The sequence below is a fragment of the Talpa occidentalis genome, unplaced genomic scaffold (genome assembly GCF_014898055.3).
Source record: "Talpa occidentalis isolate TD23 unplaced genomic scaffold, MPIMG_talOcc4v2.1 talOcc4.7, whole genome shotgun sequence".
In the NCBI taxonomy this organism is placed as follows: Eukaryota; Metazoa; Chordata; class Mammalia; order Eulipotyphla; family Talpidae; genus Talpa; species Talpa occidentalis.
This window is the reverse complement of record NW_023605083.1, coordinates 132,659,072-132,768,225: the sequence shown is the minus strand read 5'-3', so window position 1 is coordinate 132,768,225 and position 109,154 is coordinate 132,659,072. Positions and strand designations below refer to the sequence as shown.

The window sequence follows — 109,154 nt, the reverse complement described above, 5'->3', positions numbered from 1 at the left end:
GGTCATTGCTTGTTAATTAAAAAATCATATGAAATCCTTAAAACAAGGCTGACTCAAATGAAACATTACTAAACCCTGTAATAATTAAAATATAGTAGTTAATAAAAAATGCGATTATATAGTTTAAAAACAAAACTAATGGTCTATCTACTTAGGAATGAGGCTGAGTCCAGATGTAGATCACCTCCCTGATGGTGATAGGCTGAGCCCATGAGCAAGCTGATTTCATTGATATTCATTGTCCCTGTGCTTTTGGAAAACATATATATACTGGTCACAAACTCAAAGAAAATTACACTCAGATTTTCACTCTTGAAGTGTGTCTGTCATTTCTTTCACCGACGCCCTGACCACCCTGCACGCTTCTCTCAACCCTGAGGTGGCCTCATCGTCTACTGCTGTGCTGGTCCGCGGCAGATAACCCTCACACTTAGGCATTAAGGCCAAGCTCATCTTTCACCAGCATGGACGTAAATTCATTTTCAGAGACTTCCTGGGATTTTCAAGCGTGTGGGGCTGACTTCTTGTTCAATGTGGCCACCAGATCATGCCTGCAGCCCTGGGGCTGAAGCACAGCAGCACTGGCTCTGCTGTTTGCCTCCAATCCTGGTGCTTGTCTCCTTTAGTTCTGGGGTTCTTGCCTGAAACCTTTGGTTGCTCATCAATTTGTGAGTCCACCTCACTGGAGAAAACCAGCAACCCCACACCCACTCAAGTCTCCATAGGCTGGGGGTGGGAGCTGTCACCCCACCTTCCCTCTTGGTACCCACTTTTGGACCTGACTTAGTTTGCACCCCCAGTGTCAACCCAAGGTGCAAACAGCAAAGCTAATGTCTCTTAGGATGAAAAACCTAAAGAGCCCTGAGCATTGACCCTGACCCAAGGTTACCCCACTTTAACCCATTCACCCCCTGGGCTCATTAGGCACCTCACAACAGCTCCTGAGGGAACAGTTATCACCCCAATTCCAGGCAAGTAATTTGCCTGAGGTCACCGAGAGTGACCTGGCTGGGCATTAAACCACAGGGGTTTGTGGGAGAATCAGTCTTCTCCAGCTGCCCCCACTGCCACAGGATGAAGTCCAGGCTCATCTTGTGGGTGTGCACACCCCTTGGGCTGTGGCTGCTGTCACTGGCAGCCCTCATCCTACAGGGGACTGTCCCTCTCCATCCCTCTTGGCTCTTGGAGCCCCCACCTCAGTAAGCACCCCCTTCTAAGGAGAAACAAGGGGGCTGTCAGGGGGTGGGTAGGACTCTCCAAAGCTGGCCTCTGACCTCAGTGGCACCCCACAGCCCTCTCCAGAAGCTGAAAGAAGCCAGCGAGTCTGAGTTTTCCTTGGGAGGTTTCTTCCCCTCCTGAAGCAGGGAGAAGCCAGCCAGGGCCAGCGAGAGGACTCCTGTGCCCCACCCTGAATGCAGTAAGACAGACTCAGGGCGGTGACTGTTTGCTATTTATTCCCGCACAGAGAAGGCACAGTCGCGCTCAGATACACCCAAGCAGTTTGCGCTGATTCCAAGAGCTGCTGAGCGCCCGCCTGCTGCAGGGCCCCGGGCTCAGGCGGGGAACAGCTAACGACTGTTTCCAGTTAGGTGGGAAACTGCACCATTAAAAAAATCAGTTGTTGGAACAGTCCAGTGAAGAGGTAATAAGGTGTTTATTAAAAACTCACCCAGAGGCAGATAAAATTTATAATTTAAAACCCAGCCCTCTGCAGAATAGGGGGGCGGGGAGGAAAACTGTGCAACACTGACGAGAGGACCGAGACAGGCGAGGCCCAGGCCGGGCCCCCTCCCCCAGGCCGGGAGCAGCAGTGGCGTGGAAGCCGGACCCCAGCCCCTGCCCAGGCCAGCGCGCGGGCCCCTCAGCGGGCCGGCCCTCGGTAGTGTGTGTCCACCGCGCGGCGCGGGTGCGGGCACGAATGCTCACTCTGCTGTGGAAAGAGATGACAGCAGCTCAGGGGCTCCTGGCCAGGAAGGGGGCCTCGATCACCCACCTTGAGCCCAAACATGGAGGGTTCCAGGACCACCTGGGGCCTGTGTCAGGGCTAGGATGAATCCAAGGACCCTGTCACAGGGCTCTGGAGAGGAGGCGGGGGGTGGGGGGCTCCTCCTACCCCTCCCAGGGGCGCGACCTCTTAGCCACCCCTGACAGTGCCCAGAGCACCTACCTCCTCCATTGCTCAGGCTGTACCCCGTGGTCGCTCTCGGAGAACGCCAGTCGCTACAGCTCCTGCATGCAAAGGACAGTTACCAACCACGGGACTCGGTCCACAGAAGGGAACCCTCATCCCAGAGCCCTCCTGGAGTCTTGCGGCCCGGGCAGCAACTCACCTGCGGTCCCCCTCCAGCGTGCTCTGGATTTCCTTCAGGACCCCTGTGGGCAGGAGTTGGGGACAGATGCCGGGTGAGGCTGGCAGGGGCCGGGCGGGACACAAGTCCTTCCCTTGCAGGGAAAGCACCCTCAGTTCCACCCGGCCTTGCTCCTCATGCCAGCCCCGCCACCCCATGCGACTCACTCTCGTCATTGAGCAGGGCGTGCTCCATCACAGGGCCGGGCCTCCGCTCTGGAAGGCAGAGACCAGGTCAGGGGCGCCCTGGGCCCTCCCCGGCCCCCGCCTCCTCCTTAGGGTGTTGGGCGCAGGGTGCTAGAGCCAGAGCCCGGGACTAGAAGGGCTGCTGCTTCTGTTCCCACACCTGCTCTCCCGGGGGCCTCCCACCCTCCCTCCCCCAGATTGGGCCTCGGTGTGCTCTAAGGTGTGCCTCAGTCCCCACGCGCCCCTGGCCCAGAGGGGCCTGCCTTACCCTCTCCATCACTCTGGCTCCCTGAGTTCCTGTGGGGGGAGAGAGAGTGAGGACAGGGGCCACTAGGCTTTCCACTGTGGCTTGGAAAACCCCAGTCGCATGGAGCGTCCTGGAACCCTCAGCTGACCTTGCCTGCCTGAGCAGGGGGACCCGGGAGGTAGCCCAAGCCCTTCCCACAACAGCAGCGTGCAGAGAGGGGGCCTCTGGGGAGCCCGCCCCCCCCTCCCCCATGGGCGCTTCAAGCAGGATGGGAAGGGGAGCGGCAGGGGCGGAGACCACCTATCCTTTACCCACCTGGTTCGGCCCAAGGCCTTCCCCGGACCTGAGCCGTTGCGTGGCCGGTTATGCTTCTTGGACTCTGAATCCACCAGACACCGGGGCTCAACCAGCCATTTGGTGGAGAGAGAAAAGCGCTCAAACTCCGAGGGGGAGATCAGGTAGAAACCTGGGGGTGGGGAGGAAGCAGGGGTCAGGCAGGTTGAGGCCAGCCAGGAGTCTCTGGCCCTGTGGCTGCCAACTCCCAGGGGGCAGTAAGGGCCAGATGCTCCTTATGTTCCCCTGGCATGGGCCACAACACCCTGACTCCCTCCTGGCAGTCCTGGCAGTGGGGGGGACCCCCACACCTGCCCTGCTGGCAGAGGCCCACGATGCACACCTTGGCCGTATTTGGTGAAGACGCAGGAGGCGATGCCGCTGACGTCCTCCCGGCGGATGCAGCTGTAACGCACCTGGGGCTTGAGCAGGGGCAGCGAGACCACCTGGACATCGCCCAGGTTGGTGAGGACCGCCAGGTGATGCTCCCCGTAGTCCTCGGCCCGACAGCTGCCGAAGTGGGCCACGCTGACCCGCCGTACCCGTGAGCCCTCCAAGGCAGTCAGCTTCAGCTTCAGCTTGGCACTCACCTTGGGCAGTGTGAACACCTGGGGCACAGGGCAGCAGTCAAGGCCACGTCATTTCCATCCAGCTCAGCAAGGACTCCTGGCCCCCTGCTCCGACCCGACAGCAAAGCTGCCTGGCAAAGCAGCTCAGTGCGGCTGCGCCTGCCAGGCTGGGGGCACTAACTCCATGCCGGCACTCTCCGTCCCTCCCACAGACCACATCAGTGCCCCCCTGGAGGCCAGGTACTCATCCAACCCCGCCAGGAGGTGCCTCTGCCACCTTCACACACCAACTACAGATACAACCATGAGGACCAGACCTATCGCTGTGCCTAGGGCCTGCGTCCCCCATGTGCCAGGGATTCCAGGGGACCCCCCCCCTCTACCCGTGTGGCACCTTGAACTGCTCCTCTGACACGACAAGCAGCTGGTGGCTTCCCTGCATGTCTGGGCTTTTCGACAGGTCATGTGCCACCTCCAGGGGCTCAGGGAGGGGCACACTGCGCCCATCCAGCACCAGGATGCCCACCACAGGCGCTCGGTGCATCAGCTGAATTTCCTTGGCTATGGGAAGGAGGCAGGGGGTGGGGCTGGTGGGCCAGCAAGGCTGGAGACCCCACCCTGCTGCCCCCAGCCCAGGCGGGCAGCACCCTCTGCTCTCCCCAGCCAGCACTCACCCTGCTCGGCCCGCACCGGCTCATCCATTCTCCGTTCAGCAGGGGGCACCCGCAGGGAGAAGGCGTAGACGGTGCCCCCGTTGGTGCCGGCCCATAGAGAGGGGCAGTGGCGGGAGCCTGCCAGGAGGCAAAGGTTCATACCTAAGCCCTGGCTCTGGGGTCAGGTGGTGCCAGGTGACTGGGACTGACACGTAATATGTGACTCCATCTTGGCAGCAAACCCCGTGAGTGTCAGCTTCCTCCTCTATAGAATGGAGCTGTTGGGGACCCACCTGTTTCCAGGTGTAGACAGGAAAGGCAGAGGCTCCCTGACAGTTGAGGGCCCTGAGCATCCCTGATCCCAGCTCAGGAGAGCTGAGCCCTGAGATACAGCAGCAGAAGTCCCCACCCCACTCTTGCCTTGGTGGGGATGGGCTGCAGGGGAGAACTGGCCAGGGGGGCTTCTCTAGGGCCCACCGGAGGCCAGGGGGTACTGGCATCAACAACCCTCTCTGCCACTCATGAAGGAAGATGCCCCCCGCTGCTTTACAAGGAAGAAGCTGAGGCTCTGAGATGTTTAAGTGACATGTCCAAGGTCCATCTCGAGAGTGGGGGAGCCTGGACATGAAATCAAGGCAACCTGCTCGGGGCTCAGGCACCAGAGCAGGTAGGCAGGCTGGGGCCTGGTCTCCCCTGATCACAAGGGGAAACCCTTCCCAGGAGCCCACGAGCCAGCAAGCAGCAGCCTCCAACATGACCTCAGACCAGGGGGTGCTTGCCAGGGTCCCCATCTGGGCTGGCCACTCACTGTCTCTCAGATAGGTGTCGGCAAAGTAGAGGGTCCGGACAAAGCCAGTGAAGGAGTCCTCTGCTGAGCGGGCCTCGATCTTGCGCTGCACGGGTGCCAGCTCCATGTTCTGCAGGCCCGTCCGTTCTGCCCTGGCACTCCCCTCTGGCACCTACAGTGGGTGGGGCTGGGCCTGAGGGTGGGCTCTGGCCTCCCCTCCCTGGGCGGCATCAGGTTGCTCAACAGTCCTTCCAGGATGACTGGCTACAGCCCCACTAACCACCCGCCCCTAACATGTGTTGAGGACGTGACCCTACCCGCTGTAACTACTGCCTTTAGTGCTGTGGGGGAGGCACAGGGCAGTGGGCAGTGGGGCAGGGCGGGCAGCTATGGGAGCAGCTGGAGCAAGCTGGGTAGGAGGGGTCGTCTGGCCCCATTGCTGCTGCCTTAAGCTCTCCCTGGGCCCGTGGCTGCCAGGGCCTCCCCCACCTCTCCTGAGGATCCAGCTGGTCGCCGCTTCCGGCTGGACACCCGGCTGCGTCGTATCCGGCGGAAGGACTGGCGCAGGGACTTCTTCAGGGACTTCACTCGGGACAGCGGACCCTCCAGGGCGAGCTGGTCACTGGGGTGCAGGGTGCACCTGGGGAGGGACAGCTGCCATCAGCACTGCAGGCCCGAGGGACCTCACTGGGCACCAAGCCGAGACGCTGGAGCTGGCCACCTCAGCGGGGCTACTCACTTGACAAAGACCTGCCGCCGTTGCTGGTGGTCAAAGAGGCCAAAGCCGTGGCTGGTGCCGAAGGCCACGAGCCGCCACTCGGAGTGCAGGGCCAGGGAGGTGACCACCGCTGGGGGCTGACACTGCACCAGCACGAAGGGCTGGAAGCCGGGCTCAAAGCGCACAGGGCCGGGGCGGGCACACAGGCGCTCATGCCCCTTCCAGCGGTAGCCCTCCTGGTCCCGCAGCAGGTCGGCCTCCACCTGCTCCACGGCGTGCTCTGCCTCCTCGTCATTCAGTTCCATCACCAGCACCTGAGGGTGGAGGCAGGTTGAGGAAACCCCGACACCCAGGGACAGCGGGACCCCAGGGCCCTTGATGGGCAGTGGGGGGGGCGACAACAAAGCTGTGACCCTCACCAAGGCCCAGGGCCAAGCAGAGCCAGAAAATCTCATTTTGGTTTCTGGAGGAGAAACTGCCACTCCCAAAGGCCTCCTGTTAACGGGTTCAAGTAATCTCTACCCACTGTGCAAAGCAGAGCCACAGTGTCAGGGTGCTCCTGCGGCCCCCTGACATCACATAGCCCTCCCAACACCCAGATTCCAGCCCCCGCACAGCCCACCACCTGCCCTGCATACCTGCCCTGCAGTGCCTGCCACAGCCAGGTAGCCACTGTATTTGCAGAGGAAAATCTTCTGGATACCCAGCCGGGGGTCGTCGCTGTAGGGGTCAAAGGAACCGACCTACAAGGGACAAGAGGTCCAGGAGGGGCCATAGGGCCCGCCCCAGCATGGCCGCATCCCCCCCGGTTCCCAGGCTTCTGTCCTCACCTTCCGGAGCGGGGGCCAGTCGTCCTCGCCCTGGGCGTTGAGGCTCTCGCCGGGGTCGGTGTCAGTGAGGAACACCCGCACCGTGCTGAGTTTGTAAAGCAGCCGCAAGCAGACCCCTGAAGCGTCCCAGAAGCGTACTGTGCCATCCTCGTGCCTGTGGGCAGGGGTGCCTGAGGCCTTGAGAGGGAGGCCGGGCCGGGTGCCCGGGGCTGCACGCACCCCTTGGAGCTCTGCTCCACCCACACAGCGCAAGGACAGCACCACCCAGGTCACCTACCCCGTGAGCAGCAGGTCCCTCTGGGGCGGGGCCGGGGCCAGGCTGGCGCCGCCATCAATGGGCCACTCCTAGGAAGAGAGACCGAGAGGTCCGCGGGGGGCTGTGCCCTGAGGTGGGGCCGGGGCTTGAGCGGCACCTACCATGGTGGAGAAGTGCATGTTCTGCCGGCTGCCGGCGGCGATGACCCGCTCCCACAGCTTCAGGGGGATGTTGGAGACGTGGTGGGAGCAAGTGATGGCCGAGCAGTGCAGGGAGGCCAGGTAGGGCGGCTGGACCGGCGGCCAGCCCGCCGTCTGCAGGTCAATCACCACCAGCTCCTCCTCGGCCAGCACCACCAGGGCGTAAGGGTCATCAAAGGCTGGGGAGGACAGGCCAAGGGTCAGGGGCGACGGGAGCCAGCGGGCAGCAGTTGGCCCCAGCCCACCCCTGAGGAACCTGAAGCTCTAGGGTCGGGCCGGGGAATCTGCATTTTAGGATTAAGCTCTAAATCCAATGACATACAGAAGTTATGTGCCACAACCGAGCGTGACTGGTCCCGGCATGCAGGGCACGAGCCGGGAAGGGCAAGGAGAGCGGGCAGCAGCCAGAGGTGTGGCCGGCTCGGCGCCCACCAAGGAGGGGTGCAGCGGGGCCGAGGGGCTCGGGGAGTGGCAGGTTTGAGAACACCTTTCGCCTTACTTGCAGACAGCCCACACCCCCCGGGCCCACCCCACAGCTGCCTACCAGCGGCGGGGTCCTCCTCGGAGAGCACAGTGAAGTCGATGACGCGGGAGGTGAAGTCGAAGGCAGTGTGCCGGCTGTCGTGCACCACCGAGATGCAGTGGCGGTCCCCGTAGCTGGCCCGGGGCATGCCGCCCTGGAAGATGGTGAAGGGCAACCTGGCCGGCACAGAAGAGCAGGGGATAGGCTGGGCAGCCATTTGGGGGTTTCTGGGACCAGGATCAGTGGCAGGGCTTGGGCGGGGGGGGGGGCTCCCGGGTGAGCGCTCACTCAATTCCCAAGGAGGGGCTGGGCGGACCCCATCTCTTCCCAGTCGCACATCCTGGGATAACTAGGGGGTTGGGGAGGTGGATGCAGGCTGATTCTGCAGTCACTCCTGCCTCTAGGGGAGCACCCAACCCCCCTTTCTGCTCAGATGTTGGGTTTCCCAGTACAATTTTGCTAGAAGAAATGGGTTTGCTATAGAGCTGCAGGGTTTGAAGCCTGCTGACCTTAGTCATCCTTCTCGGAGCGTGAAGGGAAAGGATGGGGGTGCTGTGTCAGGCACTGAGCCGTGACAGGGAGGAATGCCCTCTCCTTCCCCTGGAGCCCAAGACCCCCAACATGGAATGCAAAGGTGCAAAAGCATTCACCAGATGCATCTCCCCCAAACAGAGGCCTGAGGGGCCTGTCCTGCCCTCCCAGAAGGCTCTGCAAAGGGAAAAGGACAGAGCATGGGTAACCTACCCCTGCTTGGTGGTCAGCCAGAAGACTTTGGTAATAGCTTTGCAAGGAAAAGGACCTAAAAAGTAAAGGTATTTGCTTCAACAGGTCTTCCCGCCATCAGAGTCAAGGGCTACCCACAGGCCAGACCCCGGACATGCACGTCTCAAGGAGACCTGTGCTTTCCAGTCTTGCTCCGAGCACTTCCGAGCAGGCATCAGAAAGCCTGGGTGACTCTGGACAAGCCCAGACACAGGAGATGCACGGGGAGCAGAGAGCTCCGGCCCTGCACATGAAAGGCGGGCCCAGGGAGGACGGCGGGCCTCGGGACACTGACCGTAAGGCATGCAGCTGCGCAGGGGCTCCAGAGGCTGGGCGTCCCTGGACACAGGCCACTGGCAGTAGCTGCCGTCGGAATGGCAGCTGACAATCAGGCGGCCATCCCGCTGCCAGCTCACGCTCTCCAGCTGCTGTGGGAGTAGAGGGGTGTGTGGGCTGGGACCAGGGCATGGCTCCTCACCACACCCTGTCTCGGCACAGAAGCCATGTGGGATACTTGAGGTCCAGGAGAGCCACCTACCTGGCTGCTGAGGAAGTGGCAGAGCACGAGGCTGCCCTGCAGGTCCCAGACCACAATGAGGCCCCGGCTGTAGCCGATGAGGATCTGGTTGGGGTCCCGAGGGTGTTCCTGCAGAGCCTCCACCATCTCAAACACCCGCCGGTGGCGGGCCTCCTCGGGCAACCTGGGCGAGGGGCAGACAGTGAGCCCAGCGGGCGTGGCACCATGCAGCAGGGGGCCTGGGACTTGCCAGCAGTGGAAACATGGCCAGGGCGCAGCACCAAGGGCAGGAGGAGAAACGTGTAGTGTGAACCCGGAGATGCAAAACCCACACGGAGAAATGCAGGAGGTACAACTCCAAGGAAAGTGGATGTGGGGGTACCTCGGGGGAGAGATTCCTTGGGGGGAATGACAAACTTTGATCTCACACCTGGCTGGCTGCAGGGATTACAAGAATCCCCCCAATGCATGTTCATGCTTAGCGCACGACAGTAAAGAGGTGCTATTTCATGACAGAAATGTTTCAAGATGCACAAAGCAAAACTGTATTAGTAAACCCGGTCTTAAGCCTTGCTTGACTCCCTTTCTGCCTCCTTCTCTGGGCCTGGAATGCTGATGTGAAGTCTGGGGGCACTGCAGCCAGCGGAAGACCATGAGGTGGCAGGCATGGGCCCAAGACCTACCACCAGGGATGGAAACAGAACCAGCCCCTCACCTCCGGCCAGACCAAACCTGTCTGCACGAGCCCCCCACAGACCAAGATTATACCCACATACTGCAGCCACACCTCTCTGGAGTGAGACCGGAGAGCAGGAGGTCAAGGGGCCTTTAACCTGCCCTGGAAAGGTCTCCTTTTTAAACACCGTTCTATCACCGTCTACTACTTATATTATTGGAAATAAATTTCTTTTAATCACAAGTAAACAATGCAGGATAACACATCTTGGAAACATCCAGGCGCAGCAGGAAGAACAGCAGAGAGAAGTGTGGCAGGACAGCCACCCCGCGAATCCGCCCTCCAGGTGCTCCTCAGCGAGACTTGGGTTTGCTCGGCCACCTCCGTTCACTCACGCAACACTGGAATTGTCCTCTAGACGCCGTTTTACAATTTGCTTCCCTCCCCTGCCTGGCACCTAAACAGACCATGGCCGTTTGCCCCTACGTTTGAGTATCTTCAAAATAGTCTTAACACATGCAAGTGATGTCCTTACGGAGACAGGTGGCTAAACGATGAGGCGGTTTCAATTTTTTTGCCACTTAAAACAAACCCACGCATGCCTTTCCCCCTTAGGACGGAGGCCCCCAGACTTGCTAGACTGAAAGTTTGGATGTTCTAAAGTTTTTTAGACAAGTGCCAAAGTGAACGAGGACATGGATTGGTAGAAGGGGCTCCCAGAACACTGAGGCTGAGAGAGCCAAGTGAGGGGTTGCGAGAAACAGGGTGACCTTACAAAGAACGTCGGTCTAGGAGGTGTGACGTTACACAGTCCTTTGCGGCCACATCTTACCCCTGCGAGTGCTGTGATGCTAACACACTAGGGAGTGAGAGTCCCAATTTGGGGGTCAAGTGGGGGTCTGTGTCCCCACAGATTTCTCAGGAGAGAAACAACAAGCACAGGAGATATTCCTGGGGCCCAAGAGGAAACGGGCCACCCCAGCTGCGGGGGCCGGGCTCACCGCTGCAGCACTGAGTCCGAGCTGATGGCGCACTCCTCCAGCGTGTGGAAGGTGGGCAGCTGCACCACGAACACGTTGCCGCTCTCGGTGCCCAGGTAGAGCAGCTCTCGGGAGGAGTGTGGCAGGGCCACTGTGATCTGCGTGGCGCTGGGGGCAGCCCTGCGACGGGAGGGACAGCTGCCCATGAGCTGGCTTCTGCCCGGGCAGGGTGGACCCCATGGAGGGGATCCCTGACTCCTGGCTGCCAGCATCTGCCCCTGGGGAGGCCAGGCCCCGGGCAAGCAGGCCCCTGAGGTGCTCTGATGGGTCCCACGGGGTCTCGGGCCTGTACTGGTCAATCACTTTGTGCCAAGACAGGAGGCAGATGGCCGAGAGCTTGGGCGAGGGACATCCCAGCAGAGGCTGCGGGATGCAGGAGGAACGGGAGTCTGGCCAGGACCCACCCCCTCCGCCCAGAGCACCTGCGGGTGGAGGAACATCGGCTCCAAAACCTGCAGTGCTTCGGGCTCAGCAGACACTTCAAAGTGTGAGGTTGAGTGTTGGGTCCACTTCCGGGGAGGGGACCTTGGCATTGGGGGCACAGCCAGGCTGAATGGGAGAGGAAGGGACGGAATCCTCACCCGGGGGGGCCTCGCAGCGTGAAGCACTCGTCTTCCTGCAGCTCCGACACCCCACCTCGGACCTTCAGGCTCCACAGGTGCAGGCTGTTGTCATCCAGCAGCGTGATCAGCTGGCACTAGGGAGGGAGCGGGCACACAGGGGAGCTGTCTTCTTAGCCAGGGTGGCCAGCAGCCAACCCCAACACAGGGGCGGCCTGGCTCGGGAGTTCCAGAACCAAAAGTCCCCTGGCTGTTCTCAGGGTGGCTGGTGAACTAAGTGGGGTGGGAAGGTGATCACAGAGCCTCCCACTGGCACAAACCCAGGGTTACCAGATACCTGAGCCCCTTCTGGGAGCGAGAGAAGGCCAGGCGGCCCCTCACCTGGCCAGGCAGGAAGTAGATCTGCACCACGGCGTTGTTCTCCCGGTGCAGCCCCATGAACTCCACCCCCGGGGCGCCGTAGCTATGAGGGCGTTCAGGAAAGGCTGAAAAAGGCAGGACACTGCCCACCCCTTGCCCGCCTGGCCCCACACAAGGAGTGCAAACACCAGGCAGCAGACACGGGCCTGCCCTTCCCACCAGACCCTGGTCTGCAGCTGTGGAGAGCAGGGGAAGGCCTGGCCTGTGGGCTCCCACCAGTGAGCTGAGCTCCAAGGTTGGGGCCAGCCCCCCAGGGAGAGCTTCCCAACCAGACGGATGGGGCTGACTCCCCAAAGTGGTGAAGCCTCCTGGCAACTGCAGGCTGCTCACTGCACCCCCACCCACCTGAGCTGCATCAGTTACCACACGGTGGCACCTGTGAGAAACCACAGGCCACCCTGGGGGACGGAAGGGGTGGCCAGCAGCCATGACCCATGAGTCTTAGCACCAGGGATTGGTAACCAGGATATGGCCGCAGCCTGGCAATGATTAACTGGTCGAGGGAGGGCTGAGCCCTGGCGGGCCCTGGGCCCTCCTGTGTCTCCACTTCTCCAGCAGAGAGCAACGGAGTGAGTTACAGAGTGGCTGGAGGAGGGCTGGCTGGGCTCTCCAAGGGTGATCCCCATCTCCCAGTTCCCCTAGGTTTCACGCTGGGGTTCAGGGCAGATTCAAGGGCGGGTGGCTCCCACACTTGTCACCCAGTCCATGCAAGCTAGAGAACCAAGCAGTGACCTTCCAGCCTGGAACCTGGGGTGACCCGACCGGAACAGGCATTACCTCAGACCAGGGAAGGGGCATCCCTGCCAACTAGGGATTCACTGCACCCCTCTCTGGTGGTGGGGTATGCGCGTGGTGGGGCAGAACCTGGAGGAACAGCCACCCGAGCGCTGCTGCTCCTCCGCCCTGGACAGAGTCCTAGGCCAGTGCACTGACTTGCGGGAAAAAGGTTAAAAAAAAAAAAAAACTCGGGCCCATCCCCTGCCTCCGTGCACTACATTCAGGGCTGACTCTTGAGAGACTTTTTGGAACATCCCAGGGACAAGAGGGGCCATCTTGGTGAAGGTGAGGACCTTTCTGGAATCTTCTGAATGCCCAGGTGCACGCCCTCCAGGGCCCCAGGGTGGGAGCTGGGAGAACAGGAAGGATACAGTTTGACTGCTCCAGAGCGTGTGCCGATGGCCAGGAGGTGCAGCGTGGGGCTGTAGCCAAGGGCACTGGGCTGGTGCGGGAAGCCATGCTCTACTGTCTGTGGAGAAGCAGGAGGCCGGGCGTCAGGGTCTGCATGCGCTCCTCCACGGCTGGACAGAGGAGGTGCTGCGCAGCTTCCCCGGGGGGAGGAGGGTCCAGTCGTGTTCGGGTTCCTACACGGAAAATCCCAGACCCACAGGGCCCACCCTCAGCCCATCTCTGCCCTGTGCGATCCTTCTCCCTGACACCATGGTGGTCACTCGCCCTATAGGAACTGGGTCTCTCCACCACACACACACTGTGGGTGCCCCAGCCCAGGGGGCTCTGCACAGTGCGGACAGTGGTCACTCTGAAATCCTGTGGCACCATAGCTCCGGCTGGCCCCTGGGGTCTCACGGAACTCCCAGCAGCCCTGCCCAGGAGCTGTCCTTCGCCCTGCTTCCCTGAAAGTCAGCTTTCTTGTCACTGCATTCGCCACCATCCTCCTGGAGGGGAGTTTCTGGAATGTCGTTGAGGACACAGGCTTTTGCTCATGTTTTATTCCAGAAGTAATACACATTGTAGACAACTTGGAACATATAAAGGAGTTTGAAAAAGCCCCAAACAGCCTTTAAAGGTGTAAAGAGCCTCCCCATGTGGAGTGCGCTGGCCTCTACGGCTGAAGGCTGTGGGCTAGAGGATCCACGATTGCTCACTGCAAGGAGGAGCAGCCCTGGGGCTCCTGTCCCTGCCTGCGACTGAGTCTTTCTCCTCAGGCAGAAGTCCCTGGATGGGATGGAATTACAGGTTACAAAGGTATAGATTTAGACGAGCAACCTATCTTGGGGAAGGTTTTCGGTTGTTCCTTAATTCGAGAGCCCTAGCCCCATCTCCACCTCCCACCCCGGGATACTGAACCTACAGAGCTTGATCAGGGCCTGGCAAAGGCTGCCAGCCAGAGGCTGCAAATACTCTTTTTTAAAAAAACCAGGGAGGCTCTGCCTACAGGAAAAACTTGCACCAAAGAGGCTGCCCTGTTAGCCTGTTAGGCCGCTAAAGAGCTAAGTCCTGGTGAAATAACAAATTCTACTGCTCGTACCGTCCCGTCCTGACTGGTGATTCGTGGAAGGAGGCCATGCTGGGGTCAAGGCCAGCAGGGAGCACTCCAAAGAGTGCCTAAGCCAGGGACTTGGGGTCACACAGGTGGGGGCTCCCACCCCCACCCCAGGCTCTTTGCCAGGAACATGATCTGCCCCACAAATGACTGTACCTGGAACAGCTGGGAGGGCAGAAGCGGCCCTGCAGGACCCTCCTCCCTGCCAACCCCAACCCAGGTTCCCGATCAAGTATGTAAAAAATGCAGAGCGGGAGAAGCCCTGGAGAGATAGCAGAGTATCTGGAATGTAAACATTTTCCAGGAAAGGAGGCAGGGCTCCCGTGGGGGGTGTGAGACCAGCTTCCCCCAGGCTCTGCTGGACTCACCATTCCCAGGTTGCTGCGGCCTTAGGGCCTTAGGGAGTCGGCAGTCAGAGCTCAGAAAAGGTGACTGTGTCTTCCCGCCCCAGGAGCAGCTCAGGGCCAAGCCTCTAGAACTTACTGGGAAGTCCAACAGGAGCCGGGTGCGGTAGGGGGTACCAGCCCCCCACCCTCCACCCACTGCCCAGCACAACAGCTACCGGTCAGTAGATGCCAAGCACCTCCATATGGCTAATGGCACCAAGGAACAGAATGTTTAATTCTGTCTAATTCTAATCAGCTTACGGTAAAGAATGGGCGCTCAATTCAGTGACTGCAAGACAGTTCATGTATGTTCTTGGGTCCAAAGGAACAGAGACTAGAGTCAGGCAGGCCAAGCTTTGGACCTTCCTTTCCAGTCAACCTCCCAGACTCTAAATGCAGGCCACGCCCACCGAGTTGAGGTGGGCTGAGAGTGTGAAATACAGCCAGGATGTCAAAGGCTCAGTATGAAAACACAAACACAAACAAAAAACCCACGCCACTAAAATACCTCTTACACTGGAGCGCATGTCAAAATAATCATTAGAATATTTCTAATAATTACTAGAACATTTTAAATCACACGTGTGGCTGGTCCTAGACACCCGGCTTCAGGGCCTGGGTGGTCAAGTCAGAGGTGAAATCCTTTGTGAGGCCCCTACTGAGCCGCGGCGGGGGGACCTCCCTGTACCTCTTTCGCTCCTGTCCACCTCTATGGCCTGGCTTCCCAGAGAGTGACTCACCTCCTTAGGGTCCTGAGCACCCTGGGCCACCTCTCCTGGCCCCGCCGCCTCCTCCTCCACAGGCTGGTTTGTAAAGGGTCCAGGAAGCTTTAAACCCCTCCTGGCCCGGCACCAGCCCCTCTGAGCCTCCAGCCGCTATCAACTCCTGCACTGAGCAGGCGAATGCCCTGGCTCGAGCTCCCTGCGGCTCAAGGAGACCACCCGACGGGCTGGCCGGCTCGGCCGCCAGGGCCTTGTCCATAAGGTGTGGCTCCTTCTTAGGGTCTCCAGCATTCTCCTGCATCTCTTGGTATCCTCGCCTCTCTGGGGGGACCACGGCTCTCCCTCCAAGCAAAACAAAGGGCAGGGATTTCAGTTGACCCTACCTGGCCAAGGGCCAAGTGAGGGAGCTCAAATGTAAATTGTTAGGTGACAGGGGCTCCCCAGGTCTGAGCCTCCCCCTAAGAGGATGCATATGAGACCCAGAACTCCTTGAATGAAGCGGTGAGGTAAAGTGAGCGCTCTGGATACAGGCTGGACAAGGTGTGGGAGCCCCGGGTCAGACAGGGGACATCTTGCTGGAAACGGGGAAGGAAGGGATTTGGCCTAAGGACCCAGGTCAATTAAGGAGACAGGGAGGAGTTAGCCACCAAGGCCTGAGCAGCCCGGGGGAAGCGGGAAGGTTCCATGAGGCATCTCCGGCCAGTGCTTCCTGTGACCCTAACCTTTCCCTTTCCATTCCCTGGGAGTCCCCCCGCCCACCAACTGCTAAATGCCTTTCAAACTCCTGCTCTGGAGTATAAGGGGCAAGAGGGTGGGCTCAGGGGTGCCCTGCTGTGCAGCTTCCCAGGCACAAGGGACCCCCAGGCTGCCCTCTCAGCCTCGACCCCAGCCACCTCCAGCTCAGGTTCAAGCTACTGGGGTGACCACTGGGGCCATCCCGCCCTCCCTCCTGAGCTCAGCACCCAGTCTACCTGGCCCTGCCCCCACCCTGTTACCTGGCTCAGGTGACCTCTGCCAAGGGAGGAGAGAACAATGTGCTCTTTTGATGAGGAGTTGGGAAAGCAGAGCAGAGATGTGTTGGCGCCACCAAATTGCAATACTAGCCTGGTGTGGCAGAGAAAGCCCTGTCTGTCTCTGCTTGCTCCGGGACCCCATTTCTGGCTCCCAGAAGGGAGAGAGTGAGGCTGTCAGAGAGCACGGGGGCTCTTCAGCCTGCCCCACACAAGAGCAGGCCCCGTCCAAGCTCCAGGCATCCCTGGCACTAGTGGGGTGTGGGAGGACGGGCTGCCCAGGGTCCTGGGGGTGGGGGCCCAGCAGGGCTGGGTCGAGAGGCACTTCCCCATGTGGGGTGTGGTCAGCTCAGATTCCAGTTGGTGGCAGCAACCTGGTCCTCCCTGTGTGGCTGTCACCTGACACCAGGGGCCCCACCACTCAAAAGGCAAGACAAAGCCACTGGGCCTGCACGGGCAGCCAGTCAGGACACTGTTCAGGACCTGAGAGTGGGGAGAGTAGGGAGGGTGGGGGAGGTGGGCCCGGCAGGAAGGTCCAGACACTTCTGAGGCAGTGCGGGCTGCACAGGGTGCCCGGTCCATTTCACCAAGGGAGGATCAGGCCTCCAGGGATTTTCAAGGAAGAGCTTTCACTTTGGGGTAAGCTTGTGTCCCTTCCACAGTCACATCCTATGGGGTGGCCCAATGGGTCACACAGTCCCCTTGGGGGTTCTCAGTGTCCCTGTTGTGTGGCTAACTAGTCTGTGCGCCCCACAAGCTCCAGGACCCACCACACACAGCTGGTGAGTATTCCACAGGTAAAGAAACTGAGGCACTGGAGGTGAAGCACAAGCCATCACGGGTAGAACCCCAAGTCCTGGTTCCCAGCCTGGTTCCCTTCACCATGAGCTCCTGCAGATTGGGCCAACCCCTCTGGGAGGCATCCTGAGGACCAGGCACAGATGGAGTGCCTGGATGGAGTGACCAGCCCGGATGGAGACCCTGGTGACAGCCACTTTGCATGTGGGAAAACTGAGGAGCAGGGAGGCTGAGACACGTGTACAGCCGCTCAGGGAGCAAGCAGCACAGCGTGTATAGACATAGGCCTCTGACTCTGAATCCCCACCTCTGACCACTGCACCCCCAACCCTTGGCTTCTTGGCATGGAGCCCTTAGCGAATGGGGCGGGCAGTTCAGAGCATCCGTCCGCAGACACAGCTCCTTCCCAGGTACCAAAGCCAAAGAAACAGGCCGGGCTGCTCCCAGCCCCTAGGGCCCCATCCTGCTCTTTGAGGCACCCGCCTGGTGTGGGTGTTGAGGAGTTTGGCCAGAGGTGCTGGGGGAAGAGGCCCTGGCTTAGAAGCTGGTGTCTGGAAGCTGCTTGGGACAAGCCCGTGAGGGTGCCCAGTCCCGCCCCACAGAGCGCACTTCCGGGACAGAGCTCAAATAGGCCCGGCTCCCTGTCCCCAGCAGCCCCACGGGGCTGCATAAGCCACTGCCCCCAAGAGCCTCCTCGCCCGAGGGGCCCAAGGCTCCCCAAACTCAGCCTTAAGCCAGATAACGTCCACAGAGCTGTCACTGTGGCCACTTGCCGCGAAAGGCCTTTTGACTGATCCATGACGCCATTTTCTCCTTGCCCTGACTCCTGAGAGCATCTCAGAGACGCGGGGCTGGGCCAAAGTGACCAGCTGGTCATGCCAGGCAGTCAGGTGCCAGGGTGCCACACCAACCCCTGGACGAAAGCCCCCCTTAGTAAATGGAGACCGTCGTGATGCAGCTCTGTCCCCATCGAATCTCATGACTTTCCCTCATCGCCCCGGCTCCCCATCCCAGCACCCAGCACCATTACCCCCCAAGATGAGACCTCAGTCACTTGGACACTCACCTCCCCTCTGTGCCCTTCACTCCCAGGCTCTCATCCACCTCCCTCCCTAAGTGGTTCTCTGGCAGGTGGTCCCCCAGGGGCCAGAGATGCCGCCACCTGGTCAGGTCTCCTAAGGGCTCTGAGGTTACCTGCTTCATTTAAATAAATGAAACTTTAAATAAAAGGCCCAGGGCAGCCCTGGTGGTGCAGGGGTTAGTCTCAGCACTATGAAGCTATTGGCAGCCACTGCAGTGGCTGCCCAAGTTCGATCCCTGGCCGGCCACGGAGTTGACCCACAGGGCACGGCAGACCTCTCCTGTCTCCCCGCTGCTCCCCTCAGCAGTGTGTTTCCGTGGATCCGCCTGTTCTGTTCCCCACTGTCTCTGGTGAATCCTCTCACCCCCCACACCTCTGGCCTACACCCCAGCTTTTGTATGCATAAACGAATCTTTAAGAAAATAATAATAAAAAATAAAAGGCCAAGAGTTACCTTCTGTGAGTCCTCAGTCCCCTGCTGCAAACCCACCAGGGTCTGGCACGGCAGGCCCAGCCTCCCTTTACGCTACAGTTCTGGGGGAGGGAAGCCTGAGGCTGGGAGGCACTGGGAAGGGCGGGCCCACCCTTATCGATCAGGCCTCAGCCTCCAATTGTAACCCTCTGGCACTGTTTGCCCAGAGCCTAGGAGACTGACTTCCCTCCCCACCCCCTCAAGATGTTTTTCTGCCACCTCTCTACTCCCAGGAAATAGAATTTCAGACCCTCCCCCACCCACCACACCAGAAAAGTCCTGGAGGGCAAAGGTCTTATCACCTGAGGTTCCCACAGCCCCAGTGTAGTGGGCAGTGTAGACAGTAGGTGCTCAATGCATGTTACTTGCACGTGAATGGAAGGAGAAAGGATTATCCCAGGAGTCTCTCCTCCCCCTTCACCCCCAAATTTGGGGACCACCAGTTGGGGGGCATAGAGGTGGGGGACACACATTTCTCTACCTCAGCCCCACCCCAGTCTCACCCCACTACAGTCAGAACTTGGGGCGGGGGTTTGCTCCTCTTTGCTGAGCCTGTCTATCCGGTTTGCAGTGAAATTGGCCACCTTTTCAGGGTGTGAGATCCACATGTCTTGAGGGGCCGTGGAGGTGTACCAGGCTTACCCAGGTCCTGGGGCCTCCGTCCCCCCACCACCCCCAAGGATGCTGAGACCTGCACCCATCAACTTCGGTAGCAAGGGCGGCGGGCCCCAGGGGCTCTGAGATTCACCACTCCAGCATTTTCCGGGGCCCCAAGCCCTGCACACAGGTCCTCTGCAGTGGGGGTCAGCACTCGGGGCAGCTCAGATCCAGCAGAGCCCTGGCCTCCCCACAGGCCACCACACACAGGCCAAGAAAATCAAGAGGGAAACTGCCCGGGAACCTGGGGACTCCACCCACCTCAAAGAAGCTCTCTTTCTAGGGAGGCAGCCCCTCAAAGCAGCAGGGAACGTTCTCCGCATGTGAATGACCCAACTCCCTGTAATCCTCAGAAGCAGGTGTGGGAGAGTCACTCAGTTCCTGAGATGCAGAGCCAGGTTTGAACCCCACCATCCTGGAGGGGTCCCCTGACCCCCAGGGGAAGAACATCCTATTTCTCCCCACCCTGTGGCCCACTTGCAGGGCAGAAGGCAGCTGAGGCAAAGAGGCCAAGAGCCTAGATCAAAGCAGAGGTAAGAGGCTAATTACCCCAGAGGCCGCAGACTGCAGAGAGGCCGCAGATTGCCAGGTGGCCAGGGCTAGTGGTAACGCCCGCGCCCTCCCAGTCAGGCCTTCTCGGGCACTGGCCCCTGTGAGGAAGCCTGTGCAGCCTCTGTGCAGCCTCTGAGATCTTGGGGGGTGCCTCAGGGGCAGGTTTGGGGTTGGAGTGGTCAAATGCAAACCGGGGCCCATTCTCCCACTGCCACCGCTGCCCCCTCACACCTGAAACCCACCAGAGGGAAATCTGTCCTGCCTGTGGTCAAAGCCGCCTTTCCTCTGGGCACAAGGTGAGGCCCTCGCAGCCTCGGCTTGTGGCCCAGAGCGCCTGGCATTACAGAACATTACACCCCTGGGGTTCACCGTCCTTTCATCTTTCTATTCCCAGGTCTCAACAACCGCGTGAGGTGGGAAGCAGGCAGCTTGTTTTAGCCTCATGCCACAGGTGGGGAAACAGAGGCCTGGAGAGATGGGGTGACTGGCCGAGGGCCCAGAGCCAGAGAGAGACCTGGGGGAAGTCCCAGCTCCCGGGCATCCTGCTGCCCTTTCCCGGGAAAGCCCTCTAGCCAGACCCCAGCCCCGAGTCAGATTCCGGGGAGGCGTGGCCCGCAGGGGCCAGGGAACCCGAACCAGGTCCTGCTCCCAGTACCGCTGACCGGCCCAGTCGGCGCAGGCTTCCCTTACCTTGTTGAACTGGAAGAGGTCCCGCTTGAGCCGCTCCCGCACAGGGTCAAGTCCCGACCTCAGGAACCGCCTCATCTTGCTGGGTTTGCAGCCCCCTAGAGAAAGGGGCATGGCTGCTGAGCACCAGGGAGCCCCAAGACTGGCCAGTCTCACCGACCGCCCCCTGCATCTCGGCATCCCCAAGCTCCAGGAGAGCCCTGCGCACCTGGAGGCTCTGGCCAGCGTTGGCCTCAAAGGCCGCAGGAGAGGCTGGGGGCAGAAGCCATTTAACCTGGCTTTATAGGAACAAGAGGGCCAGGGGCTCTGAGGTTAATTAGCTTAATTGTTAACCTGTTTTCTGAAAAACCATAAAACTCTGGCTAAACAGAAAGGGAAACTTCACAGGGCTCCTGCAGGGCCAGTTGGAAGGTGGAGAAGCAAAGGCTTCCACCTGGGCTCCCACGTGGCTCCCGGATGGGGGCAGGGGAGAGGCGAGCAGTTCCAGCGCTCACTCGCTCACTGCAGGGAAGGCTGTCAAGGGGCGCCAGGCCTAGGCCACGCCCACCAGCCACAGCCGTCAGGAACCTGAGTGGGAGAGCTGCAGCCGGGGTGCCGGCCCATCCCACCCACACCTGGGGCCCACGGCAGACCTGGATCTGACCCCGCGAAGCTGCTGGGGCCTCTGCCACCACAGCTCTAGCCCCGGGCTTCCAGCTGGTCCCTGCCTCCCCCTCTGGCTATCCCAGTGCCAGCTCCCCTGAACTCTCATGGGGTGCACTCAGAGGTTCCCTTTCCCATGGCCCAAGTGGAATAAAATCAGAAGAAAGCTGCTCCCAATAAGGAAACCCGCTCAAGGCCCCCAAACCACCGCCCACCATAGAATACATTCCCAACCCAAGGGGAAACTATTTCTGGATCATCCTTGGGGGAGGGGAGGGCTCATCTATGCTTCGGCTTCCGGCTTCCAGTAGCACGGCCTCCCGCTGACCAATGGGTCCTGGAAGCCGGGCTCAGATCCAGGCCGCCCTGCGGGACTCACTCTGGGTAGGGGCAGGTAAAGGCAGGCCAGTGACAGGCCTGGAGCGGAGGGGGGCAGGGGCACTGGCCCACCTGGGGGAAGAAGGTGACTGCGCTGAGACCTGAAGGATGTCTGAGGTTTCTGGCATGTGAGTTGGGGTGTAGGGCTGGCCTTGCTGGAAGAGGTCACCCCACCGGGCAGACATCCTGGGGTGATCTTACCCTCTTCCAGGTGGGAAAAGGCAGGGACCAAACCTCAGCTCTGTCACCTTCTGCAGACACCAAAAGGGAGGGGATAGGGTGGATAGCGGCGGTTTGTGCCTTCACGCACGTTTTGGGGGAGTCAGAGCAAAGGGCCCCTCTTCCACACAAAACAGCGGGTAGTCATGGGAACTACCAGGCGGCCATTTGACCTGAGGCCCCGCCATTGGTTGAGGGAATGAACATGGTAAAGTGTGGAGGCTCCTGGGAATGAAAACAAACTCCCTGCAGCCGACCTGGGGGGTGGGGGGGCTCCCGCAACATTCCAGCTGTGGGGAAGGGCAGTGGGCACAAGCTCCAAATCAGCCAGTGGGCTCCTGATGTTCCCTTCCCGGCCTGGTCACTGGGTCAGAGGTCAGAGAAAGGGGGGAGGGGAGGGCAGTCCCAGAGGAGAGGAGATGCCCTGGGCTCTCCCCCCAAGACCTGAGCAGGCAGGGTGGCACAGGCCACCTGCCCTAGGACCCAGGCAGGCTCCAGGGCGACATCGCACAGCTGGGATGGGAGGAGACGGCTCCACTCGGGAGGGCGGGGTGGGCACCAAGCACCCCAGTGGCCCTCTGTGCAGCTCTGTGGCCCCAGCTCCAGCCCCTTGCATGGGATTTCTATTACTTCTAAAACATTTTGCCCAAGTAATCCACGCTCATGGTAGAGAAAGCAAACAACTGGGAGAAAATCCTCCCTAAATGCCGCCAGCTGGGGCAGGCCCGCCGGCATGCGTCCTGGCCCTCAGCTCATCTGCTCTTGCATATGTGCGTTTGGCACACCTAGACCTCATCCCGGGCATCTGTTCGCCTTCTAGAATCTTCCCTGGAAGATGAGTGGAAAATGCCATTCTTGGCGGACAAGGAAACAGAGGCTGGCAGCTCATCCAAGGTCAGCATGTAGGACCCAGGACTCAGATCTGAGTCCCAGGCTGGCAAACTCCCAGACCCAAGGGTTCTGGGAGGCAGCAAGGTATGGTTATGGCAGGACAGAGGGTGCCTGATCGCACCCCCGTAGCTAAAGGCTGGCCCCGTGCAGGCTCCCCTCACATATGCCTTCAGCTCAGAGTCAACCAAGCCTGGACACTGCTAGAGGGGTGCCGGTGAGGTCTGGCTGGGTAGGGCTGGTGGGCTTTGCATGAACCTGTGCTCATTCCCCAGCGGGAGAGGGGCTGAGACCCCGTGACGTGAGGTGACAGACGGTCCCTGCACCTGCTCTTCACTCTCGCGACTCCTCAGTATAGCTCCCCAAACAGAAATAACTGCCCAGGTCAAGCTGTAAAAAAGCACCACCCCTTCCTGAAGGCGGGTGGGGGGACAGGTCTAGCCAGGCTGGACTCACCTCCAGGCAAACCTTGGCCTCCAATCACCCACACCTGGAGGTGTGGAGGCGGCTCAGCCCACTCCCGAAGGAGCGCAGGGAGGCAGGGCATGTAAGGGAAGGAGCCTAGGGCTGGGTGCCAAGAGCCACCATACAGCCCCTTCATGCTGGGTGGCCATGACAGCCCCCAGCCCCACGAGCTGGTCTGTAAGGAGGGATGCACGCCTTCCCGAACAGGTCTATTGGGAGGCCTGGGAGCAGAGCCAAGTGCCGGGTGCCTGGCATGGAGCAGGCACTGGCCTAGTATTGGGGACAGCAGTGACAGACAGATAGGATCCCTATTCAGGACACTCTAATGGGGAGGCCAATGACTCACTGGGACGCAAGTCCGCCGGCAGGATGGTTTCAGACAGCGATCAGGGCCAGCCAGGAAATAAAGGAAGATGCTAAGATAAAGACCTGAGAAGGGGCCTCCCCAGTGGCGCAGACCTCTCCTGTCTCGCCTGCTGCTCCCCTCAGCAGTGCCCTCGGTCCATCTGCCTGTTCTGTTCCCCACTCTGTCTCTGGTGAATCCTCTCACCCTCCAATGCCTCTGGCCTGTACCCCAGCTCTTTTTTTTTTTTTGTAAATTGTGATCAAATTAGGACTTTTTAAAATTTTTTACTTTTTAAAGATTTATTTATTTATAAAAGAACTGAGGTATAGTCAGAGGCACGCTGTACCCACAGTTGTATAAAAATAAATCTTAAAAAAAAAAACAAAAAAAAAAACCTGTGTTTAAAAAAATAAAAAAGACCAGAGAATAAGGCTGGAAGGCTCGTGAACATTCGTCATGTCCCTTCTGCCCGAGATGCTTTTCCTACAGGTACTCACAGGCCTCCTTCACCTCCCGGGACATCCTCTCCTCCACTCCCCGCTTTGCTGTTCTCCTCACCTCGGTCACAATGGACTAGTGAATGGTTTACCGAGTCATCTTGCTTATTACCTGCACAACCCTCCCCAAAAATATGCTTTCTTCTAACTCAGGGGCTTTCTTCTCCCTTCCCACGGTGGAACCCCAAGTGCACAATGAATGAATGAATGGAGGCGGCAGCATCTTTAGCCAGGGACCTGAATGATAGGGACTGGTCAGACTTGGAAGCTCGGGGCAGGGCAAGTCAAGCAGGGAGGGGATGTGCATGTTCTGTGGGGGTGAAGACAGCGGAGGGGCCTTTGGAAGCTACAAGGAGATTTGAGGTGGACTAGAATGAGGGGGGCTTCAGTTTCATTCACTGGGAACCAGACAGCACTGAGCAGGCTCTGAAATACCTTCTTGCCTTGCAAGCATCACATCCAATGTCACCTACCAAAAAGCCATTTCAACCATCCCGCCGCTTTCACTGTCTTGCCTGGGCACCTACCCTCTTTTATGTTAAATGGCCCCTAAATCACCATGGCCAAGGGCACCTATCCAGGTCCTCCAAGGTTCTCCCCAGCCTTGCTATCCTGGTCACTAATGTGTTGGGAAAAATCAGATGCAACCTAAATGGCCAACAATGGGGTGTGGGGGGGTACCCCATGGAAGGTTCCAGAACTAATGGCCTGGAACCATATTTACCCTAGGGTGGGGGGGGGACCTATTAAAAACATTTACCTAAGTAGACAACACAGGGAAGGGTTATGGGATTAGTGGTGTTTTTCTTTTCTTTTGGTTTATCTCCCTCCCAGGTAGGGTAGATAAAAGGGTCAAATGGGGGAAGGGTTGAAGCCCCAGGCACTGGTCAGGAGGCCTGGGGCTCAAAGTAAACAGTCCTATGGAGGAATGGGGTTCCTCTCTAGCCACCTTGTCCTGAATAGGGGAGAACTCCCATCCCTCGATGGACACTATGGGATGCAAAGGCAGGGAGGAGTCGGGCAGGTGGAACCAGCTGTATGACTGTGGGCTTCAGGGCCATGACCTGGCAGGGCCAAGGTGAGGCTTCAGCGGGAGGGCCAGCGAGAGGGTCTGGCAAACTCAGGTGCTGGGTACTTCAATGCTGCTTCTGCTGGGTGGGACCAGGGGGAGGAGACAAATTCTGGGGCCCCACCAACTGAGAAGTCCCCCAAGTCTATGCCAAGAAGGGTCAGGGGCAAGGTCACTGGGGATATGGGGAGCTTTAAGGGTCCTGGCCTCCTGCACCCGGTCACCATCTAGCTACAGCAGGACTCCTGAGAGGGGGCCTCCTAAAAAGAAACATCTCCGGGGCCTCCCCTGGTGGCGCAGGTGGTTGAGCGCCGAGCTGTGAAGCTGTCTGCAGCCTCTGCAGCACTGGTTTGATCCCAGCCTGCCGGGCAGGCGTGGCAGACCTCTCCTGTTGCACCTGCTGCTCCCCTCAGCAGTGTATTTCGTCAGTCTGCCTGTTCTGTTCCCCGCTCTGTCTCTGGTGGATCCTCTTACCCTCCCACGCATCTGGCCTATACCCCGGTTCTTGTATAAATAAATAAATCTTTAAAATATAAATAAAAAGAAACATCTCCTTCACCGCCCCCCACAACTTCTAAAGATTGCCCAGCCTCAGTCTCCCTTTTTGCCCAGGACATCCTCTGTGGTCTGACCCAGCCCTGCTGTGTGTGCTCACGAGCGTGCAGAGCCGTGGTTTCCACACAGGTCCGCCTTGTGATGGGGGTGGGGGGAACCAGCCTCAGAGCTCCCTGTGGGCAGCTTATCAGCAAGATCCTTCCCTTCACCCTACCCCAATCATCCACTACACTGCCCATCAGCAAAGAAAGCTGCATTGAGGAACCATATCCCTATACCTCGATGCCCACATGGTTTGGCAACGGGCTAGCAAATTCACACACTGTCTTTCCTTCCCATTCTGCCCAGACCCTGTGCCCCCTGCATATCAAGAGACCAGTGGCAGAGGCAGAAAAAGAGTAACTGTTAGGGGTGGGCTTGTCCTGGCCCTGCCCCAGGCAGCAGCTCTGACTGCTCTTGGCATACCTGCACCGTCTGGGATGCCAGCACTAATGTGTCCCCATGAGGCCAAGGCTTGGCCACACTGATCCTGCCTATCCTGGCCCAGACCCCAGCATGGCCCTGAAGAGCGCAGGCATGTGCACAGATCTGCTGGGAGAGGCCACGCTCAGTGGCAGCACCCAGACTTCTCAGACCCAAGGGAGGCAGTCTGGAGCCACACCGGCCACAGTCCAGCCATGCTCATGTGCTCCAGGAGCCCACCCAGCAGAAAGCGAGTCCCAAGCTCCCTTCACCTTTCCTCTCAGCTCAGGCCCCCACAGCTAACTGCTGCTGAGAAGCTGCCCGCCCTTCCCCAACATCCTGTGTGAGGGCTGAATGTGGCTTTAGCCTCCTGCTGACGGCGAGTCGGCTTTTCTACTTCCTAGGCTTTTCTACTTCCTAGCGCGGGGAGTGGTGGGACAGAGCGCTAAGCCACCGGGGCAGCTGCTGACCCCTCGGGCATCTGTCCGTGCCAACTCAGATGCTCTTGGCTGCTTTGCGAGTGCCCACGTTGCCCTGGGAAACCCAATCTCCCAGAGGCACCAGACAGGCCCCTGCCAGCAGCTTGGCAACCAAACCTTGGCTAAAAGAGCACCTCCAGGGAGGGGGCTACAATAAAGAGGGGGTGGGTCCAGAGAAGCCTGTCCCTGCCCTCCACAGGTATGCCAAGGGACTGAGAGCGCCTGGTGCCGCTTTAGCTTCTCACGTGCGTGGTCTCATGTAATTCCTGCAACTACCTGGGAAGCACCGGGTTCCGGGAGCTATCAAGGCCATGCAGTTAGTAAGAATCCAGCTGACCCCCATCCTGAACCCCAACCTGACCACAGACCCTGCTGCTCATTCAGGCCTCGCTCCCAGGACCAAGGCCTCCTCGCTCACCTGGAAACTCAAAACTTGAATGGCTGTTCCAAGGAGCTTCAGGACAAAGGGCTGGGCCTGCCCCTTCCATGACCGTCTCCCCGGATGCATAGGGGGCACTCATGTTTCACTTAAAGAACCCCCTCACTGCCTGCAAGTCAGGGCTCAAATGTGACCTTGCCAGGCCCCACCCCCTGCCCTACCCGCCCACCACAGGGGTCTCAATCCCCCCCCATTAGTCCTTTGCTATAGTGCCTATGGCCTTTTAACACCTAACTTGTGGGGCCTCCCCTGGCGGCGCATTGGTTGAGCGCTGGGTCGTGAAGCTGCCCGCAGCCTCTGCAGCACCGGTTCGATCCCCAGCCCCTGCTAAGGGTCCCACATGGTGCACAGACCTCTCCTGCCGCCCACTGCTCCCCTCAGCAGTGTATTTCATCAGTCTGCCTGCTCTGCTCCCGGCTCTGGTGAATTCTCTCACCCTCCTGTGCTTCTGACTGTACCCAGTGCTTGCATAAATAAATAAATCTTTAAAAAAAAAAAAATTCTCCCATTTAAAACAAAACAAAACCCCTAAAACTTGTTACCTACACTTGTTTTTTGTGCCGCCCACGCCCCGTCCTGGAGAGCACAAGTCCTGCCATGGCAGAAGTCTGCTTGGGGTTAGGGTTATGCCCGCGCTACGCTGCGCTGGCAAAGAGGCACTGGTAATACTTGTTGAATGAACAGCTAGGACTGAACCGGGTTCAGTCTGATTCAACTGGGCTGAGGGCTTCTCCATTTGGGAACCACTGACCCGAAAGAGCACAGGGTTGCTGTCCCACATGGCCCCTCAGGGAACTTCCCCACCCTGTTAAAGTCTCTGGCCAATCAGGGCCATGAGGATGGCATACCTGGCCTCCTGCTGGGGACACCCCATGGGCCCTGCCTCAGGCTGGGGCTCTGGGACACCAGCTCCTTGGCAAGGAGAACCCAAGAACGTGACCATCCAGGCCCAGCTGTGCCACTTGTCAAACCCTGGGCCACTGAGTGAGGTGTCTGGAGAGAAGGCTCTGGTGTCGGCTGAATTCCTGAAGGGTAGAGTCAGGTACCTCACAGCTTCCCTGTCCCCACGCCCAGAGGAGCCTCTCCTAGCTCAAGAATTCAGTGTGGTTCCTGGGAAGGCGAAGCAGCGGGTGACTCTTCAAAGGACCAGTTTCCTGAGAGGTATGGGGGGAGAGGAGAGGCCCTAAAGGGAGCCATGCAGAACCCCAAGACAACAGGGTTCAGGGAGGGGTCTCTTGGGGATTCTGAGGGGGCCAGCGCTGAAGTAGGGCGAAAAGCACCAGCAGTCCCACTGGGGGGGGGGTTCCCATCTACTCCCTAGGGCCCTGCTTCTGCAAACCACTCCTGCCAACCAGACCTGCAGGCCTCAGCCTGGAGGAGCGTGGAAGTGACATCCTCATGAGCTGAGTGCTGAGGGTCAGTGGATCCAGGCAGCCAGTGCCTCCTGGGAGCAGGGAGACCACCCTGGCCCCTGATTCAGGCATCTCAACAGCTACCTGTGGCACATCTGGATGGACCAGGACGGCTGAGCAAGCCTTCAGGAAACGCTTGCTGCTCTTGGAGACGTGGGCCCAGGATGCTCACTGTCTCCAACAGGTAGAGAGAGGGCAGAGACTGATGACAGGGGCTCCAGGCACCGCTTTCTCTGGGGCGAGGGGGGTTCCTGGAACCAGGAAGTCCTAGCAAGAGAAAGGACACGCCTTCTCTAGGCCAGGTGGAGAAGCAGCACTACAGCGTTTGCAGAAAATCCCTAATGAGACAGAGAGCACCTGTGCTCCCTGCCCCAGTCCCCAGCAGGGCCCCTCCCCTGGCCAAGCCCCGCCCCCCCCAAAGCAGATTAGATTCTACACCCCACCCCCACCTTAGGGAATGGCCCCCAGCTGGGATCTGGCCTTCAGGTTTCACCCTTGGGAGGAGGTACCAAGGGCCACCAAGGCTTAGGGAGAGGTTGGGACAAGGCGCTGCCCCTGCCTCTGCCCCCCAACTCCCGGGAAGTGATGTGCCCATTTTCAAAGTTCTGACTTCCAGACACTTGAAATACAGTGACCCCTTGGCTAATTTCTGGGCAGACAAGCCAAATTCTCTCACCACCCATCAGGCACACCCAAAAGGTGTGAAAACCCTGCTGAGGGTGAGCATGATTACGCATCAAGCCAAGGTCAGGCAGCAAGAACACAGAAGCACAATTCCCAGCTCCACCTGACCGATGTCTGGAAAGGCAAAGAGCCTGGAGGACCACTTCAGACGAGGGAAGACCCAGGCAAGAGGGAGGATTCCCTCTTGCACTTTTTGAAACCCTATTTCTCCACCATGGGCTCCTCCTTCTGGTGCCTTATAACTTTTAATTTTAACCCAACAGGGCTCATCTGGGATTACAAGCTTTTAAAAACTGCCATTGTGTATTAAAAAGTTACTAAGTACTAAGTTACTAAGTAATTAAGATTATATTACTCTGCCTTCAAAGGGGCCACTCCATTGCCTCCAGGAGGGGCAGGAGGGATGCCCCAGACCCTGGAGGCCAGAGCTCCCAGAGACCGGGTTCTACTTTGGGGGACAGGAGGGAGTCCTAGCCAGAGTCCTCAGAACCGGTTTTGAGTCCAAGAAAAGTAAACCCAAGCTCCCTTTCCATAAAATAAAAAAGCTGGACACCTGTCTGGGGGCCCTTCCACACCTGAGCTCACACACACCCAGACTGTCTTCCTCAAAAGCCGCCGCTGACCTTGGCCTCCCCTCTGCCTCAGTGGCTGTGCTCTTCCCCCCTGGGGTTTCCCGTCTGGACACACCCATCTCCCTCCCAGCTCCGAATTCCCTCTGCAGACGCGAGGCAGGTCCTCGAGTTCTAAACGTTGCAGAAGGTCCCTGGAGCCCAGGTTAGAGCCCCAGCATCTGCACGTGGATCCCCGCGGGAAGGGGCTCCAGGACGCGGCTCCGCCCACCTGGCCCTGAGCTCACCTGCGGCAGGTGAGAGCCTCAGGGGGCGCACCGCGGTTCTCGCGGTTACGGCCAGTTCTTCCCACAGCCAAGGCTCGACCTGTCCACGAACCCTCCCGCTGGAGCAAACTTTACCCGCTCGTGTTGGCAAAACATAATTTTTCACTTTTCCCAAGTCCCGACGTACCATAGCGCGACCCCACGCCGTCGCGTGGAAAGGAGTGGGGCTCAGCACCGTCGCCTAAAGGTGCCCCAAATGTCCTCACCCCCCCCCCAAAGGCCCCGAGACCGAAGTCCCTCCCGCCGGCTTCCTGCGCCCGGGGATTAGGAGGCACAAAGGGCCGGCGGGGAGGGCGCCCCGAGGGTGGGGGCCCGGCCGCCGAGGGGACGCGCGCCAGCCCCCGCGGCCGGGGATCCGGCCCCCGCCACGCGCGCCGCGCGCCCCCCGCCGTGCACGTGGGGCTCGGGCCGGGGACGCGGTCTCCGCCCGCGGAGCCTCCGCGCCCGGGCGCGCCCGGCACCTGTCTCCCGGCTCCCGAAGCCGACGCTATTGTGCAAGCCCGAAACCCACACTCTGCAATCGCGGGCGGACGGGGCCGAGAAAGTTCCCGGCGGCACCGGCCTCAGGTGTCCGCGTCCCGCGTGCGGCGCGGCGCCGGCCTCCAGCGCGAGGCGAAGGACCCGGCGGCGCCCTCCGCGCGGCTCCCGAGGCCGAGGGTCGCGGCCGCGCACGCCTCCCGCCCCGGCGGCGGCGCCCCGAGGGGGCGGCCCCGGCTCGGGTGGCCCCGGCCCGCTCCTCACCTGGAGGCCCCGGCCGGCCCCCGCCCGAGGCCTCGGCGTCCCTCGGCGGCCGCGCCGACCCCGCTCGCTCGCCGCGCCGGCCCAGGCAGCCGGGCCGCGTCTCCTTCCTGCTCACCTCGGCGCGGGCGGGGCCGCCGTATTTACATAAGGGGCGCGCCTCGCCGGCCGGCCCCGGCGGCCCGCCCCCGCTCGCCCCGCCCCCCGCCCTGCGCCGCCGGGGCGGGCGCGCGCCGAGGTGCCCTCGGGGGGCGGGGGCCGCGCGCGGGCCAATCCCGGCCCCGGGAGGCGCGGGGCGGGCGGGGCGGCGGGAGTGCGCGGGGCCCGGCCGCCCTCGCCTCACCTGCGCGCACCTGGCCGCAGAGCCGCGCGCCGCGCCCAGTGCCCCGCCGCCTCCCGCGGGGGAAATAGTTCCCGGACGCGCCGGCCCGGGTCGCCGCCCGCCTGCCCGCCCGCCCGGGGAGCCGGACCGCCCACTCCCGGCCCGGGCCGCCGGCGGGGGGGGGTGGGCGGGGCCCGGCCGGCTCCCCGCGCGCCCCACCCAATCGGAGCGGGCGACGGGCGGACGCGCAGGGCCGGTTTCGGGACCCAGAGGCGGAGGGGCCCGGGGACGCGGAGTGGCCGAGGCCCCCACGTCGGGGGCCCGCGCCCCCACACCCGCCGCCCCGGGCGCTGCGGAGGTCGGCCCGGCGCCCAGGGCAGCGGCCGCGCCGCAGTTGTCAGCACGAGCGAGAGGGGCGCGGAGCCCCGGGCCGCGCAGCTCCCGGCGCCCGAGGCTCCAGCCGCGCCGACGAGGCGGCCCTTCTGCCCGCGCCCGACGGCGCGCCCGCCTCCCTCCGGGCTGCGCCTCGGGAAGCCGAGGTGGCCCAGAGGGCGGACCTGGAAGGTGCCGGGTCGCGTTGCTGCCCTCTGGCGGGTGTCAGTCTCCACGCCAGGGAGCCGCGCCCCTGCGGGTGGGCCAAGCAGGGGTGAGGGCCTGGGGCCCACTTTCACAGACAACAGATGGGGAGGGAGGTGTCGGCGCGCGATTTATCCAGGCACAGCGAAGAGGTACCTATTTTTTAATGGCTTTGGCTTTATGGCATGAAGCAGGCACCCTCTCTTTAAAGGCACTGAGTCCTCTTCTGCCCCACCTCCTGGGTCTCTGAAATCTAGTCCTGAGTTCCAAAGAGATCACTGCAGGCAGCAACATTAGGTCTGTGGCTTAGAAGCACTGCGGCGGCCAGACAGGGGGGATGGCTTTGCTCTCCTGCAAGCATCAGACACCCAGGGCCAGGCCCTGGCCGGCCCCTGCAGCAGGAAGGGGCAGAGTCTGGGAGTAGCAGGCAGCTGAGCTGGTCCTGAGAGTAGACAGTTCAGGTCCCCCAGAGCCCGCCTGGGGCCCTGCCAGGGCTGTGTGGTCAATGTTCCAGATCCCTGGGCAGTGTGAAGTCCCTGAAGCTGTAGAAGGAGATGTCTCCATGATCCACAAGGGCAAAGATCAGCGGGACATCCCCACTCTGGTAGGACAACCGCTTGAGGGTGTGGAGGTCTGGGACTGGCTCATCAAATCTGCAGGGATAAAGGTGAGACTGAGGCCTGGACACAGCCCCTCCATAAACTGTGAGGTCCCAGGAAGGGGGACTGGAAGACAGAAGTTTGGAACCCCTGAGTTTCTCCCATCTACAAACTGCTCAGCTCTAATAAATTCTTCAAAACAAACCCGGAGCCCTGGCTGCTTAGGGGCCTAGGAAGAGCCAGGGTCTCCCCTCTCTCGGCTGTAAATCCCTCTGACCCACATCCCTCCTGCTGGAAGAGCCCAGGACTAAAATGGCACAGGAGAGAGATGATTGAAAACACTGGGGGTGAAAGCCAAGGACTGGGACCTTGGGTTCCACAGCACTAACTAGCAGGTGGTCTTGCTTCCCTCACCTGCTCTCTCTGGACCTTGGGTTCCTCTCAGGGATTGGCAAACTGGCCAGGGGCATGGAAAGGAGGTCCACGTGGTTGAAAGAGAACAGGCAGCAACTGGGGGTAGGGGTTGCTAGTTTCATACCCACTAATGCACATCCGGGCATAGGGCTTGCCAGGGTTATTCTTTCGGAACGTGGCCACGGCATCCGCCTGGTAAACATCAAAGGCAATCTCCAAGCCCCCGGACTTCTCCAGCAGCCTAGGAAAGAGTGAGAAACCTTAGGAAACAGGGGCTCTCCGCCCCCACCTTGCTTTTCCTCCCCACCCTTTTCTGCCCCCAACTCCAGGAAGCAGTCTCATCCAGGGGGGCTGAGGGCCTGCTATGAGGTACGACTTGCAGAGCTGCCCCATCTCAGAACCCTCCCCTCTTACCTGTCACACTGCCCTCTCCTGCAAACACACACATACTAGCGGATGCTTGGAACTAGGCCTGAGGGGGGGGTGCCCCCTGGAACGAGCTTCCTCACAACCAACTTTAAGAGTCAAATCCCAGCTGCGACCTGCTGGTAGTACCAACAGTGCAGTGCGGATGGGCACAGTCTGGAAACTCACCGGGCACCTCCGTCAGCGAGGTGCGTTGTCTGCAGCACGGAGATCTGCTGAAGGACTGTGGCTGCAAGGACAGTGAGCATAAGCCTTAGGGAGGGGGAGACCCCACTGTCCGCAGACTCCCAGGCACTTCTGAGTCTGCCATCTGCTTGAGCGTTGTCAGATTTAGCCAAAAAAAAATTTTTTTAGCATTGATATGTCCCATGTGATATGAGGTATGCGCTTAATTAAGATTAGCTGTTTGTCTGGAATTCAAATCTGATCGGCGTGGCAACATTAACATGGTGACTGGCAGTCCACCAGCTTCCCGTAAGGACCCAAGCAGGTCTGAATCTGTTGATGTGATCCTTGTCCTATTAGTTCCCTACCCTTAAGGTGCAAGGCACATGCAAGGCTAAGACATCACTCCTGGTTCCCTTCTAACAGCCAGGAGAACAGGGCGTCACAGGTAGCTGGGGCCGGACCCCCCACATCTTGTCTGTGACTTTAAGCACGCGGGTTTTGTTTGCATCCCACCTTGCTTCTCTCCCTGGGAACTAACTTGCATCGCCAAACCTTCCCACGTGTGTCCTTTTGCTGTTTCCTGGGAGAACGGACTCCACCAAACACACTCTCCTCCCCGTCTTTGTAAAGCTTCAATCAGCCCTGCTCAGTCTGCACCTTTCCAAGTCTTCTGATTTCCCAACTGCCAGTGGCCTGTGGAGAGGGGTGGGTACCTGGGGTGTCAGCCTGGCTGGGACTCAACAACGGGGTGACAGGTTGGTCCCACAGATGTGGGGGGCGGGGCTGGATCTTCTGCAGGTGCCGTCTCTGCAGCAGCTCCTTGTACTCAGACCAGCTGGAGCAGCGCCGCACCTCGGGGTCCGAATTTATGTCCTCCCGGAAGTGCTGGGCCTCCACCTTTTGCTCCTGTTCCCGCCTGGAGAGCTTCTCCTTCCGCTGGTTCAGCTTCTGGCACCAGGAACCGGCATCTGTCTCCCGCCCGGCAACATTGGCGGGGAGCAGCTCGTGGGCCGGGGCAGGCAGGAGGGTGTGGGGGCTATCTGCAGCCATGTTGGGGAAGGAGATCTGCTCAAAGTCCCAGCGAGGCTTACGAACCTCCTTGACCCCATTCTCTACTTTGCCACTCTCCTGGCTGTGCTCCGTCCCCATGCTGGCCAAAGCGGGGCAGGACTCCAGGGACCCCTGAAGCTGAAAGAGGTCCCCTGGGCCCGTGACAGGGTTTGATTCCTGGGGTTTCTCCTCTAGGCATCGACTGTCCTGGTTGCTGGGAGGTGGGCTGGAGGTTGCCAGGTTCCTGGGAGTCCCATCCACCCCCTGCAGGGGGTTCTCCAGGGCCTTGGGCTTCTTATTATCAGACCTGAGGGATGAGGGGAGGAAACAGCACACCTGCCTGCCTGCTGGGGTAAGCACCTCCCAGCGCGACCCCATGCGTTCTGCAAGGGCCCGGAGCTCCCGGTGGGGGAATGGCCACGTGGGGAATGTTACCCTGAGCTGGAGCTCCTCCTCTTCCTCTTGCCCTTCCGATCTTCCAAGCGCTGGGCGCTGCCGTCCAAGTTCAACTGCCTTTCATAAGGGGACAGGATGGAGCTGTGGGGTGAGAACAGGTAGGCGACAGGTCAACTGGCAGACCTGCCCCAGGGCACAGAGGGTGAGTCATGGGCCTTTACCCAGGCCGCTGGGCCTCACCAAAGGCACCTCTGAATTGGAATCAGGGCTCCTGCAGCATCAACGATAAATGGTTAATCGCTGGTGAGAAAATTTGGAAACTACAGAAAAATAAAGATGGGTGGGCACTACTGTTAACATTTTGGTTTTCTAAGAACATACATTTAACAAAAAAGACACTGTGCTAGCCTGGTGCTTTGTGATTTTTTTTTTTTTAGCGCCTCGCCCATTAGCCTATCATGGACCTGCCCCCTTATTGCTGCAGTTTCCTTTCCTGCCAGGCTGTTTTCATGGCTCTGAGACTTCACTGTCCGATACAGCAGTCACCAGTGAGTTAAAATTAAATCCACTGAAATGAAATCAAACGGAACACTCGGTCTAGCTGCGCGCTACACTGGACAGCACAGAAGGTTTTCATCCCCGCAGAGAGGCCTAAACACAGACCGCTCTAAGGAATCAGCTCTACTCTGTGGTCGTGCCTCTGCGTTCTGTTTCCAGGTTCACCGTCGTGATGGTGTTTTGTGTAAGCGCCCTGCTAAATCCAAGTTCCTTGGGGCGGTGATTTTGCTCCCTGCTACCCCTCAGCAGGCAGCACAAAGCCTGGCCCCCAGCAGGTGAAACCCTATCCCCGCAGGGGCACATCTGCACGCACCTATGACCATTTCCTTAGAATACATTCTGCTTTCACAGATTAAAGGATATGCCTGTTCCACAGCTTTCACGACACGCTATAAAACCGCAAAGGCCATACCACAATCTACTCCCAAGTCTGAAGGCCCGTGGCCCTCAGCAATGCTGGGTTACTAAGGCAACGGTCTTTAGAGGCCCCAGAAGAAAAGAACTAACCGAGTAAAAGGAATATGAAACCCTACTCGGTTGTCAATTCCTCACTCAGCCCTTCCTTCATGTGCGCCCTCCACAAATCTGCGTATCGCCTACAGAGCACCAGGCATGTTCTGGTGCTGGCTGCATCGAGGTGCTCACAGCGAGCTCCAGGAGCTCCAGCATTACCTGTGCGGTGACTAGGCTAAAGGTGGGTCTCACTCTGATAACTCAGGAGACACTGAAATGGCCCAAATTCATCCAAACATGCCACACAAGAGAGCACTTCTGGCAGAGGCCCCCAGTCCATGGCCAGGGAGCTGCCACCCAGCCATGGGTTCCTGATAAGGAGAGTCACTTTCCACCCTGGGGCCAGTCAGCCAGGCCCCAGGACTAGAGCAAATGGAAGGGAAACGGGATAGGATTTACCTTGGTTGGAATCTTCGAACTACATAGCCCAGTCTCTTCAAGTGGCTAAAGACCTCGAAAGAAAAAACAAGTGAATGTCAGACACCCACCTTTGAAAACACCCAATGGTTTCTCTAGACAGAAGCCATTCCCCATATCCCCCCTGCACAGCCCAGATTCCAAAGACTGACTGGACCACACTATTATAAACACCCACACACACACAAACAGCTAAGGTCTCAGTCTCTAAGTTCCTGCCTCTTGCTTACCTAACTGTGGGCGCAAATGACACTTGGTAGTTTTGGGGTTTAAACACAATCCCAAACAGTTGGTGATGGGCCAGAGAAAGACTAGGCCCCAGTATTTTGATACAAAGGCTGATAAAAATGAAGCCCCTGGCTACAATCTTGACAAGATGAGAGGTGATGGACATTCCCCCATCTCCATTGGCCGTGGCTGTATCGATTACTCGCGGGGCACCAGCAGGAATGTCCCGATCTCTCTGCAGCTGTCAACACAGCTCACCCTTTCTTCCTGAAAAGACCTTCTTCGGGCTTCTGGAATGCCACCTCCCCCTTTTCTCCTTCCTTGCTAGTCACTCCTCCATCTCTATTTCTAGTTCCTTATCTCCCCTCTGACTCCCTCCTGTGGAGTTTCCCAGGCCTCAGAGGAAGCTGGCCCCTGGGCCACTGCCCCATGGTGTTAAATACCATTCCTAGGCTCACGACATCCATGTTTATGTCTCAAGCCTCGAGGACCCCCCACATTCTAGGCTTATTTGCCCAACTGTCTTCATGACAGCCTCACTTGGCTGTTCAAGCCCCTCAAAATGAGCCTTTTGTAAGTGCCATGGGAACATAGCCCTCCTCTGTCTCAGGTTCCCCTTACGAGGCTCTTTTTTTTTTTTAATAAGTTTTTTTTTTTTTTTTTAAGATTTATTTATACAAGCACTGGGTACAGTCAGAAGCGCGGGAGGGTGAGAGAATTCACCAGAGCCAGAGCGGGGAGCAGAGCAGGCAGAAGGACCGAAGTACACTGCTGAGGGGAGCAGCGGGTGGCAGGAGAGGTCTGCACGCCATGTGGGACCCTCCTCCGGTGGTGGGGGAGCAGCTGGGGATCGAACCGGCGCTGCAGAGGCTGCAGGCAGCTTCGCAACCCAGCGCTCAACCGTTGCGCCACTGGGGAGGCCCCCCCTTACGAGGCTCTGCGGCTAGTTCCTCATAGGTACTTGTAAATACTCATTGACTCTGGCCGGTGGCTCGGCTTCTGGAAAGGGTGGCAGATACCTGGTACTGCAAGAAAGTCACGGTGTCCTCGGCCAGCAGCAGCTGGTAGGCCTCCTGGACAGACAGTGGAAGGTCTTGGTGGAATAGCTGGATACAGCCCTGTAAGGGGAGTCAACAGCTCAGCTGTGCACACTCCTTGCCCTGATTTAGCCAGTGGGACAACTTCCCAGCTCCCGCACCTGCCGCCCCCCGCCCCCCCACCCCCAGCATCAGGGGCAGAACTCAGCCCAGCAGGAAGCGGGGAGAGCAGACCACTCATGGAGGCTGGCATTCCTGCTCCCTGCATGGCATTCCCCTCTTCTGTTCCAGAAGCCGGATAACAAGCCCCCTGAACAGTCCCGCCCTTGCGGTTCCCGGGCCCGAACCCCTCCTGCACCGCGCCGGGGCCCCACTCACACACTCCAGCAGATACAGGGCCTCCTCGGGGTGAAGCCGCTGCCGGCCCTGCTCGGAGAAGCCCATGGTCTGCCAGAATTTGCCCTGCGTGGGCCAGAGCAGAAGTCACAAAGGAGCTGGGGGGGCGCGGAGAAGGCGGGCCCCTGGCCCCCAGCCCCGCCGCTCACCGCGGGCGACTTCAGCTCCACGAAGCCGTCCTCGGGGCTCCACTCCGCGGCCACCAAGCTGCCCCTGGCGAGAAGGGAGAGGCCGGCTCGCGAGGCCCCCGCAAGTTCCCGGGCCCGCCCGCCCGCCCGGCCCGCCCGCCCGCCCGGCCCGCCCGGCCCCTCACAGGCGCTCCACGCGCTCCTCCGCCAGCAGCTGCCAGAGCTCCTGGCGGCAGCGGCGCAGCCGCTCGGCCTGCGCGGCGGAGCCGTCGGGGAGGAAGTCCTTGGGGCCATGCGAGCGCTGGGGCAGCTTCTGGGACCGCGAGCGGGCGGCGAGCAGCTCCCGGGCGCTGCGGGAGAAGGGCACGCGGGTCAGCGCGCGCGGCGGGGCCGCCCGGAGCCCGCTCCCCGGCCGCGCCCCGCCGCCGGGCCCGGCCTCCCCCGCCGCGCCGCACCTGAGCAGCCGGCCGGCCGGGACCTCCACGGCCGCGGGCTCCATCGGGGCGCCGACTGCGGCTGCGCGCGCCGCCCTCGCCCCGCCCCCCGCCGGCTCCGCGCGGCCCGGGCGCCTCCCGCCCCCCGCGCCAGCCCCGCCCCCGCCAGCCCCGCCCCTCCCCGCTGTGCCTCCCTGGCTGCCCCGGGTCCTAGCGCCGGCCGCCGACCCCGCGCCCCCAAGCCCCAGCCCCGCCCCCGCCCGTGCTGGCCTCCCTGGCCGCGCGGGTCCTAGCGCCGACCGACGAGCGGGTGCCGCGATTGGGGGGGCAGAGAACTTGCCGGTTTCTGCATTTGAGGGAGTTCCCCGCTCTAGTTCGCCTCTCCCCTCCGGGCCGCGCTCTAGTAAAATTCGAGGAACTCGGCGTTTAAGATGTAATATGGGGCCTCCCTGGTAGCGCAAGGGGTTGGGACGCAACCTTTGAAGCTGTCCGCAGCCTCTGCAGCACGAGTTCGAGCCCCCACCAGGGAGATACCCACACGGCGCGGCAGACCTCTCCTCGCTCCCCGCTGTGCCACTCAGCCGTGGATTTCGGTCCATCTGCCTGTTCTGCTCCCCACTCTGCCTCTGGTGAATCCTCTCCCCCCCTGCACCTCTGGCCTGTACCCCAGCTCTTGTGTGCGCAAATAAATGAATCTTAAAAAAAAAAAAAAGAGTGTAACGTGGTCAGAGGCTCGACGCCTCCGCAGCTCCGGGCTGAGTGGGGGGCGCACAGAGGGTTACAGAAGTGAAAGCTGTGGGCCCCCGAATTCCCGCTTCGAAGACTGAAGACCACCGAGGCCGTCAGGTGCGGCCGGGGGAGACTCGGGGGTCTCGAGGCTGCCGCGGGCCGCCGTCCGGGGCCCGGCGCGGGTTCGAGGCCGGGGGCGGGCGGCGCTGTCCGGCCCACGCTAGTGCTGAAGCCCCGGCCCCGCCCGCTCCGGCTCCGCGAGGCCGGGGTCCCGCCGCGCTCCCCACGCCGTCCGCCAGGCGGCGCCACCGGCCGACAGCGTCGCGGGCCGGGCACCGGCCACCGCGGAGGCGGCCCGGCGGGACGAGGGACAAAGAGGACGGCGGCGTCCAGGGGGGCCCGGGCCTCAGCTCCCCACCCTTCGCGGCCCGTCTTCCCCCACCCGGTCGCACCCGGGCCCGCACCCCCGGGTCTGAACTCGGAGCCGCGCTCGCCCGGGACCGCGAGCCGCCCGCAGCGGCGCCCACGCGGGGCCCGCCCCGCCTCACGCCCCCTGGGCGCATGCGCCGACCCCCGGGCGGGCCGGGGCGGGGGCGGGGCGGGGCGGCGGGGGCGGGGCTCGCGCGCTGACTGACAGCCCGGCTGCGCGGTCGGGACGGTCTCTCCGCTCCCGATCCGGCGGGGGGGGGAGGGGCGGGATTTCCTGCGGGAGGCGCCGAGCCGGCCTTGGGAAAGGAGGAAAGGAGGAGAAAGGGGTTCGGGGGGGCTGCTGGGGCCGCCTTCCAGAGTGCCAGAGGCCGAGCGGGGCGCCGGACCCCCGGCGGGCGGCGGGCAGAGGTGAGACGCGGGCCCGCGGGGCCGCTCCCTGGGGCGCAAACTAACTTTTCTCGGGGGCTCGGCGGACCTTTCCGCCGCCCCGCGCCGTCGGCGCCCGCTCCCCGGTAATCCCCCTCGCGCCTTCACCCCTCGGCGCTGGGCTCCCCGGATCCCTCCCGCCGCTTTGTTCCCGGGGTGGCCTGGCCGGGGCTGGCTGGGGGTGCGCGGCTCGGGACGGGCATTCCGGGGGGCGGGGGAGCCAGTCGGACCCCAGGCACTGCCAGGGGCGCCACCCCCCGGTGTCGGCCGCGGGCCCTGAGCGGGGGTGCCCTCTGGACCGGGCTCGGGGCGTCCTGGAGTGAGGGGTCCCCAGCCAGGGCCCCGGGCCTGCTGGGTCTCCTGCCGCAGGACGCGGGCAGCGAACTTGCGGCCAGCGAGGAACTGACAGAACCTTTCCTGGGGGGAGCTGAGGGGCTGAGCCCGCGTCATCTGGGGGAGCCAGGCAGCCCCCTTTGCCCGCAGTGCCCCAGCTCCTGTCGGTGGTTCTGCCCAGCTGCTTCCCTCTCCCACAGGAGGGGTGCGGATGGGTCAGCAACAGGTGTTATAGAGCCTCTCTATCCAGCAGGCAGACACCCCCCTGCCAGAAATTGGGGGCCAGAAGCTCCCCGCTCCACCTTTAGAATTCATAAAGCGCCCCAAGGCTAGGGCATTCAGTGATTACAGTGAGGCTTAGGCAGGGAGGAGTCTGGGGGCAGGTACATTTCACAGGGAGTGACCCCTGTCCCCGCTGCCTGTGCCTGACCCTCCCCGCCCCACCTCCTGGCCCGCCAGTTGTCTGTGGGTGTCAGAGCCTGGGGCTGTGGAGAACAGGCTGCTGGCCCAGCCTGCCCTAGTGTGTCGTGCGCGGCCCCTTCTGCCCAAGGTTGAGGTGCTGCCAGGTGCCCTGGGGCCTCAGTGACTCAGCTTCCCCCTCCCAGAGCGCCACCTCCCCACTCCATGTACTGCTCTCAAGCATAGCAGCTCTCTCCCCCCCTTTGAGTGGCTCAGCCCCTCCTTTGACCCCGAAAGGGGTGGATTGGGGGCTCCCTGGAGGCTCTGTCCTGTTCTTCCTCTGAACCCCGCTGCTGGGACTCTTGCAGGCTCTGGCCCAGCCTTCCGGCAGGGGCACTGCACCTTTTCTGGGCCCCTGAGACCTGTCCACACTGCGCCTTGGGCCTGAGGAATGTTGACTGCTCTCCTCGTGGGCACTGGTGCTCCTGAGCCAAAGCCGGGAAGACAGGCAAGCCCAGCCCCGGCCCATCCTGGAGCCGTCGGAAGCTGCAAGCTGATATCCGTCCAGATTTCCACGCAACCTCCACCCCCTCAGAGATCTGCTTTCCTGCTGGTCGGGGCAGCTCACGAAGCACCTTGAAGTGTGCTCTCCTGTCAGCGCCTGACAAGGAGCCCGCTGCCTGGGGCACCAGACACACTCCCGCTGGAGACTCCTGGCCCTCCGGAGGGCCAAAGCATGGCACCGTGACACCCCATTTTAGGCCCCTCTCCCCACTTCTACTCTGGTCTCCTGAGCTCAGAGTCCAGCCCAGGGACCAGGATGGGTCGTGAGCAGGACCTGATTCTCGCTGTCAAGAATGGAGACGTGACTGGTGTGCAGAAACTGGTGGCTAAGGTCAAGGCGGCAAAGACAAGTAAGTACTTGCTGGGTGAGCTGTCCCTCTGGAACAGTCTGGAGTCCCCCAGCTACAGAAAGGCTTGGGGGGGGGGTCACTGATTTGGTGACTTGGGATGGGAGGACTATCTCGTTCTAGAAAAGAAGTGTCTCTATGAGGGTGAGCCAGAGAAGGAAGTCGGGCCCCCCTTGCTGTGTGTTCTTAGGCAAATTGCTTAACCTCTCTGGGCCTGTTGCGTCACCTATAAAGTAAAAGGGCTGAAGTACATTGATTCAAGGGTTTTCTGTTTTGTTTTGTTTGTTTTGTTTTGTGTGCCTTTTATGTGCAAGGCCCTGTTCCAAGCACTGGGTCACAGCAATGAATAAAGCTGACCAAAATTTTCGCCCTCATGGAGCTGCCTTCTAGCAGGTGGTTTTCCCTGTGTGTTCTTTGGAGCCACAGGGTTTCTGGCAGTGGGTCAGGAAAGATTGAATAGATAGAGCTCCACCCCCCTCCCTGCCCCCTTCACTTCAACCAGAACATCTCCACCTCTGTCTTGGCTTAATGGGGATGCCTGTAAGATAACTAGTTTTCTTTGTGTGTGTTTTTCCTATAAAATAACTTTCCAAGAGGAGAATTCTGCACTTAAAAAGTTCAACACTATAATGGCTTGCTGAAGCCCCTTTCTCCCTGCTAAGCTCTTCCCTGGGGGTGTGGATAAAGCTAATTTCCCGGAGCCTTCTCTGTGGCCTCATCTCTTGGACACCTCTGCAGTGAACCCCTAAGATATCAATCAGGCCTTTGGCCTCAGGGTGAGCTCTCTGGGCCATCCCAGGAGGACACTGGACTTATCACCCTGAGTTTCTAAACCAGCAGAGATGGTTCCTGCTACCAGAAGGGGATGGGGTGGGCAGGTCTTCTCTCGAGTGTGGGGTCTCGAGGCCTAAGACACATCTTGGCCCTGTGCAAAGAAAGTCCCAGGTCACCTGAAGACACCTTAATTATCCCCACCCGCACCTGGGAGTGAGGGGTGCCAGCGGAGGGATTTAAGGGCTTGGGAGCCAAGGGCTCCTCCTTGCACACCAGGGCAGGAGGTCCAGGATTTAGGGAGGACATGGAGCTGTGCCCTCGAAAGTGGATATAACACGGGCATGATGGGGAAGGTGCTAAGGAGATTCCAGGGCCCAGGTTCCTCCTCTCACCTCTGCGTTGTTCTTGGCGACCTACCCAGGGCTACTGCTGGCCTCACAGCCTTGGGGCCTCCAGGTGAGGGCACGTGGGTAGGGCCTGCAGGCTGGCAGCAGGGACTCCAAAGCCAAGGCTTGTGGGCTCCAGGAAGGTCACCTGCTCCCAAAATGAAATGTCTGGGGGAAAGAGGCCCCCCAGGAGACTTGCATGGAGTAAGGGCACAGAGTGACGGGAGCCTATGCCCTGCTACCCAGCCTGTCCTCTGAGAAGCTGGGGAAGCTGGCACCAAAAAAGATTGTCATGTGATATTCGCAGCCCTCACAGTTTTTGACACCTTGTAGTCCCCCAATTCCCTGTAACATGAATGTTTCTGTACCGTGATTTGCAGACAAGGAAACTGAGTCAGGGAGGGTTGGTTTGCCCACCTCACATAGTCGCTGTGTGGGGTTGCTGTGTGGCAGGCCAGAGCCAAGCCTGTCCCTCCTGGGCTCCCACCTCAGCTGCGTCAGAATTGCCTGGGGGTTCTGCTAGAAGTATAGGCTCCCCGTTTGCCCCAGAATTAGAACCGTCACAGAGCTAGGGGCTCTGCTGAAATTACACTGAGTCTGTGGAGATGCCAGAGCAGATCTCAGAAGGGAGACTGGGACCCTGCTCCTTCCCACAGGAAGACAAAGGGAAACTGCCCAAAGGGAGGTGTCAGGGCACCCCTCTTCCTTCTGAGGGGTGGCTTCTGACTGCCCACAGACCAGAGGAGAGGTGCTCCCTCAGCCTCCTCCATCGGAGGCCTGCTCTCTGGGGACTGCGTTCCCTGCCCACCCAGGTGGCTAGAGGGAGCAGGTGGCTGGGAGGAGGGGGTGCCATTGCCCTGGCCTTGCCCTGCTTCCCTCCCTCCCCCACTCCCTTTTCTGGACCTCCTTCTCTGGCCAGAGGAAGTGGAGTGGGCTGGGGTGGCCGCTGAGCTCACATCCTCTGGCCAGGCCTAAATCAGGAGCGACCCTTCCACCTCCAGAGCCAGCCATGGAAGAAGGTCGAGCTGCTGGGGAAGTGACGAGCCACTGCCAGGAACCCCAACCCTCCGCCAAGGTCCCTAGGTCCCCGGCCCCGTCAATCTGGGCCTCTCCCTGCCGCCTTTCCGGCCATTGTTCTGGAAAGAACAGAACCACCCAGCCTGGCCCTGCCCCTGTTCCCGTCCCTCCTGTCATGTTGTCCTGCCACGTCCCCGGGGTGTGGGGGGTGCTTCTCGGCCACGCCAGACTGTCCAGGCTGGTGGGGGGCTGGGATGGGATGCAGGACCTTCTGTGTCTCGCCCTTTCTGACCCCCTGTCCTCACTGGGGCTCAGAGTGGTTCCCTAGCTGGCCCAGGTCACACGGCCAGTAAGAGGGGAGAAAGAATTGGAACCATGCACTTCCTGCTTCTAGAACCCACTGTTCTTTCCACTGTTCTCAAGTGACAAGGACTTTCCAAGGGGGCTAGAGGAAGACTGGGGGGACCCGTGTTCCTTCCCGGAGGCCCCGCCCCTCTGCTCTTCATCACTCTTCACTCCTTGACTCTCTATTTACCTTTTTGGTGGCGCGGGATTTGGCTCAGCCCAAAATGTCGCTGTCCCTTCCCTCCCTGGCCCTTGCTCCCCACTGCCAGGTCGGTCCCTCCCTGTTGGAATGAGGTCCTCCCTTGCTGGGGTATTCAGGGGCCCACCAGGGCCTGGGGGGCAGGCCTGGGCCAGTACACTTGGCATCCTGCCAAGCCTGGGTTAAGCCAAGGCCTCCTCCTTCCCGGCAGGGGTGGGTTCCAGCAGGAGGCAGGGGCCGCCTGCATTCCCTTCCCTGCCCCTCCGCATCGCCCGTGGACTTCTGCCCGGTCCCCCGGCAGGCTCGCTTGCGGAGCCCACCTGCATAGTCTGCCCCGTCCTGGCGGGGGAAGGGAGCCGCATACTGCCTGTTCCCCAGTTCCTCTGCCACCACTCAGCAGGGCACCCCGGCCCCCCCCACCCCCGTGAGGACATCTCACCAGACCCTGCGGGGCAGGCAGCAGAGGCCCCCTGACAGGGGATATGGGATCTGTCAGCCTTTGCTGAGGGTGGCAGCTCTGGGTCGTGGCTCCAGGCAAGAGGCCCCTCGTCCAGCTCCCATCTTGTGCCCACTGATGGGCTAGGCCTGTGCCCGCCACCCTGGGGGCAGGCTCTGTGGTCGGCCCACATCTCAGAGGGGGACACCGTGCTGGAGAGGTTTAGTGACTTGCATGGTGCCAAGTGCATGGCCAAGCTGGGGCGCCATGTCTGATGCCCTCTCTTCCACCGCACTGTACTCGGGGGGTGTCATGGTGCCAGGCCCCGTGGCCAAGTCCAGCCTGGCGTCTGCCCTTCACGCTCCAGCATCTGGAGCCGCGTTCCTTTGGCTCTCGGCACCCCCAACCCAGGGAGACGATGAGACTCGCTCCGCCCGGCCCGTTCAGGCAGGAATGCAAACCATGTGCTCGTGGGGCTGTCCACTGAGCGCCCGCGTGCCAGTGCCCCCTCCCTGCCTCGCTGGCTGTATAAGCAGGCTGGGCCAGGCACCTCTGCTGAGGGCTCTTGAGCTGACGGGCCGGTGGGCCAGGCTGGGAGCCAGAAGGACAGGAAGGCTGATGGCCATGGGGCAGGTGCTGGCCTGCACACCGAGAGGTCAGCTGGACGGGTGGGGGCAGGGCACTGGATGGGAGTGCAGTGAGGGTGGGTCACCCGAGGGTGCCCTGACGCCTCCTGCTCTCACCCTCAGAGCTCCTCGGCTCCACAAAGAGACTCAACGTCAACTACCAGGATGCTGACGGGTAAGTGTGGCCCCGTCCAGGGAAGCGCTGCGGGCTCGAGGACAAGGGAGGACCTGGGGCCCAGAGTGCCCCCTGCTCTCACACTTGGTCCTTGGAGTGTGTTTGCTGACAAGCGCTCTGGGTCCCGCCTGTGTCCGGGAGGGGCGGGGGTCCCTCGCCTGCGGAGCTTCCCTGAGCAAGGGAGCGGGCCCGAGGGCCTCTCTGAGGGGCCTCCTTGGGTCAGATTCCTGCTGGGCCCCCTTTTCTCCCTGGAGGGTAGGAGCCCTCGGGCTCCTGCTCCCACGGCCCCCTCCCCTGGGCCGGCTGGAAGAGGGGGAGGCCAGACAAACAGGCCTCTCAGCCCAGACACTGAGCCCTTTCATGCCGCGCCGGCCACCCTGCGCTCCCACGGCGGGGCTAGCAGGGTGGGAGGCTGGGGGTGCAGTGAGCAAGCAGCTCATCGCTGCCAGCGCCCAGGATGGGTCCAGTATGGGAGACCAGGATTTGGGGGTGGGGGTGGCTCACTGACACCCCCACCTTCGGTACCCCCACACCAGCTTCTCTGCTCTCCACCATGCTGCCTTGGGGGGCAGCCTGGAACTCATAGCCTTGCTGCTGGAGGCTCAGGCCACTGTGGACATCAAGGACAGCAATGGTGAGACCCCAATGTGCCCCCACCTGACCCTTGGTCAGAGCTTGTTGCTGCTGCATGGTGGTGATACCCCAGAGGCCGCCCCCAGCTCCTTGGATTGGCTAATGTTTCACCTTTCGGTATCTCCTGGGGTGGTGGGTGGTGCTGACGTTTACTCCCCTGTTGAGGAGGTTCAAGGTCAGAGAGGTTGTGTGACCACCCTGAGGTCACCAGGTCACCCTTGGTGGGCACAGTGAGATTCTGGCCTCCGCCCTGCACGACTGACCTCTCCCTGACCAAACCACCCCAAGCCAGCGTAGCTTCCTCTAAAGATGTCTCCTGTCCAGCGGGGGTGACGTGGGCCTGCTCCAGGCCTCCCCACCCCACGCCAGCCCAGGGCCGCCCTCAGAAGCCCCCTCCTTCCTGCCAGGCATGCGCCCATTGCACTACGCCGCCTGGCAGGGCCGGCTGGAGCCCGTGAGGCTGCTGCTGCGGGCCTCTGCGGCCGTGAATGCCGCCTCGCTGGACGGGCAGATCCCGCTGCACCTGGCCGCCCAGTACGGGCACTACGAGGTGGTACGTGAGCCGAGGCGCTGGAATGGGGGTCTGTGCTGGCACATGGTTCATGCCCAGCCAGACCCCTCACTCAGCTTCCCCCACCCCAGTCGGAAATGCTCCTCCAGCATCAGTCCAACCCGTGCCTGGTCAACAAGGCCAAGAAGACACCCCTGGATCTGGCCTGTGAATTCGGGCGGCTCAAGGTGAGGCCTGCAGCCCTGAGGGTGCTGGGGTTGGGCACCCATGGGCCTCAGGAGGAGGCTCTAGCTGGGCGCTGGTTGCTGCAGGTGGCCCAACTGCTACTGAACAGCCACCTGTGTGTGGCGCTGCTGGAGGGTGAAGCCAAGGACCCATGTGACCCCAACTATACCACGCCCCTGCACTTGGCTGCCAAGAACGGCCACAGAGAGGTCATCAGGTACCCACCAGCACCCGCCCAGCCCCCCCTTAGCCCCTTCCTGTGGGACCGGCAGTATCCTCTGGTGTCCTGCCCTGCTGCCCTCATCACCCCGGCTCCGCGTCCATCTCCCAGCCCCCACCCGTCAGTGTCCTCCCTGTCCCCCCACCCCAGTGACTCACCCTCCCTGCCACAGACAGCTCCTGAAAGCTGGGATTGAGATCAACCGCCAGACCAAGACGGGCACGGCCCTCCACGAGGCCGCGCTGTACGGCAAGACCGAGGTGGTGCGGCTGCTCCTGGAGGTGGGTGCAGGCAGGTGTGGGCAGTGCCAGGTTCCGCATCCACTGGGGGCCTGGGAGGGTCTCCCCTCCATGCGGTGTTATGCATGGATGGTTGCTAAGCAGCTAGAGAGCAGATTCATCTGGTTCCAGCCAGACGCCTGCTTCTTGCTATCTGAGTGACCTTGAGCTGGTCCCTAACCCACCGCTGTGTTTCTATTTCCTTCTTTGTAAACTTGGAAAATACTGCCCACCTCCTGGGTCGGGGTGAGGCGGGGGTAGGGGGTGACGGGCACTGTGCTTAGTACATGCCCCGCTGTGCTCTCCCCAGGGCGGGGTGGACGTAAACATTCGGAACACCTATAACCAGACTGCGCTGGACATCGTGAACCAGTTCACCACCTCCCAGGCCAGCCGGGAAATCAAACAGCTGCTGCGGGGTGAGTGCGTGTGTGCAGAGACCCACTCCATGGGCGAGAGCGCCCTTGGGTGCCAGGAAGTGGAGCAGGAACAGATGTCCTGGAGCGGGGGACATGTCAGGGGAGGTGCTGTGGGATGGTGAGTGTCACGAAGGGGACACGAGAGGTGGACTGCGCCCTAACGACCCCCAGATGATGTCTGCCCTCCCCTCCCCTTCTCTCAGAGGCTTCGGGGATCCTGAAGGTCCGAGCACTCAAGGATTTCTGGAACCTCCATGATCCCACTGCCCTCAATGTCCGAGCGGGGGACGTCATCACGGTGAGGACCTGGTGCAGGTGTTTCTGTGCAGACACAAGTGATGCTGTCACTGACCTGGGCAGCTGCTGTGGGTCAGGTTGTGTGGTAAGGTCTTTAGGTGAGACACTGTCTAGTTGAATTCCTCCCAAATCCAGGTAAGGTAAGCGCTCTACTGTTTCCTGTTTTAGAGGTGACAAAGTTGGGGCTTAGTGGAATTAAAGTGGCCATCGAAGTTCATGCAGCTAACAGTGGGGCTGGGATTTGAACCAGTCTGGCTCTGGGCTTGTGCTTGTCAGCCCTGGAGGCACTTGGGGAATGGGGCTGGATGCTGGGTGTGGGGACAGAGCTGTGGGCTTACCTGGGCATCAGCGCCAACTTCTTCTTGGAGGCAGAAGAACTGGAGGGGAGCTGGCTGCCTGCCCTGGCCTGGTGCAGTGAGTGACCCACCTCCCCTGTCTCTGTAGGTGTTAGAGCAGCACCCCGACGGCCGCTGGAAGGGCCACATTCACGAGAGCCAGAGGGGCACGGACCGGGTGGGCTACTTCCCCCCAGGCATCGTTGAGGTTGTCAGCAAGCGGGTTGGCATCCCCACGCCACGCGTCCCCTCTGCACCTGCCCCCCTGCGCCCAGGCTTCTCCCGGACACCACAGACCCCTGCTGATGATCCCCTGCACCCTCTTACCTATGGCCAGCTCCCACGAGGGGACCTCAGCCCAGATAGCCCAGGTACATCCTCCCGGAGGGACGGGCTGGGGTGGGCGTCTGACTTTGGCAGGCTGCCAGTCAGCTGTTGGCAAGGCCACCTTGACCTCGAACCGCTTCGCTTCTTCCCCCTGCAGCAGGTGACAGGAATAGTGTGGGCAGCGAGGGCAGTGTGGGCAGCATCCGCAGTGCTGGCAGCGGGCAGAGCTCCGAGGGCACCAACGGCCATGGCACCAGCCTCCTTATTGAGAATGCCCAGGTAGGCAGAAGGGGGTGTGGCGACCAGGAGAGGGGCCTCCCTTGCTGCCAGTGCCCCCAGCAGTCAGCTCTTTCCCTCTCTCCAGCCACTGCCCTCGGCGGGAGAGGACCTGGTACTGCTGGGACTGCACCCCCCACCCCTGGCAGGTAGGAAGGGTGGAGGGAACCGGGCTTAGCAGTGGGGGGGAAGCTAGGGCTTGGCCCCCCTTCATCCCGCCACCTTTGATCCCATTTCTCTCCCTCCTTAAAGACAACCTGAGCCACCGGCCTCTGGCCAGCTACCGCTCAGGGGAGCAGCCTTTCACCCAGGACGTGAGGCCAGAGCAGCTGCTGGAGGGGAAGGTGTGCCGTGTGCGGGGCTGGGCTTTGGATCCCGTGGGGGCGGGGCCTCAGGCCGCTAGGAGGCTGGGGCAGAGGGTGGGGTGCAGCCAAAGGGTCAACCTCCGCCCTCCCCCTGCCACAGGATGCTCAGGCTATTCACAACTGGCTGAGTGAGTTCCAGCTGGAGGGCTACACCGCCCACTTTCTGCAGGCTGGTTACGACGTGCCCACCATCAGCCGCATGACGCCCGAGGTAGGGGCTGCTGCAGGAGGGCTGTGGAGGGCCCGGTGGGCAGGGCAGGGGACCTGATGGCCTGCCTCTGTGTGGCAGGACCTGACAGCCATTGGGGTGACCAAGCCGGGGCACAGGAAGAAGATCGCCTCTGAGATCGCGCAGCTCAGCATCGCCGAGTGGCTGCCCAACTACATCCCTGTGAGTGGGTGGCGGGCCCGGGGGGCCCCCGCTCAGCTGTGCTGCTCCCCTGGCTGGGGCGGAGGCGGCGGGCAGGCTCCGACGGTGGCGCTCTTGCAGGCGGACCTGCTGGAGTGGCTGTGTGCTCTGGGGCTGCCGCAGTACCACAAGCAGCTTGTGAGCGGCGGCTACGACTCCATGGGGCTGGTGGCCGACCTCACCTGGGAGGAGCTGCAGGAGATCGGCGTCAATAAGCTCGGTGAGAACTGCTCCTGCTGGGCCCCCGCATGTCTCTGAGGGGCTCCAAAATGTTTTCAGGGTGCAGGCCAAAAGGAAAGGATGGCGACAGTGGGACTAGGTGACCCTGCCCAGCCCCAGCCAACCCTGCCGCCTCTATCCGCCCCTGCAGGTCATCAGAAGAAGCTTATGCTGGGGGTGAAGAGGCTGGCGGAGCTCCGGCGAGGCCTGCTGCAGGGGGAGGCCCCCGGCGAAGGGGGTTGCCGGCCAGCCAGGGGCCCGGAACTGATGACCATTGAGGGTCTAGAGAACGGGGACGGCCCCCCTGTGGCTGGCCCACGTCTCCTCACCTTTCAGGGCAGCGAACTGAGCCCAGAACTACAGGCGGCCATGGCAGGGGGAGGCCCTGAGCCGCTCCCTCTGCCCCCTGCCCGCTCCCCCAGCCAGGAGAGCATTGGAGCACGCTCACGCGGGTCTGGGCACTCACAGGAACAGCCTGCCACGCAGCCCAGTGGTGGAGACCCCAGCTCTCCCCAGGAGAGGAATCTTCCAGAAGGCATAGAGCGGCCACCTAAACTTTGTTCCCCACTTCCTAGCCAAGGAGCCCCCCCTTATGTTTTTATGTACCCCCAGGGCTCACCCTCCAGCTCAGCCCCAGGGCCTCCTCCTGGTGCACCCCGAGCCTTCTCCTACTTGGCTGGATCCCCTGCTGCTCCTCCAGACCCGCCTCGGCCCAAGCGCCGCTCCCACAGCCTGAGCCGCCCTGGGCCAGCTGAGGGGGAAGCAGAGGGCGAGGTGGACAACGGGCCTGCAGGCAGCACCTTGGGCAGCTACGCCACCCTCACACGGCGACCTGGACGCAGCGCCCTGGCACGGACCAGCCCCAGCCCGACCCCAACCCGAGGGGCTCCTCGTAGCCAGTCCTTTGCCCTCCGGGCACGCCGCAAAGGCCCCCCGCCCCCACCCCCCAAGCGCCTCAGCTCTGTCTCTGGCCCCACCCCTGAGCCTCCACCACTAGATGCAAGCCCCGGGCCCAAGGAAGGGGCGTCGGGGCCGCGAAGGCGAACACTGAGTGAACCAGCTGGCCCATCAGAGCCCCCTGGCCCGCTGGCCCCCACGGGCCCTGCATCAGACACAGAGGATGAGGAACCAGGGCCTGAGGGGACAACCCCATCTCGGGGCAGCTCAGGGGAAGGGCTACCGTTTGCAGAGGAGGGGAACCTGACTATCAAACAGCGGCCGAAGCCAGCGGGCCCCCCACCCCGGGAGACGCCTGTGCCTGCTGGCCTCGACTTCAACCTCACAGAGTCCGACACCGTTAAGAGGAGGCCCAAGTGCCGGGAGAGGGAACCGCTGCAGACAGCTCTTCTGGCCTTTGGAGTAGCCAGTGCTACAGCTGGCCCCCCTGCGCCCCCCTCCTCCCAGACCCTCAGCGAGTCCCCCTCGGCTCCCAGCCCGCCCCGGCCTGACCCTAGTGGCCCTCCAGCTCCAGGAGCCCCAGCCCCTGTTTCTCCCAGTCCCTCAAACCAAACCCCCTTGCTCCCTTGCCCTGGGCCGGCTCTGGACAACTCAGCGGGCAGTCGGCGGCATGGGGACACTGAGGCCCCGGCTGTGCCAGCTGCCCCTGCTGCCCTCATCAAGGTGCCTGGAGCAGGTGAGGTGGGGCCTGTGGGAGAGGGCTGTGTCGGCGGGCGGACATCCAGCCCAGCTACTTCACAGGCCAACCTTTTTGTCACTGTAGGATCAGCCCCAAAGCCTGTGTCTGTGGCCTGCACCCAGCTGGCATTTTCTGGCCCTAAGCTGGCTCCCCGGCTGGGCCCCCGTCCGGTGCCCCCGCCAAGGCCAGAGAGCACTGGGGCTGCAGGCTCCGGACGGGCACAGCAGAGACTGGAGCAGACCAGCTCCTCCCTGGCAGCTGCACTGAGGGCTGCAGAGAAGAGCATTGGCACTGAGGAGCGAGAAGGGTGAGGGGTGCCGGGTGCTGGCTGTGGGGAGCAATGGCCATGGTGTGGGAACACTTCCAGATCCTCTTCCTGGGGGGTCCTGGGAATGTTGGGGAGCATACCACAGGCAGATGCTCAGGCTGGGAGGCCCCTGTTGGAATGGGAAGAACCCAGGTTCTGTAGTTACCCAGGTCTGACCTACAGGGTACCCTGGTGGCTGCCAAGGGGCAGCAAATGACCTTGGGCTAGTCACTTCCCTCCGGAGCTTCGCTTGGCTCAAGGGATGGTGCTACCCACTGCCCCGGGGGTTGTAAGAATTAAGATGCACTGGAAGGGCTTGGCCTCAGCCCAAGCTCAGCGCCTCCGAGGCGCAGGCGATCAGCTGACCTGGCCCTCTCCTTCCTCTGCAGCACCCCCGGCACCTCCACCAAGCACATCCTGGATGACATCAGCACCATGTTCGACGCCCTGGCCGACCAGCTGGATGCCATGCTGGACTGAGCTGTGCCTGCAGTGCTGCAGCGTCCACTGCCTTTGCCCAGCACAGAAGATGCCAGCTGCTTGGGCCAGGAGCTGTCAGCGCCGCGGTGCTTGGGGAGCAGCCCCCACGGGGGCCAGGGGACTTGTCAGAACCTGGCCTCTCAGCAAAGCCCCCTCCAAGTGTGTAATCTGACCAGACAGCCCTGCCCCTTGGAAGGGGGCCTGGTAAGAACTTCCTCCCCAGGGAGAAAGAGGCGGTTGCATCTGGAGGTCTTTCTCTGGCCCCTGCCCCCAGTCTCGAGTCTCTGTGCCAAGGTGCCCTTGCCACCCGCTCTCCTGGAGCTCTGACAGCGGCAGGTGTGGCGTGCCTGGCGGGTCCCCTACAGGTGTACATAGGACATGTAAATAAGCCACCGGAGGCCCACTCCGGGTGGCAGTGCCCAGGCCAGCCCCTGCTCCTGCAGGGGTGGGGGCACTATGAAGAGAACCCTGAAGTCCAAGCTTTTTCAACTGTAAATGTTATTTTTTAAGCAGAGAGAAATGCATATATTTTAAATGGAATTTATTCTATCTATAACTGCCTGAAAGGACGTAGTGGGGAGGGGCTTTGGATGGCAGCCGAAGTGCCTGCTGCCAGCCTGGGGGCAGGAGCCTGACACCGTGGCCCAGGCCCCAGTTCTGGAACCTTAACCTCTCCCCCGACTAACACCAATGAACGTGTCGTGCCGCACGAGCAGCTGTGTGTCTGGGTCTGTGCCGCCACCGCCGGGCCACGCCGCGCACCACCTCGGATGAGGAGGAAGGCTCGGGTGACCCCCACCCCCGCCGCCTCATCTTTGGGGTTCCCTCACTGGCTGAAGCCTCATGGACCAGTCACAGGTTTTTCTTAAGCAATTTACAAGTTTTAATACAAACCAGTCTACATTCATTCCTAGAAGGCTCATTTCCAGTAAAAAATATACACCAGTAAAAACATTCTCACAGGAGAACTCGGGCAGGGGCCCAAAGGGGCCCCCTGGGCTGGGTCCCCAAGACTGACCCCACGGCTCGCTTGAGGGTGGCCACGGGAAGCACTTCCAGGCCCAGGTGAGGGGCTTTCACCTTCTTCGGGTCCCCACAGGTGGAGGGAGGAGAAATGCCTGGCTACACCTCGGCCCCTGCCCCGGGAAGACAGGATGAGGGGCGCGGGGTGGGGCTCCGGCACCCCCGCAGCAGCAGCCGCCCGAGCGAGGCACAACCTCTCATAGCTGCCACCACCGCGCTGGCAAAAAGTTGAGGCACTGCTCCCCGCCGCCCCATATTCACAGCGCTGCCCCAGAGGCCCAAGAGCAGAGGGCACTGGGTTAGAGGACCCTGAAGGGGGCACACACACGGTGGGAGGGGTTGAGGGCCTTCAACTAAGCGCTCAATATCACACACTCAAGACGCCCCTGCCTAGACCCGGAGGACGCCCAGCAGGCAGACCTGGGGCCCAGGCTCAGCAGCGCCTCCGCGCAACAGATGACAAGCCCTGGGACCGGGGCCTCCAGTGCCATGAGATGCAGGAGAAAACCCTGAAACGTTCGTGATACCACCCACCCATACCCCAAAACGGGTCTGCTTCAGCCCCAGGGACCAGGGCAACTGGCCTCTGCGGCCCATGGCTCAGAAGGGAGAGTTCATGCCCAGCTTAGTTTCAAACTGCAGCTTCTGTCGCTTCTGGTAGCGGACCCGGACCCTGTGGGAAAGCATATTAGAGTCCAGGTCAGCGCAGACCCCCAGACCAGGGCACGGAGCCGGACGCCAGAAGAGGGCGGGGCGGGCAGCTGGAAGGCGGGGTGCGGGACCCGGGAGGTGGCAGGCTTAGGGAGCCAGCCGGGGCCAAGGGTGGAGCCCCGCTCACCGAATCTCATGCAGCTTCACGATCTCGTTGGTGACCACCACGAGGACCAGCGAGAGGCAGCCCAGCAGCCACGTCAGCAGCGGCACGTCCTCCAGGCCAAAGTGCACGTGGCTAGCCCCATGGGTCCACAGCCGCAGGTCCACCACCGTCTGCACCACCTGCCCCAGCAGCCTGTGGGGAGGGCGCCATTCAGCCTCTGGCCCAAACCCCTCAGAATCAGCCCCTGACAGCCCCCTAGGCCCGCAGTACTCACACCACGGGCACCGTCAAGGCCCACCAGAGGTTGGTCAAGGGGCTCTTTCTCCACAGGGGCTTGGTGCGGTGCACGTGGGTGATAGAAATGAAGACTGGAGAGAAGGGGGTGAAGGAGAGTCAGTTTTCCCACAGCCCGGGCCTGGCCCCAGGCACCCCGACGCCCGTTCTGGGGGCCCTTACCAGTGTGCAGGACGATCAGGGCGGCGGCGAGCTTCTGGGATGTCAGCAGCCCGTTAGCGAAGTCGCCAAACCAGGCTGGAGCCGTGTCGGTGGAGCTGCGGGGCGAGGAAGCAAGGTGTGCTCAGCACACCCCCCCACCACCCCCACCCTCCCCCCCGGAGCCAGGAGTAGACGGGCAGGGCGGCACCCACCTGGGCAGCATGATGGAGGAGCAGTTGGTGAGGTTGCGCGCCCGGGCGCTGTCGCAGAAGCTCTGCAGCGTGAAGCCAAAGCAGATGAGGCACGAGCTGATGGTGAGGCTGAACTTGAGCAGGAAGCAGAGCAGGAAGTAGTGCTGGGTCTGAGGGAGAAGGGGGTCTCACTCCCGCACCCAGTGACTTTTCACAAGTAAAACAGGCGACCCAGGAAGTGGGGTGAGAAGAGGGGGTCCGGGCAGACACTGCCCACTCTAGCGAGGATCTCCCCAGCCCTGCACCAGCACCTCCCCCTTGGCTGGGGAGAAGTTCTGGCGGAAACCCTCTCCAGGCCAGCCCCAGGCACTCACGTTAAGGGGTGAGGCTGGGCTCATGGGGGCTCCTCATCGCTTACCTTCTTAGGGATAGACTGAAGGTTCTTCCCGGTCGCCATGGACATGATGGAGCTGTGAGGGGGCTTCCCCAGCAGAGAGATGCTGAAAAGCAGAGACTGGATGAAGGGTAACGACCATGACCCTTTGTGCCCCCCGACCCCATGTGTGAAGCCTGGCTTGAGTCTTGAGAGTGAGATCAGAGCTGGTGGGCAGATGGGGAGGCAAGGGCGATCCCCCCACTGCCTCCTTGGCAGAGGAGGGGTGCACTGAGCACAGCCCAGAACTTGGGTTCCTGAGATGCTGAGTCACCTCCCAACCGCGGCCGTGTGGCTCTCACCTGAGGAGAGGGTAGCAGAAGCAGGACAGCCACAGGATGTCAGTGGTGCTCAGGAGTGGGGGCAGCTGGACCAAGCAGGAGAGGAACTAGGCAGAGAGGGGCCAAGAGACAGGCCTCAGCTCCGGCCAGCAGTCATGCCGGAGCCCAGGCCAGCTCTCTGCTGTGATGCTCACGTCCTGGCTGGGGAGCTGGGGCCCAAGGGGAAGCTGCCAATGGGGTCATTGCCAAAAGCCCAGGGGCTCTAGGGGCCCCCAGTCTGTCTGCAGCTTCCAATTGTCAACTGGCCTGGAGTGGGTGGGGGCTGGAGGGCAGTGACGGAAGGGGCCCCTCCTCACCTGGATGACCACGAGAGTCAGCTGGCACTGCAGCAGGAAGAGGAAGCACTTGCGGATACCGTAGGTGGCGTGCCGTGCCTAGGGACCCAGAGGGACAGATTGTGGCCTCTCTCAGGCCTAACAGCTGACAAGCTTCAGCCGAGAGTCAGATGCCTCGGATGCTCCTGCTAGGAAGGGGTGGCAGGAGCTAAACTGCCAGGGAGAACTCCGCGTGGAGGTCAACCAGCCCCCGGACACCAGGCAGGTCCTGTGCCATGATGGCCCACCCAAGCAGGTTTGCACCCCTGCCTCCTGCCCCAGCCCAGGCCCCACCTGCTCGATGAGGCGGATGATGCTGATGGTCTCTTCCTGGCGGAAGGTCAGGGAGCAGGGCAGGCTGTTCAGCTGCCCGGAGAGCTGAAGGGGCGCAAGGCCATCCGAGGCCTGGGCCATGCTGGTGCTGGTGGCATAGCCAAAGGTCTCCCAGGAGCAGCGGGATGGGTACAGGGGGTCCAGGGCGATGCTGCTCAGTGGGGGAGGGGGAATCAGAGCCATCAGCGGCTCCAGCAAAAACCCTATCTCCCACGGGCATGAGCAAGTACCTGCTCCCTCTACCTCACTATGCCCAGGTCCCTGGGTCCCAACCAGGGCAAAAGCGGCCATGGACAATGCCCCAACCCCATGCAAGACCGAGCCTGGGGTGTCTGGGAGGCAGAGGCTGACCCAGCTCCAGGGAATCGCCCTGACCTGATATCGCTCTGCAGGAAAAGGCAGCTATTTCGCAGGTTAGCAGAGCTGCCCAGGCAGCAAGTCACCTCCCCATACTCCTGCATGATCTTGATCATCTCGCACATGGCTGGGGGACAGAGAGGGTGGGGGGGCAAAGCCCCGTGTGGGGCACTGGCCAGGGACTCACAGGACAAGAGAATAGGCGGCACAAGAAGCATCCCACCCCAGAGCTGGAGATGGTACTAATACTGCCCCTCCTGACTCCCTAGAATGGGCACACCCATGGCTCTGCCCTCCGGATGCTGGGGCTTATCCAGTCCCAGCTCCTTGGCTCTCTGAATGGGAGACAAACTTTCCCTCCCGAGCCTACGGGGCACCCAAGCCCTGGCAGGGCTCAGTGGGAGGGGCAGGCTGCCTAAGCAGCTATGGCCCCAGTACTCACTCTCGGGGGTACAGTCAGTGAAGAGGGGTACCAGCAGGGGCACGTTGTCAATGTTTTGCAGATGGGGCCGCACCTGGTGGATGCCCCGGGGCAGCTTGGCCTGGAGAGGGCAGAGATGCCTGCGGCGTCAGGGTGCGGGACGAGGGCCCCTCCATGCTCCCTTCTCAGCCTCGGCCCAGCCTTGCGGCCACCTCCAGTGCCAGGGCACAGGCCCTGTGTCATACCCGGTTGCAGTCCTCCAGGAAGCTGGGAAGGTCGCTATCCGTGGGCTGGAAACTAATGAGGTCAGAGTGACCCTCCTCCTCCATCAGAAGGAGCCCCTCTGCATCATCTCGAGACACTGTGGGGACAAAAACCTGTCCCTCAGCTTGGGTCCAGCCTGCTGGGGGCCTTTCCTTGTCCTGCAGGTGGTACAAGAACCTCCTGCCTCTCCGCCTGTCGACTGGCATCATGCAGGGTTACCAGACCCATTTTCCAAGGGAACGTCCTTTTTTGGGAGGGCTCCAGGGAAGCTCTTTCCAGCTGTAGCTCTGAGCAGGAGCCTCCCACATGCACCTCATCCCCGCCACAAACCTTTGCCCTCACCCTGATTCAGGTCATCATGCAAGGAGCCCGCGTGGCTGGGACTGGAGGGGGGGATCTCGGAGCCAGGCATGTCCCCATTGGGCGTGAGGGAGATGTGGCAGTTCCAGCCTGTCTCCAGGCCCATCTTCTCTGCAAACACCTGCAGAAGGCAGGTGGCGATGAACAGATGGGCCCTGAGCCGGGGAGAAGGGGCAGGGTGGTGCAGGCACACGGGGAGAGCCCTTCCACCTTGCTTTTGAGCTCATCCTCCAAAGAGAAGTAGACGAAGCGGATGCAAGCGTTGACCAGCCCATCGATGAGGCGCACGATGTCCAGCCGGGCCTGGTACTGGGAGGACACCATGCCCATGAAGATCTGGCCGCTCAGGGCCTGCACGCAGTCTTCCTTCTCCAGCACCTCCCCGATCCCTTCTTCAGGTAGGCATAAGGCACAAAGGCGGGCAGGGACACGACCCAGACAGGACGCCCAGGAACCGGCAGATTCCAGAAGGCAGCCGGGGCCACACACACAGCGACCACACCCCGTCAAGTGAGCACGCAGCCCCAGGGGACCACATGAGGCCAAAGACACACAAAGGAGCCAACAGACACGGGGGAGAGACAAGGAAAGGCACTCGTCAGTCAGGTGGCCGTCAGAAGCGGAGGGACAGAGCCTGACTCTGTCCAGGGCCAGGGGGCCGGCCCTAACCTCAGCCACACCCTCAGTCCTCGGGTCCTAAGACCCCCAGGAATCTGGGTGTTTGGTGACAGGGGCCAGGGTGTGGAGCTGAGTCCCAAGGCCCCAGCAGGGTTTCTGGGCTTCTGTTCAATCCAAATAAGGCTAAAAAGCTATACATGCAGCTGCTTTATAATTTCCAGAGAAAGCACTTTTCTATACATTATCTCCCTGGAACATCACAGTAAGCTGTGAGCAGGGCAGAGGAGGCCCTGGTTCTAGCGGAGAGGCCTGAGGGGTCTGCCCGGCCATCCAGGTCCAGAGTTGGCCCACTGCCCCCTCTGCTGCGGCCCATTTGGAGCCCTCCCCATGCAGGCCGCTGCGCCTCCCGCTGTACCGTCGGAGCTCCAGCTGTTGCGGCGGGTGCTCAGCTTGAGGGGGATGGTGCTGGGCAGCTCGCACATGGTGAAGATGCTGCTCTGGCCAGGTGCCTGCACCAGCTCGATGCACTTGCCATTGAGCTGCGAGGACAGGGTGCAACTCATGGGCTTGTAGGCGAAGGCAGAGCAGTAACCAGATAGGCAGGCTCGCTGGTAGAAATCCAGCACTTTCTTTCTGCCAGGGGAGCAGGGGAAATGAGATGAGCGGTCCTGGGAGCCCCCACGCCCAAGGCTGGGTGGGAGGAGCCCAGGAGCTGACTGCTCTTGCCCCTAGCACATGCATCCTCACCCACCTGTCGGAACCCGAGAGAGGGTAGATGTCAGCTCCGTCCCAGAAGTCAGTGCAGGCCTCCAAGACCACATCGGCCGTGCCGTGGGACAACATCTGCTCTGTGCCTGAAGGAGAGGGGAGGCCAAACCATGAGTGCCCGGAGCCACCCACCACCTCACAGCTGACACGAGGCATCCTTGAGAAGGGTGCTGCGGCAGGTGGGAATGCCCCAGGCTTCACAGCAAGCCGGTGTGGATCCCTGCTGTGCATTCAACTGCCCATGCTCTGTGGCCACCAACCTCCCAGCGATGGTCCCCAAGGCCACATTTGAGGTCTAGCGCTCATTGGCCCAGCCACCCCTAAAAAGGGACAGGGAAGGACAGAGCCTCTCCTCACCCCCAAGCTCCCGGAAGGTCTGGTGGGGGACTCACTGGTGGTGGTATCCTTGATAAAGAGGCTGATCATGTGGCTGAGGGGAGGGCGTCGCTTGGTGACGCAGGAGAGCCTCCCCAGCGAAGTCTCCTTCACCATCTCGGCACTGGGGAGGCGGTAGAGCGCCAGGTGGTTCTCCTGCTTGAAGAGCTCCTTGGCCCCTGGCGTGAAGCCTGCAAGAGGGACGGGAACTCAGGCCCGTGGGAAGAAGCTCACAGCACCTACACCTCCTTCCCAGCGTGGAAAGAGACCTGGTCAGTTCAGGCTGTTTCTCAAAGTGAGGTCATAGTGCCCTCGAATCCTTAAACCACACAATTCCCACAAAACCTAGCTAACTTTCCTTCCTGCCATTTTTAGACAGAGCAGAGCCTTACGCTTCTCAGCATGTTACAGCTTTGGTGTGTGCAGAAGGGATGGGCCCAGGCCCCAAGCCAGCTGAAACTAAGAGGCCGCTGACCGGGACCAAAAATTAAAGGGGAGGGGGCTGCTCGGACTGCATTTAGAAGTGAAGAGTCCCAAGAACCCAGTCATCCAAAAACGCTTCTCCACAGGTCTCCACATATGGGCCATTTTACAGCTAAGCGATCAAGTCTCACAGTTTCTTCCTTCCTAATTTTGTCTTCTGCCTAACTCCGCTCCTGTAAAACCTGAGCCTGTTCAGGTCAGAGAGGCAGATTCGAGGTTTTCCTCCTGTCTCCCCAACAGTTCCCTGCAGTAAGCCTTTCTTTCCTCAAAAGCCAGTGTCATGGCATTGGCCTCCACGCGCCCCTGGCACAAGGCTGTTGCCGGGTAACGTGTCCCTCCACCCTTCCATCCCCATAAGCGGCTACTTTCTCAGAGCAGGAGGCACTATCCAGTTGCAGCGCCTGGTGAAAGGGGGATGACCAGGAGCTAAGAGCAGGTTGGCAGTGCCCTCCTGTCAAGGCGCGCCTGGGACTGAGGAGCCTGGAGTCCACGGCCCCGCTGGCGTCTGCCTACCAATGAGCCGGGCAAGCTCACAGAGGCCCCAGGGCACGTGCACAGGCAGCACGGCGCTGTGGCTCTCCTGCAGGGCGATGTTGCACAGGTGGTCGGAGAAGCGGCACAGCCGCTCGGTGACGCTGGCGTTGCACAGGTTCAGCAGCACGTTGAGGCCCAGGGGCTTGAGGGAGGTGAGGTGGAGCTGCCAGTTGGAGTCATCAAACTGGATGCAGGAGGGATTCTGCTGGTCCTGCGACAGGCTTAGCATCTCCAGGTGGTAGTCACACACGAAGTCCTCTGTCTCGTAGGGCTCACTCTCCAGCCCAGGCTGGGCCTGGAGGAAACATAGAGAGGCAGGGGTGGGGATGGAGGCCTGAGAGGAGGCAGCCCTTGCCCAGCAATATGTGCTCCTGCCCATGCTGTCTCTAACCAGTCCCGAGATCCTCTGCCTGTCCTTCCTGGGCTCCTGGAGATGTCTAGTATCTATACCGGCTGACACTGGCAGCATCTAACAGGAGGGGTGGCTAGACTGAGGAGGAAGCAATGGAGGAGCCATTTCAGACAGGGAGAGATTTTAGACAAAGCCACTGGCTCTCTATCTTCAGAAGGAAAGAGTCTGGTCCCAGCCAGTTACCATGGGGGAGGCGGGGAGACGGGGAAGCAGCAACCACTTCAGGGAAGTTCTGGGCAAGGCCGGGAGCCTGGGCTTCACCCCCCAGGCTAGGCCAGCCTGTCGAGATGGCCACTCTCCACCTCTCTCACCTTTCTGGGCTCTTCATCCCCGCCCTCTATGTCCCGGCTGAAGCTCACGTTGGAGCCGGACGGGTGTTTGCTGCGGCAGTGGGCTTTGTGGTGAGAGTAGGGTTCAGGGGGCTTGGGACCATCTCCAGGCCAGTCGCCACGCTCCTGCTCATTGGAAAGATGCAGGGTCGTGTTCAGGGAGCCCATGAGGAGGGCGTCTCGTTCATGGGGCTGAGGAGAACAAAAAGCACAGGCCTCAGACCAGGGTCCTGTCAAGGCAGCCAGCGCCACGCATGTCCCTTCGAGGCCTGAGGCCTGGCCTGGCGGCTTCACCTGAGCGCTCAGAAGCAGGTCCTCAGGGTGCCTGACCCTCCCTCTGCCTCACCTCACCCTCCCTGGGATTACCGGACAGATGCCAAGAGCTAAACGGCCTGGCCTGGCCGTACCTCCTCCACTACCTCGGGGTGGCAGAAGGAGCGGGTGGACAGGTCATCCGTGAGGTCCTCGTGGCTGCTGTGCGGCGGCTCCACCTTCCCGCTGAAGAACAGCACGGTCTCTGGGCTGGGGTTTGGCCACGACAGGATCCCTTGCTTGTCCACACAGCACAGGACCTGCAGGAGAGCGGTGGGGTTGGACAGGGGCTTGGCACCCCCCACGCCGCTGAGGTGGGCTCCAGGCTCGAGGTGGCCCTCACCGTGACAGAGCCCAAGCTGTGCAGCAAGCTGGAGCTGCGGCTGAGCGTCGGCGACGTCCCCTGGATCACCCGCAGGAAGTGGGCCCAGATGCAGCGCAGCATCTCCTGGTGGGGGAGAGGGTCCCGTGAGGCAGTCCAGCTTCAGTCACATTCCCTGGAGATGGTTTCTGGAGCCAGCAGGGGTCCTGGGAATTTGGGGTGCAATAGGACCCACAGGGCAGGGGCTGGGCACTCATACCTTGCCCATGTGAGGTGGGTGATCGAGGGCTCTTAGAGCCTGACTGGGGGCTCAGAGGGAGTAGGGGAGCCCCCCAGCTCCAAAAGGGGCCTGAGGGAGCTGGGGCAGAACCCAACAGGGTGAGAGTACCTGAGTGGAGACAGCTTCTGTGTAGCTGCTGAGTGTGTCCTCCGAGAACTTGGCCAGCTGCACGGACAGAGGGTGTGAGCCTCAGGGAGGAAACGGTCCCTTCCCAGGCCTCTAAGCTGGCCGGGTAGGGGCCCATAGCAGCGGAGCTGCCAGCACCTTCGATAAGGAACCCCACCTAGTGAGGGCCTGGGCGGATGCTCACCCACCCGTGGGCCCCTGGAGGTCCTTCTGGACCACAAGGGCCGAAGCCCTCAGAGGGGTCTGCCGCGCATGGGGCCCTCAGGCTGGACTGGACGCCGCCCCTGCTCCACGGCAGAGCCGACCCTTCTTCCTGTCCCAGACGCCTGGAACAACCTACCAGGGAGCTGGGCGAGGCCTCACTCATCTGGGCCAGGACTCGGGCTTCTCCACAGGCGGTTGCCAGAACCCAGAGGACTGGGAAGAGCAGGGGGAGGATGGGCAGGACGCCATTCACCTGGAGAGAGTGAACCACACCAGCTCCCAAGAGCTGCCAGCCCAGGAGCAGGTGGGCAGTAGGGAGAGGGAGGGCTTCTGTGGCCCAGCAGCCACTGCCTGAGGAGAAAGGGGTGGCAATCGGGGCAGGAAGGGAAGCCTGAGGGCCGACTCCGGGGCTGGAGGGGGAGGGACAGCTGGGCCCAGGATAGGGGAGCTTGGCGGGAAGAACGCAGAGGGAGGGCAGTGCTACCTGCAGCTGGAGCAGGGTGTACTGCCAGGAGGTGACTCCAGGAGCGTTCAGAATGAAGCGCAGGGCATTGGTGGTGAAGAAGCCAGCCTGATGGGAACGGGGGCGCTGTAGCCTCAACCCCAGCTCAGGAACCAGGCTCTCAGGCTCCCCTTGCTCCGCCCACTCACACGCCCCAGGCTGTTGGGCTCATTCTGGGCCCCAGGCTCACGTAAAGCTGGAAGCCCCGGCCGCCCCCTCCCTCTCCCCCCTCCCCCCCCCCAGGACTCTGCCCTGCGCACCAGCACCACGGGCACGGCATAGTGCAGCATCACCGACTGCACCGTGAACCTCTCGTTGTCCAGAGCAGTGACTGGGCGGGACAGGGCCATGTCCAGGCACCATCTGCAGAAGGAGATGGCCCTCAGTACTGCTCAGGGAGAGGCCGGGAACCCGCCCCTCTGTGAGCATCGCTGAGCCCTCATGTGCCCTGGCACCCAGGGGAGGGGTTGCAGCAGCCCCTGAGCCACATCGCCAGAGTTCAGAGTGGGAGGGGAGCCATGGCTCTGCCTAAAGCCAGGCGACACCCCTACCTGACATTGTCGATCACAGGGGTCTCGAGGACGCGGAAGAGCCGGTGCTGCTGGGGGTTCTGTGGGCCTTTCTTCACTTCTCCCCGGGGGGACGGGGGTGGGGAGAAAGGGGGAAACAAGTCTCCCGGCTCCAAGACGATGTGTTCATCATCCTGCCAGCCAGGGAGGGATGAGGGCGCCGGAAGTCAACAGGTGCTATCAGCAACCGCTCTCCCTGACAGTCCCAGCTAGGTGGGGGCATCTCACTGGGCTAGGGACCACCAGTTGGCAAGACTAAGTTGGGCTGGGGCCTGTGGGACTGGATTCCTAGCAGCTTGACAAGGAGGAGAAAGATGTTCCTGCTTTTGTCCTCTCTCCTTGGCCAAGGAGCCCAGGAGCTGGCCGGGAAGCTTCAGAACCAGACCCTGGGCCCCTCTCGCCATGGCTGTGGGTGTTCCCACAATGTTTCCGGGGGGGGAGCCTCACACTACCTTGATCCCCCTCAGAGAGGCAAAAGATTCCTGGCCGGGCCTCAGAGCGATGATGTCTCCTTCCACCAACAGGCTAACCGGCAGGTTGACCAGATGTCCATCTCTGTAGGCCCAGTGCAGGGACCAGGATGGTGCAAAGGGCATGTGGAGGTCGGGGTACAAGGCATTTGGCCACTTGAGCTCCTTGCCATCCTTGAGGGCATCTGATGAAATGGGAAAGAGGATGACAACCTCGCCCATGTCCTATACACCAGCCAGGCCCAGCGCACACCTGTGAGCGTTACCACACCCCTTCCTTCCCCAGAAGGCCCACGTCAACCCACGCCACTCACCCCAGCACTTGCCCTGCTGTCCAGGCTGCCTCCCCTATACACCTTTCCAGCCCGGCACTTCCACCTCCTTGTACCCCAGTTCCATTCAATTGCATTGCACAGACATGGCCGAGTCTCATGAGGGGTACAAAGGTCAAAGGTGAAGCCGACCTGCTCCCTGGCCTCACTGGGCCAGGTCACTGCCTGGGCACTCACAATGGTCCTGGCGGCTCTCACTGTCTTACTCTCAAGAGATCAGGCACATTCTAGCTCCTTTCATGGCAGAGGCCCTGGAATGCTGACCACAGGCAAGGCCAGGGGCTGAGCGTGCTGATGGGGGCTCAGGAGGGAAACTCTTGGGGCTCTGATGCACCTGGGGCGTCTTTCCCACCCAACAGGCCTGGGCCTCCGCCTCACCTTGGATTTGGTCAATGATCCCTCGGAGCCTCCGCTCCACCTCACGACGCTTCAGGCGCTCTTGCCGCCCAATGAGGACAAGGTTGAGCAGCAGCAAGAGGAACAGCGCTGAGGCGTTCACCAGCTCCACCCCGTGGCTGGCCAGAAGGTGTGAGGGGGACCAGCAGCAGTGAGAGCCCCTCCAACCACCCAACCCAGGGCCCATGACACCTCTGCCCCCTCCACCCTGTCGCTCCCAGCAAGTGTCTGTTTCTGCAACCCCCCTCCCCGATGCCCATGGTGGGATGGCAGAGACCTCTGCGGGGCAGAGGGACAGGAGGTTGGAGAGGCCAGGAAGAGCCGGCACAGGGCCATGCACTTACCTGCCGGCCGGCTGGCCCCCACAGCAGCCCAGCAGCAGCAGGACAGCCAGGAGCATGAGCGAGGCGCCGGGCCAGTGGAAGCAGGAGCAGCGGTTACTGTGGTGTAGGAAGCTGCTCCTCCACATCTCCTGGAGGGCAGGGGCCAGCAGTGAGAGGCCGGGTGGGCAGCAGGGAGGCGCTACCTCGCCTCCTACCCCCACACTCACTCCACCCAGCCCGGGGGGTCTGCTCTTCTTGCCTTGATCTCAAATGGGGTCAGGACACCCCTCTAAAGGGGAATCCCAGTCGAGGGTGGGTCCCTAGGCTTCTCTGTCACCCCAGCTAGGCTCAGGCCTCCCGCGAAGGACTCTTTACCTTCCACGTGAGACGCTTCTTCCGCTCCTTCAGGTGTCCTTCTAGCACCGCCTCCAGCTGCTCCTTCAGGATGCTGAGGGCCTTCCGCGTGGACAGGCCCAGGGCCAAGGGGGGCTCGCCCTGGGGGGAGACGGGGCAGGGAGGCGCTCAGCCAAGACCATGGTCATCCAGGACTGAGCCGTCCTCTCCCCCCGACCTGCCTCCCTCCTCCAGAACCCCCACCTTATCTTCTGTCCTTCAGGGGAGCGTCCAAATCTCCACCCAATTACAAGACATCCAAGTACTCAGTCCCCCGCTCTTCAAAGTCAAATTTAAAACCAAGAGAACTTGGGCCTCCCTGGTGGCGCAAGGGGCTAAACACAGCACTGTGAAGCTGTCTGCAGCCTCTGCAGCTCGAGTTCCATCCCCGGCCGGCCAGGGAGCAACCCACATGGCACAACAGACCTCCTGTCTGCTCCCCTCAGCAGCGTATTTCAGTAGATCTGCCTATTCTACTCCCTGCTCTGTCTCTGGTGAATCCTCTCACCCCCTGCACCTCTGGCCTGTACCCCAGTTCTTGTATGCACAAATAAACAAATCTTTATAAAAAATAAATAACATAAAACCAAGAGAACTTTCTACAGTCAAGGTTTCCTAACTCACCTTCATCTACGGCCGCCCACATCTCCTGGCCACTGACCTCAGTGCACCTCCCATTAATGCACCTCCCCAGCCCCATCTTTCAGAGGTCAGGGGCCGCAGGCCCACGTGTATGCACGCGCACACACACACACACACACACACACAACCTTTTAATGTATATAAATTTGGGGGGGGGAAACTTTCAAGTGAGGAGAGGAGAGGAGAGCTAGGGCAGAGACGGCAGCTTTCGCATCTTCCGAGCGGCAACGCCGAGGGCAGAACGCCCGTCATCTCAGCGGCAGCTCATGGTGGGGAAGCCACCGAGCCCTCACGTGGGAAGGACACTGACAGGAAAGACAGCTGCCCCCAGGAAAGGCCTGTGCACCAGCCACCCCCGCCCCGTCTCCCTGGGACGGCAGGGTGGGGTCCAGGCAACACCAGGGGCCGCCCCCGTTGTCCTTCATGACCCCAGCTGAGAGCCCTGCTCCTGGCTTCACTGCTGTTTTCTCCTTTGACCCTGCTTTTCCTGGGCATCTCCCCCATAGGCCACCTACGACATCTTAACCACGTTAGGTATGTTTCCAGGTCCACCCCGGCCACAGCCAGGGGTTCACCCACCACCAGGGACAAGCGCACGCCTCCCCTGTCCTCCCTCCAGCCCGGCCGCGGCCCAGGACTCTGGCCATTAGCTAAACCGCTTCCCAGCTGTTTACAGGCCTCCAAACCCTGAAACCACCTGGGCACCCTCACCAGTGTCCACACCCCTCCTGCTGACGCCATCCCACCCAGGCACCTCCCCTGGCTCCCCCCTCCTCCCACCCCCCAATTTCTACCTTTGGTCTCTACTTTTTCCAAAGCAACTGCAACACCCCATCAGAGAAAGTGCGGGTCCGATCAGCTGAGCCCGTCTACCTTCACAACCCAGCCCAGACTCCTGGGTCTGCAGCGGCTTCTCCAGCCTCCCATTCGGCCTTGGCCTGTTCTCCTCACCAAGAGCACGCTCCAGCCACAGACAGCTCTTTCTTCTTCAAGACTCAGCTCAAACATCACCTCCTCTGGGAAAAGTTCCCGAAACCCAGGCTGCACTTAGGAGAGGGGTTTGTGTTCCAATGTACCCTGGGCGGCCTGGGAGGCCTGGCCCAGTCTGCATCGCACAGGATTGTCATTACAGATTTATTTGTCTGGCTCTAGACTGCCAATTCCTTGAAAACAGGTACTGAATTCACACGTCTCCCACCAACTGCTTAGGCAGTGCCCGGCACACAGCAGCAGCTCAGTCAATACTTGATGAATGAATGAATGAACGCACAGCTTCAGTGATCCCAATGATACCCTAATCAGGGTCGTTAACCCACAGTCTGTAGCAGATACACCTGGCGTTTGAATAGCAGGGAGGTCCACGCTCCTTCCAGGCTGACCACATCAAAAGCACTGGACAAGGGCCCACCCCAGCTTGACTCTGGTGCACAGATCCCCCCCAGGTTGGGGTCCCTAGGATAAAGAACACCCCTGGGCAGGGCAGTGCCTGGTGAGAACCATGTAAGAGCACCAACGTGAGCTGTCAGCAGGAAAAGCCCCTGAGCCAGAGGAGTGGACCCTTAGATGTGGGCACAAAGTGAGGAGTCCCGACCAAGGGCCACGGAGCCGGTGACACCCTAGCTGCCCTGTCCTGTCTCGCTGTCCCTCCCATAGCCCACAGGTCTGCTTCCCCAGGGTCCTGCCCTGGGTTTGCCCACTAACCTTCTGGATTTCTTGCCCCCTGCCTGTCTCCAGTGCCCTCCCCGCCCACCCTGCAGCCTCTCTCACAGGACACTTGACTTCAAGACTAGAGGGGCTGCCGGGTTGGGGCTGGAAGGATGTGCCTGCATGGAATCCCAACACTGGCTTCCCGCCAGCACCCTGAGAATAGGCTCCAGAGGAAGCCTGGCCCAAGACTTCCCGACCCCTTGACCCCTTGCCTACATCGCACTTGATCCCTGCTCCGCATGGAGGCTTTGCCGGATTAGGAAGCTAAGGGCGGCTTCTTCCCGGAGGGGATAACTGGTCACTTCAGCTCCGGGAGAAAAGACCTTCTGGGCCACAAAGCAACCACCTCCTAGGGCCTCCTGAGGGGCAGGGGTCCAGGACACAGGAATGTCCGCTAAGACCCCTGGGCAGGAAGAGGAAGCGCAAGGGAAGGGGAGTACAGGCCTTCTCCTGCCCAAGGGGCAGGTCCAGAGAGGGACAAGGCCTGCTCCTGTCATGGCCGGGAAGGAGGGCGTGTGGTAGGGCCAGGGTGAGAACTCAGGGCTGGGCCCCTGCCCCGCCTGCGCTCCCCGCCAGCCTGCCTTCTCCCCCACCCCCACCCGCCAGCCCACCTTCTCTGCACAGCAGCACCAGGTGTGTGAGCCTTTCCAGGTGGGCTTGTCCCGGCCAGGCCTGCAAAGGCGCTCCCAGAGACAGGGCTTGGGCAGGAAGAGGGCCGGCCAAGCCCCATGGGGCTGCAAGATCCCCAGGGAAGCTGCTGGGTCTGGAATGAGGAGGCGGCTGGAAAAGGCAGAGAAAGGCTAAGAGGCGCCCTCAGAGAGCCCCAGGGGTGAGCAGTTGTCCCTCCAGGCCGCTAGCCCTGGACACTCAGCAAGGCCCCTCTGCTTGCCTGTGGCCATCCTGCCTCTTCCAGGGACCCCCAAACCTGGCCCAGCAATTGATCAGCCCCCAGGTTCTAGGCCTGCCCATGCTCCTCTCCAGGTGGGGGTGATGGGCTAGTGGGGACCTGCGCAGAGCAGGAGGGCGCCTGCTGAGCTGTCTGCACGCGCCGCCCCGCATGTTGTGTCTGGCCAGGAGCTCCGACTCCAGCCTGGCGATTAAAGACAGCACAACAGAGGGAAAACAAGCCATTCTGTAATTACACGCCTCCCGAAGGAAGCGCCTGCCCGCACAGGCTGGCCCTGAGGCGAGGACACGGCCTCTGCCCGATCTCCGTGCCCAGCCCCTCCTCCGGCTGCCAGGGCTGCTCACCAAGCCAAAGGGCAAGCCTCGCCCTGTGTGCAGCAGGAGGGTCCCCATGTCCCACCTTGTGCCCCCACTTCTCCCCCACATGGCAAGGAGCCACTGGGAGGGGGGGGACTCGGCAGGAGACCTTCACACTTTCCAAGGGAAATTCAGCAGGGCTGGGGGAGCGGGACCTGCCGGCTTTCCCAAAGCAGGAGTCAGGCTGGGCACGCCGGTGTGCCCGGCAGACAGTGGGGAGACCGCACAGGACGGGGACAGTTTGTCTGCGAAATAGGAACCCGAGTCAAACACGTGCAACCCGAGGTCACTGCTCTTGCCGGAGCGGGGCAGGGACGACGCCTTAAGCGCCAACGGTAGGAAGGTAGGAAGGTAAGAAGAAGGAAGACAGTTCCTCCCGCTCCCAGGCACTCAGAAGCTCCTCCCCACACCCACCCACCACCAGGCACCTCCAGAGACATTCCTGGCCAGGAGCACACGGGGCTGAGCCGGTCTCCACCCTAGAGAGGAGGTGAGGCCCCACTTCTCGCTCCGCAGATGCTTTTCAGGGCGCACCAAGCCCAGCCTGCTGCTCTGCCAGGTTCGACAGGACCCAAGAGCCAGGACCTGGGGCGCCGGGCAACTTCTCCCTGTCCTCGCGGCAAAGGTGGACACTGGCAGGGCACGGGGGCTGGGGGGCAGCAGGATGGTAAAAGCACCAATCCACACATCAGGACCACGAGGCGCTGCTGCAGGGCGGCACCAGCTCGGCAGGGCCAAAGCCAAGCACCTGGGGGCATCTAATGGATCTTCAGGAGCAGGCGCCCAGGTTTCTCGGGTGGCCCAGAACCAAAAATCCCCAGGGCCTGTCCTTCCAACACTCCGCCCGGGTCCCCCAGCCCAGCAGCTGGCCTCCTTCCTGGCCCACCTGCCTAGGGAGAAAGCCCATCAAGGCCCTCAGGAAGGCTCAGGAAGACAGGTTATGAATATAGGCCTTGACCTTTGGCCATGACAACCACCAATAACCAGTCATTAGGATGGGCTGGCGGCCTGGCTAAGCACCCCACCCCCCCACTCTCCCAACCTTAGTGTTCAGTGCAGGTGGGGAGGGGGCCAAGCTGGACCCCATCATCTGCATCACCAACCACCGTGCCCAGGGTCTTTTTAGCAGTCTTGGGAAGTCTCTCCTGAGTTTGACCAGGCACGTGGCCAGTCTGCAGCCAGGTAGCCCAGCAGAGACCTCCCTCCCCCCACACCCCCTCCTACTACCCTGCTCATGCTGACCAGGCTCTTTGAAAAGGCTCCTGTCTCAGTGACCCACATGGGCCAGTGAAAAGAGCCCCCTTGCTGTAGGGGTGGTGTCCAGGCTCGGAGTTTGTCTCCTGCAGATGCAGACCGGGCCCCAGTACACCCCAAGAGGACGCCCCTCTGGGGGACTGGGCTCCAGTCCTCCCCTGGTGAGGCTGGGTCGGCAGCTCCCCAGACACACTGACTTCTGCTCCCTTTCCCAGCCTCCCAGCACGCCCAGCCTCCCCGCCATCTGAGCTGCCGCAGCTCCGCATCCATCTCCAAGACCCTGGCAACCTCCACCCTGCAGCAGACGCGGACCACCACGCCGCCGCCGGGTACTCACTTTGTTGCCTTTGCCCTGGTGGGGCATCCAGAGCTCTGCCTGCTTGAAGAGCATGGTCTGCCTCGGAACTTCCAAGCACAGGGGGAGAGGCAGGGAGGGAAGGAGAGCGAGCGGGTGGAGAAGCGGGGCCAGGAAGGAGAGCACAGGAGTGAGTGCGGAGCCGAGCGGTGCTGCAGAGAATCAGAACCAGACACAGCAGAGCGCAGCTTCAATCTGCTGATGAATTCAGCCTATTTCCAGTCACGCTGCAGATTCGGGGAGGGAGGAGGAGGCAGCTCTGCACAGCGGCCGTGGGAGGGAGCAGAGGAGGAGGGAGGGAGGGGAGAGGGGCTGAGAGGAGAAAGTTTGTGGGCTGCTCTGCCAGAAGTCCAGGAGCTCCCCCATCCATCAGAGAGGCCGCAGGGGGTGAGCTGGTGTGGGGGAGACACAAAGCCGAGGTGTGCAGGAAATTACTGCGGTGGGCCTGGAGCCCGGAGAGTGACTGCTGGTATCAGGGGTCCCCAGGCCCTCTTGCCAAACTACTTGGCCTTCACCCCAAGTGGCTGGGCCAAGCGAGGAGCCCCAGAGTGATGGGCCTGCCATCCATGAGAGCACCCGCAAATCACTCAGACTCCCAGCACAGAGCTACGCCAACAGCAGCTCTTTCCACATTCAAAGCTGCAGGAAGGAGGGAGAGGGGACCAGAGGTTATTAATAGCAGCACATCCTGCGTGGAGGGGGAAGGACCGGCGACTGAGAAACTGGAGCAGGGACTTCTAGGCAGGCAGAGCTGGGGACCAGAAGGAAGCGGAAGAGGGGAGCCAGCTGGAAGGAAGGGCTTCTGAGGATTCCCACCAGGTGTTGGGGGTACAGGGGACCCCAAAAGCCTCTGGTCAATGTGAGAACACAGCTGCACTTGACACACAAGCCTAAGTCTGCTGAGACCAGGGGATGGCGTGGGCGCCCAGACCTCACCTCCAGGCTGGAAGCAGGCCAGTGACCCGGGGACCCCTGAGCATCAAGCCCAGTCTGAACATCATCTAGGATCCCAAGTTTGATGCAGAGGAATTTCTCAGTACAGAACCCCTGGGCAGAGAGGGGCAAAAGGCACCAGGAATGGCTGGGCAACTTCTCTGCCTCTTTCCAGGGGCTGCAGCCCCCCAAGGGAGAGGAAAGAGGTCCACTAACTGCAGACCCTGAGCCGGCTTCTGCTCGCCCTGGTTTCCTAGACAACAGAGTCTCTGCTGCAGGGAAGAGTCTCACAAAGTTCAACTGGCTGCTCCCATCCCCCTTCTCTAACACAGCTCCCAGTGCCCGCCCCCTCCCCAACCAAGGTCTGAAAGGGAAAGAAAAGGAGGGGCCGGGCAGCCCAGAGGTTAAGGGCAGGAAGTCTCCATGAGGAGCAGGCCCAGGAAGGAGGGGTCAGTTTCCCAGAACAAGCAGGCCTGCAGCCTTAGCAAACCTCAAGGGGACTCTAGTTCCCTGTCCCTCGCCCCAGATGTCACTTCTCGTGCTCTCTACCTGGGCTCTGCTCTGTGAAGCCACAGTGTGACAGGCCCTACAAAGAACAGCTCTTAGGGTCTCACCTAGGGGGTCTGCAGAGCCCCCAGGGCAGCCCTCTCTCTGTTCTGTCCACTTCCTACTTTGCCCGCTGCAGCCCTGCATCTAGGACGCAACCCCCCAATCAGGAAGGGCTGGAGAGGAAGCTCTGGAGGGGACAGGTGGATGGGGCGGGATGGGGGGGTGTCCAACCAGCTACAGTCAAGCCAATCCTGGGCAGCTGTGGGAGACGACAGACCCCCTTAATCAACTACCACCAAGCCAGCGCTCTCACTCCCTCCTCCAAGAAGCCTGGGCTGCCGGAGGTCACAGGGGTTATCTTCAGCTGCCCGTTTGTGCAACTCACAAGCCACCTCAGGTGGGAACCCCAGCAGGTTCTGTGATTTCGCTGCTGGCACCAGCCACTCAACTAGACAGAGACCTCTCGGAACCAAGGGCTGCCTTCCAGGTGCCTGGTGCCACCACCCCAGAGTTAATGTCCACGCACGGCTGATGGGGACAGTGATGATGCTGTCTAGATCAGGACTCACCGAGCCAGACAGACAAAGAAAAGGATATAGGAAAACCTTCCAGAGAAACAAGTTCTTCCTCCAGCTCAAGAAAGAAGCCAGCCCCCTGGATCACAGAATTTCACCGAGGCTGGTGTTTCAGAAATGGGATGGAGGGGCCTCCCTGGTGGCGCAAGGGGTTAAGCACCACATTATGAGGCAATCCACAGCCTCTGTAGCACAAGTTTGATCCCTGGCTACCCACATGGCACAGCAGACCTCTCCTGATTCACCCGCTGCTCCCCTCAGCAGTGTATTTCAGTCAGTCTGCCTGTTCTGTTCCCTACTCTGTCTCTGGTGAATCCTTTCACGCCCCCCTCACACTTCTGGCCTGTACCCCAGCTCTTGTATGCATAAATAAATCTTAAAAAAAAAAAAAAAAGAAAAAAGAAAAGAAACGGGATGGAACCGGAGGACAATACTGTCATCTGTTTTGGGGAGAGTCAACCCTGCCCAGACAGACTCCAGCATCACACACCATCCTACCCTCTGGGGGTTGCCCCTGGAATAGAACAAGCCCTGGGGGATTGGGGTGCGAGGTGTAGGTTCCCCCTGTGCCCATCACTTCTAGGTAGGTGAACACCAGGGGAGCAGCCAGAGGAATCTGTGTACAGGAGGCTGAGAACACCTGCCACCTGCTCCAAGACCAGGGCTACCAGCTTGCTCCATGGCTGACCCAGAGGGCACGAGGCCTGGAGCTGACAGTGCTGGCCCAGCCCACAGCTCCCTCTTCCAGACCTATAAGATCTCGTGGCAGGAAGATCAAGTCAATAAATATTGTCTAAGCCCTTGGTACATGTCAGGCTGTGCCAGCAGCCAAGGACACCGAGATAAAGTGGGACAGAGTGTGTCCACACAGTGTAGTGCACAGGACAGCAGGGCTTCTGTGGGGCTGAGGGGGGCCTGTGGAGGGCTTCCATGGAGAAAGTGATGCCTAAACTGGGTCTGGAAGAAAGAAAAGCAGGAGTTTGCCAGGAAAAGGATGGAGAGCATTTTTGGGCAACAGCCTAAACAGAGGGTGGGGCCTGTGCCTACCCTCTGAAGCCTTGAGAATTACTAGGGGTAAAGGCGTGGGCAGGGGAGGCCAGGGCTATGGGGTGGTGGCAGTAGTGCAGACAGGAGACCAAGGTTCTCCTCCCGGACAGGCTTTGTCACGGGCAAGGTGGCCTCTGCAGAGGCCGGAGTGGCTGGGAGCGGGGCTGGGCCCCCAGCTGCTTACCTCCAGCTGATTCCACAGCTGCGTTTGGAGTCTGACTGGGGAGCTGGTCCCTAACCACAGAGAGGGTGCCCGACAGGGCTCAGCAGGTTGGGGCAGAGCCCAGCAAAGAGCAAACAAACGAAATTACACACCCCTGGGCAAGACGTGGAAGGCTGGCTGGGAGCCCACCCCGGTTAGCCAACGGGTGACCTGGACCATGCTTTGTCCTTTATTCACAGCTCCCCAGAGTCTGCTTTTCCAGCCTAGACATAGTACCTCCTGGGAGCAGGTCACAGTCATGTACCCCAAACCAGAGCTGCTCCCCTCTCCCTCTGGTCGAGGATCTCCCAGGGCAGCACAAAGAGGGACAGTCCAGCACAGACACTCAATCAACCCCCAGGGGATGGGACGTGGCCTACCACATGCTTCTCCTTCAGGTCCATGGGCCCAGTGCGCGGCAGGCATGCCCAGATGAGCGCAGTCACCCCCAACAGGCAGGCTCCTCCCCAACATCGACAGACCCCAGTGACTCAATCACAGTCACAGCATCTGGGGAAAAAAGAAAACATAGGCCGTGAGTCTGGGGGACTGGGAGGGGTCCCCATTGTGAAACACACTGTAAACAATAGAGCTGTGCTTGGCCTGGCCAGCAGTGTCCTAGCCGCAAGCCCCCAGCTGTGGGGTGCCCAGTGTTCCCTCTTAACCCTAAGTTTCGGAGGCACTTGTGTCCTGTTGCACACACACGCTTTTACTCACTCACTCCCCTCAGGCAGGAAAAGTCTTGGACTGCCAGCTTTGTTATGTGGAGGTCAGCATTAAGGTAGACTAGAGTGTAGCCACGACTGGAAGGAGCAGAAGGCGGGGAGAGCAGGAGAGATGAGTGCAGGGAGAGGCGTGCTTGTGCTCACGCCTCGGCCACCCCAGGGTAAGAGCACCCTACACGCCAACACAAGCACGCCACAGACAGATCTCCTGCATGGTTGCCGGGGCACAGCTCAGCAAACACCTGGGTAGGTGTCCGCACAGGTTGGCAGGCCGATCCGACAACAATCTGAGAATGAGGATTAGCCCACTCCCCACGGCCACCCCCACCCTCCCCACACAACTGGACCCTCTCCCATCCAACCTGGCCGCCAACACACCCCTGTGACTTCAGACCAGGGCATGTAACGAGTGATACTACTGAGTAATCTGGTTTGGGGCCAGATGAGACTCTGTGGAAAGCACTAACCTGCTGACTATGGCAGTTCTTTGAGAGGCCTGCAGCTAAGCCTCCTTAAGAGGAGCTGGTCAGAAGCCCAGGAGAGCTGATCCATAAAGGAACAGTCTAGAAAAAATTAAAAAAAAAAAAAAAGGCTATGTCCAGAGGACCCTAGCCAGGAGGCCCAGGCTCTGCAGCCAGCAGCTCCACTCCAAAAATCCCATCTGATTCCTCCCAAGGCAGTCCCAGTGCCAAAGTCCCAGACCTGAAGGGCTCTCCTCCCTACCCCTGCCTTTCCAGCTGGGGCTGTCACAGTGGAGCTAGCCCTGCAGGGTCAGAGACTGTCACATTGGAAGCAGCCTCCGGGTGACTTTCAGTCTTTGGAGGCCACGGGGTCCTAGGAGGCCGATCCTTTTCTCCCCGAGGCCATGCTGCCTCAGGCTGCCAGTCCCTGTTTACCAGTATGCCTCAAGGTCCCCATGACACCACATCCCAGCAGGGGCTGGGATGAGGTAGTTACCACAGGGAAAGGCACCAGGGGACAGAAAGAGATGGTGGCTTAACTCCTGCCAACATGAGAGTGAAATAATTCTGTGGCCAGCTGGAACCCGGTGGTTCAGAAGGAGCCAGAACCCAGGCATTTTTCTAAGCCTTTGTTCTCCCACCACTCCATACATGGGATTCTGGGAGAGGGCTGTCCTTAACAGCCTGGTCAGAAACTAGTAGCTGCACTCATAAAGGGCCAGTTCTTTCTCCTGGCCCATTATCTTCAAAGTCAAATACCCCTAGGTATAAATCCTGGCTCCATTGGTATTGAATGTCAATGACCTTGACCATCATTTGTCCCCCTGAGCCTCAGTGTCCTGGTTCATAGAATGTGAGCAATGATACCTATTGATCAGGGGTGCAACAAGAATGATATAAAATATTATATAAAGAGGATCCAGTACAGTATTTGGCAAACAGCATGTCTTAATAAACAGCTGCCATTACTATTATCAGCAAACAAGAAATATGTATATAGTGTCATCTACATCAAAAATGAGGAGTAAGGAGAAGAAACATAAATGAAAGGCATAACATTGTAGAGAAATTAAAACTATTTGCAGAAGACTAGATTGTATAAGTAGAAAATTCTAAAAATCTACAAATAAGATATTAGCACAAATAAGTATGCATGGTTACAAGATACATAGTCAAAACACAAAATATAAATTAAATTTCTAATATACTATATAAAAAGGAAAATCTTTTAAATTAAATATAACATAATATATTAAAAAAACCCGTGAAATACTTACGGATGACTTTAACAAAAGTATATGTAAGAGCTACACAGTGCTGAGAGAGAAAGACCTTAATAAATAAACATACCATGTTCATGGATAGGCATGTTCAATATTAATATTTATGTATAATATATTAATAACTGTTATTAATATTATTATAATATACTAGTATTTATAATATAATAAATCACTTTGTAAACATTTTGGCAGTCTCTGATAAAGTTAATTATACACTTACTATATGATCCAATATTGAAAACACGTCCTGAAAAAGAAATGTATACAAGTGTTCATAGCAGCTTTACTACCAAAAACTGGAAACAATCCAAGGTCCATTAGCAGGTGAATAGATGAAAAAACTGTGGTATATCCAAACAAAGGAATTCCTTCCAGCAGCAAAACAAAAACAGGTATTGACATATACAACATTAATGCTGAATCTCAAAAACATTTGCTGAAAGGAGACAGACACAAAAGCATCTATAGTGTATGATTCCATTTATATAAAATTTAGAACAGGCAAAACTAATCTATAGTTGTTAGGGGGAAAAGGATGTCCCAAAGCAAATTCCATATAGGCTTTGTGGACTCCACCCCCACCCCAGGTCAAAGCCAAAGACACTGGGAACTCCAAATCCCATCACCACCAAAGGGAAGGTGGCTGGGACCTGAGGGTGGGGTTAAGCAGCCAGGTGGATACAAAAGGCAGACACGTGGGCTTTGGGGGGCTCTCCATTTTTGGGCTCTCGGCCAGCTCGCAGCGTCCGGCCAGCTCTGAGAGTGACTTTGGGTTTCCAGGTCGTCGGATCGGGTAGGACGCATTAAAGACTTTATTTCCCTATTTTCTCCCTGAGTTGTCCATTTTCCTTATTTCTTTTTCTCTTGTAAATAAACCTTTTATTAACCCTTTTGTGTGTGTCTGTAGTAGAGTATTCATAAGTCCCTTTAAAGCGCGCGGGTGAGGACCCACAGCCAGGAACCCGTTTAATAGCGGGGTAGCTCTATAACATAGTGACAGCTATAGCAGAGTGGGGGTTGCTGAGGACAGGGGAGGGATTGTCCACAAAGGCCATGGGGATCTTTTGTTCTATGTCTTGATTATAGGTGGTAGTTACAAGGTGTACACATTTGTCAAAATTCTTCAAACTATATAGTCTTAAAAAGGTACACTTTAGGGCCTCCCTGGTGGCACAAGGGGTTAAGCACCACACTATGAAGCAATCCACAGCCTCTGCGGCATGAGTTCGATCCCCAGCCGGCCAGGGAGCAACCCACATGGCGCAGCAGACCTCTCCTGACTCACCCGCTGCTCCCCTCAGCAGTGTATTTCAGTCAGTCTGCCTGTTCTGTTCCCCACTCTGTCTCTGGTGAATCCTCTCAACCTCCGCATCTGTGGTCTGTACCCCAGCTCTTGCATGCATTAATAAATAAATCTAAAAAAAAAAAAATTCAGTTAAAAAAAGGTACAATTTATTGTGTATGTAAACATTGCCTCAATAGAGTTGATTTTTCAAAAGGTGGAATCTGAGACTGAACCAATGTCTAAATGCCTAGTACATGCAAGATTTGTTGGACATAAAAGAGAAGGGACAAAGAAGGAAACAAACATTTATCAAGTGCCTGTTACCCAAAGACTTACAAAGCCAACTTGCCTTATCAGGAAAAATCTATAGAGTTGGGGTTTTATTTGAGCTCTTAGTTAAGGGTGAGGCACTCATTCTGTCTCCAACTAGTTAAGCAAACAAATACAGAGAAGACTCTCAGTGGCCAAACATTACCTAAAGGTCATTAGCATAAATTTACATAATAAAAATCCCTGCCCAAGGCCAGTGCTTGGGTCCCATTTTCTGAACATGTGATCCATGAACAGGCATGATCTGGTCATGAAGCTACACTGCACCTGCCTGCACAACCCAGAGTCCAGATAGTCCACCCTCCTGTCCCACCAATCTCATCCAAGTACGAATAATCCTATATAAAAATCCTAATTCCCTTTATGAAGACGGGAGGGTACTTTGGCAGTGATCCCTTCACCCCCTACTTGATTCAAGTAATTAAATTCTCTTTGCCAAGAATCTTTGACTTGGTCTGGTCCACTGTCCGACACCCACCAAGCAACAAACTCTTTGCATTCAGTAACAGGCCTACTGTGTGTAACAACTATGTGCAGATATTAATTGTAAGGGATGGTCCTGTTTCCAAAGAAGTCTAAGGTATGGCCCTTCACTAGAACGGTTTACAATATAGCCACTTTGGGGATATTATGGAAAAGTGTAAATAATATTGAAATGCTAAATGAGAACTGCAATTAGAGCAATTAGGAGGTTAGATCAGAAAAGACCACCAGGTGGGCACAGGGAAGGCTTCCTGGAAGAAGGGAGGCCCAGCTGTGCTCTTCAGAAAGCTTAGGAGTGAGAAGAAGAAAAGCAAGCGAATCCCAACAAAGGCACCAAGGCAGAGATGTGGGGGCTTTTGAAAGACAGTGATCTGAGCTGTTTGGTGAGCACAGACGGTCTGAGAGGTAAGAGCGAAGAAATGAAGGACCACACAGGACAGGGAACTGGGCACTTTAGCCCACAGAGGCACTTCAGGCCAAAGCAGAGGTTCTAAGGAGTGCTGAAGGTTTCTCAGCAGGTCCCAGTATTTTAAGAGGGTAGAGAATGGATCAGATGGGGAAGGGAAAGAAATTACAGGTAGAAAAGTTAGAAGAAAATAATGACAATCTTGTTTTGCCATGGCGAGAATCTAGACAGAGGCAGCATAGTTCCCAGAAGAACAAAGGGTTGGCTGCTTCTCCTTGCCAAGCTCAGCATCAAGAGCTAAGTGGGTGCCCAAGGTTCAGGATGAATGTGGACTGAGAAGTTGACTGTCCTGCTAATCCCTTCCAATACAATCTTTTCTTAACTATGTTCGCATGCTAGCCATGCTCAGCACAGCATAAGCACAATTGGTTTACTCGTATTTAGCGAAATAGCTGAGCTAAAGGATATGAATTGATGGATTGATAAATAGCTGGAGTGAAGTTTTTAATAGCAAGCCTCAGGGTTCTATTCAGAGTGTTGACCTGGTCAATATTTTATCAATGACTTGGGTGAGGAAAAAGACGAAAAGCTAGTCAAATACTCGGATAGCATAAGCCTAGAAAGGAGACTGAAGTTAAGGTGCAGGAAGATCTCAACAGGAAGAATTGATTAGCCAAGTCTAACAGAGTCACTTGAACTGTAATAGATTCAATATTAAGTATACCACTCCTAGGTTCAAAAATTACTGTATAAAGGTACTATAAATGGTCTTGTTTGATGTAATTTCAGCATAAGTCACATGGCCACCAGGGAGTCATTCACACATGGGCTGCATTAGCAAACATTCTGCATTAGCAAACATTAGCAAACATTCTTTTCACTATGTCTGCAAAAAGAGAGGGGTAGGTCTGATTCCTGTGTGTCCAAGCACACCTGTAATATTTTGTTCATTTGAGAATCACAGATTGTAAGAAGGACACTGAAACTAGAAGTGTTCCAAAAAACAGCAACCAGGTTGGAGAGACCATGACATGAGAAATAGAACAAACTGAAGACACTTAAAAACACATCAAAGGGGTGGGGGGGCCTCCCCTGGTGGCACAGCGGTTGAGCGCTGGGCTGCGAGGCTGCCCGCAGCCTCTGCAGCGCCGTTCCCCAGCCACCGGCGAGGGTCCCACCAAAAAAAAAAACACATCAAGGGGGGGGGGCTCCCTGGTGGCACAAGGAGTTAAGTCAGCACTATGAAGCTATCAGCAGCCACTGCAGCACAAGTTCGATCCCCAGCCAGGGAGCTGACCCACACGGCGCAGCAGATCTCTCCTATCTCTCCGCTGTTCCCTTCAACAGTGTATTTCAATCAATCTGCCCTGTTCTGCTCCCCACTCTGTCTCTGGTGAATCCTCTCACACATTCCCCCTGCACCTGTGGCCTACACCCCAGCTCTTGCATGCATGCATAAATAAATATTTTTTTTTTTTTTTAAGAAAGGGGCAAAGGTAATTCAGTGGAAAAGATAGTCTTGAAGTTAACAAGTTGTTCTTGAACAAGTGAATATTCAAATGCAAAAAAAAACCTTAGAAATATAGCTTGTACTATATTACAAAAATTAACTGAAAATGGATCATTGACCTAGGTGTAAAACCTAAAAATTTCTGGAAGAACATATAGGAGATGGTGGAAGGTGATGAAGCATGAAGCACACATGAAGGTATAAAGCTGAATGCCCCGGGCCTCCCCTGGTGACGCAGTGGTTGAGCGCTGGGCTGCAAAGCTGCCCGCAGCCTCTGCAGCGCCAGTTCGATCCCCGGCGGCCGGCAAGGGTCCCACATGGTGCGCAGACCTCTCCTGCTGCCCGCTGCTCCCCTCAGCAGTGTGCTTCGGTCCTTTTGCCTTCTCTGCTACCGCTCTGGCTCTGGTGAATTCTCTCACCTTCCCGTGCTTCTGACTATACCCAGTGCTTGTATAAATAAATAAATAAATCTTTAAAAAAAGAAACAAAAAAAACTGCAACCCCTCACTTCTGGGTAAATAACTGAGTGAAAAGAGGGACCCACACAATTTTTTTGTAGATTCATGTTACAGCAGCATTATTCACAACAGCCAAAAGGTGGAAGCAATCCAGTGTCCTTCACAGATGAATGGATAAACAAAATGTGGTATATCTATACAATGGAATATTATGCAACCTTTAAAAGGAAGGAAATTCTGACATCTGCCACAACATGCATTCATCTTAAAGACCTTAACCTAAGTGAAATAACCCAGTCACAAAAGAATACTGTGTCTTCTTATTTGAGACTCCTAGTATAGTCAAATTCAGACAGATTGTAGAATGGGGGTGTTGGGGGTGGGGTAGTGGGTAAATAGGGAGTTAGTATTTAATGGGGACAGAGTTTCATTTTGGGAAGATGAAAGAGTTCTGGGGTTCGATGTGATGGATGGTGGCGACAGTTGCATAACAATGTGAATGCACTTAATGCCACAGAACTGGTTGAAATGGTCAATTTCTGTTGCGTATATCTTACCACACACACACAAAAAAACAAATCAGCAACTTTTGATTCTGATTTTGCAATAGGCTCTGCCTTATGTTGCTAAGCAATATTTCCCCCAGTGTTTCATGTCAACTTTAGCATGTTTTTGCTGTTTTAAATATACTATTGAGTCTCTCCCAGCCTCGTTTCTCAATATCTTTCTCTTTACCTTCCCACTAAGGAATCCACTATCAAAAATCTCTTTTTTTCAAGAGGATCCTGAAGTTATAAAAATTGGGTTCATACAATCACACCAAGCTCTCTAGCTTCCCTCAGGTTGCTGGCCTGAAAGGGTCTCCTTCTCTTGAAGGCCCCTCACCTCCTCCCATTACCGTTGGCCTTTGGAGCTAGGGTATCCCCAACTCTGTGTGATGCACCCCACCTGGTACTGGTGTCCTGCTGGGTCTAATCTGGCCCTTACCCGCCATGCCAAGCCACGTGACTGATACTGTTTACTACTGTCTCAGCAGCCACAGGCAAAGCTTATTATTACACAAACCCCTGATCACCAGACCGCACAGTCTGACTGGCAGGGCCGTTGAGAGGGAAAACATTCCTACCCAGTAGCTCACCCCCACTGCCGTCAACAGAGCCAGGACTGCTGGGAAACCAGAGTTCACATAGTATTTCTCCAGAAGCCTATCTTTTGGGTCAAGAAAGACACTGGTGACATCAATACTGACATAATAACAAGATTTTAAAAATATTGACACACAGTTACCAGTGGAGAAGTGCCAGGCAAGTGACCTGGAAGCTTCTGATTTGAAAGCCAGTGATGCATCTAGACGCTTTGTGTCTCCCCAAAGTTAGAGTAGGAGCTTGGACCTGACGCACCAGTGAGGTGCAATAAAACTTTGGGTGTAGGTAATATTTACCTTCACGCTCCTCCTTCTCCTTGTAGAAACTGTTTCCCAAGCCCAATGTTAGGGCAAGAGCAGCGGGGAGGAAGCCAAGGATTCCCACCTTCATTTCTCATCAGTTCTCCGGGGGTTAAGCTTTCCAAAAGGCTGATTCCCAACTCTTGGAGCTAACACTCCCTAGCAACTTCTCAAAATAGAAATGTGAAGGGCTTTCTGTTTTCTTCCATCTCACTGCCCAGCCCTGGCCCTCCCAGTCTAATCTTTTAATGTGGGTTCACCATAAACAAGGGGCAGGGTGGGGGTGGGGCTTCAAGGGCAGTTAAGGCTCAATTATTTGGCAGCTAATTATCAAGGGGGGCTGTTTGTTCATCACCTCCCGGGCCGCTCCACTATTCCATGGATTCCAACTGTTTCTCTGTTTGTAGAACTGACAAAAAGACCCCGTGAGCAGGACGGTAAAGCTAAACACAGCAGCTACAGTCAGACTCTTAGAGCACTTGGGGATTTATTTGCTATTCCCTGTCCCGGGGTTAATGACAGTGACCATAGTGATGTGTTCTGATCTTTAAAGTGATTTCCAAACAAATGGATCCCGTTTATTTGAGTCTTTAGATAATGAAGTTTACCTGTTGCTTAAAAACATTTTTTAACTACCTCTTTGGCACACTGAGCCCAGCCTTCTTTGGCCAAGATTACCTTAAAGACCACTACAGTGCTGTTTCTTCTTTCTTCAGTGGGTCCAGCCTTTTTCTGCTTCCACACTGTTCTTAAAACAACACATTCCCCTAAGATCGGTGATGACACTTACAATGGTTCCCCCAGATGAAGGGGCTACATTGCTCCTGACTCAGCCCCTCCCTGCCTGCCCAACAGAATCGTGGCAATAATTCACGCCCCTGAATAGAGACCACCATAAATATTAATACGAGTAATCAGCCGGTGGACTACCTGCTCATTACTTAAAATGACGAACGCGGAAATGTATTAATAAGCTACTAAGAGCTCGACCTCGTGCTAGTGATACCGTCTATACCATCTCTAATGCCACCACCGCCCTGCAAGAGGCTCAGTTCACACCGAGGCAGCAGCTGCTCTAGGGGAATAAGATTGCAAGAATCTGGACTTCAGCGCGCCCATCTGGCTCCCCCTGACCCGGGCCCCCTGAATCTTTGCCTCTCCCAGCACTTAGTCTCCACCTCTGTAAAATAAAAACATCACAAACTCCCGCGTCCATCTTCTCAGAGCACCCAGGGAATAAATGCACTGGGTCACTGAAGCTGGTGCCTGGCACATACCATCTCCCCGCGTGCACAAAAGCACTTACTGGAAGAAAAAGTCAGTACAGAGCGCCCTCCTTTTCTCCCCAAGAGCCACACAAAAACTTGCAGCAGAGGGTGGGAGGCAGCGGCACGTGACCAAGCAAAGCACAGGGCCAAGGGCAGCCGGTTCCAGGCCAGTGAGAGCGGCCCCTCGCCGGGACACGGGCGCGCGCAGGGACGGTGAGACCAGGGCGCGCGGCAGGGGTGATGGACGCCAGTCTAGGGGACTCTGGTTGCTCTAAGGACGGGAGGGGAAGGAAACGGAAAAGAAAAGAAAAAAGCAGGGCGATCTCCAAACTGCTCCGGGTCGAGAAGCAACCAAGCCAGCTCGAGCCTCCCCGCCGGGGGCTGCGTTGGGCACAAGGTCCCGCGCGCAGCAGGCAACGGTCAGAGCCGGGCTGGGGCCGGGGGCTCGGGGGCCTGGAAAGACACTGGACCCCTGTGCAGCCCCCGGGCGCTGGAGGGCCTCTGGGCCGGGCCCGGCCGCGCCAAAACTGGGACAAGGATTCTTTGTTGGCTGGAGCCTTCGATTTCTGACGCGGGACCCCCAAGGGGCCAAGTCGGGGCGCGGGGCGCGCGTGAGCTCCGGGGGCCACTTGGGGGCTGGGAATGGCCAAGAGTCGGAGGCCAGAGCCAGCCCCTCGCCGCCCCCTCCGCGGGGGTCCCCCGAAGCCATGCCCTAGGTGCAGACCCCAGACTCCCCTCGCCTCGGCCAAGAATTCAGAAGACGCAGGAGGCCAAGCCGCACGCCCTTTTGCTCCCTTGCTCCCCACTTTCGGGCCACGGATCTTCGGGTACTTACCGAGGCCCAGGGGCCTGTCTTCTTCGCCCGCGTCCTCTCCCCGCCCAGCCCCCTCCTCACTTCACGTCCCCTCCTCCAGGGGCCGCAGCCATGTCCGTTACTGGCAACTCTAAGGGGGTTTGCCGCCCTTCTCGGGCGACGGAGGCACCGGCTGGCAAACTAAGGTTCTGGACGCCGATTGGTGGAAATCAGAGACGAGCGGGAGTTCCTCGTTTCTTATTGGCTGTCCGGCGCGAGAGACTGTAGTTGCACCCGCCCCTCCGGGAGCCTGGCGGAACTGAGAGCCGAGTGCTGGCGGGAGATCGTGCAACCGCTGTCCATCCCTGGGCGGGATGCTCTGGCGCTTTCTGGTCCAGAGGCCCTGACCAGAGGCGAGGGCGCTGTTTCCCCCTCGATTAGATTTCCTGCAGAATTACCCTAAAAAGGTGACCAGAGCTCCTCACCCTTTTTTTTCTTTGTTTTTAAAACGAGCCCTTTGCTTCTTTTAAGCTCTCTGCTGGTCGCTAGGAACAAATGCCTGGCTACCTTGCACTGAGACCTCGCGGGGAGTCCCCCAGAGACTGATACCGAGCCCAGACCAAAGCTGGAGAATCTAAGACAATACTGCAGTTTTCCCCTCAGCTCGGCTCAACTCTAAAGGGAAAAACAAGTTAATTTTTTTTTTCTAGATAATTAGAGAAATCGCCTGGGAAACCTCTCTTGGGAAAACAAAGCAAGCCTGTGTCAGTATTCACTTCTGTTTTCCCAGACATCTAAGTCTGGAGATTCTGGGGGTTGTCGTTTTGGGTTTTTGATCTGTTTATTCAATGGGTGGAGGGTCATGGCTGGCCCTGGGAAATAAGAGGCCCTGCCCTCTATTAATGAATTTAATTAAGTCATTACATTTTTCTTTCTTCTCAGCTGGACAAGTAGATGACATTTTAATGCCTAATCTTGTATGCTTGAACTGTTTTAGCTGTTGCCTAAAACCCTGGTTACGTTCCTTCCCACAATCTTCCATAGTTTATCTCTGCAAATGCATAGACAAAGTCCAAATCTCTCCTCCTGATATTCAAAAGCCCTCATAAATCAGCTTAGACATAATATTTCCAGGTTGAACTCCCCACAGGCCAAACAACAGTTGCAGTCACATAGATTCATCACTTTCCCCAAAATGCTTCCAAAACCCTCTTGCCCCTCCTTTGCCCAAGCTGCTTTGAAGATTCCTTCCTAGCAATTAGGCCAACCTTTAAATACACGTCCATCCTAAAGGTGACTTTAAAGCTACCTGCCCAAAAGTCTTCCCTGGCTTTGATTGAATTGCTCCTGGTATAGTTCTGTGTTTCTTCTTTGTGCCTCCATTGCTGCATTGACAGAAGTATGCTTCGTACAGCATTCTTTTTGTAAGACCTCAAGCTCCCTGAAGGCAGCTGGTTTATTTGGAGATGTTTGTTGAACTGAACTAGTCAACTACCCGGATCTTCCACCTTCCCAATCCATCCAGAAGGTTTACATGGCTGCATTTGGAAGGTTAACAAATGTTACGTAGCCATTCTGCTCTGCTCTACCTTGTAGTCAGTCCCTTCTAGCCATTGCTTTCTCTGCCCCATTGGGCTTTGTGAATATCACTCAACATACTTGAACCGGGTGCCAATAGCTTCAGGGGTTGTGCTAGAATCCTTCACCACTCCCTGACCATTCTTCTTGTCAGGGATCCCAGCCATAAAACTTTGCTGAAGAAGTAAATCAAATCACTCAAAACATGCCAATGCACCCTAGTGGTCTTCTTCCCTCCTCCCCCCCGCCTGATCTTATGTCCCTGTGGCCATGTCTTGTTAGCTATCTAGCAACCCAGGCAGCTGTACCAATACTTTATTCTTCCAGAGCCACCCCTTTCCCTCCCTACCAAGATGTCCTGATGAGTGGACATCCTTCAGCGGCCATCTCTCACTACTTCATCTACCTCTATTCCCCTTTCCACATTCCTTTCCCCATCTGTATCCTCAAGCCCTTCCCCCCCGCCCCAGCCTCACATGCAATTTCCCATCTCTTGGCCATAGTTTATGCTGTTCCCTGTGCCTGGAATGCCCTTCCCACCTCCTTTCTTCCTGTCACCCTTTAAGATCAGGTTAGCTTATCCCTGCCCTGTTTTCTCATGATTTCCTGGAGATAACTGTCTCACTTCACTTACCATGTTGTTTTTGTATCTTTGACAGGAAAAGAATATTAATAATGCATTAATATCTGCAGTCTCTTTCTCTCCTTCTGCTTGCTAAGCCTGTTAGCTTCCCAGATCATTGCAAATTACAGGTGAAAAGTAGGGTTGAGAAGGCTGACCCTGGACTGGTTTCCTTCGGGCAGGGTGGGGATTTACCAGCAGGTGAGAGCAGATGGGTTTTAAAGGGGGGCAGGAGAAAGTGAAGAGAGGAGAGCCAGAACGGTGTGGCTCGGGAAAGAGCTGAAGGATGTTTAGAAGGAGGCAAAAGAGAACCTTTAGGAAAAAGCTTGAAGTACCTTAGGTGAATAGGTGAAATACCTTTCCCCAATTAGGTATCTGACACTGTACAGTGATCTGGGCACTGACGGGTAAAGACAGAATCCTTCTTAGCAGATGGGAAGACAGAAATGAAGAATAGTATTTTAAGAAGGTTCTTGTAAATAATTTATGCAGTTCCCCTGTGGCATTTTTCTTAAGCGACTACGATAAGCTTTGAAGTTTCCTTGCAATTATTTTTAGATGCCAACTAACGTTTATTTGTAGATGATTCTGTATAGACAAGAGACATATCACCGGCGGGCCTTATACTGTTAATAACATTATTTGTGTACAGCTCACTTCTCTTCCAGTGAGCTGCTTGAGTCCAAGACTGATCTATTCATCTTCATCTTTGTGCCACTATTGATGAACAATTGGCATACAGTAGGTGTCTAGTAAATGTTTATGGAAAAAATGAACTGGTACCCTTGCTTGTTCTATTGCTCTGTATCTTTCACTGATTCTTTTCTGTTGAACCTTTCTCCATATAAGCATTGATAGTTCTCATCTCTCCTCAAAATAAAACAAAAGAAGGGAGGTGGCAGAGGGAAAGAGAAGAGGAGGAAGAGAGACTTTCAAAGGTCTGTGACTCCTCTGAGGGTCAAGGAGCTACTGAATCCAACCAGCCAGAGGCTCCTCCCTTCTGCGATGTTATGTGTCACGCTAGTCCCTGTCGTAACACCTGGTGATTCGCTTTAGCTGTGATGATCAACGATGAATCACTGCTTCATTCATTTTGTGACACTGTGGAATGTTTAAGAGATATACTGAAAGAGTCCATGAATGTCCCATGATTTTAAGAAAACTGCTTAAGTGTTATTAAATCAGTCCGCAATGAACACCTATAAAAGTGCCCATTGACACCATGCTGTCCTGGCTTATTCACCAGCACGCGTTTGCAGTCCCTTGTACATGCCAGACCCAGGGCTGGATACTGGGCCTATGGGTGAACAAAGCCCAGAGGTCCCCTACCCTCAGATAGCTAATAATCTAGTGGAGGAGACACGATCTCGTCAACAAATGCATACTCATATCATCACAAGTGTGCCAAGTGCTTCAAACAGTCATCTGTTACAGGAGCCCAGTGACCTCAAGCTCATCTTGGGAGGCAGGGGAGGTTTTCCTACAGAAGCGATGTTTAAACTGAAATCTGAAAAATGACTACATGTTAACCAGACAAAGGGGACGAGAACAAACACCATAGGTAGAAGGATGGCGTTGCAAGGGCCTGAGGAAGGAGAGTATAAGATCGAGGTACAAAAGAACAATCCCACATGCCTGGAACAGGAAGGAGGAAGAGAGGCAGGAGATGAAGCCGAAGACAGTGGAGGGCCTCCCCGGTGGTGCAGCGGTTGAGCGCTGGGTTGCGAAGCTGCCCACAGCCTCTGCAGCGCCGGTTCCATCCCCGGCTGCTCCCCGGCCACCGGAGGAGGGTCCCCCATGGCGGGCAGACCTCTCCTGCCTCCCGCTGCTCCCCTCAGCAGTGTACTTCGGTCCTTCTGCCTGCTCTGCTCCCCGCTCTGGCTCTGGTGAATTCTCTCACCCTCCCGCGCTTCTGACTGTACCCAGTGCTTGTATAAATAAATAAAAATAAATCTTTAAAAAAAAAAAAAAAAAGGCCTCCCCTGGTGGCGCAGCGGTTGAGCGCCGGGCTGTGAAGCTGCCTGCAGCCTCTGCAGCGCCGGTTTGATCCCCGGCTGCTCCCCGGCCACCTGAGGGAGGGTCCCACATGGCGCGCAGACCTCTCCTGCCGCCCGCTGCTCCCCTCAGCAGTGTCCTTCGGTCCTTCTGCCTGCTCTGCTCCCCGCTCTGGCTCTGGTGAATCCTCTCACCCTCCCGCGCTTCTGACTGTGCCCAGTGCTTGTATAAATAAATAAATAAAATAAAAAAATTAAAAAAAAAAAAAAAGAAGTCAGTGGAGGGAGTGGGGGGCAGCATGGTGGGGTCCTTTGCACCAGCGTGAGGGTTTAGAACTGTATTCTGAGGACATTGAAAATTTATTGAGGGATTTTAAGCCAAAGTCTGCCATATTCTGATTGGCATTTATCAAAACACTCTGGAGAGAAGGGATTGCCAAGGAGCACACGCGGTTTCCAGAAACCAGAGAAGACTTGGCAGTAATCCCATGGCCTACCCCCTACACTAAGGTGCTAGCAGCCTGGGTGACAAGAAGTGCATTTGTTGGAAAGCTATTTAACAAGCAGACTAGGCAAAAGTAGCAGCTGGTTGGTTGGATGTAAGTCCTGGGGAGATGCCTCGATCTCATACGGTGCCAGTTATGACAAAGTGCCTCTCCTTAGCTCTGGGTGCCTCAAAAAAGCTAAAGTAGACCTAAGCACTGGGCAAAGCGTCAATCAGGAAACATTTTTGTTTACTTATAAGACTTCATCTGGATGGAGATATGAGAGGTGAGTCAGAAAAACATGAGTAACTCAGCATGACAGAGACAGGTTTTTGAAGGAGGAGTAATTGGATGAATCTGCCAGACTGAAGAAACGTACCCCGCCCCTCCCCCCTACCGAGCATCCTTTGTCACTGCACCATCCTCTCCAGCCTGATGGGCGTTTAAAGGTGACTGGAAGAAAAGGTTATTAAAGATCCCTGTCCTGGAAGGAAGTGTTTGTCCTAGTAACCTTGTCGCAATGTGGTTAGAGATTCTCCCTGGATCTGGGCACCTGCAGGTGCCTGCTCAGTTCTGGAGTGATCAAGGAAAAAGGTGCCCATTATGCCCATCAGTGGAATCGCATGGAAAGTGATAGACGCATCTCTGGAGTCAATCATTACTATGTGTCAAGAGTTTGGAGAAAGGGCCACCATGGTGGTGGTACAAGCGGTTAAGTCTTGGCACTATGAAGCTATCTGGAGCACAAGTTCAATATCCCCAGCCAGGGAGCTACCCACAGGGTGCAGCAGACCTCTCTGTCTCCCCACTGCTCCCCTCAGCAGTGTATTTCAGTCAATCTGCCTGTTGTGCTCTCCATTCTGTCTCTGGTGAATCCTCTCATCCCACCCCACCCCCACTTCTGGCCTACAACCCAACTCTTGTATGCAAAAATAAATCTTTCTAAAAAAAAGAAAAAGAAAAAAGGAGCTTGGAGAACATTAAGAAAGCATTTTTCCTGACTGATGAAAAGTAACTGTTAGGCTCAAGGACTCCCTCTGCCCCCACTAGAAAGCTACGTGGTATATTAGGTAGCACGCAGTGTAGTGTGTATGTTTAATAAAATAAAACAAACAAAAACAAACTCTTAGGCTGAAATCCTTTTAACTGGACTGAGCCACACACCACAATCACAATCACACCAGAGTCCCTTGCTGAGAAGCCCCATGTCAGGGTCCACATTCTTCAAATGGCTGAGGGTAAGTATCCATTGCTGTTGGCAGCCAAAGTTCAGATAGACTGGGAGACACACCGACTCTTTAGGAGGCTGAGCCAGAAGAGCAAAGGAACATGCTCAGAGGTGCCCTATCTTACCTACAAAGTAATACAATTTGATCATGCAAGACTGTGGTGAAAGGTATGTTTATACATTGTTTTTGGCTATCACATACATTGTTACGGAGTCTTCCCTGAACAATCTGACTGCGGGGAATAAAGACAAGTTCTCACAACTTTGTCTTTTTATGTTAATAGAACTACAGGGAAGAATTGCAAGGTGGTTGGGTGGCAGATACAGCAAAGCACAAGTAGACACACACACACACACAATAGAGCTCTCCTTTTCTTCCCGCAGCCTCTGCAGCACCGGTTCACTCCCTGGCCTCTGGCGAGGGTCCCACACACCAAAAAAAAAAAAAAAAAAAACAACAACAAGTCAGTGAGGGCCTCCCTAGTGGCTAAGGGGTTAAAGTCTCAGCTCTGTCTATTTATCACCAGTCACTGAGGCCTGAGTTCGATCCCCAGCCAGGGAGCTGACCCACCTGGTGCAGCAGACCTCTCCTGTCTCCCCGCTGCTCCCCTCAGCAATGGATTCAGTCAATCTGGCTGTTCTGTTGAATCTGCTCTGTCTCTGGTGAATCCTCTCACTCCCCACACCTCTGGCCTACACCCCAGCTCTTGGATGCATAAATAAATACAAATAAATCTTTAAAAAAATAAACAGGTAAGTGCTATAATCCGTGCGGTTGAGGACAGTAAATGGTCTACCGGAAAATGAGTCAGGGAGGTGACTAGGGGATGCTGAGTGAGCACTGGGACAGCTCAAGATAAGTCGCCCAAGGCCCTACAGAGAACAGGTATTTGAGCAAATACCGGTTTTGTGCATTTGCATTTCCTGTCACTGCTGTGAGTATTACTCCTTGTAGAGCAGGGCTCTGAGGGACTTTGCGCTTCACTTTGGGAATATATATCAGCCCCTACCCGTGAATTCTCCAGACAACTTTTACCCCCTTCTGGACTTTATTAGAAATTATTTTCAACATTTTTTTTCTTAATATTCCTTCTCTGGCAGGTTCTGATGGCCAATACCATAATTCTGTAAGCAGAGTGGGGTGGATATAATCATTTGTAGGTTGAACAAGGGCTTAGCATGTCTTAGCTCATAAATGTACGTTTATTCGAGAAATGTGAAAGCCCAGAGTGTGGCTGGAAGGGCGGGTTAGGGCTAAAATAATGTGGATATTAGGGATTCTCAGCCTCTAAGAGGGCAAGAAACTTAACAGCTAAGCTACTGGGTAGATTGTCCAGACAGGGCATGGTAGAATCTGGGGTGAAGGACAGAGGGGTACAGACACTGCCAGGTGGTATGCCCCTCGGGAGGATTTCCATGAGGAAAGAAGTAGAGTGGTCTAGAAGTAGCCAGGAAAACTCTGTAGTCACTTCCCAACCTCAGGTCCTTGGTTTGAGAGCTCAGGGGACATGCCTCTTTGTGGGAAAGCAGCCTCTCAGGCAAGAGGGTCCTTGAGAGGGCCTCTCTGGTGGCACAGGGGTCTAAAGGGGTCAGGATGCAACCTATGAAGCTATCCGTGGCCATTGCAGCATGAGTTTGATCCCCGGCCAGGGAGCAACCCACATGGCATAGCAGACCTCTCCTGACTCACCTGCTGCTCCCCTCAGCAGTGTATTTCAGTCAATCCTCCTATTCTGCTCCCCACTCTGTCTCTGGTAAGTCCTCTCACCCCTGCACATCTGGCCTGTACCCCAGTTCTTGAATGCATAAATAAAGAAAATCTTCCAAAAAAAAAAAAAAGAGGGCCCTTGAGAGAGGTGAGGCTGTTGGAGCAACAGCCCCAAGGAACAAGGGCTTGGGACCACACCGGAGCAAGTTTGCAGGGAGATAACAATGGAGGGAAATGCCTGGAGAAAATGGCCCAGAGGCTGTGCCGGAACTGTCAGTGATAGGAGCTGGTGTTTGAGTGGTGATGAAGGACACTGGAATGTGAGGCCTGGAGATGACCTGAGCTGTCACTGCGGACAGTTGCTCCATGTACCATCTCTGCTGGCAAAGGTCTTTTGCCTCTAGGTTGTGAGTGATATTTTTAGGAGATGCAGCTCCTTGAATCAGCACATCAATGCTACTGCTGTCTCCCCCAGAAGGACCTTTTCTGGAAACTTTTGATTCGCTTAAAGTCCTCCTGTACCCCCTTGGAAGTGCTAAGAATAGGCATTTCTGACATAGGCATTTCTGAAATAGGCATTTCTCCCTCCTGGAGAGCATGCTGAGGCAGAGGACACCGCCTTGCAGCTCCATGGGGGGACCTGACTGTGCTCCTTTCATATCATTTGAGTCTCTGTCCACTCAGATTTTGTTCCAAATAGCCGCAACTAAGAAACAACTTAAACATCCGCCAACAGAGTGGATAAGCAAATGGGAGCTATTCACCCAAGGCCCATGTCACAGTACAAATAACTGAGCCCCTGCTACAAAAATAAGAGTGGCTCCCCGGTGGCGCAGCTGTTGAGCGCTGGGTTGGGAAGCTGCCCACAGCCTCTGCGGCGCCGGTTCGATCCCCGGCTGCTCCCCGGCCACCAGAGGAGGGTCCCACATGGCGCACAGACCTCTCCTGCCGCCCGCTGCTCCCCTCAGCAGTGTACTTCGGTCCTTCTGCCTGCTCTGGTCCCCTCTCTGGCTCTGGTGAATTCTCTCACCCTCCCGCGCTTCTGACTGTACCCAGGGCTTATATAAATAAATAAATAAATCTTAAAAAAAAAAAAAATAAGAGTGGATCTAACAGACATTATGGGGAAGGTCAGAAGTTGGACACAGAGGACCCTCACAAGTTTCCACTGATAAGAGCTTCTAGAACAGGAATGGGGGTGGGCAGTGTTGACTTCAATGGGGCATGAAGGAAATCACTGGGGCAGGGAGAGAAATGAAGGAAATGTTCTAGATCTTGATTACGCTTCCATATTTGTGAAAACTCATCTAACTATACACTTAAAATCTGTGTGTTTCAATCCATTACACTCCATAGTGTAGAGATAGAACAATTTCCTCCCCAGCTCGGGGCAGGTTTCCCCCTATGGAACTTTGACAGCGTCTGCAGACTTTTTCGGTTGCCCTGCCTGGACTGCTATCGGCATCTAAAGTGTTGAGGCCAGGAATGCTGCAAAACATCTTACAATGCAAAGGACAGCACCCTCCCCTCCCCCAATAGATAATTATCTGGTCCAAAATGTCTATGGTGTCAAGGTTGAGAAATCTGGCTTTTATTTTGTTTGCTTTCCAGAATAACTCAACAGCCATCAGGTCTTCTGCAGGCAAAGCAGCCATTGCAGTCTTTCAGAATGGAAACCATATTGTGCTGCCTATTAGTGTGAATTGAGACGAATCTGTTTTACCTGCTGTGGTCAGAGAGTTTGGTATATTTCATGGAGGGATGCAACAGTCCTGCTGGAGGGCTTGGGGACCATCTTCTGCGGAGCCATCAAAGTTATTGATTACCTAAAGAGAAAGAACACTCTCTTCCCTAACTCATTTCAATAGAGATACAAGATAGACAGGTTTGGGAGGAAAAAGACGAATTTGCAGAAGATGAACTTGAGAGAGAAGCCAATGGAGACGGAAGTCGGCAGAGGTGGACCCGGCCAGCGCCAGCAGACACAGTAGCCAGCCGGCCTGCCTCCCCACCCCAAGCCTAGGAACCTCCCCTGATAATCTATTGCCCAACATCAGTTCCAGACTTTATTGTCTGATATTCTGGACTCATTTTTGTACTGCTTTGTAGCACATTAGGTGTAAATTTCATTTCATTAACTAAAATTTTATCTCCCTGGGAGTGCACATTATCAGAGTAACTGTTTACAAGGACTTTCTTGTCCTAACATAGCACCAAAAGTCTTCATGGGGAGGGCTAAACAAACTTCTTTGTTAGGCAGACTGACAGATGTGTTAATGAAAGGTGAGATCGAGACCCCAAAGATCTAGTTCTGCAAGTGCCAAAGCAACAATAAGCAAAGGAGCCCAAATGCTCTGCTTTAAATAATGAACTCAAAATTTGGGTTGGATGAGAAAGAGCAAAGAGCAGAGAGGAAGGCTGAGGAAAGCAAAGGGAAATTGAGGCCGGAATTGTGGAAACAGGAGAGGATTCTTAGAGGAAAACAACACCCTGATGTGGATTGAAAGTTGCTAGTGCTTCTGTCAGGGAAGTCCCCGCATCTCTCCAGCCCATCAACAGTGATCTCAGCATGGATAGATGTCTGTGTGAGCCCTTGGGCTCAGGAGAATGAAGCCACCGGAGGGTGTGTCACATCTCAGGCAGGGCTGTGGGATAAAGTACTGCGCCAGAGGGAACGTGGGAGAATTCCTCCTAAAGAGCCGTGCAGCTGGAGCCAGAAGGGACCAGGAGAATGCAAGAGGTCTCTTTCCAATTGGGTTTAAGCTAATGTGTAGCTCTACCAGGACCAAGGCTGCCCTAGCAGTATCTAAATTACATTCACGTGACTGGCACTGGGGTGGGGTGGGGTGGGGTGGGGGTTACCCTGGTAGGTAAGCTTTCAGGAGAGCAGCCAGCTTCCCCCCAATGCAGGGGCCATGGATCCTCTCTAGAGGGGTGCTCATCAGTCCAGTTGGATAGAAGCATTAAAGAACGCATAAAATGGGGCCTCCCCTGGTGGTGCAGCCTCTGCAGCGCTGGTTGGTTTCCTGGCCATTTTGTGTGATACTCCCACAAAAAAAAAAAATGCATAAAATGTGCACCAGAGGTGTGCTCTCCTCTGCCAGTGAACAGTCAGGACACGTGGGGTAACAGACATGCTGCTGCAACATAAACAGCTCCTCACAATCTGCTCCTCTCCCTGAGAAATCCTTGCCTTCTGTTTGCTGGCTTCTGGATCACCGCTCTATTCTGGTTCACTTTCACACCCCTGGTGGAAGTTCCCCCTTGCCAGAACCTCTTCCAATCAGTTCCTAGATCCTGGGGTGGGGAGGGCCCTCTCTCTTCTCTGCTACAGTGGCCCTATAGGTGGTGAACCCTGTCCCATCATCTTCAGTACCATATATGTACTGATGACCACTACATTTATATCATTTTTTTAAAAAGATTTATTTATTGGGGCCTCCCTGGTGGCACAGGTGGTTGAGCGCAGTGCTGTGGAGCTGTCCACATCCTCTGCAGCACCGGTTCGATCCCCGCTGGCCTCAGAGCAACCCACATGGTGAGCAGACCTCTCCTGTCTCGCCCACTGCTCCCCTAAGCAGTGTATTTCGTCAGTCTGCCTGTTCTGTTCCCCACTCTGTCTCTGGTGAATCCTCTCACCCTCCCGTGCATCTGGCCTGTACCCCAGTTCTTGTACAAATTAAAAAGGAAATCTTAAAAAAAAAAGATTTATTTATTTATGCATACAGGAACTGGAGTGTAGGCCAGAGGTGCAGGTGGTGAGAGGATTCACCAGAGACTGAGTGGGGAACAGAACAGGCAGACTGACTGAAATACCCTGCTGAGGGGAGCAGCAGGCGAGAACAGGAGAGGTCTGCTGTGCCATGCGTTTCCTCCGTGGCCAGCCGGGAATTGACCTTGTGCCATGGTGGCTGGCAGTAGCTTGATAGTGCTGTCTTTAACCCCTATGCCACCAGGGAGGCCCTATATCTGATTTAATCTCTCCTCTAAACCTCAGATTTGCACACCCAATTGCTTACTGGCCACTTCTGCTTGGGTGTCCAATAAACACTCTGAACTGAAAACACCCCAAACATCCAGCTGTTCCAGCCAAACCTGTTGTCTTCAGTGTCCTCCCTTTCTGTATCCAGTTATCCAAATCACAACCCTAATCTGTCCACTCCTCCCATTTCCAACTCTACCACCCCAGTCCAGGCCACTATCAAGCCCAGGAGCTGTTCTTCTGTGTAGCTCCTTATGCCCCACTTCTCCAGCCTCTCCACCCGGCATCTGCACAGCAGCCAGAGGTGTCATCTCACAGCACGTGATTCCCCTGCCTGACACTGAATGGCTTCCCACTGACTTGGACCAGTATCTTGGGGCCTTATCACAGCACGTGCATTGGCTATTGCTGCCTGACAAATCACCCCAGACTTCAAGGCTTTAACAACAGGCATTTATGAGGTTGGACATTCCAGGATCCAGAGTGGCTTGGCTGGAGGATTTTAACTATGAGGTCAAGATGTTGGCCAGTCCTCTAAGGCGTGGCGGGCGCCGGGAGTCTCAAGGGGTCTGACGCATGTGCCTGGTGAACAACCTGTTTGAGGGTCCTCGTCTCACGGACTCTCTCCAGGGCTATTTGAGCGGCTGCTGGCTTCCCCCAGAGAGATGATCTAAGGGAAAACAAGGGGGGCCTCCCTGATGGTGTGAGGGGTTAAGTCTCAGCATTTTGAATCTGTCTGCAGCCTCTGTAGCACGAGTTCGATCCCCGGCCAGGGAGCTGACCCACATGGCGCAGCAGACCTCTCCTGTCTCCCTGCTGCTCCCCTCAGCAGTGGATTTCAGTAGACCTGGCTGTTCCACTCCCCACTCTGTCTCACCCCCAGCACCTCTGGCCTGTACCCCAGTTCTTGTATGCTTAAATAAATAAATCTTAAAAAAAAAAAAAAAGGGAAAACAGGGCGGAAGCCCCCATATCTGTGGAGACCTACCTTAGAAGTCATGCCCCATCTTTTCGAAACTAGCCCACTGGCTACACAATTGGCACAGGGAGTTACCACCCAGAGGCGGGGTCGTTGGGGCGCCACCTACCTGAGCTGCCACCTGCCCCATTTCCTGCCTCACTTCCTGCTGCTGTTCCCCGTTGCTGCCCCTGGGGCTGCAGCCACTGGGCTGCTTTTCCTTCTGTTTCTCTAACACACCTGATGTGTTCCTGCGTCAGGCTCTTTGCGCTAGCTGTTCCCACAGCCGGAATACCTCCCTCGAGAGGTTTTCATAATCAGGAGGTCTCCTTCTCTGAAAGGACACCCCCCACCCCCCATCGCCATTCTACCTGCTTTGTATTTTTTTATAATACTGACTCCTGCATGCTTTCTTTTCTTTTTTTTTTTTTTATTTATTTATGCATACAAGAGCTGGGGGATAGGCCAGAGGTATGGGGAGTGAGAGGACCCACCAGAGACAGAGTGGGGAGCAGAACAGGCAGACTGACTGAAATACAGTGCTGAGGGGAGCAGCGGGGAGACAGGAGAGGTCTGCTGCACCATGTGGGTAGCTCCCTGGCCAGAAATCGAACTCATGCTGCAGAGGCTGCTGGTAGCTTCATAGGTTGCGTCTTAACCTTTGCGCCACCAGGGAGGCTCTGCGTGTTATATTTTCTTGTTTACTTGTTCTTTATTCCACTTTCTCCACTAGGTGATAAGCCTCCGCTGAATAGGAAATCATGTCCATCTTGGTTTTTGCTGCCTCCCAGCATCAGGACAACGCCTGCTCACGGTGACATAACTGTGACAAGTGACCTTCCAAGAGCTGATGAAGTAGCCGGCCAGAACACCCCCTGCGTCTGACCTCATGCTTTCTAAGTGACCTTCTGACTCAGTGTCTTGAGTCCCTCAGAAGCAGCTAGGGGCTGCCCTGGGAGGCACACATGCCTAACGATAACAACAGAAATATCTGACCCTTCCGCAGGGTTTATGTGTGCGATATGACTGCTCTGAGTGCTTTGCATGTGAACTCATAGTGACCCTGGGAGGACAGAAATGCTCCATCCCATTTCACAGATGAGAAAACGGAGGCCCAGAGGATCCAAGGAAATTGCCACCAGGTCACAAGCACGTCGGGTGGGATTCAAGGCAGATGACCTGGCTCCAAGGGCCTGGGTTGCTTGTTTTTTTTTTATAACTTGATTGAGCCATAATTCACATGCTGTACAACTTGCCCATTGAAAGCATATCATTCTGTGACCTTTACTTTATTCACGGAGTTGTGCAACCATCACTACAAACAGTTGTAGATAATCATCAGCACCCCAGGAAGAAACTCTGCACTCTCTAGCAGTGGCTGCCCTCCCCCACACCCCCACCCCTACCCTCTCTGTCTCAGGCAACCACTAGTCTACATTTTGTCTTTATGGATTTATCCTTTCCAGACTTTTTTTAAAAAAAGATTTATTTATTTATGCATACAAGAACTGGGGTACAGGCCAGAGGTGTGGGGGTGGTGAGAGGATTCACCAGAGACAGAGTGGGGGGCAGAACAGGAGGATTGACTAAAATACACTGCTGAGGGGAGCAGCGGGGAGACAGGAGAGGTCTGCTGCACCATGTGGGTAGCTCCCTGCCCGGGGATCGAATTCATGCTGCAGTGGCTGCCTATAGCTTCATAGTCTTTCCAGCCATTTCTATAGGAAATGTGGAATCACAAGTGACCTTTTGCAACAGTGTTAATTCACATAGCATGAGGTTTTCGAAGTTTACCTCTGTTGTAGCGTGAATGTAGCAGTCCTTCATTCCCCAGTTGTGTTACTCGGTCATATTCTGTCACAAGGAGGGAACGTGTCACTGATTGGTCGACACATTGGCTGTTCCCACTCTTGGCTCTTGTGACAATGCTGCTGTGGACCTCGGGCACCAGTGTTGGTGAGCAGGTGTGCTCTGATTTTTCTTGGGGGGATTCCTCAGCATGGCAGTGCCTAGTTGTGGGCACAGCGCCCAAGCTTGCAAATGCTTTGCTGCACACTCTCCAGTAGAGAACAAATACTATGAACCATCCAGCAGTTTGGTCTAAATATCAGTCTAGATCTTTTTTCTTTCACCCTTAGTGAATGGTTTATTTGGTATCAACACTATGACTATTACCGTCAATATTCACTGTCAACATTACCATGAATGACAGATTGTATTACATAAATTTTGAGACTTTATGGCCACCCTATAGAAAGCATCTTTGGAATCAGAAAAAAATTCAGATTCTGTTTTCCTACTTTAGTAAAGCTGTCACAGGCAGACTAGGCAGAGCTAGCACATTTCACTCAGCCCCACAGATGTCTTTACCAGCTCTCATAATGTGCTTGGGGAGGAAAATACCATCAGCATCAATACTGAGCAATATGTGTAATATATGTTTTTTGGGGTCTTGAATAAAATGCTATACTATTCTTTAGTCCAATAATTCCATATGGTCTTATTCCTTCTCTGTATAAGATCTCTTCACATTTACGTAGGTGACTCTACGTGTGTGTGTGTGTGTGTGTGCATTACCAAAAGACTTTTGGGGTTTTATTTTTCCACAATAACAGAATGGACCATGAGCATGACCAGCAATGAAAGGAGACCCTCCACAGAGCTCAGTTTCTGGTGTGTGGAGAGACTCAACATCACCCTTAGCTCTCAGGTCCTTTCAACAATGACGATTTATAATATTGAGAAGCTTAGGAAGGGAGAAAACAGATGTGAAAAAAAAAACAACAAAACATAGACTAATAAAAATAGCAAAAGCCAAAACCTTTTCATTCCGTGATGTCTGAGAAGGAGACAGTTTATTCAGCCTTGCTAGTCTTTGCAGGCAACTACTCCTGCCTGAGCCACTTTGAACAGTATGAAAACCCAAGAGGTGAGGTGAGGGGCTGCCCCCCAGGAAGGCAGAAAAGACCCTAAGAGGAAAAGACCCTGGCCAGCTGCAGCTTCCTTCTGAAAGGTGGTTCCCCATGGAGTCGGGGCTTCTTCTTTAGGGGGTAGAGGGCTTGCACCAGTTCGTCTGCACCTTTCCATCCAGGACACCTTCTGGTCAAGGGCTGACATTTGGGAGTTGAAGGGTCCTTGCCGGGAGGTATTGTCACTACCTGGGAATAGAGGTTCCCGCTCCGAAAATTGGTCATTTTAGAGATGGCGTGCCACTGACTAGTGCCTTCCCAGCCCTGCTCATGCCACCTTGTCAGCCTCTTAGGATGGAGGCTGGTCCATACAAACGGGCAGTATTTCTCCCCAGGAAGCTGGTGACAGCTTCCAGGGTCGGGATGGGTAGATGGATGGAAATTCGCAACGCAATCCACAAGACCAGTGAACCGCCACTAAGGGGCAGGAAGTCTGGGGGAGGGTGCTTGAGACTCCTCTGAGGCTGGCACCTGAGTCTTTCCCATCTTGCTTCAGCCATTCCTGGCTAGATTGGCAGTATCGATACCTAAGCTGCCACTCCTCCTTCCTCATTGTTACCTGCCTCACCAGAGGGGGCCAGCCCCAGGGGCCAGGGCCACAGTCATGGCTGTGTCACCAATGTCAGCTACTAGAAGTGCAGGGAGAGAAAGCGCTCGGCGCTCCGGGCTGCTGGGGAGAAGGCGGCGCTGCTGCTGAGCTGTCGTCTGGGTGTAAAGGCCAAGGAACAGCGGTTGTTGCCTTGGTTTTGTTTTGACTTTATCATGGGTGTGGTTGGCATGTTGGGCAGAACCAGACAAACTTGAGCACTGCCAGGATGTCTCGATCGTTCAGGTCTGTTTTTAGTTCTCCTCATAAACCCTGGGTTCACTCATCACCTTGCCTTTGGGTCTTCTGCCCAGTGACCTCCTTCCACCTTGGACATCCGGGAGAGTCAGTAAAATCATCTCCATAATCTAGAAAGCAGAAACGTGGGACAACCAGGCCATGTGGTTTGGCTCAGGACCCCACACAAATGTGCTGTGGGTTGAAGCTGAAGATGAGCCTTGAGCCTGTTCATCACACACACACCCTTCCCCCCTGGAGCTGGGGCTGCCTTCCCATCATTGGCTGAGTTTGCAAGGAGGAGGCCAGGGCTGTAGGGAGCAGCCAGCTGCACACCCCCCACCCCAGGGGTCCCAGCCCATTTGGGCATGTCCTTCCTGCTTCTAGACCAGAGGGGGAAACCAAGCTTGCCGTGTTTTCTTCTTCCTTGGGAAATAGTCAAGCTATTCCAGGCTTGCAGGGAAGCAGCTGGGCCAATGATACAGCTTTGTTGGTTGCAAATTTATTTATTTTTTTAAGATTTATTTAATTTATGTATGCATATAAGAGCTCAGGTACAAGCCAGGGGTGTGGGGGCAGGGGGTGAGAGGATTCACGAGAGACAGAGCGGGGAACAGAACAGGCAGACGGACCGAAGTACACTGTTGAGGGGAGCAGCGGGCGAGTCAGGAGAGGTCTGCTGCGCAGTGGGGTCACCTACCTGGCTGGGGATCGAACTTGTGCTGCAGTGGCTGCGGACAGCTTCATAGTGCTGAGATTTATCCCCTTGCACCACCACAGAGGCCCTTGCAAATTTAAAAACCAAAATAATGATTAAGACCAATTTTAGTTGGTGGGGAAAAAAGAGAAAAAGGGGGGGGGGAATTAAACAAGAAAAATACACAACCAACTTTTGTTTTCCTGTTTAGCATTGGAATACCAGTTTCTTGCTCATTTATGAAAATGCTCATAATTTTCAAAGTTAAGAATGAGGCATAAGTAGCCAACAAAGAAGAAAAATCAAAAATTGTATTCCTGCAAGATAAGCATTTGAATTTCCTCCGGGAAATACATTAGAAGCAGGCACCATATTGCCCTAAAGGGGGAGAAGAAAATTGGTTCTTGGAAGATGAAAAACATCTCAGACATTATAGTAGCTGTGGTCCTCCAAAGGCAGCTGTATCCCCAAGATCTTATTTCTTAGTAGTTCATTTCTCTCATTAGGAGAATTTAAATTCAATTTACTTTGTTCTCCTTCAGAGAAAATAATAAAATTGTTAAAGTTGTAAGACACCAGCTATGAGAAGGTTTATTTCTTCATAGAAAGTGTGTGATCCTTCCTAGAAACCCCAAGTATTCGTGGGAGACAGACTCTCAGTCCCGCTAATTTGCAGCTTGGCACCCTGCTGGAGTTTGCTGGGCAGAGGCTGGTGAGCACTCAGTATCAGAGCGGCTCAGCATCCAGGCTGCATCCAGCCCCTGAGCTTCTCAACAGTGGGGGGGCTCGCTCGGGTACCCACATGTTCTTCTGTTTGCGAGTGGTTAATTTCAAGAGTGTCATGAGACTGACTTTGCAAAGGAAGGCAGGAGAAATCACTTTTAAATTGTTCTAGTACCATGACCTTCATTGTTTAAGACCAAGTCTCTGTGCACCCTGAGACCCCCTGCAGACCTGGAACCTGGTTTGCTAGCACCCCCAGGGCCTGCAGTCTGGATGCAATGCCCTTACCTGGTAGCTTGTTGGGGGGATGGGGTATGCAGAGAGAGGTTGTTGAACTCCAGGACTGGAGGAAAACAAGGCTCCTCTCTTGACCAGATGAGATCATGCACTGCCAAGTGCATGTAAGTGTATTATGAACTGCCAGGTATGTAAGTGTATTGTGAACCCTCTCCCCATCCAGGTCTACTGGTCACCTTGCCTTTGGGTCCTCACAAGGCTGAGGCTGAATAAGCTATCTGCAGGTTTATTTAAAGACAATGGCCAAGGGCCTCCCTGGTGGCGCTGGTATTTGAGCATAGCGCTGTGAAGCTGTCTGCAGCCTCTGCAGTGCCGGTTTGATCCCCGCTGACTGCAGAGCAACCCACATGGTGCAGGAGACCTCTCCTGTCTCCCCACTGCTCCCCTCAGCAGTGGATTTCAGTCAGTCTGTCTGTTCTGCTCCCCACTCTGTCTCTGGTGAATCCTCTCACCCTCCCTCGCATCTGGCCTGTATCCCATTTCTTGTATAAATAAATAAATCTAAAATAAATAAATAAAGACAATGACCAGGGCCTCCCTGGTGTCACAGGGGTTAAAGTCTCAGCGCTATCAAGCTATCACCAGCCACTGAGGCAGGAATCCAATCCCCGGCCAGGGAGCTGACCCGCATGGCACAGCAGACCTCTCCTGTCTCCCTGCTGCTCCCCTCAGCAGTGTATTTCAGTCAAGCTGCCTGTTCTGTTCCCCACTCTGTCTCTGGGGAATCCTCTCATCCCCCACACCTCTGGCTCGTACCCTAGTTCTTCTACGCACAAATAAATCTTAAAAAAAAAAAAAAAGAGGTCCTCCCTGGTGGCGCAAGGGGTTAAGACACAACCTATGAAGCTGTCCGCAGCCGCTGCAGCATGAGTTTGATTCCCAGGCAGGGAGCTACCCTCAGGGTGCTGCAGACCTCTCCTGACTTGCCCGCTGCTCCCCTCAGCAGTGTATTTCAGTCAGTCTGCCTGTTCTGTTCCCCACTCTGTCTCTGGTGAATCCTCTCACCCCTCCACACCTCTGTCCTGTACCCAAGACCTTGTATACATAAATAAATACATCTTTTTTTAAAAAAAGATAAAGACTGACAAGATCCTTGCCTTGACTTTCATGACAAAAAAGGTGGAATAATGGGTGACTGTTTATGAAACCCCATTTCTATCTTTAGATGATGGGGGACTTGGTGCAAACTTGAGGTTTATTATCAGCTGTTACTCCACCTGGGCTTCCACAGATTTGGCTCAAATTGCCAGCTGCTTAGTTATTTTTCATTGTGATCCTGTCCTTTCTTCTTGTGTCCATAGAAACGACCAGCAATGCAGGGGCCGATCCTCTCCTGGGGTCTCTGAGAGTCTCCCAGCTTGGCTCTGAGCTGGAGAGCTTTGCCCCTTCAACCAGAAATAGGGCTGATGTGTCTGTTGGGGGGTATTTCTAACACAAACCAAAAGGGCCCCCATTTTCATCAGGATTCTGCTTACACTATGTTTCCTTAAGGGAACATATGGTTGTGGGGGATCAGAGGCCTTCAACTTTGGTAAGCCAGGTAGGCGGTCACGCTATAGAATAATTGTGTCCCTGGGGTGAAAAATCACACTCAGAAAACCTAGCTCTGTTCCCAGATGGAGAGCAGGCATTCGAGATGATGTGTCACTTTTGTGCCTTTCCAGGGCTGGTTGATAAAGGAATCTGTGAGGAAATTCCTAATAGCCCTGTTGCAGTTGACCCTTCAGGTGCTTAGGGCCCCTGAGGCAGTAACCAGGGACCAGAGAGACCAAGCCTGAATTCCAGACCTGACACCTCCTGGCTAGAAGCGCTCTCTCCTCTGTAGAATTCGACAAGGACAGTCTGTCCTCTGGTGTATGTTAAGCGAGTTCATAATAGGACATTAAGAGATAGGACATTAAGGGACACCTTTGAGGGGCCTCCCTGATGGCACCAGGGGTTAAGTCTCAACCCTATCAAGCTATTGCCAGCCACTGCAGCACAAGTTCAATCCCCTGCCAGGAAGCCACCCACATGGCGCAGCAGACCTCTCCTGTCTCCCTACTGCTCCCCTCAGCAGTGTTTTTCAGTAGATCCACCTGTTCTGCTCCCCACTCTGTCTCTGGTGAATCCTCTCACCTCCCCCCAACCCCCTCCTGCACCTGTGGCCTACACCCCAGTTCTTGTATGCATAAATAAATAAAATAAATCTTTTTTTTTTTTTAAAGAGAGAGATGCCTTTGAGTCAGTTGTATATAACCTGGTCAGTTATGTAAGTAACTGGTCAGTAAAAGGTAGTTGTGGTTATTGGGATTACTTTGAAATGAGGAACTGAACAACATAAGGGACATAAACCTAAATTGGAAGAAAAGATGCTAAATTAAATTCCACACAGAATTTTACGAACCTTATGTCTGAAAAATTACCATATTTATTTGGGAGTAGGGAACACATATGGATAATTCAAAAGATACAAAGAGGTTGTATACAGCAAAACTCACCTCTCCTTCCCACCCCGTCCCTACCTCCTTGCTCCCCTGTAGCAACAAATACACATATTTCCTGAGTATTCTTCCAGAAATTTCCATTATTGAAAAATTACTTTTGCAGGAAATTGGTTTTAAACAGAGCCCTGTGAGGGGATGCTTTGCCAAATATTAGGCAGAACAGTTTGATAATAAAGACAGCTGTCTGTGTAGGCCTGTTGGACCCCAGTTTAGGGAGCATTTTGAGGGTATATTTAGTTCTCTGCAGTCTGGGCCAGACAGAAGTCTTTCTAGCTATAATAAGACACAGGGGCTCAGAAGAAGCAGTATGATTCAGACGCAGGCTTCGCAGCCCCGCAAAGCCATGCGGGGAGATGGGAGCTCTGGACTGTGAATTCATTCCCGACATACCCTCTGCCAAGCCCACATTGCCAACATTCCACTAGCGCTTCAGTCCTCTGCTTCCCTTCTGGACAGAGGTACTTGGGGTCACATAGCTTTGCCTTCAGCTGCTGGAGGGTGCAAAGGACAGGTTAGAGGAGGTAATGGTCAGAAGCCATGTGAGATGCGCCCAGATCCCTCCCTGCATTCTCCCCAGGGCCTGCTGGAGTCCCCCTTTTGGTCTGCAAAATGTGTGGCCCTTCTATTCCTGCAGAACTGACTTGGTGACTTAAACCTGCTCAAGTCCTAAGATGCACCTGTTTCCTGGATAAATAGGACGCTGCCATGCTGTTAACACGGTAACTGTGTGTAGGGAGAGAGGTCCGAGAGCTCAGGCTCTTGCCCCTGATCTGCCGTCAAGCACAGCATTAGAGGCCCCAGTTGAAAGAGATTCTGGGAGCTCAGTAATGAGCCCAGTGCTTAACTTTGTCAAAAACTCCCCACTGTGTCAGAAAGTTCCCACTTGGCTCTAATCTGATTCCTGAAGCTAGGGTCGGTACCCAGTGATTGAGAGAAATGGTGGGGATCATCTCCCATGTGTTGAAGACACTCATTAGCCTTTGTCCCTTTAATGCTGAAGGACAGCCCAGCCGAGTACTTTCATCTCCCATTCACATTCAACTTCAAGGCCTGCCCCCCCCCCCACTGTACCCCACCCTGTACTCTGTGGTTCAGGTCTATGTTTTTTAGGGGCCTCCAAGCTTTCCCTGTGAAGGAATCAGGAAGGCTCCCTGACCTGGCATCTCACTCTAGGGGGTCACTTCCTCTGCCTCCCACCGGCACCAGGAGCTGCCTGCCTGGCTCACCTGCAGCCCATGTGTGTGGATGAGCACAGCTATGTAAAGGAAAAGATTTCCCCACCTGCTGCTTCTAGTCATCAGGTTGAGTGGGTAAAGACCTCCTGCCTGGTCTCCGGGCACTTCTGCATTTACACTGATCTTAGCACATGATGACACTTGTAGAGACTTACTTTCCTGAGAGCCCAAGAGCTAGTGTTCATTTGGGAGAGGACGGGGAGCTGGTTTCTTGAGCAGGGCCAAGGACACAAGAATGGGGTTGATTCCTAGCCCAGAAAGGCTGCTGGCAAGACTCTGAAGCAGGTTGTTTTATTTCTTTGGAGCTCAGAGCAGAACAGAGATCACATTGGTAAAATTTTGCCAGGCTTGTGACTGGGTAAAGTCTCATAAAACCCTGAGCTAGACAAAGAAGGGGGAGAAGGGGGAGAAAGAGCAGGCAGAGGGAGAGCAAGAAAGGGGGAGGGAGGGCAGGAGGAGTGAGAGCAGGGGGGGCAGGAGGAGGAGGAGGAAAAGCATTAGAATTGCTTAGGTAGGGCCTCCCTGGTGGTGCATAGCAGTTGAGCGCTGGGCTGCGAAGCTTCCCGCAACCTCTATAGTGCCAGTTCGATCCCCGGCCACAGGGTCCCATATGGCACGCAGACCTCTTCTGCTCCCGCTGCTCCCCTCAGCAGTGTACTTCGTCAGTCTGCCTGTTCTGTTCCCAGTCTGGCTCTGGTGAATTCTCTCACCCTCCCGTGCTTCTGACTGTACCTAGTGCTTGCATAAATAAATAAATAAATCTTTTTTAAAAATTAAAAGTCATTAAAAAAAAAAAAAAAGAATTGCTTAGGTAGATCTACATGCAATCCCGTCCTATTTTCAAATAAAATGAGCCTCAAGAAAGCAAGAAAATGTCCATCAGTGACTCACCACACCATAGTTATTAGGGCTGAGGACTCTGAAGCTTAGTTAGATGAGAGAAATGGTGCCAAGTATCGGCACAGGGCCCCACGGCCAAGCCCGTCCCCAGAACAGGCAGTCCAACACGCGGTATGCTGATAACAAGAAGGGCTAAAGGCGTAATGTAGCTGACTTTATTCTCACTGCCAGTGAAAACCCTTAACTATATTGTCATAAAAAGTACAGCCAGAGAATGGCATCTGTTAACACCAAAATTACTGGTTCTCTTTGGGCCTCCAACATCATCTCCTCCTGGGCCAGGTTGCTGGGGGACAACTCGTTCCCAGGGAGGGGCCTTCTGCTGGCACTGCACCCCTGCAATCAGTCTGGTTCCTCTCAGGCCTGACTTCAAATTATCTCAATATCTTGGTCCAGACACCACAATAATAGCAGCAGACATTTCTTCAGCGCTTACTAAGGCCCAGGTTCTGGCTTCAACACACTAGCTGTATTATTTCACTTAGTCCCTAAGACGAGATGTTCAGACATTGAGGATCCTTGCCAGAAGGGAGGCCCCCAGAACGATCTAAATCTGAAAAAGTTTGAGAAGGGAAGGCAATAAATTCCATGACGCTCTGTCCTTGGGTCAGAAAACCCAAAAAATAGTTGTGCACAGATGGAACGCATTTCAGGAGGGCAGCGGCAATGCAGCTTTGGGGGTTATTAAATAAATAAGAAGACATTACTTTTGTTCTTTGGTGACCACAAAGAGTGGTTAAGGACTCAGGGGTAAGGGAGAGGAGAGTCTTGTTCGATCCCAATTTCTGTTTTGGTTTCTGGAAAGAAAGATTTCCATTGCCCAGGCTGCCACTGGGTATTTCCTCCACGCTCTTAGGACCTGGCAAAGGACATGTCCTGCCACTCAGGAGAGCACTGGGCTGCCAAGGGACAGCGCTCATTTCCAGGGCATTCAGCAGCTTCTGAGAACGTGCTTGCGTATGGCGTGACCTCTACTGGCAGCCAAGCGGAGCTGCCTGATTCTGCAGCCTCTGTAAGAATCCCCCAGAAAGGTCGGACGCCTGTCACAACAGAAGCCTCTTGGATATTTCCCTCCCTAAGCGCCTTGAGGCTGGCCATGAAGGAGGCTAGACATCAGGAGCACGTTGCGGCTATTCCACGGCTAATAAAAACCATGAAGGAGGCGTGTGCGGCAAACTCAAAGACCCAGGTGTGACTGGATGTGCCCCATCTCCTGACCTTGACACTGAACGCCCTGAATTTGAAATGAGCTCCTCTCTGCCAGGATGGTGGTTGGGTGTTTCCTCTCTTAGGACTTTACAAGAGAAATACTAGTGATTATCTACCAACTGTTTGTGATCAGTGGGTGATTTGAAGTAGATGTCCTCGAGAGACAACAACTAAAAAGCAGGGGCTTGCTAAGTTTTTAATAACAATAGAAATCGGTCCATAGAGGATTGTTCCCACAAAGAAAAGGGAAACAGATGGGGATGTCTGAAAGGTTAGGATTAAAAAGATTTTGCAACATTTTTACTATGCCTTCTCTTATTTTGCTTCATTTTCACGACAACTCAATTTTGAGATGCAGAATTGACCTCATTTTTCCCAGCCAGGAAAATAAATCACAAGCAGGTGATATAACGTGTCAGAGATTGCACAGTCATTTAGCAGGAAGGCTGGCACCAGAACCATCTTTGCAATCCTACTTTTACATCACTGTGTCTCCTATTTGGACCTGCAGTCCTCAAGTTTGGAAACTTGGGCATCAATCTTTAATCTCGTTCTCACCCCCTGTCCCTTCCAGGCCAGCAACAACACCCAATCAAGTCTTCATGCTCCATTACTGCAACCGCAGCCTCTCCCCGCAGAGCAGATCTCGTCTGTCAATCCAGCAGCCCTCTGTCCATCCACCACACCCATCCAAATCCACTCTCACTTGCACAGCTCAGACAGGCTCCTGAAGTTTCAGTTAGATGCTTATTTCTTTTACTAGTTTGTTTTGTCCTTTCACAAGATTGCGAGCTCTTTGAAAACAGGAATTCTGTTCCCTTAAATTCACCATCGCAGGGCCTCCCTGGCGGGGCAAGGGGTTAAGCACCACACTATGAAGCATCCGCAGCCTCTGCAGCACGAGTTCAATCCCCGGCCGGCCAGCGAGCAACCCACATGGCGCAGCAGACCTCTCCAGTCTCCCTGCTGCTCCCCTCAGCAGTGGATTTCAGTCAGTCTGCCTGTTCTGTTCCCCACTCTGTCTCTGG

General features: G+C 57.0%; 4 protein-coding genes across 16 annotated transcripts; 1 reads left to right on the top strand and 3 right to left on the bottom strand.

Annotated features, from left to right (window-relative positions):
* Positions 1-1,397: 1,397 nt before the first annotated feature.
* Positions 1,398-30,473, bottom strand: LLGL2 (LLGL scribble cell polarity complex component 2). Of its 3 annotated transcripts, none has more exons than XM_037492603.2 (26): positions 30,442-30,473; positions 20,274-20,368; positions 12,773-12,870; positions 11,586-11,667; positions 11,226-11,341; positions 10,606-10,764; positions 8,950-9,112; positions 8,707-8,839; positions 8,394-8,448; positions 7,671-7,825; positions 7,088-7,305; positions 6,948-7,015; positions 6,671-6,824; positions 6,479-6,583; positions 5,862-6,154; positions 5,612-5,762; positions 5,144-5,294; positions 4,357-4,473; positions 4,077-4,243; positions 3,457-3,721; positions 3,096-3,246; positions 2,802-2,830; positions 2,516-2,563; positions 2,331-2,373; positions 2,168-2,229; positions 1,398-1,930 (listed from the first exon to the last, which is right to left on the bottom strand). In XM_037492603.2, the coding sequence occupies exons 2-26, from the start codon at positions 20,346-20,348 to the stop codon at positions 1,923-1,925; spliced, it is 3,066 nt and encodes a 1,021-aa protein (XP_037348500.1). In that variant the 5' UTR covers positions 20,349-20,368; positions 30,442-30,473; the 3' UTR covers positions 1,398-1,922. The 3 variants fall into 3 exon arrangements, with proteins under 3 accessions (XP_037348500.1, XP_054545022.1, XP_037348499.1); XM_054689047.1 differs by having other exon boundaries at positions 1,398-1,927; XM_037492602.2 differs by lacking the exon at positions 30,442-30,473 and adding an exon at positions 20,479-20,771.
* A 1,018-nt stretch (positions 30,474-31,491) lies between these two features.
* TSEN54 (tRNA splicing endonuclease subunit 54) lies at positions 31,492-39,392 on the bottom strand. Its single transcript, XM_037493335.1, has 12 exons — positions 39,272-39,392; positions 38,122-38,176; positions 37,852-38,016; positions 37,688-37,751; positions 37,521-37,604; positions 37,125-37,223; positions 35,860-35,912; positions 34,429-34,530; positions 33,657-34,300; positions 32,944-33,004; positions 32,474-32,590; positions 31,492-31,989 (listed from the first exon to the last, which is right to left on the bottom strand). The coding sequence occupies exons 1-12, from the start codon at positions 39,390-39,392 to the stop codon at positions 31,839-31,841; spliced, it is 1,716 nt and encodes a 571-aa protein (XP_037349232.1). The 3' UTR covers positions 31,492-31,838.
* A 230-nt stretch (positions 39,393-39,622) lies between these two features.
* Positions 39,623-53,992, top strand: CASKIN2 (CASK interacting protein 2). The gene is made up of 20 exons (XM_037494699.2): positions 39,623-39,666; positions 40,785-41,330; positions 45,234-45,285; positions 45,822-45,919; positions 46,326-46,471; positions 46,561-46,656; positions 46,741-46,871; positions 47,047-47,155; positions 47,463-47,571; positions 47,775-47,869; positions 48,313-48,574; positions 48,688-48,809; positions 48,895-48,955; positions 49,059-49,150; positions 49,272-49,382; positions 49,461-49,562; positions 49,662-49,800; positions 49,951-51,432; positions 51,520-51,742; positions 52,132-53,992. The coding sequence occupies exons 2-20, from the start codon at positions 41,237-41,239 to the stop codon at positions 52,220-52,222; spliced, it is 3,615 nt and encodes a 1,204-aa protein (XP_037350596.1). The 5' UTR covers positions 39,623-39,666; positions 40,785-41,236; the 3' UTR covers positions 52,223-53,992.
* Positions 52,672-84,435, bottom strand: TMEM94 (transmembrane protein 94). 11 transcript variants are annotated; one of them, XM_037494694.2, is made up of 33 exons: positions 84,275-84,435; positions 74,979-75,074; positions 74,167-74,296; positions 65,242-65,361; positions 64,888-65,015; positions 64,526-64,662; positions 63,798-64,000; positions 63,328-63,479; positions 63,037-63,139; positions 62,759-62,845; positions 62,411-62,527; positions 62,053-62,109; positions 61,686-61,790; positions 61,438-61,602; positions 61,013-61,222; positions 60,269-60,584; positions 59,290-59,463; positions 58,881-58,983; positions 58,545-58,762; positions 57,722-57,903; positions 57,494-57,632; positions 57,133-57,248; positions 56,909-57,008; positions 56,485-56,593; positions 56,071-56,260; positions 55,759-55,836; positions 55,424-55,509; positions 55,107-55,188; positions 54,710-54,858; positions 54,519-54,613; positions 54,337-54,430; positions 54,084-54,254; positions 52,673-53,918 (listed from the first exon to the last, which is right to left on the bottom strand). In XM_037494694.2, exons 3-33 carry the CDS (start codon positions 74,188-74,190, stop codon positions 53,846-53,848), a joined length of 4,083 nt encoding a protein of 1,360 aa, XP_037350591.1. In that variant the 5' UTR covers positions 74,191-74,296; positions 74,979-75,074; positions 84,275-84,435; the 3' UTR covers positions 52,673-53,845. The 11 variants fall into 11 exon arrangements, with proteins under 11 accessions (XP_037350587.1, XP_054544619.1, XP_037350591.1 ...); XM_037494695.2 differs by lacking the exon at positions 84,275-84,435 and adding an exon at positions 76,476-76,500; XM_037494693.2 differs by lacking the exon at positions 74,979-75,074.
* Positions 84,436-109,154: the final 24,719 nt, after the last annotated feature.

Bases quoted from the DNA above. Each gene is read 5' to 3' on its own strand.
- TMEM94 (XM_037494687.2), bottom strand. From the start codon at position 70,516: ATGCTCTTCAAGCAGGCAGAGCTCTGGATGCCCCACCAGGGCAAAGGC. The intron at 58,763-58,880 runs GTGGGTGAGGAT...CTCCCCTGGCAG, and splicing joins CCTCTCTCGGGTTCCGACAG to AAAGAAAGTGCTGGATTTCT. The intron at 54,614-54,709 runs GTGGGTGCCGCC...CTCGCCCCGCAG, and splicing joins TCCTCCATCATGCTGCCCAG to CTCCACCGACACGGCTCCAG.
- CASKIN2 (XM_037494699.2), top strand. From the start codon at position 41,237: ATGGGTCGTGAGCAGGACCTGATTCTCGCTGTCAAGAATGGAGACGTG. The intron at 41,331-45,233 runs GTAAGTACTTGC...TCTCACCCTCAG, and splicing joins GGTCAAGGCGGCAAAGACAA to AGCTCCTCGGCTCCACAAAG. The intron at 48,575-48,687 runs GTACATCCTCCC...TTCCCCCTGCAG, and splicing joins CCTCAGCCCAGATAGCCCAG to CAGGTGACAGGAATAGTGTG.
- TSEN54 (XM_037493335.1), bottom strand. From the start codon at position 39,392: ATGCGCCCAGGGGGCGTGAGGCGGGGCGGGCCCCGCGTGGGCGCCGCT. The intron at 37,605-37,687 runs GTGAGCGGCGGG...TGGCCCACGCAG, and splicing joins TGGAGCTGAAGTCGCCCGCG to GGCAAATTCTGGCAGACCAT. The intron at 31,990-32,473 runs GTATGAAACTAG...TTATCCCTGCAG, and splicing joins GCCCGGATGTGCATTAGTGG to ATTTGATGAGCCAGTCCCAG.
- LLGL2 (XM_037492603.2), bottom strand. From the start codon at position 20,348: ATGAGGCGGTTCCTGAGGTCGGGACTTGACCCTGTGCGGGAGCGGCTC. The intron at 10,765-11,225 runs GTGAGGATTCCG...CTCCCGTCGCAG, and splicing joins ACGCTGCGAGGCCCCCCCGG to GGCTGCCCCCAGCGCCACGC. The intron at 8,840-8,949 runs GTAGGTGGCTCT...CTACTCCCACAG, and splicing joins GCCACTTCCTCAGCAGCCAG to CAGCTGGAGAGCGTGAGCTG.